General features: G+C 44.6%; 3 protein-coding genes across 3 annotated transcripts; 2 read left to right on the top strand and 1 right to left on the bottom strand.

Moving 5' to 3' along the window:
* Window positions 1-6,838: 6,838 nt before the first annotated feature.
* Window positions 6,839-7,948, bottom strand: LOC132777290 (G-protein coupled receptor 151 protein-like). Its single transcript, XM_060779643.2, has one exon. The coding sequence runs from the start codon at window positions 7,946-7,948 to the stop codon at window positions 6,839-6,841; it is 1,110 nt and encodes a 369-aa protein (XP_060635626.2).
* Window positions 7,949-78,199: 70,251 nt separating this feature from the next.
* LOC137097066 (CD209 antigen-like protein A) lies at window positions 78,200-101,434 on the top strand (the record flags this gene model as incomplete). The annotated part of the gene is made up of 6 exons (XM_067468372.1): window positions 78,200-78,320; window positions 85,583-85,681; window positions 90,395-90,481; window positions 93,908-94,059; window positions 97,794-97,903; window positions 101,134-101,434. Coding segments are annotated over 6 exons (747 nt in total), but the record flags the coding sequence as incomplete, so codon positions are not given.
* An 11,102-nt stretch (window positions 101,435-112,536) lies between these two features.
* LOC132775521 (oxidized low-density lipoprotein receptor 1-like) lies at window positions 112,537-140,638 on the top strand. Its single transcript, XM_067468349.1, has 9 exons — window positions 112,537-112,628; window positions 116,689-116,761; window positions 119,649-119,738; window positions 123,486-123,599; window positions 125,574-125,672; window positions 128,062-128,148; window positions 132,765-132,916; window positions 138,029-138,138; window positions 140,460-140,638. Exons 2-9 carry the CDS (start codon window positions 116,728-116,730, stop codon window positions 140,632-140,634), a joined length of 861 nt encoding a protein of 286 aa, XP_067324450.1. The 5' UTR covers window positions 112,537-112,628; window positions 116,689-116,727; the 3' UTR covers window positions 140,635-140,638.
* Window positions 140,639-141,470: the final 832 nt, after the last annotated feature.

The following is a 141,470-nucleotide window of genomic DNA, read 5'->3' as shown; positions in this document are numbered from 1 at the left end:
CCCTCTCACTCCCCTTGACTCGCACTGATGGCTCTGGCTTCTCAGGGATTCCACTCCCTTGGCCATGCCCACTCAATTGGCCACTAGGGTAGCTGTCGCTTTCATCATCCATCTGCAACACTGATGAATTACTTCCGCATTCTCTGCATGCTTTTGCTGGAGTGCTTTGCTGGAGTCTTTTTTATGGCCTCATAAATTAGTTAATTTAGCCTCCCCACAAAAGGTGGTACCTGATTTTCCTACTTGACTGATGCAACTGGTTGGAAGCCCACTCCAACCCGGGCTGGCTTCAGACTCATGACCTTTTGGTCAGAGTGATTAATGCAGGTGACACTCAGCCAGCTGTGCCACAATCCCTTCCTATAGTTGGAAGGGACCCCTGAAGGTCATCCAGTCCAACCCCATTGTGCCATTCAGGAAGACTCAACTAAAGCCCTCCCAACAGATAGCCATCCAGGCCCTGCTTAAAAACTTCAGTGAAGGAAACTCCACCAGACTCAAAATCCTATACTTCGAAGGTACCACTAAAGGTCATCCAGTCCACCCCCTGCCATACAGGAGGACATAATCTAAAACTTCCCAACAGATGGCCATCCAGCCTCTGCTTTAAAAACTCCAGCAAATGAGACTGCCCTGGATTCTGAATCCTATAGTGTTAGGGACCCCCAATTCAGGGTCCCTGAATTGGGTCCAGTCACAGGAGGCAGAAAGACAAACACCCAGTCTCAGGAGAAGTACAAAAGGAAGGTTTATTTCATCATAATCATGATGAGACGGCCAGCCATACCAAACACGCAGGTCTTGGTACTTTCAAGAGGCTGAATGTCTCTCAGACACACATTATATAGACAAGACTCTTTGGCACTGCAGCAAAAGTTATCCAATTACAAACTACCACCTAGGCTTAATTCCTTATTTAGCACATTGACTAACTAACTTTTCTAAACCCTCATTTGACACATTGTAAATCACGTGATTTCTTGACAATGGAAAATACAAGACCCAAATAGCTCTTTCCCCCATATATGGCAATAGACACTTTGTCAGTTTTTTAGCCTTCTGCCTGAATTGTCTTGTGAAAGTTGTTTTTTGCACATGTTTCTTAGGTGCTAACCACATATGTTCCAGACAAGACGGACCCTTAGTAGAAGCTCATTTCTAAATACAGAGGGGGGTACATTTTTAACTTTGAAAAAGTTAAAAAGATCTTGGAGTCCTCGTGGACAACAAGTTAAACATGAGCCAACAATGTGGTGTGGCGGCAAAAAAAAAACCTGTAATACTGGAAGGGTTAATGAGCATTGACCTTGAGTTTGGGAGTTGTAGTTCACCTACATCCAGAGAGCACTGTGGACTCAAACAATGATGGTTCTGGACCAAAGTTGGCACAGATACTCAATATGCCAAAATGTGAACACTGGTGGAGTTTGGAGAAAATAGAATCTTGACATTTGGGAGCTGGAGTTGCTGGGATTTATAGTTCACCTGCAATCACAGAGCATTCTGAACCCCACCAATGATGGAATTGAACCAAACTTGGCACAGAGTTTTCCCATAACCAACAGAAAATATTGGAATGGCCTGGTGGGCAGTGCCCTGTGGTTTTGGAGTTGTAGTTCACCTACATCCAGAGAGCACTGTGGACACAAACAATGATGGATCTGGACCAAACTCTACACGAATACTCAATATGCCCAAATGTGAACACTGGTGGAGTTTGGAGACAACAAGTTAAACATGAGCCAGCAATGCGATGTGGCGGCAAAAAAAACAAAACTGGAATACTGGAAGGGTTAATGAGCATTGACCTTGAGTTTGGGAGTTGTAGTTCACCTACATCCAGAGAGCACTGTGGACACAAACAATGATGGATCTGGACCAAACTCTACACGAATACTCAATATGCCCAAATGTGAACACTGGTGGAGTTTGGAGAAAATAGAATCTCGACATTTGGGAGCTGGAGTTGCTGGGATTTATAGTTCAACTGCAATCACAGAGCATTCTGAACTCCACCAACGATAGATTTGGACCAAACCTCCCACACAGAACCCCCATGTGTGCCACAGCAATGCGTAGCAGGGGATGGCTAATATATATATATATATATATATATATATATATATATATATGTCTGTGGAAAGTCCAGGGTGGACTTTAACATTTAACACAATTGCATTGAGTTAAATGCTTTGAAATACAAATATTTAAAGAAATATGAAGTCATCTCACCCCTCCAACTTAAGAAATGGGGCCACAAAGTGGAATCCTCGACATGCAAGTGCGGAGAAGAACAAACCACTGACCACCTGCTGCAATGCACCCTGAGTCCTGCCACATGCACAATGGAGGACTTCCTTGCGGCAACACCAGAGGCACTCCAAGGGGACAGATACTGGTCAAAGGACATTTAATCAACTACCAAACTTGCAAAATCTGTGGGTTTTTTCCCTTTTTCTTTTTAATCTGTGTGTTTGTTTTGCTCTGTTAGAATTGTAATACAATGGTTGCTGATGACACAATAAATAAATACCCCTCCAACAATTAGAATCATAGAATCATAGAATTAAAGAGTTGGAAGAGACCTCATGGGCCATCCAGTCCAACCCCCTGCCAAGAAGCAGGAATATTGCATTCAAATCACCCCTGACAAATGGCCATCCAGCCTCTGTTTAAAAGCTTCCAAAGAAGGAGCCTCCACCACACTCCGGGGCAGAGAGTTCCACTGCTGAACGGCTCTCACAGTCAGGAAGTTCTTCCTAATGTTCAGATGGAATCTCCTCTCTTGTAGTTTGAAGCCATTGTTCCGTGTCCTAGTCTCCAAGGAAGCAGAAAACAAGCTTGCTCCCTCCTCCCTGTGGCTTCCTCTCACATATTTATACATGGCTATCATATCTCCTCTCAGCCTTCTCTTCTTCAGGCTAAACATGCCCAGTTCCCTAAGCCGCTCCTCATAGGGCTTGTTCTCCAGACCCTTGATCATTTTAGTCGCCCTCCTCTGGACACATTCCAGCTTGTCAATATCTCTCTTGAATTGTGGTGCCCAGAATTGGACACAATATTCCAGGTGTGGTCTAACCAAAGCAGAATAGAGGGGTAGCAGGACTTCCTTAGATCTAGACACTATGCTCCTATTGATGCAGGCCAAAATCCCATTGGCTTTTTTTTATCCCATATGGCCTGGCAGTGCCTTTATCCCATATGGATAGACATAAGAGGTTTGTCTACATTGCAGACTTAATGCAGTTTAACGCCACTTTCAATGCTACAAAATGCTGGGAGTTGTAGTTTGATAGAACACCGACGCACTTTTGCATTAACTTTACAGTGTAGATCTGGCATGGGCAAACTTCGGCCGTCCAGATGTTTTGGATTTCAACTCCCACAATTTCTAACAGCCTGACAATTTCAATGCTATGGAATGCTGAGAATTGTGCTTGGATAAGACACTGAACTCTCCTTTGCAGAGAAGGCCCAAAACCTTGCAGAGCTATGAGTCCCACAATTCCATAGCATTGAGCCATGGCAGTCCAAATGGTGTCAAACTGCATTAACTTTACAGTGTAGATCTGGCATGGGCAAACTTCAGCCGTCCAGATGTTTTGGACTTCAACTCCCACAATTCCTAACAGCCTACCAGTTGTTAGGAATTGTAGGAGTTGAAGTCCAAAACATCTGGAGGGCTGAAGTTTGCCCATGTCGGGTAGATGAATCTCATCAGGATGTGCAAGAGTTGGGGCCTGTGTTCATTGCGGCTTTGTGTCATTGGTATGTAATGCATTCCCATGCGCTCAGCCATTCGTTCGTTCCTCTCTCCCTCCCTCCCTCACCCACCCACCCACCTGCTGGCTCCCTGTCCTCTCTTGCTGGCACTTTAATTGCTTTCAGGTCCTCTTTTCACAGGATGCCAAGGCTGATGGATTGCAGCTCTGAAGCTCAGTCAAGGATGGGGATCTTTCAATTCTCAGTTCGCAGATGGGGTCATCCCTCTTCACGCCTCCTCTTGCTCTATTTTCCCCTCTCTGTTTTCTCAGTGTGCCATGATTAGGAGTGAGAAACAAGCCCTGCTTTCACAGCGAAAAGACACCCAGCTTCTCCCTCCCCTTTTCTAACAGTGAGTGCGGATGAGGTGCCATTGTGGTAGGATGCAAAAAGAGATTCCACCTATACATTAGGAAGAACTTCCTGATGATTTTAAGCAGAGGCTGGATGGCCATCTGTCGGGAGGGCTTGGATTGTTTTCTTCCTGAATGGCACAATGCGTTTGACTGGATGACCTTTGGGGGTCCCTTCTGATAGGGCAATAATCTATGAAACTAGAGAATCATAGAATCATAGAATCAGAGTTGGAAGAGACCTCATGGGCTATCCAGTCCAACCCCATTCTGCCAAGAAGCAGGAATATTGCATTCAAATCACCCCTGACAGATGGCCATCCAGCCTCTGTTTAAAAGCTTCCAAAGAAGGAGCCTCCACTACACTCTGGGGCAGAGAGTTCCACTGCTGAACAGCTCTCACAGTCAGGAAGTTCTTCCTCATGTTCAGATGGAATCTCCTCTCTTGTAGTTTGAAGCCATTGTTCCGTGTCCTAGTCTCCAAGGAAGCAGAAAACAAGCTTGCTCCCTCCTCCCTGTGGCTTCCTCTCACATATTTATACATGGCTATCATATCTCCTCTCAGCCTTCTCTTCTTCAGGCTAAACATGCCCAGCTCCTTAAGCCGCTCCTCATAGGGCTTGTTCTCCAGACCCTTGATCATTTTAGTCGCCCTCCTCTGGACACTTTCCAGCTTGTCAATATCTCTCTTGAATTGTGGTGCCCAGAATTGGACACAATATTCCAGGTGTGGTCTAACCAAAGCATTACTTCCCTAGATCTAGACACTATGCTCCTATTGATGCAGGCCAAAATCCCATTGGCTTTTTTTTCTACTTCAGCTTCAATCAAAGAGCATTCTGAACCTCACCAACGATAGAAATGGGCCAAACTTCCCACACAGAACCCCCATGACCAACAGAAATTACTGTATTGTTTAAGGCTTTCATGGCCAGAATCACTGGGTTGTTGTAGGTTTTTTCGGGCTATATGGCCATGGTCTAGAGGCATTCTCTTCTGACGTTTCACCTGCATCTATGGCAAGCATCCTCAGAGGTAGTGAGGTCTGTTGGAACTAGGAAATAGGGTTTATATATCTGTGGAATGACCAGGATGGGACAAAGGACTCTTGTCTGCTGGAGCTAGGTGTGAATGTTTCAACTGACCATCTTGATTAGCATATAATGGCCTGACAGTGCCTAGAGCAAACTTTTGTTGAGAGGTGATTAGATGTCCTTGTCTGTTTCCTCTCTGTTGTTGTGCTGTTGTAATTTTAGAGTTTTCTTAATACTGGTATTAGACCATTATATGCTAATCAAGGTGGTCAGTTGAAACATTCACACCCAGCTCCTGCAGACAAGAGCTCTTTGCCCCACCCTGGTCATTCCACAGATATATAAACCCATTTTCCTAGTTCCAACAGACCTCACTACCTCTGAGGATGCTTGCCATGGATGCAGGCGAAATGTCAGGAGAGAATGCTAGAGGCACTGCCAGGCCATCAAATGCTAATCCAGGTGGTCAGTTGAGACATTCACATCTAGCTCCAGCAGACAAGAGTTCTTTGTCCCACCCTGGTCATTCCGCAGATATATAAACCCTTTTTCCTAGTTCCAACGGACCTCACTACCTTTGAGGATGCTTGCCATAGATGCAGGTGAAATGTCAGGAGAGAATGCCTCTAGACCATGGCCATATAGCCCGAAAAAACCTACAAAAACCCAGAAATTACTGTGTAATTTGATGATCTTTGGTGACCCCTCTGACACCCCCTTACAACCTCCCTGGGGGTCCCAACCCCCAGGTTGAGAAATGCTGCTCAAGGCCATTCAATCTAACTCCCTTGGGCCCGGCAGAAAAACACAATCCAAGCACCCCCGACAGAGGCCCATCCAGCTTCTGTTTGAAAACGTTTGGTGGTTTAAAGTCGCCATTACTTTTATTGTTTCTTAAAATTTGTGAAATGGAAATGACCATAGTCCAATCTACCTCTGAAATTTCTGGACAGCTTAAAGTTTAGGACAACAACAAAAAAAGCAATTTAATGATTGAAGAAACACACACAACACCGTAATATTTTTAAATGATCATTATTGAATATTTATTATTCGATCAGGAAATCCCTGCTTCCACTCTTGATTGGCACTTTTGGAAGTTGCCAAAACTTCATTTGACTGGTAGTAGAGATGACTGGACTAGAAGAACAACATCTTCTCTAAAGCAAGTCTGATCCAACCCAGCTCCTGCACTGAGACACTGGACTATAAGCCCCATCATCCCCCATCGCTAGCACCACCACCAAAGATGCAAGCCTGCCTCACCAAAGGCATTAGACTACAACATCCATCACAGAATCACGTTGCTGGCGGGAAACTCAAAGGCTATCTAGTCCAACCTCGATCCAATGCAAGGGTTGGAATAGATCCAAGGCTGCCCCACTGGTCATCTATTAAATACATTGAACTGCAATGCCTGACACAGAATCATATAGCGAGAAGGAGCCTAAAGGTCATCTAGTCCAACCCCTGACCAGTGCAGGAATCCTCAGAAATGGGTTATCCAACATTGGATGAAGGAAAGTTTGTCAGCAGGGTCAACACCATCTTCTTCTCTCTAAGGCACCCTGCCCACAACCGAGGCTACAAACTCCCACCAATGACCAATGGGAAGGTGGTGGCTAGCTGGGGATGATGGGAGCTGTACTCTGATGGGCAAGTTGTTGGAAACTATTCTGGAGCCCTCACTCAGGGGTCACTCAGGTGCTCCCAGGGGACTGGGTCACTCTCTTCTTTAGCCACAGTGCTCCTCCGCTCCTTCCAGAAATTCTCCACATCAGGGAGCCTTTTCATGGTTGCTGATTCCTCGTTGTTGTCGAAGTTTTCTAAAGAGGTTCCCTCAAGGTTGGTGGTCCCAGACCCCAGCTTGGCATCCTCTCTTTTGTCCTCAGCTTTGCTGCGTCTCCAAGAAGCACTCCTCAACCCGGGACGGAGCTCAGCCAAGAGGGCCAGCAAGAGAACCGGGCGCAGGGCACCATCGAGGAAAAGCAGGACTTCAGCAGCAGCTTCCAAAGCCCATGGAGGTTGGGTTCCCTTGGCCATGTCCCACAGCCAGGCTACCCATGTGGGTACCCAAATGGCATGGAAAAGGAAGGTGAGGCCCAACAGGGTCGCGGTCACTCTACGTCCTCTCGATAGTTCCCTGGACTTTGGCAAGCGGTCTCTCCAGTTGGATGCTGGTGGAGCATGGAGGGCACGCCAGTAGCCAACAAAGGCCAAGGCAGCAGGAGCCAAGCAGGCGGCCAGCGGGTAGACGACGGTGCTGAAGACCTCCACAAAGCTGGCATGAGGAGCTTGGAAGGTGCAAGTGGGCCAGGTAAAGTGGTCCTCCTTGTGATGATGAGTGAAGAGGAAGCGAGGGAAGGCCAGAACCAAGCTCACAGCCCAAGTGGACGCCATGAGTCCTGCCCAGCTCCGGACACTGTGCCCTTTGCCCAGCGTGGTGGACGTTGTGGTGGTGGTGGTCTTGGCCCCGCTCGCTCTTTCCAGCCCCACCGCCGTCCAGCTGAAGCTCTTGGTGGCCAGAGAGGCATGGAGGAGCCACTCGGAGGCCTTGCAAAGCCAGACCCCACGCTGTGGGAGGAGGCGGCACAGTCCTAGGGTCCAATCTGCCACGGCCAAGTTGAGGAGCCAAGGGTAGCCTGGTGCCAGCCATCCCTGAGCCAATTGCGGGGCCAAGGAGGCAGCCAAGAGGAGGTTGCCCACTCCACTGGCCAGACCCAGACCCACTAAGAGGGCCGGGAGGGCAGGAAGGGTCCCTGAAGGCACTCCTTCCCCTTGGCTCCTGGAGCTGTTCATGGTGCTGAAAGCGCTCTCTGCTCTTCACAGTGCTGAAAGCACAAAAGGCAGGCACTAGGAGAGAGGGATGGATTAAAGGGAGGGAGGGAGGGAGGGAGGGAGGGAGGAGAAGGGGAGGGCCAGGCAGTCCAAGCCCTGCAGCCCCTCCCTCTAGGAAGGGAGAGGACCTGGAGGAGATGGGCCTTCCCAAAAGACAGGCTGTAAAGTGTGGGGAGGGGGCTTTGGAGAGTTAAAAGGGGGACTTTGGAAAGAGGCAACAGGGGAAGGAAAGGGACTTTGGAAGGGAGTAAAGGGGGTTTTTGGAAGGAAGCAACAGAAGAAGGAAAGGGCCTTTGGAAGGATTAAAAGGGTTTGGTGTCTCCATCCTCACCTTCCCAAAAGTACAAGGAGGGGGGTTTTAGGAGGAGGAAAGGGGGGATTTGGAAAGAGGTGAGGGGCAACGAAAGGGACTTTGAAAGGAAGTAAAGGGGTATTTTGGAAGGAGGAAAAGGAAGGTTTGGAAGGAGGCAAGGAGGAAAGGAAAGGGACTTTGGAAGGGGCATTTTGGAAGGAGGAAAAGGAGGATGCGGAAGGAGGCAACGAGGAAAGGAAAGGGACTTTGGAAGGAAGTAAAGGGGTTTTTTGGAAGGAAGCAACAGAAGAAGGAAAGGGCCTTTGGAAGGATTCAAAGGGCTTGATGTCTCCATCCTCACCTTCCCAAAAGTGCAAGGAGGGGGTTTTAGAAGGAGGAAAGGGGGGGATTTGGAAAGAGGCAAAATGCAAGGAAAGGGACTTTGAAAGGAAGCAAAGGAGCAATTTGCAAGGAGGAAAAGGAGGATTCGGAAGGAGGCAACGAGGAAAGGAAAGGGATTTTGGAAGGAAGTAAAGGGGCAATTTGGAAGTAGGAAAAGGAGGATTCGGAAGGAGGCAACTAGAAAAGGAAAGGGACTTTGGAAGGGAGTAAAGAGGGGTTTTGGGAGGAAGCAACAGAAGAAGGAATGGGTCTTTGGAAGGATTAAAAGGGTTTGGTGTCTCCATCCTCACCTTCCCAAAAGGACAAGGAGGGAGGTTTTAGAAGAAGGAAAGGGGGGATTTGGAAAGAGATGAGGGGCAACAAAAGGGACTTTGGAAGGAAGTAAAGGGGCATTTGGGAAGGAGGAAAAGGAGGATTCAGAAGGAGGCAAGGAGGAAAGGAAAGGGACTTTGGAAGGAAGAAATAATAAAGGGGTTTTTGGTAGGAGGAAAAGGAGAATTGGAAGGAGGAAAGGAAAGGGACTTTGGAAGGAAGTAAAGGGGCAATTTGGAAGGAGGAAAAGGAGGATTTGGAAGGAGACAACGAGGAAAGGAAAGGGACTTTGGAAGGAAGAAATAAAGGGGGATTTTGGAAGGAGGAAAAGGAGGATTTGGAAGGAGGCAAAGGGGAAGGAAAGGGACTTTGGGAGGAAGCAAAGGGGGGTTGGAAGGAGGAAAGGGAGGATTTGGAAGGAGGCAACAGGAAAAGAAAAGTGTGTGTGGGGGGGGGGAGTTTGAAAAGGTGCCATCAAGGAGCAAATGAGGGACTTTCGAAGGAGGAAAGTGGGGAATAAAGGGGGGGTTTAGAAGGAAGCAACTGGGGAAGGGGACTTTGGAAAGAGAAAAGATGAAAAGGCAGGAAGGGAGGAAGAAAGGGGATTTAAAAGGAGGCAACTGGGGACAAATGGAGGGGAAACTTTTGTAAAGGGGGGGGGGGGCTTTGGAAGGAGGCAACCAGAGAGCAAAAAAGGGGCCTCCAAGATGAGAGGAAGGGGTGAGGATGCGGAGAGGACCTCAGACCACCAAGATGGTAATCCCAAGGGACAGAAAAAGCTACTCAAGTCAAATCCTGATGCTATCCAGCCCTGTATTAGAATAATAGAATCCTAGATTTGGAAGGGACCCCGAGGCTGTCTGGTCCAACCTCCTTCTGCCAGGCAGGGAGACCCAATCCAAGCCCTCCCGACAGATGGCCATCGAGTCCCTGCTGAAGAACCTCCAGAGAAGGAGACTCCAGGGGACTCCCAGGCAACAAATTCCACTTCAGGAAATTCTCTTTCACTTACATTTGAATCCATGGGTCCATTGTGTCTACTCTACAGCACCAGCAAACAAACTTTCCCCTTCCTTAATGTGGCATTCTTTCAAATATTTCAACACCCCCTTCTCTCAGCCTTCTCCTCTTCAAGCTGAACATCTCCAGCTCCTCAAGCTGCTCCTCATAGGACTTGGTGTCCAGATCTTTGGCATTTGGTTACCCACCCCCCTTCAACATGTCAATTTTCTGATCATTTACAATGTAATTTGTAGTGTTTTTATTCCAGAGGGTCACTGCCATTAAAATAGTGAAGTCTTGAATTATTTTAATGTAGGGAGGCTTTGATCTTTACTTCAGAAAACAGTCTAAGGTGGGCTTTGGTTTGTGGCACTGTCCAGAAAAGAAGTTGGAGTGGAAATCCATGAGGCATAAGCCAACATTGCGCAAAGCTTTGCAATCTTTTAAGCTCTTTCAATAATTTGTCCCGAGTCCCATGAAACCTAAAGAGAATACTTGCTGGCACAGTCCTTATGTTTTTAATGCTGTTAGAATCCCCAATAATACCAGGGAATTACCCCAAAGCTATTTATAGAGGAAAGTGATGTTAAGCACACAGCTGTGGTTGGGAAAGGGAAGACGATCGGTCCATATGGGAAAAGATGCAGGCAGTCCAAAAGTGGCAGGAATAGGTCTGTTGAATCAATGGGATGTAGCTACATGGGATGGGAAAGAGTTGTGTTGTGCCTTCAAGTCATTTCCAACTTTTAAGGCTTTTCTAGAATCCTAGAGTATTGTTCTCCAAAACTCTGTCAATCTGAATTCAGAAGTCCCAGAGTACTTTGATGTGTTCGTTTGGTGATTCACTTGTGATCCCAACAGTTTTTTGTCACAGGCAGGTGGCATTTTTGGCACAAGTTTATTTATTTGTTTATTTACAGCTTTTATATTCTGCCCTTCTTCTCACCCCGCAGGGGACTCAGGGCGGATTACAGTGTACACATATATGGCAAACATTCAATGCCAATTTTTGACATACAAACATACATAGACATACACAGAGGCTATTTTAACTTTTTCTGGCCACCAGGGGAGCTGTCGCTTTCATCGTCCATCTGCGACGGTGATGAAGCACTTCCGCATTCCCCGCATGCTTCCCCACTGGAATGCTTTTGCTGGAGTCTTCTTTATGACCTCATAAATCAGTTAATTTAGCCTCCCCACACTTTAAGGTAGTACCTAATTTTCCTACTTGACAGATGCAACTGTCTTTCGGGTTGCAAAGGTCAACAACAGGCTACACACAATTGGTTAGAAACCCACTCGAACCCGGGCTGGCTTCGAACTCATGACCTTTTTGGTCAGAGTGATCTTAATGCAGCTGACACTCAGCCAGCTGTGCCACAATCCCGGTGCTTTCAATGGATCATCTGAGCAATGGTGTTGTGTCACTGTTTGTAATCCGTCTTGTGCAATCTTCTTGAGGCAGCTGAGGATGTGATCCATCATTTTGCCTGCTTCCTTGCAGAGTCTGCATTTGGAATCTGTCATTGTCTTTTCAGTTCTGGCTTTGATGACTTTGGTTCAATAATAATAATAATAATAATAATAATAATAGCCACTATTTCTACCCTGTTCCTTCTCAACCTCCGAAGGGGGACTCAGGACAGCTTACATTTGGCAGCAATTTGATGCCACTACATATAACAGAGTAATATAATAACAATTAAAACAATAAATAAAATATTAATTAAAACAGTAAAAAACAGTATTAATAGCCGTATCACCATTCCAGTCAATTCCAATATATAATTATAATTGTTATTGTTTTGAGAACTATTATTATTATTATTATTATATTAACTTTATTTGTACCCCGCTAGCATGTCCCGTAGGACTCGATGCGGCTTACAAGGCCAAGGCCAAGGCCTCAATAAAACAACAATACAACAATATACATAAACCATAAAGCAAATCAAAACAATTAAAGCAATAACATTAAAAACAATACACCATAACACAATAAAACTAAGGCCAGGCCAAGTGTAAATGGGTACAGATTAAAAGTGCTGAGCGTGACAGTTGAAATATAAGGATTTTGGGTAAGTGCAACGTGCTGATAATCTTAGGTCTCTAGTAAAGTGCTTCTGGGACATGTTGCTGGAGTTTCCTATTCTGGAAAGGCACACCGGAATAGCCAAGTCTTCAAGTTCTTCCTAAAGACTGCGAACGTAGGAGCCTGTCTAATGTCCTTGGGGAGGGTGTTCCAGAGTCGGGGGGCCACCACAGAGAAAGCCCTGTCCCTCATCCCCATCAATCAGACCCACCCCCACCCCCCAGCCCCACCAGTATGCAGGTGGAATCGTGAGCAGGGCCTCTCTGGATGAATGAAGGGAGCGTGCGGGTTCATAAACAGAGATGCAATCACGCAGGTAGGCGGGTCCCAAACCGTTTAGGGCTTTGTAGGTGAGTACCTGCACCTTGAATTGGGACCGGAAAATGAACGGCAGCCAATGGAGCTCTTTAAACAGGAGAGTTGACCTCTCTCTGTAAGGAGCACCAGTTAACATCCTGGCTGCCGCCCGTTGAACTAACTGAAATTTCTTAGCTGTTTTCAAGGGCAGCCCCACATAGAGCGCATTGCAGTAGTCCAGTCTAGAGGTGACTATAGTTTTCCTGGGATTTAAAGCAAACTTAAAAAAAAGAACCAAGCAGCCATGTCCCTCGAGCATTTTAACCAGAGGTTAGCTGTTACCAACATTGGTGCTATGGATTTTGAAGAGGAACAAATGGAGGGCGAAAGGAAGAAACTTGTGGACAGGAAGAAAGCACCTCAAGCAAACCCTCGTCAGGACCACCTTCCATCTGGGAATCTATGTCCTCATTTTGAAAAAAAGACCATGCGGATCCAGAATAGGTTCCACAGTCTCTTGCAGACCCCCCACCAAGACTCTACCTCTGGAATACAATCAGACTCACGGGCCACAAGGGATTACTTATGATGAGTTTTCCTTCCAGTGTGGCCAAGGGTTGGACTAGATGGCCCTTGGAGGTCCCTTTCCCCTCGGTGACTCTCTGCTTCTTTCACCTGCAGGTTCGCTGCAGTTCCCAGCAAAGGCACAGCAAAGGCGAAGAGGCCATCGGCTCCACCATTTAATATTCCTGATGGGCTTCTTATCCCAGATAGAGAGCTGGTTAAGCTCCCGGCCTCTTTTGGAGACAGCTGTACATCATTCCGGGTTGTAATTACTTGATGGATGAGCTTAGGAACCCCGGAGAATTGAACGGTGCCAGCTGCTGAGTGGGAACCCTCCGTACTTGGCTGCACGCTGCCTGCCGGTTATTGTCGGGGTGCAAACAAACGGGAAGGAAGGATTTTCATGAAAAGGAGGAAACTCTCATGGGTGGGAGGGAAATGAGGGCATGAGGTGGGAACTGCAACAGCAGAAAAGAGCATTTCCTGTTTCCAACATTTCACACGTGCAGAGGCGGCCCTAGGTAATTTTCAATGGTAAGCAAACAGTATTTTGGCACCCCCCCCCCCCACACACACACACAACCAATAATTGATATGGAGCAGGAACGAGAAGGGCTAGGCGAGGCTCAAGGGCCCGGCTCCTTCAGGAAGAAGATCACCCGGCAGTGAGGCAAGGAAGCCGAGGCTCCCCCCGGACTGCTAGGGCTGTTGTGAGCCAAGGGGGTGCTCCTCAAGTGGCGGTCGAGGGGCATTTACAGAGGCGCCTCTGCACCCCTGGCAAATAAAAGTGTATTGCAACCGCTTACTTGGCGTAATGGACGAGCCACCCCTGCACATGTGAAAAGTAGAAGGATGGCCAATCAACATCAGAGGGTGGTCAAGTACACACCAGTTGGAAAGGATGCAGCGGTTTGCTATTGCCTAACCTTACTTACTTACTTAGGCGATCCTTCGTAGTCTGAGGATGATGGTTCTCCAAGTTCGGTGTCCTGGGGGTGGGTCCATAGGTGGCTGTGGAGCCCTATTCTTGACCTGCATCTTCTCCCGCAGTGAGGGCATTGGTTTCCAGGTGGGAGGCGGTCTCTGTCAAGGTTGGCTTGACACGCCTTCCTCTTGGCACGTTTCTCTCTTTCACCCTCCATGCGTGCCTCTTCAAATTCTGCAGCACTGCTGGTCACAGCTGACCTCCAGCTGGAGCGCTCAAGGGCCAGGGCTTCCCAGTTCTCAGTGTCTATGCCAGAGTTTTTAAGGTTGGCTTTGAGCCCATCTTTAAATCCCTTTTCCTGTCCACCAACATTCAATTTTCCATTCTTGAGTTTGGAGTAGAGCAACTGCTTTCGGAGACAGTGGTCAGGCATCCGGACAACGTGGCTGGTCCAGCGGAGTTGATGGCGGAGGACCATCGCTTCAATGCTGGTGGTCTTTGCTTCTTCCAGCATGCTGACGTTTGTCCGTCTGTCTTCCCAAGAGATTTGCAGGATTTTCTGGAGGCAGCGCTGATGGAATCGTTCCAGGAGTTGCATGTGATGTCTGTAGACAGTCCACATCTCGCAGGCATATAGCAGGGTTGGGAGGACAATGGCTTTATAAGCAAGCACCTTGGTATCCCTATGGATGTCCCGGTCCTCAAACACTCTCTGCTTCATTTGGAAAAATGCTGCACTCGCAGAGCTCAGGCGGTGTTGCATTTCGGTGTCGATGTTGACTGGTGGAGAGGTGGCTGCCAAGGTAGCAGAAATGATCAACATTTTCTAATGTTACACCATCAAGCTGTATCACTGGCATTGGAGAAGGGTTGGCTGGTGTCTGCTGGAACAGCATTTTGGTTTTCTCGATGTTCAATGACAGGCCAAGCTTCTCGTATGCTTCTGCGAAGGTGTTTAGAGTGGCTTGTAGATCTTCTTCTGAATGTGCACAGACGACGTTGTCATCAGCATACTGGAGTTCTATAACAGATGTTGTTGTAACCTTGGTAACCTTGATATTGCCTAACCATACTGAGTTGGACATGATTTTGCTTCTTTCTCCCTTTCCTGCTCCAGTACAAACTATTGTTTTAACTTTGAATCACCTTGCATCCAACGAAGTGAGCTAAGGATGAAAAGGGACAATGAGAGGGGATTCCATCTGAACATGAGGAAGAACTTCCTGACTGTGAGAGCCGTTCAGCAGTGGAACTCTTTGCCCCGGAATGTGGTGGAAGCTCCTTCTTTGGAAGCTTTTAAACAGAGGCTGGATGGCCATTGGTCAGGGGTGCTTTGAATACAATATTCCTGCTTCTTGGCAGAATGGGGTTGGACTGGATGGCCCAGGAGGTCTCTTCCAACTCTAGGATTCTATGAGAGGATGAAACTGGGATGTTTTAAAGCCGTTTAAAGGGTGGGATGATAACACTTTGGTTTCACTTTATTAGCCGTGGCAACATCCAATGGAACTGTAGGGTTTGCTACATAGGAAAGGGAATTTAGAATATTCAGCCAGAGAGTTCTAGTGCCATAGCAAAATACAAACACCAGAATTCCATAGGACTTAATCAGGACAGTTAGTTAAGGCGTTATCCTCTAAGTGTGTTATCATATCCTCTAAATCTCTCACCTGGAATTCTGTGTCTAGTTTGAACTATAACATGTTTAGCCTGCAAAAGAGAAGGCTGAGAAGAGACATGATGAGGACCATGTATAAATATATAAGGGGAAGTCATAGGGAGGAGGGAGCAAGCTTCCTTTCTGCTGCCCTGGAGACTAGGGTGCAATGGAACAATGCCTCCAAACTACAGGAAAGAAAGGAGATTCCACCTGAACATTAGGAAGGACTTCCTAACTGTGAGAGCTGTTCAGCAGTGGAACTCTCTTCCCCGGAGTGTGGTGGAGGCTCCTTTGGAGGCTTTGAAACAGAGGCTGGATGGCCATCTGTCGGGGGTGCTTTGAATGTGATTTTCCTGCTTATTGGCAGAATGGGGTTGGACTGGATAGCCCACGTGGTCTCTTCCAACGCTAGGATTCTATGATTTTATGATTTCCAAGTCCTCCAGTCAGCCTGTCTCCTGGCCAAGCTGGTTGGGAGATTCAAAGAACAGTAGTTTGAAAAAGGAGATTATTTTCTGAGACACAGCTCATTTGTATTTTTCTGTCTCACTGAAATGATTGCAAGAGCCTTTGTTCTGCAACACACTGGGCCTGTAAAGAATTTCCTTTAGAACAAGACTGCAGCCTTTGCCCAGCAGGAAGCCAGGGGGCCCAAGGAGAACTTCTCAGAGGTTTTCCACCACAAATGATCTTTAGATGGCTTGTGAAGTATAACAAAGTCTTTTATTAGTGAACAATCAAACAGAAACTTCTCTTGTCTTCAGAAAGTTAAACAAATGCTTCCCGGCTTTTATGCAACTGGTGGCTTCCTAATCTTGCCCAAGAAGGACAGGCAACTGTCTTCAATAACTTCTTCTTTACTTTAAAGGAAAATCCCCTTTTTAACTTCTCCCAGGCTGACTGTAATCTAACCCTTATTGTTGTGGGCTCCGCTACCAGGTCGAACTGCGTTTCGAAGCACCAAGTGAACCTACCAGTAAAGGCTTAGATGTTCTCCAGCTGGAGTTCTTTTGTCTTTCAAACTGTTCACCCTCCGAAATTCCTCAAAGCTTTAGGACTGCTTCCCTGGAAATCTTTGGGTGTTCTTAAGACTGTTCTCCCACGGAAGATCTTAAGGGTTGAAGCTTTTGTACAGGGGCAGCTTGCACACGTCCTGTACATTAGCTTTCCTTACTGAGACTAACTAAAAATGGCTCCCTTCCCTTCCCAATTGCCCTGAGCAAGGGGCGGGACCAAAACTTAACTATGATGGACAGGTGACTTGCCCTACGACTGCAACCAAAGGAAGCCACATATCTGCAGAGTCCCTGAAACCTAGGACTGCAAGCAAACATTTAATACAAAGCAAATAAAGTTGGAGCTCCTGGTACAGCCGTACCAGCACAGCCTTAGTTCATAATTAGAAGAGTCCTGAATCAATTACATATCTTATAATGAAAATGAGGTCCAGACTGCAATTATCCGAATCATCCATCCAATCATATGCTTGGAAATGGTGCCACCTCATGGTTTGTAGTGGAATGGGACAGAGGCCCTTTAAAAAAAGAAGAAGGACATTCATAGTTGATTTTAAATACTGTAATATTTTTATTACCTTCATTCAGTACTGCATTGAAAGAAGTGAGTTTATATCACTGGAAGATCGTACAAAAATAGATTTAAAGATACTGCCATTATTCTTTTTTCTTCCCTTTCCATCTACCAGTTATAGTGGTGTCAAACTGCAATAATTTTACACTGTAGATACATTTCCTGTTTCCATTTTTTCTGTAGGTCAGGTTGTTTATTTTGTTCCAGTCTTGGGAATTCATCTTTTGGCTGATGTTGATATGTAGGTGCGACAGTTCCTTGTCTGTGTTTGTGAGTTCTTTGCGGATGGTGTGAATTCTCTCTCATAAGAGATTGCATTCCAGGCAGTCATAGATACGGTGAGCCTAATTTGGTCTTCTGTCTCATTCAGTCTTCCAGGATGCTAGAATCACCAGGTCCTTGAACCCATGGTTCTTGAAGAAACTGAAAACACTTGACAACTGGAGGAAGTTGACCACAGAGCCAACACTGGGGGATCTAGAGCAGTGGTTCTCAACCTGGGGGTTGCGACCACTACAGGGGTCGATTGGCCATCTGAGAGGGGTTGCGCCATCACATCCTTCTGCCCCACCTCTTCAGCCTCCCTAGAATGGCAGCTGGACCCCCTCTGAAAGACGACAGCCACAAGGAGATGCTTGGAGGCAGATGTGTGTCCAGAGGAGGGCGACTAAAATGATCAAGGGTCTGGAGAACAAGCCCTATGAGGAGCGGCTTAGGGAACTGGGCATGTTTAGCCTGAAGAAGAGAAGGCTGAGAGGAGATATGATAGCCATGTATAAATATGTGAGAGGAAGCCACAGGGAGGAGGAGGGAGCAAGCTTGTTTTCTGCTTCCTTGGAGACTAGGACGCGGAACAATGGCTTCAAACTACAAGAGAGGAGATTCCATCTGAACATTAGGAAGAACTTCCTGACTGTGAGAGCCGTTCAGCAGTGGAACTCTCTGCCCCGGAGTGTGGTGGAGGCTCCTTCTTTGGAAGCTTTTAAGCAGAGGCTGGATGGCCATCTGTCAGGGGTGATTTAAATGCAATATTCCTGCTTCTTGGCAGAATGGGGTCGGACTGGATGGCCCATGAGGTCTCTTCCAACTCTTTGATTCTATGATTCTATGATTCTATGACATGCAGCAAGAAGAAGCACCCCCCCCCCTCTCATTTGTCTTGAGCCAGGGGGGAAGAGCAGGAGGAGGTCTCTCCACCTCAACAGCTGCTGTCGATGCCTGGCTGGCTGAGAGGGGCCAGGGTGAGGCCTGTGGGGAGCTTGGCCTCGGCCTCCTCCAGCTCCTGGCTACCCTCCTCCACCTCTGCAAGGGGCAGGTCTTGGTAGCCTACCTGCCTGAGGCCACCACCACCTTTTAGCCCTCAGAGACCTCTTCCATCCCACACAGCGCAAGGCCTTCTTTCCCTCCCTTTGTTGGGGTTCAGCCTGAGTTTGAACTTGAACCTGATTCTCTGTTTGTTCCTCCTGATGCTAATGAAAGTATATTTACTGATGCTAGTGGAAATGTACATTTTGATGCCAATGCTCCTGAAATTAGTGAGGAAGAATCTGCTGTAGGTTTGGAAAATGCCAATGTTCCTGAAATTAGTGAGGAAGAATCTGCTGTAGGTTTGGAAAATGCCAATGCTCCTGAAATTAGTGAGGAAGAATCTGCTGTAGGTTTGGAAAATGCCAATGTTCCTGAAATTAGTGAGGAAGAATCTGCTGTAGGTTTGGAAAATGCCAATGTTCCTGAAATTAGTGAGGAAGGAACTTCTGTAGATTTGGGAAATGAAAGTACCAGTGTTAATGAGAATGTTGCAGAGGGAGACCTTGAACTTTCCCTCCCTTCTGCACCTGTTAATTGTAATGACAACAGAAGGAGCCAAATCTGGGAAGACAGAAATAAAACACTCAGTTTGCGTCGATCCTCCCAAATTCAAGAATTAAAAACATTGGCCTCAAAACAGAAGGGCGGTTCACGGAACCGATTCTTGAGTTTTAATTGCAATACGCCAGGCTGATTGCCTCAGTTCAGGCATCGTTTCAGAATTGATGAAGACCTTGGCAGTTCTCCCGGTTCCCTGGCCATAGTATGGAAAGATTTCTAGGATATCAAGTACCGTTAGTGGATTGCTAACAGCTTCAAGTATTTCTCAGAGAGGCTTTTGGTTTTGCTTTGTCCATTCAAATTCATGTTTGCTGATTTTGCTGTGGATTTTTACTTGCATTTTTCCTTTATTTTGTAACCATTTTTCGTCAATAAAAAAGGATTGTTTTTCACAGCCAAGTGTGGTGGGTAGTTATCTTAGGCCTCGTTCTTTGCTCTGGATTGCAACACCCTTCTAGTTTCTTCTTCTCTCTGGTGGTGCAGGCCACATGCTGTGTGGGTGGTGAAGGGGTGTTGAAGTGTGGCATGGAGGTTGGCAGCAGCCTTGGACAAGTAGCCAAGCCAAGACACAGAATTCCAGGTGAGAGATTTAGAGGATATGATAACACACTTAGAGGATAACGCCTGAACTAACTGTCCTGATTAAGTTGTGGAAGAAGGCAACCCGGAGCTTGAGGAGGCCAAGGCGGAGCTCCTTACAAGTCTCACCCTGATCCGCTGTGACAGTGCTGGCACGAGTACGGGCAGTAGAGCAGAGGCAGAGAAGCCTCCTCCCTGGCTCAAGGCCTCCTCACAATGCTTGGCCAGGTCCAGGAGTTTCACCACATGTCTAATGAATCATCATGTAGTGGATGATAGGAGAGGTAATACCAAGAGCGATCCTTTGTGGAGGCAGAAAAGTACGGTTTTATTGTCAGCTGAGACCTTGGCATGGAATCTCCTCTAAAAGCAAACCAGAGTGAGGATAAAGGCACTGACGTTCCCTTTTATACATCTTCAAATGTAGGCAAACAAAGAAACATGCTTCTACATATGTTAGCATCATAACTACGTTACCTTAGCATCATAGAAATATCAAATTATATCTTTCTACATGCATGAGGCATGTCTCAGCATTCAGCTCACAGCAAGTTAGAGATACTAGGAGTCAGCTTTCACAGATCCATCAAGGGACCTATTTTGACTTGTCAGGAGGGAGGGAGGGAGAGAGATTCCTTACTTTTAGAAGTAAGAAGGTATGGCCTGTACCACGCTGTACCAGGTCTCTGGAATGTATAGATTACAGGCCTCCCTTCTCCTCCTCCTTTCAACACAGATCTCCTTCAGCCCCCTTTTGTCCTGTCAGCTTTCCAATACAGAGAGAATCTGATTTTTCTACATTTCAGTTCTTCTAATGTGCATACAAGCCTTCGACAATATATTTATAAATGACTTACTTGCTTACTTAGGTGATCCCTCGTTGTCTGAGTAGGATAGTCTTCCAATATCGGTGTACTGGTAGTGGGTCCGTAGGTGACTGTGGAGCCCTATTCTTGATCTGCATCTTCTCCCCCAGTGAGAGCATTGGTTTCCAGGTGGAAGGCGGTCCCGGTCGGGGTTGGCTTGACACGTCTTCCTCTTGGCACATTTCTCTCTTTCACCCTTCATTTGTGTCTCTTCAAATTCTGCGGCACTATTTCTAGGTGCAAAGATTACTGCAGATGCAGACTGTAGCCAGGAAATCAGAAGACGCTTACTTCTTGGGAGGAGAGCAATGTCCAGTCTCGACAAAATAGTAAAGAGTAGAGACATCAGACTGGCAACAAAGATCCGCCTAGTCAAAGCCATGGTCTTCCCTGTAGTAACCTACGGATGTGAGAGCTGGACCTTAGGGAAGGCTGAGCGAAGGAAGATCGATGCTTTTGAACTGTGGTGCTGGAGGAAAGTTCTGAGAGTGCCTTGGACTGCGAGAAGATCCAACCAGTCCATCCTCCAGGAAATAAAGCCCGACTGCTCACTGGAGGGAAGGATACTAGAGACAAAATTGAAATACTTTGGCCACATCATGAGGAGACAGGAAAGCCTAGAGAAGACAATTATGCTTGGGAAAGTGGAAGGCAAAAGGAAGAGGGGCCGACCAAGGGCAAGATGGATGGATGGCATCCTTGAAGTGACCGGACTGACCTTGAGGGAGCTGGGGGTGGTGACGGCCGACAGGGAGCTCTGGCGTGGGCTGGTCCATGAGGTCACGAAGAGTCGGAGACGACTGAACGAATGAACAACAACAACAACAAAGCTGGTCACAGCTGACCTCCAGCTGGAGCGCTCAAGGGCCAGGGCTTCCCAGTTTTCAGTGCCTATCCTAGAGTTTTAAGGTTGGCTTTGAGCCATCTTTAAATCTCTTTTTCTGCCCACCAACATTCCGTTTTCCATTCTTGAGTTCGGAGTAGAGCAACTGCTTTACTCCACGTCAATCATGGAAAGGGAAAATGTTGTGAAGAGCAGGTAAGCAAAACATTTTATAACATTATATTAGGTTACATCCAAGTTTTTAGTCTCTATTATCTTGACATCCTTTATATAAATACTAAAAATTTTGAAAAGTCAATGTTCTCAGTAAAGGAGGGATCTAAATTTGCTGTTCATATCTTCTTTTAATAAGTCTCTGTCCTTTCAGTTTTCTTCTCTTTCTTTCTTTCTTTCTTTCTTTCTCTTCTTAGATATTCTTTTTAGTTTTACTTGTTGGGTTACTTCTTTTTGTTACCCAACCAGTCTTAGGAAAATGTTGTCTGAATCTGTTAGTATGTTTGTGTTATAGATATATTTAATCAACCTTATTCTGATTGCCTTCCAATGTAATTTGGACCTTAGAAACAACTGGCAGCCAATCGTAGAGAAGCATCAGATGAATGAGGTGTTCTGGAATGCTCTACATCACAGGGAGAGGTGGCTGGAGCTGCTGGAGGAAGGAACAATTGCAAGGTAAGGAGAAGATAAAGCGACACGTGGGCAGTGAATGTTATCCACGTGAAGCTGCCTTGCGCCCATTCATCCCTGGCATTTAGACCCCACTTTCCTCCAAAAACTGGGACTTATTTAGAACAAGTACAATACTATGAAGACATGTAAAAGATCAAATTTAAGTGAAATTAGACCGTATATACTGAAAAGAATCAACGACATACAGTATCAAAAAGCGCGGGTTCTTCTCCCTTCAGCCTTGCCAGAGCCAATCAGAAAAAAAGAGTGGATCATGTATCTTTTTGCAAAGCAGGCACGTGAGAGGGAAAGGTGTGCTAGCTCCGTGGATCTCAGTGCCGCTGTTTTAGTGCTTAGGGAATGGAACACTTTTTGGGAATTCCCTTTTCTTCTGCATTAAACTTTCTTAGTTGAATATTAGGGGTGTGCAATTTTTTCATTAGTCATCATAAGTCATATCAAATTTGTTCTGTCGCGTGCTGGGCCTGTGAAGAATTTCCTTTAGAACAGGACGTGCAACCTTTGCCCAGCGGGAAGCCAGGGGGCCCAAGGAGAAGTTCTCAGAGGTTTTCCACCACAAATGATCTTCAGATGGCTTGTGAAGTATAACAAAGTCCTTTATTAATGAATATTCAAACAGAAACTTCTCTTGTCTTCAGTAAAGTGTGACTCTGTTGGTTCTCTTGGACATCTCAGCGGCTTTCGATACCATCGATCATGGTATCCTTCTGGGTCGACTCTCTGGGATGGGTCTCGGGGGCACGGTCTTGTCGTGGCTCCGGTCCTTCCTGGAGGGTCAAACCCAGATGGTGAAGCTGGGAGATGCCTGCTCGGATCCCTGGCCTTTGACCTGTGGGGTCCCGCAAGGCTCTATTCTATCTCCCATGCTTTTCAACATCTACATGAAACCGCTGGGAGAGGTCATCCGGAGTTTTGGAGTTGGGTGCCATCTCTATGCAGATGACACACAACTCTACTACTCTTTTCCACCCAATTCCAAGGAGGCCTCTCGGGTGCTGGACGAGTGCCTGGCCGCTGTGTCTATCTGGATGAGGACGAACAGGCTGAAGATCAATCCCGACAAGACAGAGGTCCTCCTGGTCGATAGTAAACCTGATTGGGGTATAGGGTGGCAACCTGTGTTGGACGGGGTTACACTCCCCCTGAAGCCACAGGTCCGCAGCTTGGGAGTTCTCCTGGACTCATCCCTCACGCTTGAGGCTCAGGCGTCGGCGGTGGCCGGGAGGGCTTTTGCACAACTGAGACTTGTGCGCCAGCTGCGACCGTACCTCGCTAAGGCTGATCTGGCCGGGGTGGTCCATGCCTTAGTCACCTCTAGACTGGATTACTGCAACGCGCTCTACGTGGAGCTGCCCTTAAAAACGGCTCGGAAACTCCAATTGGTCCAGCGGGCAGCAGCCAGAATGTTAACTGGGGCCCATTACAGAGAGAGGTCAACCCTCCTGTTTAAAGAGCTCCACTGGCTGCCGTTTATCTTCCAAGCCCAATTTAAGGTGCAGGTGCTTACCTACAAAGCCCTGAACGGTTTGGGACCACCCTACCTGCGTGACCGCATCGTTGTCTACGAACCCACACGCTCACTCCGGTCATCTGGAGAGGCCCTGCTCGTGATCCCGCCCACGTCACAAGCGCGTTTGGTGGGGACGCGGGACAGGGCCTTCTCCGTGGTGGCCCCCCGCCTCTGGAACGCCCTCCCGAAAGACCTCAGACAAGCCCCTACACTGGCAGTCTTCAGAAAGAATTTGAAAACCTGGCTGTTCAAATGTGCCTTCTCAGACTAGAAACCCCAGTTCCAAATCCCAGAAGCACTTTAGTCAGTTCCAAGACCACCGCACACTGCACACCGCACTTATACTATAATCCCATATCCCTCCGACACATCAGCAATTTAATCCTGTACCCCTACTCCGGCCGGCTCAGTTTTTAATAATGTCTTGTTGTATTGCTACTGTATTTGTTTTCTGCTTAACTGTTTTATTTGCTATGTATTGTATTGTTGTATTGTGTGGGCTTCGGCCTGTTGTAAGCCGCATTGAATCCTTCGGGAGATGCTAGCGGGGTACAAATAAAGTTATAATAATATAATAATAATAATAATAATAATAATAATAATAATAATAATAATAAAGTTAAACAAATGATTCCAGGCTTTTAGGCAACTGGTGGCTTCCTAATCTTGCCCACGAAGGACAGGCAACTGTCTTCAATAACTTCTTCTTTACTTTACAAGAACATCTTTGGCTGGATCGACACTGCCATATCACACAGTTTCAGAATGTAGATTAACTTCATTGAACTGGATTATATGGCAGTGTAGATTCACAGTGGAGACTCAATGCAGTTAATCTGCATTCTCAGTTTGACAAATAGGTTTGGGAATCTCTGTTCTAGAGCCCAAGGCATTTCGACATTGCAAAATTGGTAAAAAGGAAACATATAATAAACTAGCTGTCCCCTGCCACGCATTGCTGTGGCCCACTCTGGTGGTCATCGGGGTTCTGTGTGGGTGGTTTGGGCCAATTGTATCATTGGTGGGGTTCAGAATGCTCTGTGATTGTAGGTGAACTACAAATCCCAGCAACTACAACTTCCAAATGTCAAGACTTTATTTTCCCCAAACTCCACCAGTGTTGACATTTGGGCATATTGAATATTCGTGTAGAGTTTGGTCCAGATCCATCATTGTTTGAGCCCACAGTGCTCTCTGGATATAGGTGAACTACAACTCCAAAACTAAAGGACACTGCCCACCAAACCCTTCCAGTATTTTCTGTTGGTCATGGGAGAACTGTGCCAAGTTTCGCTCAATTTCATCGTTGGTGGGGTTCAGAATGCTCCTTGATTGTAGGTGAACTATAAATCCCAGCAACTACAACTCCCAAATGACAGAATCAATTTTTTGAGTGAAGGACATACATTGGGTTGTTAGGTGTCTTGTGTCCAAATTGGGTGTCAATTCGTCCAGTGGTTTTTGAGTTCTGTTAATCCCACAAACGTATTATATTCATCTTAAACAGGGATGGGAATCTTGCAGCCCTCCTAATGTTGCTGGGAATACAGCTTCCAGCCTTCTTCACTATTGACTATGATGAGCAAGGCTGAAGGGATATGCAGTCCAGCAAGGTTGGGAGTCCTGCGGGGTTATCAGCTATGACCTCAGGATAGTGTTTAATTGATGGGGAGATACTGGAAAAATAGATATTTATTTATGCATATATTGTATGTACTTTACAAGAACTGAAATGAATAGAAAAATCAGGTTCTCTCTGTGTAAGAAAGCTAGCAGGACAGAGAAGGAATGTTGAAAGGGGGAAGAGAAGGGGGACCCGTTATCTATACGTTCCACAGAGACTGTCCAGAGGAGGGCGACTAAAATGATCCAGGGTCTGGAGAACAAGCCCTATGAGGAGCGGCTTAAGGAGCTGGGCATGTTTAGCCTGAAGAAGAGAAGGATGAGAGGAGATATGATAGCCATGTATAAATATGTGAGAGGAAGCCACAGGGAGGAGGGAGCAAGCTGGTTTACTGCTTCCCTGGAGATTAGGACAAGGAACAATGGCTTCAAACTACAAGAAAGGAGATTCCATCTGAACATGAGGAAGAACTTCCTGACTGTTAGAGCCGTTCAGCAGTGGAACTCTCTGCCCCGGAGTGTGGTGGAGGCTTTTTCTTTGGAATCTTTTAAACAGAGGCTGGATGGCCATCTGTCAGGGGTGATTTAAATGCAATATTCCTGCTTCTTGGCAGGGAGTTGGACTGGATGGCCCATGAGGTCTCTTCCAACTCTTTGATTCTATGATTCTATGGTACAATATAGCCTCTAACTTCTAAGTAAGGAGCCTATCTCTCTCCGTGCTGACAGGTCAAAGTAGGCCCCTTGGTTGATGGATGTAAGCTGTAAGCTGCTCTTTAGAAAAAAATACAGAGACATGCCTTTCACATGTTGGAAGATAGAATTTGATATTTCTATGATGCTAAAGTGACACAGTGAATGATGTCAGTGTATGTAGAAGCATGTTTCTTTGTTTGCCTGCATTTGTAAGAGGTATAAAAGGCACAGTCAACGCCTTTATCGTTACTCTGGTTGCTTTAGGACACAGCTCCACTTCAGGGTCCCAGCTGGAAATAAAACTGTACTGGAAGTTGCTTTTATTGCCTTTGTAATGTCTTATACTTTTAATGTTTTTATCTATTATGTTTTATGTATACTGATTTGTTGGAAACTGCCTTGAGTTGCCAATTGGCTGAGAAAGGCGGTATACAAATACAGTAAATAAATAAATAAATAAATAAATAAATGCTTTTCTTTCTCTGAAAAGGATCTCTCTTGATATGATCTCTCCTATCTGCTGCAACATTAACAGTCTGTCCCATCACATTATCCCCCAAACAGAAAACAAAATGAGACAACACTGAAAGCAAGGAAAGGATGGCACCCAAAAAACCAGCACCCTCTCAAACAAAACCCCCCAAACCACCAGCCCCAAAATTGGAACCGAAGGCTAAGCGTAAGTTGATTCTATTTTTATTCCATCTTCACAAAATCCAGAAATATACTGGATCCTACCTCCACTCCCTTTATTCATAGGTTTCCCTTCTGTCCTAGGGACAGGATGTCATTACTGTAATCATTACCGTAATAATGCTTCTGGAACATGGCCATACAGCCCAAAAAACTTACAACAACCCAGTGATTCTGGCCACAAAAGCCTTTGACAATACATTTAACATCTCTATGGAGAGAAACTGTTCCAAGACACACAAAAATTGGAAAAACGAAGCACCAGGACATCTACTGTGCTCTCTGACTTTCCTTCTATGCTACAGATATACAGATACTAGGGCTGGGTAACCACGGAAAAAATTGTTTCTAAACTTGATTCGTTTTTAGGGGGTTTTTGCCTTTTGTTTTTTAAAAGAATTCCGAAATTTTTCTTTAAAAAAGTTCGAAATATACGAAATTTCGTAAAATTATGAAACAATTACGAAACAATTATGAAATAAATTGAAAAAATTCGTTTCGATTTTTAATTATTCCTGCATGGCTCAATATCGGATCGTAAGTTAATTTAAATACGAATTAATAACGAATTACGAAATTAACGAACGAAACTGCCCAACCCTAACAGATACTATCCTACAATTTTTTTGCAGCCAAAAGGACTTTCGAAACACCACAGGCTCACCATATCTAAGACCAGCTGGAACACAGAAATGCTGGACCACTCTAACAACTCCAGGCGTCTTGAAAAATAGCAAAGATGCTGAGGACTACTCATAGCCTGAATCCATGCAAAATTAAGCTCACGAGGTTGTGGAATTTTCTGTGCAGGAAACCTTTTTAGTACCTTCCTCCCCCGGCAAAACAAACAGATGAGATTTAATTTACAGGCAATACATTTCCATTACATGGAACTGATTTGATTTTCTATGATTTTCATAGATATTCATTTTAAACCGCTTTGAGTCGCCTAAGGGCTGAGAAAAGCGGTATAGAAATAAAGTAAATAAATAAAGTAAATAAATAAATAGTGGGAGGGCAGTATGTACAACAGGAGCTCTAGTTTGCAGACCAAGAAGACTATTTCTGGAAAGGAAGCTCTGGTTTGCAGATTGGGAAGCCTTTGCATGGTGCAGAATGTCTGGTGTGCAGACCAGGAAACTTTGCATGGAACAGGAGCCCTGGTTTACAGACCAAGAATGTCCAGTCCAGTCCAGTCCAGTCATTTAATAGGAACTTTGGTTTGCAGACTGAGAATCCTTTGCATGGAAAAGGGACTCTGGTATGTAGACCAGGAAACTTTGCATGGAACAGGGCCTCTGGTTTGCAGACTGGGAAGCCTTTTCATGGATAAGGCACTCTGGTATGCAGACCAGGAAACTTTGCATGGAACAGGACCTCTGGTTTGCAGACCAAGAATGTCCAGTCCAGTCCAGTCCAGTCCAGTCATTTAATAGGAACTTTGGTTTGCAGACTGAGAATCCTTTGCATGGAAAAGGGACTCTGGTATGTAGACCAGGAAACTTTGCATGGAACAGGGCCTCTGGTTTGCAGACCGGGAAGCCTTTGCATGTTAAAGGCACTCTGGTATGCAGACCAGGAAACTTTGCATGGAACAGGAGCTCTGGTTTGCAGACCAAGAATGTCCAGTCCAGTCCAGTCCAGTCATTTAATAGGAACTTTGGTTTGCAGACTGAGAATCCCTTGCATGGAAAAGGGACTCTGGTATGTAGACCAGGAAACTTTGCATGGAACAGGGCCTCTGGTTTGCAGACTGGGAAGCCTTTTCATGGATAAGGCACTCTGGTATGCAGACCAGGAAACTTTGCATGGAACAGGAGCTCTGGTTTGCAGACCAAGAATGTCCAGTCCAGTCCAGTCCAGTCATTTAATAGGAACTTTGGTTTGCAGACTGAGAATCCTTTGCATGGAAAAGGGACTCTGGTATGTAGACCAGGAAACTTTGCATGGAACAGGGCCTCTGGTTTGCAGACTGGGAAGCCTTTTCATGGATAAGGCACTCTGGTATGCAGACCAGGAAACTTTGCATGGAACAGGAGCTCTGGTTTGCAGACCAAGAATGTCCAGTCCAGTCCAGTCCAGTCATTTAATAGGAACTTTGGTTTGCAGACTGAGAATCCCTTGCATGGAAAAGGGACTCTGGTATGCAGACCAGGAAACTTTGCATGGAACAGGGCCTCTGGTTTGCAGACCGGGAAGCCTTTGCATGGAACAGGGCCTCTGGTTTGCAGACCAGGAAACTTTGCATGGAAAAGGCACTCTAGTATGCAGACCAGGAAACTGCATGGAACAGGGCCTCTGGTTTGCAGACCGGGAAGCCTTTGCATGGAAAAGGCACTCTGGTATGCAGACCAGGAAACTTGTCTTTGGTTTGCAGACCAGACAGGCTTTACATAGGACTGGAGCAATGTCATTTGTTCATGGTACCTACATGTCACTGTCTTCCAGAGCAAGGTGCTAAAGGAAAAGCAGCTGAAGAAAAAGCACCTAAAGAAAACGCAGCTAAAGAAAAAGCACCTAAAGAAAAAGCACCTAAAGAAAAAGCAGCTAAAGAAAAAGCAGCTAAAGGAAAAGCAGCTAAAGGAAAAGCAGCTAAAGGAAAAGCACCAGCTGAAGGAGAAGCAGCAGATAAAGCAGAAGCAGCAGATAAAGGAGCAGCAGCAGATAAAGGAGGAACAGATCAAAAAGCAGCAGATGAAAAAGCTACTGGAACGGCCAAGAAGAAGAGTAAGTAAGCTAAGACCAGCGGTTCTCAACCTAGGGGGGTCAAATGGGTCATTTGAGAGGGGTCGCGGTACCTCCTCCTTTAATGTTGATATTAAAAACCCCTGGGAGCACATGACTCCGACAGCTTTGCCCACAGGTTCACTGGAACACACAAGCTCCCTCACTGTTGGGACTCAGCCTGTGATTGAACCTGAGCCTGTGCTTGAACCTGTGAATATGTTTCAGTCTCCTGATGTTTCTGTGTCTGATGTGGGTAATGAGGAGGGAAATCAGTTTCCTGTTGCTTCTGATGTGGAGGATGCTGGGGCTGCCTCTGAAGTGCAAGATGGAGACACTTTGGTCAATGAGTTTCATGCAGACACTGACAGAGAGGCTTCGGTGCAAAGGGCAGATTCTCATGAGAATGTTTCTGTCAGGCCTTGGGAGAAAGGTTTACTCCCTCCGTCTGTGAGCCCTTCAGATTCTAGTTTGGAAAACAGTCTGACACCTGCTAAAGTTAATGAGGAGTCAGATAAGCAGAGCCGGTGGCTGGAGATTAGCCAGAATCAACAAGAGGCCCAATGTTAAGTAGATCCGAAAGAATTTGTCAGTTAAAGTCAAAGACAGGGGGGAAACAAAACCAGTTTTGGGGATTTAAGGTTTGCCTGTAGAAAATCTGGTTAGATCAGGCATCTTTTGGAAACCAAGATGGGTCTTGTGCCATGGAAGTTTTGTTCAAGGGATCTTGCTTCTGTGGAGTTTTTTTTAGCTTTTTGGATTGTCTTTGCATCCTACTTGATTCCTGTCTGGATTAATGCTGCTTTGGATTGCCTGTATTTCTTGTGTGGACTTTGCTTTGGGTTTCTACTGTTTATGGACTAATACTTTTTGGAACCTTCTGATTTTCTTACAAGCATTTATTTCTACTGGCTATTTACTAAGCTTTAATAAAAGAAGATTTGATTCTTCACTTTTCGTGTGGCGTGTTTCAAGTCAGAGGGCTTCTTCTGGACCTGGAGTGACAGTCCGTCACAGAGGTGGCATTTTATGCTGACCTGCCAAACACTACTTCCTGGGTCAGCTATGGGATTTCTATTACTGTTGGTTAAAGCAGAATTCTCTCCCTATTTTCCTTTTCAGAATTGCCAAGGAGAATCTGGAACGGCATCGTCGCTTTCTTCCGGTCCGCCTATGTCTTGCATGTTGCCGTCGTACTGTGCTTGCTTCTCTTTGCTGCCGCCATTTCTACCATTGCCCTTTGTAAGTCCAATACTTCCTGCAAAGGAAAGATCAAGATTTACTTGGGTTGACTTTTGTTCCTTGGGAAGAATGCTATTGAAAAGAGAAGGAATTATCCTGATGCCATTTAGTCCTCTTGGTTTGAGGAGCTATGGCTGTCATCCAGTCTCTCAATGAAGCATTGCACTGAAAGAAAGTTCTGCTCAGATACGAGGGGTCTTCAAAAAGTTTCTGAACTTCGATGTTTTTGTTTAAAAATGGTGAGGGTGGGAGGAGTAAATGGTCATGTCTGATAGTGTGCTGGCACAGCTGTGCCAGGGGTTTAAATCCCCTTTTTCTTTCTTTGCTTCTTTGCATGAATTTCTGTAGGTTATGCATTTTGCAATTTGGTAGCTTCCTACAGGGTGCAATCATAGGGCCAGCAACCTGTCAATCATCGTTGCAGCCTTTAGATCCGCCCCTTTCCCCAGGTTTTGGAAGTAAAAAGAAGACTTTAGGCAATTTACAGTTGGAAGCCTTTCAGAAAGGACGTGTGGGGTTTCTCTTTCCCACCTGGAAAAGGCTTTAGTTCTCACAGCAATCTTCGCTGGGGAAATATAGCTACAGCCAGCCTTCACTGGAAAAAGGGGAATACAGCCAGCTTTGGACTTCCTTCAACTTGGAAATCTACAGAGACTTTGCCTGGTAAGGTCTACTCGGGTCGTCCATTGCGCATTTTGGAACTGGGAGTAGGGGCCCACACCAGCAAAGAGATTGCCCAGGGAGGGGTCAAAGGATTTCCCTTAAAGAAGAAAGGAACCGTTTGTTAAGCAGTTGCCTGTCCCTTGTTGGCAGATTGAAGAAGTGGCCACTTTCCAAAGTTATAGAGTGTTTAATCCATGTTTGAAGATTTTATCCCTAATAAAACTTTGTTGGACTTATCAAAAGACTCATCAGAACTTTGTGTGGGGAAATCTGAACGGCCTCTCAGCCGTCACGCCTGGGGGCTATAACTCTTAGTGAAAGAGACATAGATGTAACATCTTTCCTCCAGGGGATTGCTTCTTGCCTTCCTTTAAAGAACTGGAACTCCCAAGGACCAAAACACTGTAGATAACTCAAAATAGGTTTTATTGTTCACAAGGAGTTATCCTTTTAAGGCAATAAGCTGGAAGTTTCAAAGGGGTAAAGGAAATATACATTACAATCTCTGGATGTCTTGGGTCCAAGGAGATGTCACAGCTGAGAAGTTTTTCCTGTTCCCTCTTTTCTCAATGGCTGTGAAGGTCGAAACAAACACAACCCCCAGTCCAATGGCCTATGTTGAAGGCACAGAGTCTTCCTTTTGATGCCAAAGGACCGATTTGAAGGCGCTTGGGTCTCCTCAACGTTGTCCAGGGCGATCTGGACATGAAGTATGAGTCCCAAGGGTAAAAACCTTAGAAATGGTGATGAGAGGTACTTAATTAAGGGCTTTAGAGCCAAGTCTCTTTCTCACGTCTATCTGATAGAAAGTTTGATGGTAGAATGGAAAAGGAAAAGCTCTGCCCTCCTCCAGGAAGAGGTGGAGTTAAGCAATTAGACTGAGGAAGCAATATAACTGGTGCAAACAACATTGATTGACAGCTATAAATAACCAATCAATCCAACTATACATTTACAAAGTAAGCAAGTATAGGCATGCTATACAGTTTAAACCTTTGCACTTCAAAGTTCTAAACACAGGTGGCGCCACTCGCGCTGCCACACTCCTCCCAGTAGGCTCAAATCAAGGAAAAGCTTTATGAGAACTACCACTCCTCTTGGCGTCCCCCCAGTAACAACAAGGGCATCCCTCTGGGCAGCTAGACCAGGAAACCCCAACTGGATGGCCTGCCACGAGAGAAGATCTTTCTCCAGGGGCAAACCAAGAATGGGCACCTTGGAAGTCCCTGCACAGACACAGAAGTGGAATGGGCAGATCAAAAGACAACCTGGCAAAACGGCACTACCTAAAAAAAAATCCCACACCTTGCACAACTGTGGAGCAGAACAGGCAACTGCATCTGTATGCTTGTCCACTATGCCCTGCCTCATGTACAGAGGAAGAATTGTTGGAGGCTACAGACAATGCCATTGCTGTTGCTTGTTTTTTGATCAAAAGATATTTAGCCACCTGCACTCCTTCTATTGTTATCAGCTTTATACTAATTTATGCAATGCTTTTGATACGAAATAAAATAAAGGGCTAATTCTGGGTCAAATTTGCATTGAAAACAGCAGAAAGGAAAACCAGAACATGCTGCTTATTGCCCATACAACACCAAAATGTTTTCCATATATAAGAGTACAGATGCATAATTAAAAATTCAGTGGGGTGTTGTAGGTTTTTTCAGACTATATGGCCATGTTCTAGAGGCATTCTCTCCTGACGTTTCACCTGCATCTATAGCAAGCATCCTCAGAGGTAGTGAGGTCTGTTGGAACTAGGAAAAGCGCGTCTGGTGGGGACGAGGGACAGGGCCTTCTCGGTGGTGGCCCCTCGACTCTGGAACTCTCTCCCACTGGAGATCAGAACCGCCCCTTCTATCCTGACATTTAGGAAACAGGTGAAGCCAACACCCTGAGATATGGATGGAGGATGAGGAGCAACGATTTTAGTGTGACGACTGACCATTATAGTTATTGATTGTAATTGCTGTTTTAATGTTTTACTGTAATATGTATTATGATGTTTTATTGATTGTATGTGATATTGTGGTTGGAAACCGGTCTGAGTCCCTCAAGAGGGGTGAGAAGGCCGGTATACAAAACTTTTAAATAAATAAATAAAAATAAATACATTTATATATCTGTGGAATGACCAGGGTGGGACAAAGGGCTCTTGTCTGCTGGAGCTAGGTGTGAATGTTTCAACTGACCACCTTGATTAGCATATAATGGCCTGGCAGTGCCTGGAGCAATCTTTTGTTGAGAGGTGATTAGATGTCCTTGTTTGTTTCCTCTCTGTTGTTGTGCTGTTGTAATTTTAGAGTTTTTTAATACTGGTAGCCAGACTCTAAAAAAAAAGACCTCACTACTTCTGAGGATGCTTGCCCTAGATGCAGGCGAAACATCAGGAGAGAATGCCTCTAGAACATGGCCATATAGCCCGAAAAAACCTACAACACCCCAGTGATTCCGGCCATGAATGCCTTCGAAACATTCAGTGTTTTTTGCCCAAGAAAGGGGCAGAAGCAGCTCAGCTCTCACGGGAAGGTAGGATTACATTGTTATGACATTTATAGGAATTACGATTTAGGAAGTAAATTTATTGAAATTGTTTCCATTCCTCTGCTAAGAATGACATCCCTTGCATGAGAAGAAAAGCCACAGTTTGATGATCATGGGGGAAAAAAGTGTTTATGTCTGCCTTTATCTCTTTGTCAGATGCAGTAGAACGTGGGAAAACATCCAACCTACGTGCCGGAGTCAGGAAAATTACAAAATCTATGCGATTTCATGAACCAAAACTCCGATCGATGTTGGGTAAGCAACGATTGATTCATCATGCTGTGGCTACTTTTTGCTATGCCTATTATTATTATTATTATTATTATTATTATTATTCTGACAAAAACCACAGTATGTCACAGCAAACAAGATCTAGATGTTGGATTTCGTCTCACAAAATCACAAGTCGAACACTTCCCAAGCGTCTAGGGCTGTGTGATGTATTTTCGAATGATGACCGCAGATCCAAGTCAGGTGGCCTTTTGCAGTTGACAGATCATGATTTTGTCAATGTTCTTTGTTTCCATTGTTTCCTTTTGGCACTGACCACTGGTGACCACTTGGACACCTGTACTGGTTGATGCCAGAGCCTTTGCAGTTCCATTTTGAGGTCTTGATAGCGGCTGAGTTTCTCCTGTTGTTTTTCCTCAATGCGACTGTCACCTGGAATGGCGACATCAATAATAATAATAAAAATATTTTCCACAATCGTCATGTCTGACGTATTGCACTCCAAAACTTTGTCATTCTGGATTCAAAAGTCCCATAGTATTTTTGCGTGTTCATTTTCCATGACCTTTGCAGGTTTATGATCCCACCAATTCTTTGCTGCTGGCAGGTGGTCCTTGTGACATAAGTTCCAGTGAATCATCTGGGTCACAGAGTTGTGCCTTTGTTTGTAGTCCGTCTGTGCGATTTTCTTGCAACAGCAGAGGAGATGATCCATGGTTTCATCAGCTTCCTTGCACAGTCTGCATTTTGGGTCATCCGCTGATTTTTCAATCCTGGCCTTAATTGCATTGGTTCTGATGGCTTGCTCCTGGGCTGCAAGAATAAGACCTTCTTCTGTCTCTTTCTTCAGGGTTCCATTCGTGAACCATCGCCAGGTCTTCTCCTTGTCAACTTTTCCTTCAGTTTTCTCAAGGAACTGCCCATGCAATGCTTTGTTGTGCCATCTGTCAGCTCTGGTTTGGAGTGCAGTTTTCTTGTACTGACTCTTTGTCTGCTGTGCTTTGAGAGGTTTCCGATTATTGACTTCAATTAAAGCATGTTCTTGGGCCACAGAGTTGTGCCTTTCTTATCCTCTATCTGCCTAAAAGATCTGGTGGCAGAGGACTGTTAGAAGTAATTGGAAACTTCTCAAAGCACAGCAGACAAAGAATCAGTACAAGAAAACTGCACTCCAAACCAGAGCTGACAGTTGGCCCAACAAAACATTGCATTGGCAGTTCCTTGACAAAATTGAAAGAAAAATTTACGAGGAGAAGACCTGGTGATGGCTCATGAATGGAACCATGAAGACGGAGGCAGAAGAAGGCCTGGTTCTTGCAGCCCAGGAGCAAGCCATCAGAACCAATGCTGTATTGGTACCTTGGGAAGTCTGACTTGGCCACGGTAGTCCACACGCTGGTTACATCCCGTATAGATTACTGCAACGCTCTCTACGTGGGGTTGCCTTTGAAGACAGCTCGGAAGCTACAAATGGTCCAACGATCGGCAGCCAGGTTGTTAACAGGAGCGGCACTCAGGGAGCACACCACTCCTCTGCTGCGCCAGCTCCACTGGCTGCCACTTTGCTACCGGGCACAATTCAAAGTGCTGGCTTTAGCCTTTAAAGCCCTAAACAGTTCTGGCCCGACCTACCTGTCCGAACGCATCACCCCCTATGAACCAGTTAGGACATTAAGATCGTCCGGGGGGGCCCTGCTCTCGATCCCGCCAGCCTCACAAGCACGGCTGGCGGGGACGAGAGACAGGGCCTTCTCCGTGGTGGCCCCTCGGCTGTGGAACGCCCTTCCCGCAGACGTTAGATCGGCTCCCTCCCTGCTGGTGTTCAGGAGAAGAGTGAAGACCTGGCTCTTTGAACAGGCGTTCAATTAAGCAGTGCAATCAATTGACTGAGTTTGGAACTGGAATAATGGATGAGGAGATCGGATTGTGATTATACTGATGAGACGTGACGGATTAGTTATTGGATGTATTGATGTTTGTTCATTTACTGATGTATTGTTGTATTGTTTTAACTGCTTTAGTGACTGTTTAGATGCTAATGCTATGCACTTTGTATATTGTCCTGTTGTAAACCGCACTGAGTCGCCTACGGGCTGAGATAGTGCGGTATACAAATAAAGTAAATAAATAAATAATAAATAAATAAATATTAAGGCCAGGATTGAAAAATCAGCAGATGACCCAAAATGCAGACTGTGCAAGGAAGCGAATGAAATTATTATTATTATTATTATTATTATTATTATTATTATTATTATTTGAAACACAACAAGATGAGTCCACAGCAGACAAGATCACTCTGCTGGCTGTTGTATTGGATCACACGTCGGATACTTCCCAAGTGTCTAGAACTGTGTGATGTATAGACAAATAATGTGTGCAGATCCCAGTAGGGTGGCCTTTTGCAGCTGGCAGATGGTAATCTTGTCAGTGCCGACTGTGTTTAAGTGCAGGCCAAGGTCTTGAGGCACTACACCCAGTGTGCCAATCACCACTGGGACCACCCTTACTGGCTTGTGCCAGAGTCTTCGCAGTCCGATCTTTAAATCCTCATATCGTGTCAGCTTTTCCAGTTGTTTCTCTTCAATCCTGCTGTCACCTGGGACTGCAACATCGATGATCCATGCTCTGTTTTTTAACACTATTGTGAGGTCAGGAGTCTTGTGCTGCAAAACTCTGTCTGTGTGCAGGTACAACTGTACCAGGAGCTCCAATTTTGTTTGCTTTGCATTGAATGTTTGTTGTAGTCCTAAGTTTCAGGGACTCTGCAGATAGGTGGCTCCTTTTGGCTGCAATCATAGGGCAAGCCACCTGTCAATTATAGTTAGGTTCCCTGGTCCCGCCCCCTTTTTGGGTTTTTGGAGGGAATAGGAGACTTTTTGAGTCAGTCCACACAGAGAAGCCTTTCATGCAGGACATAATACCAAGAGCTCCTGTAGAAAACTTCGTCTTCTACAGCTTGGCCGGGAGATATACAGCCTTACAGCTCCTTTGCTGAGGGAATCCGGTCCCACAGCACTTCAGCCAGCCATCTCTGAAACCTGAACTCCTTTTTCCTTGGAAGTCTACAAAGCTCTGCTTGGTAAGGGTCACTCGCTGAAGCCAGAAGCAGTTGGTACCGGGTGCAGGGGCTCCACGCCAACAGAGGCAAAGACAGACTGCCCAGATTAGAAGTTAAGGATTTTCCCATTAGCTAAAATACAGTTATGAAGATAGTGCCTGTTCCCTGTGGACAAGATTGAGAGAGAGCCAATAGACTGTTAAGAAAGCCTTAAAGTACCTGTTTGTTTTCATTAATAAAGAACATTGTTGAACCTTTAAGCAATCTAAAGACTCTGTTTTAAGGAAATCCAAGGTCTTTTAATATGAGGCAGCCCCGGCGTCCCGTTGGGCACACAGAATTTATGTCCTGTCTACAGTCTTATGCACAGGCCCAGCGTGCGACAGCACAGTCTGTCTGGATTTGGAAGTCCCAGAGTAGCTTGACGTGTTCATTTTCTGTAACTTCTTCTGACTTGTGATCCCAGCAGTTCTTTGTGGCACAAGTTCCAATGGATCATCTGAGCAACAGTGTTATGACTCTGCTTGTAGTCTGTCTGCGCAATCTTCTTGCAGCAGCTCAGGATGTGATCTATTGTTTCATCTGCTTCCTTTCAGAGTCTACACTTGGGATCCCTTGACTTTTCAATTCTGACTTTGATGGCATTGGTTCGAATGGCTTGTCCTTGGGCTGCCAGAATCAGGCCCTCCTTTGTCTCCTTTTTCAAAGTTTCATTTGTGAGTCACAGCCATGTTTTTTCTTTGTCAATTTGGCTCTCAATTTTTCCCCAGACAAAATTGAAGGAAAAGTTGACAGGGAGAAGACCTGGTTATGAAGAAGGAGACAGAAGCCCTGATTCTTGCAGCCCAGAAGCAAGCCATCAGAACAAATGCAATTACGACCAGGATAGAAAAATCAGCTGATGACGCAAAATGCAGACTACACAAGGAAGCGGATGAAATTATTATTATTATTATTATTATTATTATTATTATTATTATTATTTCTTCTCTGCCTCTACTCATGAATCAGAACAGGGAACAATCTATCTCTATCTCCATATTTCTATATCTCTATGTCTCTGTCTCTTCTCTATCACTATCATCCCTAACATCTCTATCTCTATAAACAAAGTGAATGTATGTTTGTTTGTATGTGGACAACGATGTTCGCATCAATTTCCTATTGGCTCACACTTCCAGAGACTGCACAGAACCCACAGGAACAGAAAATGCTGGAGGAGGTTTGGGGAAGGAGATTGTCCTTGATTTTGGGGAGTTGTAGTTCCTTACATTCTGAGAGCACTGTGAACACCAATGACGATGGAAGTTAATTTTGGGAGTTATAGTTCACTCCCATTCAGAGAATACTGTAAATCCAACTAACAATGAATCTGGAACAACATTGGCATGGACACCCAACACTGCCAACTTTGAATACTAGCAGGGTTTGGAGGCAGTTGACCATGGATGCTGGGTGTTATAGTTCACCTACAATATAGGATTGGACTGGATGGACCTTGGGATCTCTTCCAGCTTCTATGCATTCTATGCAGGGGCGGCTCATCCATTACGCAAAGTAAGCGGTCGCAGAACACTTTTTTTGCCAGGGGCGCAGAGACACCTCTGTAAATGCCCCTCGACCGCCACTTGAGGAGTGCCCACTCAGCTCACAACAGCCCTAGCAGTCCAGGGGAAGCCTCGGCATTCTTGCCTCGCTGCCGGGCGATCCTCTTCCCAAAGGGGCCGGGCCCTTGAGCCTCACCTAGCCCCTCTCATTCCTGCTCTATCTGGCCACCGGGTGCGCGAGCAGAGCCGGCGCTCAATTGTTCTCCGCGTTCGATCCCTTCCCCGTGGCCGGCTCCCTTTCCCGATCCCCCGGTGCTCCACCCGCCTCCTCTCCTCTCCCCAATCCGCAGGTCCGGAAGCGTGTCTGAAGACCCCAGCATGTGCACCAAAAGTCGCCTCTTCTCCTGACTTTCTCTTCAGCCATTGGGACCAAGAGAGAGAGAGAAAGAGAGCCCCTCTGGCTGGAGGTATCTCCCACCTCTGCTCCCTCCTTTGTTTTTGCGCCTACCTTCAGGAAAGGTGGGCATCTCCACCACTGTCTCTGTCTCTCTCTGTCTCTCTCTCTGTCTCTCTCTCTCTTGGTCCCAATGGCTGAGGAGAAACCAGGAGAAGAGGTGACTTTTGGTGCACACGCCGGGGTCTTCAGGCATGCCTCCGGACCCAAAGCGGGCCAGGCAAGGGAGCAAGCGCGGCAAGTGTAGTTACTGGGATGTATAGTTCGCCTACAATCAAAGAGCATTCTGAACTCCACCAATGATGGAATTGAACCAAATATGGCACACAGAACTCCCACGACAAACAGAAAATATATATCAGTGATTGGTTGTGGGGGGGGGGGGGGGCAAAATACTGTTTGCTTACTGTTGAAAATTACCTAGGGCTGCCTCTGATTCTATGACTCGAATTGTTCCATTGTTTCAGATATTGAAATACTCATGGAAGCCCAGAAGTATGCAGATATATTGGCATCCTGGACAACAAAGATTATTGAGCTGGATGAAGCTATCAGTAAGTAAGTTACTAAGATACTGTGAGGGTGAAATGTCTGCTTGTGGGAGAAACCTGGCTTGTGACCGATGCAACATATTGGCAAAGAGGTAAAGACCCACCTGGCTGTGTCCATTGGTTTGGGGTTTTCCAATCCTCTGCCTCATCTACACTACCATATGATACAGTTTCAGAAGTGCATTGAACTGGACTATATAGCACCAGTGTGGACCCTTTGATGGATTGTCACGTTGTCATGGTGAGGGGGCTTGCGTGTTCCAATGAACTTGTGGGCGTTTCTGTCATACACTCCCAGGAGGGGTCACAGGGGAGGGGTCATAGCAAGCCGGTTTATTTTATTTTATTTATCGTGTCAGTATCAACCAGACATTTGTATTCCATTTTTAACAATTTTTAACAAACAGACAAAATACAACATTTTCGAGCTTGGTAGTTGATTAAATGTCCTTTGACCAGTATCTGGCCACTTGGAGTGCCTCTGGTGTTGCCGCAAGGAGGTCCTCCCTTGTGCATGTGGCAGGGCTCAGGGTGCATCGCAGCAGGTGGTCAGTGGTTTGCTCTTCTCCACATTCACATGTCGTGGATTCCACTTTGTGGCCCATTTCTTGAGGTTGGCTCTGCATCTCGTGGTGCCAGAGCGCAGTCTGTTCAGTGCCTTCCAAGTCAGCCATTGATTGAGGTTCTGGGTTTGAGCCTGCCACTTTTGGACTCTTGCTTGCTGAGATGTTCTAGCGAGTGTCTCTGTAGATCTTAGAATACTATGTCTTGATTTAAGTTGTTGACGTGCTGGCTGATACCCAAACAAGGGATGCGCTGGAGATGTCTCTGCCTTGGTCCTTTCACTATTGGCTGCTACTTCCCGGCGTATGTCAGGTGGTGCAATATCGGCTAGAGAGTGTAATTTCTTCAGTGGTGTAGGGCGCAGACACCCGTAATAATGCAGCATGTCTCATTAATAGCGACCCCCACTGTTTTAGCGTGATGAGATGTGTTCCACACTGGGCATGCGTACTCAGCAGCAGAGTAGCATAGCACAAGGGCAGATGTCTTCACTGTGTCTGGTTGTGATCCCCAGGTTGTGCCAGTCAGCTTTCGTATGATATTGTTTCTAGCACCTACTTTTTGCTTGATGTTCAGGCAGTGCTTCTTGTAGGTCAGAGCACGGTCCAGGGTGACTCCCAGGTATTTGGGTGCGCTGCAATGCTCCAGTGGGATTCCTTCCCAGGTCATCCTCAGAGCTCGGGATGCTTGTCTGTTCTTGAGATGGAAAGCACATGTCTGTGTTTTAGATGGGTTGGGGATCAGCTGGTTTTCCCTGTAATAGGCAGTAAGAGCACCTAGAGCTTCAGAGAGCTTCTATTCTACCATCTCAAAGCTCCCTGCTTGAGCAGTAATGGCACGATCATCAGCATAGATGAAGCTCTCTGTCCCTTCTGGCCGTGGCTGGTCATTTGTGTAGATGTTGAACATGGATGGAGCAAGCACGCTCCCCTGAGGCAGGCCGTTCTTCTGTTTCCGCCATCTGCTTCTCTGGCCCTGGAACTCAACAAAGAAGCTCCTGTTTTGTAGCAGGTTTCCTATGAGGCAGGTGAGGTGGTCGTCCTTTGTGATATTATACATTTTTCTCAGGAGGAGGCAGCGGTGGTTCACAGTATCATAAGCCGCTGACCCCTTATAAGAGTTTCATACAATATGTATAGCATATGACACTGTAGAAATCAGATTTGGAAATTTCCCTTATTTATTTATTTATTTCACAGTTTTGTATACCGAGCCTCTCAACCTCGTCAAGGGACTCAGCCCGGTTTACAGCCATAAAAACATATACATTCATTAAAATATCATATATCACAAATTATAAAACAACTTTAAAAACACTAAATATAAAACTACAGTGGTCAGTTGTCCTAATAAGTCGTCCTTGTATATTACTTCCTGGTTGAAGAAGGTTGAACTGGATGTCCTCTGGAGGTCTCTTTGTCATGAATATATGAAATATGGTTTGAATGAAATTAAATTGAATTGTATGAAAGATGAATGGTTGGGGTCTATAAAGGCCAGAGAGGTCATCCTAAGATTGGGGCCTGGAAAACTACCGAACTGTTGAACTGTAATTAAAAGTTGCTGCTGTACTGCTGAAGTGTTAATGACCAGAGACAAATGAGTAGCTCTTGGTGGAAAACAACATGTTTACATTACTACAGACAATGTCTCCGAGTCGTCCCCCCCGGGGGGGGGGGGGTGTGTGGGAAGGGCGGGGTAAAAATGCTGTAAGTGCTGTAAGTAAATAAATAAGTTAAGGAAGTGTTTACAATGATTTCTTACTTAAGAAAGAAAACCAGTCTCAGTTAAGGAAGAGCTAACATCTGTCCAGGAACTGATGGAGTCAGGATGGAAAACAACTTGTCATTCATGTACAACTTTCTGAACAACATCAGCAGAAATATTGCTAAATAAGAGACACTATACTATTCCAAAATTGTGGCAAACTGGAGGAGTCTGGTCCACTCACCTCTTTCTCCAAGCGATGGAGGGAGATGGTGTATTCACAGATTTGCTGGGATCACAATCCTAATATTTATTTATTATTATTTATTTACAGGATTTATATTCCAACCTTCTCGCCCCACAGGGGACTCAGGGCAGATTACAATGCACATATACATGGCAAACATTCAATGCCATTAGACATACAACATATGTAGACAGACACAGAGGCAATTTAAGATTCCAGCTTTCTGGCTCCATGAGGGTATGCTTGATTCTGGCCACAGGAGGAGCTGCCACTTCACCATCTACTCTATGACACCGAGTCCTTGATGGAGTACTTCCTCATTCTTACACACACTGCTGGAAGGTTTTATGGGTGCAGGTTAGTGATGTTGGGCGAGTAGGCTTATTACGAGGGTTGAATGAAAAGTAATGCCTCCACCTTTGCAACTCCTCAACAGATGGCAGTACTGGTATGTGGCAAGTACTGGCTTGTTCAGTAGACTCTCCTCTACAGTTCCATTTGGGTAGGAAGCCTTAGCATCGAACGGTTGTGTTGTTAAAGTGCGAAGTATGGAACCCTGCACAGACGGTCAGGTCAATGCGACTTAAGCGACGTGCAGTCATTGAATTCTTGACAGCAGAAGGTGTCACCCCAAAGGAGATTCAATAGAGAATGTAAGCTGTTTATGGTGATTGTGTTGATGGGAGTACTGTGTGTTGTTGGACAAGTAAGTTTAAAGATGTTGAGGTGGGAACATCTGACTTGCGTGACAAACAAAGAATTGGACATCCTGTGACAGCAACCACCGAGTTTCACAAGCAAAAGGTTGACAGATTGATTCAGGATGATCATCATATCACTCAGAGAGAAATTTCAAGCATTTCACAAGAACGTATGGGTCACATTATTGCTTTGCTTGGCTATCGGAAGATCTGTGCACGATGGGTTACGGAAACAGAGTGTCGACTTCTTCTGTGACGGCTTCAGAAAACTTGTTCATCGTTGGCAGAAATGTATCCAATTGTCTGGTTTTTATTTGTCGTGTCAGAGCAAACAGTCCATTATATTGCATTTCTAACAGAACAAAGCAAGCAAACAAACAGACAAATACAAAACTTGTGAGTTTAGTAGTTGATTAAATGTCCTTTGACCAGGATCAGGCCACTTGGAGTGCTTCCGGTGTTGCTGCAAGAAGGTCCTCCATTGTGCATGTGGTGGGGCTCAGGGTGCATTGCAGCAGGTGGTCAGTGGTTTGCTCTTCTCCACACTCGCATGTCGATTCCACTTTGTGGCCCCATTTCTGAAGGTTGGCTCTGCATCTCGTGGTGCCAGAACGCAGTCTGTTCAGTGCCTTCCAAGTCGCCCAGTCCTCTGTGTGCCCAGGAGGGAGTCTCTCATTTGGTATCAGCCATTGGTTGAGGTTCTGGGTTTGAGCCTGCCACTTTTGGACTCTCACTTGCTGAGGTGTTCCAGCGAGTGTCTCTGTAGATCTTAGAAAACTATTTCTAGATTTAAGTCGTTGACGTGCTGGCTGATACCCAAGCAAGGGATGAGCTGGAGATGTCTCTGCCTTGTCCTTTCACTATTGGCTGCTACTTCCCGGCAGATGTCAGGTGGTGCAATACTGGCTAAGCAGGGTAATTTCTCCAGTGGTGTAGGGCGCAGACACCCCGTGATGATGCGGCATGTCTCATTCAGAGCCACATCCACTGTTTTAGTGTGGTGAGATGTGTTCCACACTGGGCATGCATACTCAGCAGCAGAGTAGCACAGCGCAAGGTCAGATGTCTTCACTGTATCTGGTTGTGATCCCCAGGTTGTGCCAGTCAGCTTTCGTATGATATTGTTTCTGATGATTATGTTGAAAAGTGAATAGTGGTAGGTAAAGAGCACATTCTAAGGATTATTTCTGCATTTTATTTATTAAAATATTCCCATCCAAACCCAAGTAACAAACGTGGAGGCATTACTTTTCATTCAACCCTCATAACAAAAGGCCCTCCCCATGAATGTATAGCAGAGTAACTTATTCGCAGCACCATGATCCAGCATTAGTAACCCAAAATGAAAAAAAAATTAACAAACACACAGACCAATGTTATCTCTTCCATAGGCGGCTTTTCTTTATAGCAAAATAACGTGGTTACACTATTTACAACAATTAGGTTTCTATAACACACATATCTTGTGCGTTATAGAAACCTTGAAGGACTGACCTTGAAGGAGCTGGGGGTGGTGACCGCTGACAGGGAGCTCTGGCGTGGGCTGGTCCATGAGGTCACGAAGAGTCGGAGACAACTGAACGAATGAACAACAACACTGCACATATAAAACCCCAAATACAAATAGAAGCTTTACACGCAGCAGCCTTCACACACTAGAACTTTAAACATGAGGCTTCTCTCACACAGAGGTTCACCTCACACTCCTCAAGACGACACTATCTTTGGCCCACTGTGTGCTGTCGCACGCTGGGCCTGTGCATCAGACTGTAGACAGGACATAAATTCTGTGTGCCCAACGGGATGCCGGGGCTGCCTCAGATCAAAGGCCCTTGGATTTCCTTAAAACAGAGTCTTTAGATTGCTTAAAGGTTCAACAAAGTTCTTTATTAATGAAAACAAACAGGTACTTTGAGGCTTTCTTAACAGTCTATTAGCTCTCTCTCAATCTTGTCCACAGGGAACAGGCACTATCTTCATAACTGTAACTAATGGGGAAAGCACTGGGATTGTGGTGCAGCTGGCTGAGCGTCAGCTGCATTAAGATCACTCTGACCAAAAGGTCAGCTCGGGTTGGAGTGGGTTTCCAACCAATTGTGTAGCCTGTTATCGACCTTTGCAACCCGAAAGACAGTTGCATCTGTCAAGTAGGAAAATTAGGTACCACCTTAAAGTGTGGGGAGGCTAAATTAACTAATTTATGAGGTCATAAAGAAGACTCCAGCAAAGCACTCCAGCAGGGAAGCATGCGGGGAATGCGGAAGTACTTCATCAGCATCGCAGATGGACGATGAAAGCGACAGCTCCCCTGGCGGCCAGAAAAAGTTAAATAGCCTCTGTGTATGTCTGTCTATGTTTGTATGTCAAAAATTGGCATTGAATGTTTGCCATATATGTGTACACTGTAATCCGCCCTGAGTCCCCTGCGGGGTGAGGAGAAGAGTGGAATATAAATGTTGTAAATAAAATAAATAAATAAATAAATAAATCCTTAACTTCTAATCTGGGCAGTCTGCCTTTGCCTCTGTTGGCGTGGAGCCCCTGCACCCGGTACCAACTGCTTCTGGCTTCCGCGAGTGACCCTTACCAAGCAGAGCTTTGTAGACTTCCAGGGGAAAAGGAGTTCAGGTTTCTGTGATGGCTGGCTGAAGTGCTGTGGGACCGGATTCCCTCAGCAAAGGAGCTGTAAGGCTGTTTATCTCGCGGCCAAGCCGTAGAAGACGAAGCTTTCTACAGGAGCTCTTGGTATTATGTCCTGCATGAAAGGCTTCTCTGTGAGGACTGGACCCAAAATGGCTCCTATTCCCTTCAAAACCTAAAAAGGGGGCAGGACCAGGGAATCTAACGATAATTGACAGGTGGCTTGCCCTATGATTGCAGCCAAAAGAAGCCACCCATCTGCAGAGTCCCTGAAACTTAGGACTACAACAAACATTCAATGCAAAGTAAACAAAAATTGGAGCTCCTGGTACAGCTGTACCTGCACACACTGACTCTAACAGGGTTTGGCCTTCTAACTCTTTCAGTGCTTGACTCACACTTTTGTAATCAAAAATACCCAGTTAATTTTAAATATTTCTGACAAGTGGAACTGTAGATATGGGTTCTGTGGTTGTGCGGGTCTGAGCGCATCACTATATCATGGTACTATACCATGAATTGTCAGTACTGTGCATAATGTCCTTAGTCTTTAAATATAAATATCAGCAGGGAATTGCCATGAATTAGCTTGTACTGAATCTTCTCTTCTGTATTCCCCTTCAATCTTGATTTGGATTGCAGCCGATGTTACCAGAAGGCTTGCCAAAGACTGGAAAGCGTATCGTGGCAGCCTCTTTCTGTTTCATGCGGATGCACAGAATTACATACGAGCAATACACACGTGTGCGGTAAATGATTCCCTCTTGGCTACCATTGACAATGCAGACGAAGAGGTGAGCAGAACACAAAAAGACCTCCTTACCTCCTTACTTACTTTCTTAGGCGATCCCTCGTTGGACAAATAGAATAGTCTTCCAGGGTCAGTATTCTTGTGGGTCTGTAGGTGGCTGTGGAGCGCTATTCTTGACCTGCATCTTCTCCCGCAGTGAGGGCATTGGTTTCCAGGTGGAAGGAGGTCTCGGTCGGGGTTGGCTTGACGCGCCTTCCTCTTGGCACGTTTCTCTCTTTCACACTCCATTCGTGCCTCTTCAAAATCTGCAGCACTGCTGGTCACAACTGACCTCCAGCTGGAACGCTCAAGGGCCAGGGCTTCCCAGTTCTCAGTGTCTATGCCAGAGATTTTAAGGTTGTCTTTGAGCCTATCTTTAAATCTCTCCATGGCACCTGTAACTGGGTGGCAGGTTCACCGTTGGGTCCATTGGGTATGCCTGTACATCACTTGAACTTGGGGCGCATCCAGACAAGCCCTTTATTGCGGTTATATGGACAGCAATATTGCGGTTATATGGACAGCAATATATACATTAGAACAGTGGTTCTCAACCTTCCTAATGCCGTGACCCCTTAATACAGTTTCTCATGTTGTGGTGACCCCCAACCATACAATTATTGATACTTCAGAACTGTAATGTTGCTACTTTTTGAATCGTAATGTAAATATCTGATATGCAGGATGTATTTTCATTCACTGGACCAAATTTGGCACAAACTCGCAATGTCCAAATTTGAATACTGGTGGAGTTGGAGGGGGTGGGGGTGGGGATTGATTTTGTCATTTGGGAGTTGTTTGTTGTTCATTCATTCAGTCGCTTCTGACACTTCGTGACCTCATTGACCAGCCCACGCCAAAGCTCCCTGTTGGCCGTCACCACCCTCAGTTCCTTGGGTGTTGTAGTTGCTAGGATTTATAGTTAACCTACAATCAAAGAATGCACTCCACCAACAATGGAATTGAGCCCAACTTGGCACACAGAATTCCCATGACCAACAGAAAATACTGGAAGGGTTTGATGGGCATTGACCTACATCCAGAGAGCACTATGGACTCAAACAATTATGGATCTGGGCCTAACTTGGCACAAATACATTTAGGAGTTGCAGTTGCTGGGATTTATAGTTCACCTACAATCAAATAGTATTCTGAACTCCACCAACGGAGGAATTGATCTGGACCAAACTTGGCACAAATACTCAATATGCCCCAATGTGAACACTGGTGGAGTTTGGGGGAAATAGAACTTGATATTTGGGAGTTGTAGTTGCTGGGATTTATAGCTTACCTACAATCAAAGAGCATTCTGAACCCCACTAACGATAGAATTGGGACAGACTTCCCACAAAGAAGCCCCATGACCAACAGAAAATACTGTGTTTTCTGATGGTCTTTGGTGACCCCTCTGACACTCCCTTGTGACCCCCTCAGGGGTCCCGACCCCCAGGTTGAGAAACGCTGCATTAGAAGCTACTTAACACTCAGCACATGGTAAACTTGCTTCTACACCGTCCGATCGTAACATTGCGAACACACAAACTGTTGTTATCAGCACTAGTCCACACCTCTTGCATTCCAGAGTGACGTATGACGTACGACACATGATGCAGCGTCCATTTGCTCTATACACTTGATTTATGACCTCTCTGCATTTTAAACATACATACATACTTCGAAATCTACATTATAAATTGCAAACATCTTCAACACTCTCTGGATGTAGGAAATTACAATTGGTCATGGGGGTTCTGTGTGCCAAGTTTGGTCCTGATCCATCATCGGTGGGGGCCACAGTGGTCTCTGGAAGTGGGAGTCATTATGCAATTAGCCGCAGACATCATCTCCCACACACACATATAGAGATACATACATGCTAGGCTTGGGTAACAACGGAAAAATTTGTTTCTAAAATCGATTCGTTTTTTGGGGTTTTTTGCGTTTCGATATTTAAAAGAATTCCGAAATTTTCCTTAAAAAAAGTTCGATATTTACGAAATTTCGTAAATGGTAAAAAAATTACAAAACAATAACGAAACAATAATGAATCGATTCGTTAATGGCGGCTGCGATCGCGCAATACGCTAAAAAAACTTCTGAAGCTTCCCTCTCCCTCTGTTGTTGACTGTTGGTGTGATATTATAATTTTTTTTCACTAATTAAACAAAAAACAACTATAAAACTTGCCCCAGACATGCGGAAATAATAACAAAATGACCTCAAACCAATAACGAAACGAATACATAACGAAATACGAAGCATTTACGAAACGTATTGAAAAATTCGTTTCGTTTTTAAGTTGCTCCAGAATGGTTCGTTATCGCTTCGTTAACAAAAAAATAACGAATTTTTAACGAATTACGAATTAACGAAATGAAACCGCCCAGCCCTAATACATGCATGCATTTATTATATAGAGATAGCAAAGAGACAGAGATATCTGTGTTGACCCTTGGATTGCCTCTGACTACCATGCTTGCAGAACCACTATAGAGCATGACAGACCTTTGCTAGGTTCCCCAATGTAATTGATAGGTCCTTCAAGGTGACCCTGTGGTAACTTTGGGAGAAACACACTATAGAATTACCTGGAGGGCTTAGCAAATTACTAAAGAGATCTTATTCACCGGGCATAAGTGAAAACGCAGGTATGGATTCCATGGTTATGGAGGTTTTACGTTCTTTTTTTTTTTTTTTTTTGAATCCTTTTTTATTAAAGTTTTCATTGTCAGTACATCGACTGGGTGTTAATCATCGATCCATTTCTTGAATCTTAATAATAAAAATAAAAATAAAAATAAGAAAAGGGCTAGGGGAAGGGAAGTGGGAAGGTGGGCTGGGGGTAGGGTTTGAGGGGGGCGGGTAAGGCACCTTTCTACAGAGTGGGGATGGTAAAAGGGGGGTTGGAGGGGGGATAGGGTGGTGGGTACCCTAATCTATCGGGAAAGGCGGCAGGGGAAGTTGGGGGAGGGTGTGCACGTGGTTGGGATGTGGGACGTGGAGTGTGTTAGTATTTTATATTCCCTTTTATTTACTCATTGCGTCCCCATATTTGGTTAGTACTTGTGTTGTCTTCTAAGTTGCTCTGCAGTCTTTTACTTATTTTCTTCCTGTTCTGTACATGTCTTTAATTATTCTCCAAATAGTTTCTGATGGGAGACCAGTCTGTTTTGTTTGTGCTTGCCGTTGATTTTGTTCTTAGGTGTTGTGTTAATACGTCCATGTTTCTTATTTCCATTAGTTTTAATCTCCAATCTTCTAATTTAGGGATTTCTTCGTTCTTCCATTTACTTGCTAGTACTAATCTTGCCGCTGTAGCCATGTGAAATAGGAGTTTATCAGTGTTCTTATCCATCTCGAAGTCCAAGATTCCTAATAGATAATATTCGGCCTTCTTTTCTATTTGTAGTTCCAATATGTTGGTTGTTGTTCGATGTACCTCCGCCCAAAACTTTTTAACCTTCTCACATGTCCACCAAAGGTGTAGGAAAGTGCCCCTCTTCTCCTTGCACTTCCAGCACCTTTCGTCTATTTTTTTATAATATTTGGCTAGTTTATTTGGGGTTAGATACCATTGGAACATCATCTTTATCCAATTCTCTTTGAGGCTATAAGAATTAATCCATCTTAGTTTTACCTTCCATATTTTTTCCCATTCCCTTTTGTCTATAGTATGTCCCAAGGTATCTGTCCATTTTGTGATGTAGCTGTTGATGTTGTTTTCATCTGATTTCCAACTCAATAGTATTTTATACAATTTCGTAATTCCTTTTCTCTTTGTGACCATTATTCTCTCCCATTGCTTTTCGTTGTCATCGAAGCCCTCCTTCTTGTCTTTGTTAAATGCTTCTATTAATTGTCTATGCTGAAACCATGTGATTTCACCGTATGTTGATTTTATCTCTTCTAGCGTCTTGAGTATGTGGCCTTCCCTATCTTTCTTTAATATGTCTTTATATCTGGGCCAATGTTCCCATCCTAGCTCCCTCCTTTGGGTTGCCTCTAGTGGAGAAATCCACATAGGGGTTCTTTGATGAAATTTGTTCTTATATTTTTCCCAGATTTTAATGAGTGATGACCTTACGAAGTGGTTGCCGAAATTTTTTTCGATTCTCCTCTTGTTGTACCATAGGTACGCGTGCCAACCACTACGTAGGTCATATCCTTCTAGCGTTAGGATTTTTTGATTGTTTATGTTGGCCCATTCCTTGACCCAGTCCAGTCCGCTAGCGTCATGGTATAATTGTAGGTCTGGTAGTCCCAGTCCGCCTTTTTCTTTATTTTCAGTTATGCTTGCAAATTTGATTCTTGGTTTTTTCCCACACCATATAAATTTTGATAATTCTTTGTTCCAATTCTTAATTGTTTTAGTGTTTCTGATTATTGGAATGGCCTGAAAGAGGAAGAGGAGTTTCGGTAGTATCATCATCTTAATCGCTGATATTCTACCCAGCATGGAGAGATTTTGATGTTTCCATTTTTCCATGTCTTTCTTTATATCTTTCCACTTTGTCTCATAATTGTTCTTAAGCAGGTTGGAATTCTTTGCTGTCATAGTTATACCGAGGTACTTGATTTTTTCTGCTACTTGGATCCCGCTCTTTTCTTCAAGTATTTTCTGTCTTTCTTTGGTGATATTTTTTGTTAACCATTTTGTTTTCTTCTTATTTATCTTTAATCCTGCCAACTTTCCGAATTCTTCAATTTTGTTAATCCATAATTCATGGTTTGCGATAGGGTCTTCGATAATACATATTAAATCGTCCGCAAATGCTCTAAGCTTATACGAGTGTTTCCTGATTCTTGTTCCTTTTAAACTGTTATCTTCTCTTATATTATTCAGTAGAACCTCTAAGGACATTATGAAGAGCAGCGGCGATAGAGGACACCCTTGTCGCGTTCCTTTTGAGATTTGAATGTTGTTTGTGGTATTCCCGTTTACGCTTATTTTTGCTTCTTGTGAGTTATAAATTGACTCAATTGAATTTATGAAATGGTACCCCATGTCTAATTCCTTTATGAGTTCTAAGAAGAAATCCCAGCTAATCCGATCAAAAGCCTTTTCGGCGTCCAATGCCAATAGTGCACATTCCTTGTCTATATTCTTGTCATAATATTCAATAATATTTACTACTGTTCTGATGTTGTCCTTTATTTGGCGGTGAGGCAGGAACCCTGCTTGTTCTTCTTGGATCCAGTCCACGAGGAAACCCTTTAGCCTTTCGGCGATTATACTCGCGTAAATTTTGTAGTCCACGTTGAGCAGAGATATTGGGCGGAAATTTTTAACATCTGTTTTTTCTGTTCCTTCTTTGTGAATCATGATGATTTTTGCTTGTCTCCATGTTTTTGGTATTTGTTTCGTTTCTAGTGCTTGGTTCATCAATCTTTTCATTTTGGGTACTAATTCTGTTTCAAACGTTTTGTAGTACAAGGCCGTAAAGCCATCTGGTCCCGGGGTTTTAGAGACGTCCATCTTCTTTATTGCATTTTGAATTTCTTGGTTTGTTATTTCTTTGTTAAGGTTTTCTCTATGTTTTTCCGATATTTTATGAAGCTTTTGTTTACTTAGATATTCCGTAATTTCATTCATCCGTGATTCTTCTCTTGAGTATAATTTGCTATAATATTCATTGAACTGATTTATTATGTCTTTATCTTTTGTATATTCCCTTTTCTCGTTGATGATCTTTGTGATGTATTGTTTTTGTTTCTTTTTCCCAATCTTCCTTGCCAGCCATGCTCCAATTTTGTTGGCATTATAGAAATGTGTTTGTTTCATGAATTTTAGTTTTTTCGCCATTGTTTCTGTTTCCAGTTCAATTCTCATTTTTTGGAGTTTCTCTAGTTCATACATCAGTTTTGTATTTTTTGGATTTTGTTTCAATTTACCTTCTGCTTCGTCCAATTGCGTTGAAATCTTCTGCATCCGTTCATTTCTTTTCTTATTTCTTATTGCCATCTGTTGTATACATATTCCTCTTATCACTGCCTTTCCCGCGTCCCATACTGTTTGCAATGCTACGTCTTCTGTTTCGTTGGTTTGGAAATAGTTAATTAGATGCTTCCTAATTATCTGTTGTGATTCTTGGTCTTTTAGTAATACATCGTTCAGACGCCAGGTGCCTTGTCTTCGTGTTTGGTTATAAATTATCTCAATTGGGCTGTGGTCTGAGTCTTTCCTGGTTAATATTTCTATTCGATCTATTTTTGATGTTAATGAATAAGAGCACCAAACCATGTCAATACGAGACCAACTTTTATGTCTTCCCGAGAAAAAAGTGAAGTCGTGCTCACCTGGGTGATGGAATCTCCACGCATCTGATAAGTTAAATTCTTCCAACAGTCTTTTCATATTTTGGGGTAGTAGATTTGTACTTGTAGTTTTCGATCTTTTATCCTCCGATTTCCTATCGTCTTTACCATTCATTATTCCATTGTAGTCGCCCATTATTATTAGGTGGTCAAATTCTTCTTCTTGGATTAGACTTTTAAGTTTTTTTGTGAATTTGGCTTTAGGCCCATTTGGCGCGTAGATATTGCACACTAAGGTTTTTTGGTTGTCCACCGATAATTTCACTCCTATTATCCTCCCTTCTTCATCTTTAAATGCTTGGTGTGGGTCTAAGTCCGGGTTGACATATAGCACCACCCCTCTTTTCTTCTCCTGGGCCAATGAGTAAAATTCTGTACCTAGTTTTTTATCAATTAAATGTGTGAAGTGCTTTTGTGTTATATGTATTTCTTGCAATGCAATTAGATCGTATCTCCCTTGTTTAATTCTGCTGAATACTCTTCTTCTCTTGTGTGGTGAGTTCAGCCCGTTAATGTTTTGGTTATAACACTTGATTGTTCTTTCCATCTTCCTCTGGTTTTTCTGGGATCTTTCCTAATGTTGGTGTTGATATCAGTATGGATGTGCTTGGGGTTTCCTCCGGCTTCTCTGGTGATTCTGTTCTACTTCTTTTTACTTGCATCTTTTGTCCCAGTACATAGTGATATTCTTGCTCTTCCTTGTTCTTTTTTAACGTTCTCAGGAAATCTGATGCTTTCTCCTCTGAGGTTATCCAGACCTTCTCGTTATTATATGTTAGGCCTTCACCTTTTTCCCACCTGAACCTGATGTGTTGTCTCTTAAGTTCATCCGCTAGATCTTTGTACTTTTTCCTCTTCTGTAGAGTTAGATGTGTATGTTCTTTTAGGATGATAATTTTTTTGTCTTTATAATATGGTGGGGATTTAGCACTCCTCTTAAGGATTTCGTCCCGAATGTGCTTTCTACTGAACTGCACTATTACGTCCCTTGCCACTTTGTGTTTCTTTGCATATCTTGTCGATATTCGGTAAGATCTGTCAATATTGGTCTCAGCGTCTTCTTCCGGCATTTCCAGTAGTTCTGCTGTGATTGCTACTATTATTTGCCTCAGGTTTTCTTGTGATTCTTCTTGGACATTACGAAATCTCAAGTAGTATTCCAGTTCCTTCTGCTCGGCTTGATCCTGTCTTGCTTCTAGCTTTTCTTCTCTTAATTCTATTTCTTCTAGTTTATCCTTTATTTGCTCTTGCTTTTTGTCGAGTTCGGCTACATCTAGCTGGTTTTTCCTCATTTCTTGCCTCATTGCGTCCATCTCCTTCTTCATTTCTCCCAATTCGGTGGTAATCTCCTTCCTCATCTTCGCCATCTCCTCCGTCAAATCTTTCTTCAGTCTCATTCTCTGGTCTTCGGCTACTTTCTGGTAAGCATCTTGTTTCTCTTGGTATGCCTCTTGCTGCTCTAATATTTTCTGGATTTCCTGTAATATTTGTTTTCCTGTGGGGTTACCGGACACTGAGCCCCTTCTTTGTTCTGTTTGTTCCACTTTTTCCACTTTTTCCTGTTTCTCAATTTTTTCTGTCTTAGTCTTGGGTGTGGTCATCTTTAGCCAATTCTTCAGTGTTCGGTTGATAATAGTTTTTGCTAACGTTTTGGAGTTTATTCTTCCTTCCGTTGTTCTTGTTTTGATTAGAATTGTTTAGCTTCTTTACCTTCTTTCTTGCCAGTATTGTTCTTTGTGTTGGGGTCCTTGGATTTTTTATTTTTTTTTTAGACTCCCTTTTATTTATTTATTTATTTATTTATTTATTTATTTATTTTATGTTATTTTTCTATGGTATTTTTATTTTGTTGTTGCTATTTATTTATTTGTTTGCTTCTGTGCTTGTTTCTTTATTTATTAGTATTTGTATATATATATATGTTGCTATGTGTGTATATTTAGTTGTCTTCACTTACCCTTGCAGCTTTTCCACTATCTTCTGCACGCTTCCTGCCTCTCTGGGTTTCTTCTGTATATGTTTCTATTTGTTCCTTACCCTCCTCCTTTCTCCTCGTCACTTCCGCCTTCTCCCCCTTCGATGTTCCACGTGGCTCTGACGTCCCTTTTGGGGGGGGGGGGAGCGCGCCTCACGTGTGTTCCGCTTCCGCCTTCTCCCCTTCAGAGCTCCACGTGTTTCTTGTTTGGTCTTTGAGCTTTAGGACCCAGGGGTTGAGGGAGTTTCGGGAGTGAGCGCGTCTTGCGGGTGTTCCGCTTCTGCCTTCTCCCTTCCCAGTATGCTTCGCCTGAGCTTGGCCCCTCCTTCCTTATTCTTTGTTTGCTATTTCCTGTGGGGGAGCGCGCCTCGTGACTTAACTCCTATGGGGGAGCGCACCTCGTGGCTCCACTTCTTTATCTTTAGTTCGTCAAGGTTAGAGGAGGGGGTTGGTAAGTTGCCAGGAGGAGAACACCAGGAGATGGATGCGGCGTTTTCAAGGTCGCTATGGTGGGTAAGATTTGCAAATGCTTATTTATTTGTTTATTTATTTTTATTATTATTAGCTGCTGGGCTGTTTTCTTTTAGATTTTCCCTTAATTTTCCCTTTAAATCTTAGGCTTGTTAAGCTTTTTGGCCTCACTTTGGGCTTTCTTTGAGTAAACCGGTTACTTCTGCACCTTTCAATGCTTCTTCCCCGGTTTATTCCCCGGTTTATTGTTCTCCAGTTCCCTTATTCCCTTTTTCGCTTTTCCTTTCTTTCCTTTCCTTGTTCTGTCTTTTGCTCTGGTAATAATAGTAGAACTTGTTTGTCCTGTTTAGTCTTATTTGGTCTTGTTTAGTCTCTTTTCGTGTAAGGTTATTGTTTTATATTCCGGCTATGCACAATTAATTTCTGATGCTATCCTTGCTCCCAAGTATCTAATTTGTATTCTCTTGCTTCTTCCTTTTCCGTTTCTCCTTACTTTCTCCAAGAAATCACCACTTATCCCGTCCCGTCCCCTTTTCCTTTCAATCGTGGGGGGGGGGGGAGAGGGGGGTTAGAGTAGCTCACCCTTTAGTTTGTTCTCCGACGTCCTTAAAAGAGAAGGTGGCGATCGGTCGGCTGTAGTTCCCAAAGTCCAAGTCTTGGTTGGGATACCCTGGTGCCAGTCGCAGCCCTCTCCCGTCCGGGTCTGCCGGCAGGTCTCCTTGAGGGAGATCTGCACTTGAGACCGTCGGATGGGGTAGTGGGGGCTTTTGCGTTGCTCCGACTCTCAATCCGGTCCGAGGTTAGAGGCTAATTCGCCTCCGCTGGCTAAAAAACGGGGTTGATCCAGAGGAGCTCCTCTTGGATCCTGCCAGCCGCCATGTCGCCAACCGAGGTTTTACGTTCTTAACTGAAGATAATAGGGCGAAGGAGCCTCCTGTGCACATGTGCAAAACACACCACATCTGTATACAAGAGGGAGAGCTTTGCAAAACCTCTATCAATGTATGTTTTGTCTTTTGGGGCATAAATTAGTTGTCCAGGAAGACTTGGAGAAAAAGACCAACTGATTTGTGCTATTTTTAGGAGTTTATAGAATTTCATGTCAAGACCAAATTTGAAGACTATTGGATTGGATTTCATAAGCGGCGAATGGACTGGATATGGCTCGAAGAAACTCCTGTGAGACAAACGTAAGTTTCTAAGCCAGTGTTTCTCAACCTGGGGGTCAGGACCCCTGGGGGGGGGGTCGCGAGGGGGTTGCAGAGGGGTTACCAAAGACTGTCAGAAAACTCAGTATTTTCTGTTGGTCATGGAGTACCATGTCCACAGTGCTCTCTGGATGTAGGTGAACTACAACTCCCAAACTCAAGGTCAATGTTCAGCAAACCCTTCCAGTATTTTCTGTTGGTCATGGGGGTTCTGTGTGCCAAGTTTGGTTTCACTGCATCATTGGTGGAGTTCAGAGTGCTCTTTGATTGGAAGTGAACTATAAATCCCAGCAACTCCCAAATGTCAAGATCTATTTTATCCAAACTCCACCAGTGTTCACATTTGGGCATATTGGGTATTCGTGCCAAGTTTGGGCCAGATCCATCATTGAGTCCACAGTGCTCTCTGGATGTAGGTGAACTACAACTCCAGAACTCAAGGTCAATGCTCAGCAAACCCTTCCAGTATTTTCTGTTGGTGATGGGAGTTCTGTGTGCCATTCCATCATTGGTGAAGTTCAGAAAGCTTTTTGATGGTAGGTGAACTATAAATCCCAGGAACTACCACTCCCAAGTGACAAAATCAATGCGCCTCTAACCCATCAGTATTTGAATTAGAGCTTATTAAGTATTTGGTCCAGTGAATGAAAATACATCCAGTGTATCAGATATTTAGATTACAGTTACGAAATAGTAACAAAAATAGAATCATAGAATCATAGAATCAAAGAGTTGGAAGAGACCTCATGGGCCATCCAGTCCAACCCCATTCTGCCAAGAAGCAGGAATATTGCATTCAAATCACCCCTGACAGATGGCCATCCAGCCTCTGCTTAAAAGCTTCCAAAGAAGGAGCCTCCACCACACTCCGGGGCAGAGAGTTCCACTGCTGAACGGCTCTCACAATCAGGAAGTTCTTCCTAATGTTCAGATGGAATCTCCTCTCTTGTAGTTTGAAGCCATTGTTCCATTGCGTCCTAGTCTCCAAGGAAGCAGAAAACAAGCTTGCTCCCTCCTCCCTGTGGCTTCCTCTCACATATTTATACATGGCTATCATATCTCCTCTCAGCCTTCTCTTCTTCAGGCTAAACATGCCCAGTTCCCTAAGCCGCTCCTCATAGGGCTTGTTCTCCAGACCCTTGATCATTTTAGTCGCCCTCCTCTGGACACATTCCAGCTTGTCAATATCTCTCTTGAATTGTGGTGCCCAGAATTGGACACAATATTCCAGATGTGGTCTAACCAAAGCAGAATAGAGCATGGGGAGCATGACTTCCCTGGATCTAGACACTAGGCTCCTATTGATGCAGGCCAAAATCCCATTGGCTTTTTTTGCCGCCACATCACATTGTTGGCTCATGTTTAACTTGTTGTCCACGAGGACTCCAAGATCTTTTTCACACGTACTGCTCTCGAGCCAGGCGTCACCCATTCTGTATCTTTGCATTTCATTTTTTCTGCCAAAGTGGAGTATCTTGCATTTGTCACTGTTGAACTCATCTCATCGGAATTCCCGCAAGAAGCCGAGCAGCTGCATTTTGTATCAACTTGAGCTTCTGGATCACCGACAGAGGAAGGCCAATGTAGAGGGTGTAACAGTAGTCCAGTCTTGAGATGACTGTGGCCTGGATCACCGTAGCGAGGTTGTCCCTGGACAGGGAGGGGGCCAGCCGTTTAGCCTGCCGCAGGTGAAAGAAGGCGGTTCTGCTCACGGCGGAGATCTGGGCCTCCATTGTTCTGCATCCTAATCTCCATGGAAGCAGTAAAGAAGCTTGTTCCCTCCTCCCTGTGACTTCCTCTCACATATTTATACATGGCTATCATGTCTCATGATGCAGACTGTGGCCAGGAAATCAGGAGACGCTTCCTTCTTGGGAGGAGAGCAATGTCCAGTCTCGATAAAATAGTCAAGAGTAGAGACATCAGACTGGCAACAAAGATCCATTGCCTAGTCCAAGCCATGGTCTTCCCTGTAGTCACCTACGGAGGTGAGAGCTGGACCATAGGGAAGGCTGAGCGAAGGAAGAGAGATGCTTTTGAGCTGTGGTGTTGGAGGAAAGTGCTGAGAGTGCCTTGGACTGCGAGAAAATCCAACCAGTCCATCCTCCAGGAAATAAAGCCCGGCTGCTCACTGGAAGGAAGGATACTAGAGACAAAGTGGAAGTACTTTGGCCACATCATGAGGAGACAGCAAAGCCTAGAGAAGACAATTATGCTGGGGAAAGTGGAAGGCAAAAGGAAGAGGGGCCGACCTAGGGCAAGATGGATGGATGGCATCCTTGAAGTGACTGGACTGACCTTGAAGGAGCTGGGGGTGGTGACGGCCGACAGGGAGCTCTGGCGTGGGCTGGTCCATGAGGTCATGAAGAGTCAGAGACGACTGAACGAATGAACAACAACATCATGTCTCCTCTCAGCCTTCTCTTCTTCATGCTAAACATGCCCAGCTCTTTAAGCCACTCCTCATAGGGCTTGTTCTTCAGACCCTTGATCATTTTAGTTGCCCTCCTCTATGTTTTTCCCAGCATCATACCAACTTTTTTATGCCATCAGCAAAAATGTTTTTAGTTTTGAGCACGTAACCACTGATGTACCACTGCTTTCACATCACCATCGCATGAAAATCTTCTTCCCCTTCAAGCTCCTCTCTGCCAGTTGCTTAGGCACCCAACTGGAACACACTTTACTGAACTTAAGGCTGTTGTGAATCAGTTCATAGGCAGATTCAACACTCACATTCAGCTTTCACTCAACCTCTTTGACGGTTATTCTTCTGTTTTCATGAATCAGTTCAAGGGTTCATTCTGGTGGACCTGGCTGTTTTTGCTTAGGCGATCCCTTGTTGGCCGAATAGGATAGTCTTCCAGGATCAGTGTTCTGGTGGGTCCGTAGGTGACTGTGAAGCCCTATTCTTGATCTGCATCTTCTCCCACATTGAGGGCATTGGTTTCCAGGTGGAAGGCGGTCTCTGTCGGGGTTGGCTTGACGCGCCTTCCTCTTGGCACGTTTCTCTTTTTTGCCCTCCATTCGTGCCTCTTCAAATTCTGCAGCACTGCTTGTCACAGCTGATCTCCAGCTGGAGCGCTCAAGGGCCAGGGCTTCCCAGTTCTGGACCTGGCTGTAGCAGGGTGTTCAGAGGACTCTGCATCTGTCACATTCATAGTATGGTCATTTTCAAGTATTTCAGTCCACTCATAGATGACTCTACAAGAGAAGACTTTATCCCCATACTGAGCGCACGTTATTTATTTATTTATTTATTTATCGTGTCATCCGCAACCAGAACGTTGTATTACATTTCTAACAGAACAAAACAAACAAACAGATAAAAAAACCCCACAAATTTTGCAAACTTGGTAGTTGATTAAATGTCCTTTGACCAGTCTCTGGCCACTTGGAGCGCCTCTGGTGTTGCCGCAAGAAGGTCCTCCATTGTGCATGTGGCAGGGCTCAGGTTGCATTGCAGCAGGTGGTCAGTGGTTTGCGCTTCTCCACACTCGCATGTCGAGGATTCAACTTTGTAGCCCCATTTCTTAAGATTGGCTCTGCATCTCGTGGTGCCAGAGCGCAGTCTGTTCAGTGCCTTCCAAGTCGCCCAGTCTTCTGTGTGCCCAGGTGGGAGTCTCTCATCTGGTATCACCCACAGATTGAGCTGCTGGGTTTGAGCCTGCCTCTTTTGGACTCTCACTTGCTGGGGTGTTCCAGCGAGTGTCTCTGTAGATCTAAGAAAACTATTTCTTGATTTAAGTCGTTGATGTGCTGGCTGATATCCAAACAAGGGATGAGCTGGAGATGTCTCTGCCTTGGTCCTTTCACTATTGGCTGCTACTTCCCGGCAGATGTCAGGTGGTGCAATACCGGCTAAGCAGTGTGATTTCTCCAGTCGTGTAGGGCGCAGACACCCCGTGATAATGCGGCATGTCTCATTAAGAGCCACATCCACTGTTTTAGTGTGGTGAGATGTGTTCCACACTGGGCATGCGTACTCAGCAGCAGAGTACCATAGAGCAAGGGCAGATGTCTTCACTGTATCTGGTTGTGATCCCCAGGTTGTGCCAGTCAGCTTTTGTATGATATTGTTTCTAGCACCCACTTTTTGTTTGATGTTCAGGCAGTGCTTCTTGTAGGTCAGAGAACGGTCCAGAGTGAATCCCAGGTATTTGGGTGCGCTGCAATGCTCCAGTGGGATTCCTTCCCAGGTAATAATCCTCAGAGCTCGGGATGCTTGTCTGTTCTTAAGGTGAAAGGCACATGTCTGTGTTTTAGATGGATTAGAGATCAGCTGGTTTTCCCTGTAATAGGCAGTAAGAGGACCTAGAGCTTCGGAGAGCTTCTATTCAACCATCTCAAAGCTCCCTGCTTGAGCGGTAATGGCACGATCATCAGCATAGATGAAACTCTCTGTCCCTTCTGGCAGTGGCTGGTCATTTGTGTAGATGTTGAACATGAATGGAGCAAGCACGCTCCCCTGAGGCACTGAGCACACATGCAGAGATGGATTTGTGCTCTTGGCTCCACTTCTGCCCAAAGAGAGCAAAGGACAGCAATTTTTTCCTCTGTGGTGCAATTTACACATTGTGCAGCCATCTTCATCACAGCATGATAACTCTAATACTAAATGGCAAGGTCAGCTGGCTTGCCAGACAGACAAGTCGCAGCACACTTTTAGACACAACCAATTACTACTATTCCCACCCTCACAATTTCCAATGAAAATATAAAACATGCTGAAACTTTTTGAAGACCCTTCAAATTTCCTGAGATGCATGCGTGGCATGTCCTTATGCTCACACTTGTTGCACTCCAGACCAGGAGAAGCCCTCTGACTTTAAACACCACACAGTTGAGTAGAAATGCAATCCGTTTATTGAAGATAATTAAAAAGCAGTAAAAGTAAAAAGCACTTTAAAGGAATAGGTAAATCCAATTAGGTAGGAAGATAAGCCGGAACAAAATAGACCAGGGAATTAGTCCATCAAAGTTCATGCAAAACAAAGGCAGAAACTTCTATAGTAAAATCTAAAAACTGGAAATATGAATACAAAGCACTTAAACACATAATCATAAAATCCAAGAATTAAAAACATGACTCAAAGGCACGTAAAACATGAATCGTTCCAAAGCAAGGCTTCCAAACAGGAGGGACGGGATCTTGGCTTGATTCCAAACGATGCTTCATCTGGCTACAGATCTTGTACTTGAGACTTTTATCTCTTCGTTAAGCTATGTCCTAAGCAGCCAGAAATTGGTTTCGCTTTAGCCTTGAATCCCTTATCTTTCGTTCTCTGAGCCTGGCAGAACGCCGGTGCCACTGATCTGCTTTTTTATTTTTACAAATAACATCTCGTCTATCTATTTGCTCATTAATTTCTGCAGCTGGGCCAGGTACCGAGCTGTTTTCAAGCTCCAAATCCTGGGAATTCTCAGGTAGCAATTCAGGGAGCACACCATCATCCCCGCACCCTTCAGGGACATTCTCATGAGAAAATACACTTTGAACAGGGATCTCCTGGTCATTCTCTGCATCAATATCATTGGAAACACCATTACCTTTGTGAAGGAGTTGTTAAACTGCTGCCACCAATTGTAACGATGACCGTTTTAATGCCACCGAATGTCACCAATTGTGAAGGTGCGCGTGGTAAAGCACCCACTGCCACCTAATCTATGAGGGAAGCCGGGCAACGATCAATATCAACCTAGGAGCTATTTTATAAAGGGACTGTTAATTACAGAAGGCTTTATTCACTTGATACCGTAGCGTTTACTTTCTTGGCTTGACTTTACTATTGCAGGCTGTTCAACTTAGGAGAAACTGTATCAGGCAAGGCTTGAGGAGAACAGTAACAAGTTTATTTTAACAGGAGCATTACAATGTATAACTGTTCTTCAAAAGAGGCACAAATCTTGATGGATACATTGGAAAGGTTTCATGAGTAACCTCAGGCAAACACTTCATAAGGTTTCACAGCTGGCACAACAGGCTTAAACTCAGCCAAACCTTGATTCTTAATTCAGAATCAACAACCCCCTGTGCTGGGTCCTTCTCTGCAACCACTTGGTCACCAGTTGATTCCCTGAACCTCCACCAAGAGATTCAGTCTTTCCCTATAGCACACTGGCTACAGACACATTCCCTGAATCTCCACCAAAAGATTCAGTCCACTCAGTAGCTCGCTGGCGTGCTGACTAATTCCCTGTTTCTCCTACCAGAGAAATCAGTCCCTTCCTGTAGCTCACCGGCTTACAACTGGCTTTTTAAAACAGCTGCCTCCTGAAGAGGCTGTTGGCTCCGCCCCTGTTGCTATGGCAACTCAGCCACCATCTCCCACAAAACATAATCTTCCATACTTACCATCCCTAAACCACTATCCAAACTACACATAACCAAAGAAATAAAACTTACACATCGTCACAACCTTCATGAACCTCCTTGTCCTCATTCCCCACATCCAAAGCACCCTGATCCTTAAACACAACCACAGGCTCAGCTCCAACAGCACTTTTCTCTATATGCTACAAGACCCCTTTGCATCCTAGTTTTCCAGACTAAGATTGTCGTGGATTGTAATTCTACCTTCATTGTTTGTTTCATTTAGCAGTTGCTCAGATGAGTGGTCTGAAATATAGAGAGTACTGTACAACTTTTAACTGCTTTTTAGCCTTTTGAAACATGGTTGTAATCACTTCTGAAAGGTTTTCTTCTTTTTTCCCCCCAGATTCTGGAGTCCTGGTGAACCAGTATATACGGGCTTAGCATCAGGAATGACTGAAGACTGTGCTTTTGTTGATAAAGCATGCACATGGAACAAGCAATGTTGGAAGGCGAGCGTATGCAGTTCCCAAAAGGGGACCATTTGTCGGATGAGACCCAACGAAAAGTGGTGGTACTGACCAGGGTCCCTGAAGGCAAACAGAAGCAGATGTTGGGATGCTTCCAAGGACACTGAGATTGACGGAAGCTGCAAGCAGGTTATGGGACTGAGATGAGGAATTGTTTACAGCTTCCTGGTGTTGGTTCAGAGAAAACCTGTCATCCACCCAGATGGAGAAAAAAAGCTTAGTTTGTAACCCCAAACATAAAATGCCTACAAATTAAAAAGTAGAAGAGGTTGCTGTGTGGCAATGTGTTGCTTTAATACCTCTCAGTGTATCATTTATTTATTTATTTACCTTAATTATATCCCGCCTTTCTCTATCCCGAGGGGGACTCAAGGCGGCTTACAATCGCACCTCCACGGTGCCTTAAAACGTTCAACATCAGTTAAAACACAGGTTAAAAATTAAAGCATAATAAGCATATGCTTTAATTTCAATGAATCATGTCATCCAGACTCATAGTCTAAAGGCCAATCCATAGTCAAATCGCATTTATTCCATACTTGTCATATGTTCTGCAGTTGATGGTGCTCGGTGTTGGAGGGTTAATGTAAGTATTAGTTCTAAAGGGCTGAGTAATCTGTAAGTAAGAGTTCATGGGTGAAAGCAATTAAGGGTGGAGGTATGCTCAACTCGAGGATGTCATCGGGATTCTTGGGGAGGGGAGGCCGACCACATGCATCCTAGACCCCTGCCCATCCTGGCTGGTCAAGGAAGCCAGAGGGGGCTTGGCAGAGCGGGTAAAGGTGGTGGTTAATGCCTCCCTTCGGGAAGGCAACATTTCAGCCAGCTTAAAACAAGCTGTTATAAAACCGCTGTTGAAAAAACCATCACTGGACCCCACTCAATTCGTCAACTTTCGGCCAGTTTCCAATCTCCCCTATTTGGGCAAAGTCCTGGAACGTGTGGTGGCCTCACAACTCCAGGAGTTCCTGGTAGACACGGATTATCTAGATCCGGCGCAGTCCGGCTTTAGGCTGGAGCATGGTACCGAGACAGCCTTGGTCGCCTTAGTGGATGATCTTCGCCGGGAACTGGGCAGGGGGAGTTGGTTCTGCTGGACCTCTCATCGGCCTTCAATACCATTGACCACGGTATTCTTCTGAGATGCCTTGCGGGAATGGGCCTCGGAGGTACTGCTTTGCAATGGCTTCAAACTAAAGAGAGGAGATTCTGTCTGAACATGAGGAAGAACTTCCTGACTGTGAGAGCTGTTCAGCAGTGGAACTCTCTGCCCCGGAGTGTGGTGGAGGCTCCTTCTTTGGAAGCTTTTAAACCGAGGCTGGATGGCCATCTGTCAGGGGTGATTTGAATGCAATATTCCTGCTTCTTGGCAGAATGGGGTTGGACTGGATGGCCCATGAGGTCTCTTCCAACTCTTTGATTCTATCATTCTATGAACACAATGGGCCGGGCCAAATGCTCAAGATAGAAGTGCTAAAGCCCTGGATGAATGTGGAAAAATGTATTTGTGAGGGAGGAGCTCATAAAGGAGGAACAATGGGGTGAGGCCTTCGTTAAGGATGGGGTGGGGGGAGTGCATTATGAGGACAACATAATAGATGGAACAGGAAGAAAAGGGATATATAGTCACTCTCCAAAGGCACATCGGAAAAGCCAAATTTTTAGATCTTTCTTAAAGGCTGCTAGGGTGGGGGCTTGACTAATCTCCCCAGGGAGAGAGTTCCAAAGCCGAGGGGCCACAGCGGAGAAGGCTCTCTCCCTCGTCCTCACAAGTCACACTTGTGATGGAGGAAGGGGCGAAAGGAGGGCCTCCCCAGAGGATCGATCGTGCAGGTTCATGGAAGGAGAATCAGTCACGAAGGTAGGCGGGTCCCAAACCATTCAGGGCTTTATATGTAATAACCTGCACCTTGGGACTGGGACTGGAAGATGAGTGGCAGCCAATGGAGCTCCTTAAACAGGTGTCATATCTTCTGCAGTTGATGGTGCTTTGTGATGGAAGGGTTAATGTAAGTATTAGTTCTAAAGGTTGAGTCATCTGTAAGTAAGAGTTCATGGGTGAAAGCAGTTAAGGGTGGAGGTATGCAAGAGATAGGTTGCAGCTGGGCGTTTCTGGATATAAGGAGCGAGCCTTGGAAGTGATCTTTGGGAGAAAAGTATTGTCATATTTTGGTGGTGGATGCTGCTGGTTTCCCCCCCAGGTCTGTTGGATTTTCGGTATCCTGACCTGTCTCCTCTGATCTTGGAACTCTGGAACCTTGAACCTTTGGTCTGCCTTTGACTACGGTATAGACTCTTGATCCCTGGACTTTGTTTATTGAACTCTCTGTGTTTGACCACTGGACTAGACTCTTTGGCTATGGTATAGCTTTTGCTATTAGTTTTTGTTTATTCTGTGGCTGAGTGCTATTTTTATGTTTTATGTTTTGGTCTATTAAAACAGCCAGCAAGTAAATGCTGTTTTAATTAAACTGTTTGATAAAACTGGGAGTTTGGTTCATCTCTACCAAGATAAGGCAGAGCTCTGGCAACGTGACAATACTAACATTCCTAAACTGGAATGTTAGTATTGTCCTAAATTCCTAAATTTTTCAAGCGCCTGCTCCCAGAGCCAGATTTTGACTCTCTTTCTAAACACTGGGGGGAGGGGAGGCTGCCCTGATATTACTAGGGAGGGAGTTCCACAACCGAGGGGCCACCACTGAGAAGGCCCTGTCTCTCGTCCCCACCAATCGCGTTTGCAAAAATGGTGGGACCGAGAGCAGACCTCCCCAGATGATCTTAATCTTTGAGATAGTTCATGGGGGAGATACGTTTGGACAGGTAGCTGAGACGGAACCATTTAGGGCTTTATAGGCTAAACCAGCACTTTGAATTGTGCTTGGTAACAGATTGGCAGCCAATGGAGCTGACGCAACAGGGGGGTGGTATGCTCCCTGTATGCTGCTCCGGTGAGTAGCCTGGCTGTTGCTTGTTGGACCAACTGTAGCTTCTGAGCAGTCTTCAAAGGCAACACCACATAGAGCACCTTGCAGTAATCTATATTGGATGTAACCAGAGCGTGGCCAAGTCAGACTTCTCAAGATACAGGTGCGGCTGGTGCACAAGTTTTAATTGTGCAAAAGCTTCTCTGGCCACCGCTGAGACCTGGGGTTCTGGGCTCAGGGAAGAGTCCAGGATCACTCCCAAACTGCCAAGTTTCCAAGCCATCTCCAAGGGAAGCCCCATGTAGAGTGCATTGCAATAGTCCAGTCTAGAGGTAACTAAGGCATGGACTTTAGCTATCATCCAATATAGGTGCTTCAGATCCTTATAGAACTGATCTACTTCTGCTTCTTTCTTCGGCGGCCATGGTTGGGGCATATATATGGAGTTGCATAAAACTTTTCTTTTTACCTGGCTGCTAGAGATGCGTCCTGATTGGCTGCCTGCCACAGCCAATCACAGAGGAGTATAAGGTGAATGGGAAGGGTTCTGGAATATCCTACCTCATAGAGAAAGGAGGTTGAAGCTTCTGGAGGAGGAAACATCAGGAGGAAGAAAGACTGCCGAGGAGAAGATAAGGTGACTTACTGTCTGTGGTTTCTTAATGAAATGCTGATTGGGGGAATGGCTCTTCTTCAGAGCCTTCTGAGCTAGCCTTCTGCATCCAAAGCACTGGTGCCCAACTGTTGGTCCTCCATCTGTTTGAGACTTCAACTCCCAGAAGCCCAAGCCAATTGGACCAAGAGTCAGGAATTCTGAGAGCTGAAGTCCAAGACACCTGGAGGACCAAACATTGGGAACTCCTGGGCTAAGTCAATGGTCAATAATAAAGCAGTGGTGCCCAACCATTGGTCCTCCATCGGTTTGAGACGTCAACTCCCAGAAGCCCAGGCCAATTGGACCAAGAGTCAGGATTTCTGGGAGCTGAAGTCCAAGACACCTGGAGGACCAAACATTGGGAACCCCTGGGCTAAGTCAATGATCAATGGTCAATGGTCAATGGTCAATGGTCAATGGTCAATAATAATAATAATAATAATAATAATAATAATAATAACTTTATTTTTGTACCCCACCTCCATCTCCCCGAAGGGACTCGGGGTGACTTACGTATGGCACAATACTTACTTTACTTACTTAGTCAATCTCTTGTTGTCTAAGTAGGATTGTCTTCCAAGTGTAGTATCCTGGCGGTGGGTCCGTAGGTGACTGTGGAACTCTATTCGTGATCTGCATCTTCTCCCCCAGTGAGGGCATTGGTTTCCAGGTGGAAGGCGGTCCCAGTTGGAGTTGGGATGATGCATCTTCCTCTTGGCACATTTCTCTCTTTTACCCTCCATTTGTGCCTTTTCAAATTCTACAGCACTGCTGGTCACAGCTGACCTCCAGCTGGAGCGCTCAAGGGCCAGGGCTTCCCAGTTCTCAGTGTCTATGCCAGAGTTTTGAAGGTTGGCTTTGAGCCCATCTTTCAATCTCTTTTCCTGCCCATCAACATTTCATTTTCCGTTCTCGAGTTCAGAGGAGAGCAACTGCTTTGGTGGTCGGGCATCCGGACAACATGGCGGGTCCAGCGGAGTTGATGGCGGAGGACCATCGCTTCAATGCTGGTGGTCTTTGTTTCTTCCAGGATGCTGACGTTTGTCTGCTTGTCTTCCCAAGAGATTTGCAGGATAAAATAAACACATAATACGATAGAAGATAAAACCAATAGCATATAAAACAAAGTTTGAGCTCAAAACATTGCCCAAAAACCTATGATGAGAACTGTTGTAAAACATAGCCAACTGGACCAAGAGTCAGGGAATAGGATAGCGCAAATTTTAGCTAATGAACTAGAATCATAGAATCAAAGAGTTGGAAGAGACCTCTTGGGCCATCCAGTCCAACCCCATTCTGCCAAGAAGCAGGAATATTGCATTCAAATCACCCCTGACAGATGGCCATCCAGCCTCTGTTTAAAAGCTTCCAAAGAAGGAGCCTCCACCACACTCCGGGGCAGAGAGTTCCACTGCTGAACGGCTCTCACAGTCAGGAAGTTCTTCCTCGTGTTCAGATGGAATCTCCTCTCTTATAGTTTGAAGCCATTGTTCCGCGTCCTAGTCTTCAGGGCAGCAGAAAACAAGCTTGCTCCCTCCTCCCTGTGGCTTCCTCTCACATATTTATACTAGTTATTTATTATTATTTTTATTTATTTAGAACTTTTATATCCCGATCTTCTCTGACCTCCATAGAGAGACTCAGACCGGCTCATATCAAGGATTCAATGCTAATAGTACAGTCTAAAAACATCATACAATAACAACAAGTTAAAATACAGATCGATTAAAATTACAAATAAGCAAAATCGCCAAGATAAAATCACATCCAACTCAGTCTGTATGTGTGGTCAATAACTTTGCTCTGTAGCCGGTCTCAACCATTACTCTGGGAAGGCTTCCTTCCATAGCCAGGATTTCACCAGCCTCCTGAAGGACAGGAGGGAGGGGGCAGATCTGATCTCAATCAGGAGAGAGTTCCATAGCTGAGGGGCCACCACAGAAAAGGCCCTGTTCACGCCAGACGCGATTGCAAAAGTGGTGGGACTGAAAGCAGGGACCCACCAGAAGATCTTAGCTCTCTTGATGGTTCATAGGGGAGAATACGTTCGGAAAAATAAACCAGGCTGGAACCGTATAGGGCAGCGTTTCTCAACCAGGGGGTCGGGAACCCTGGAGGGGTCGCAAGGGGGTGTCAGAGGGGTCACCAAAGACACAGTATTTTCTGTTAGTCAGGGGGGTTCTGTGTAGGACGTTTGGCCCAATTCTAATTTTGGTGGGGTTCAGAATGCTCTTTGATTGTAGGTGAACTATAAATCCCAGTAACTACAACTCCCAATGTCAAGGTCTATTTTCCCCAAACTCCAGCAGAGTTCACATTTGGTCATATTGATTGTCATGCCAAATTTGGTCCAGATCCATTATTGTTTGAGTCCACAGTGCTCTTGGGATGTAGGTGAACTACAACTCCCAAACTCAAGGTCAATGCCCACCAAACCCTTCCAGTATTTTCTACAGGTCATGGAGGGTTCAGTGTGCCAAGTTTGGTTCAGTTCCATCGAGTCCAATATTCCAGTATATTCTGTTGGTCATGGGAATTCTGTGTGCCAGAATTCCCATGACCAACTCCACCAATGATGGTTCAATTCCATCATTGGTGGAGTTCGGAATGCTCTTTGATTGTAGGTGAACTATAAAGCCCAGCAACTACAACTCCCAAATGACAAAATCAATCCCCCACCTAACGCCACCAGTATTCAGATTTGGGTGTGTTGGGTATTTTTGCCAATTTTGGTCCAGTGAATGAAAATACTTCCTGCATATCAGATATTTACATTATGCTTCGTAACAGTAGCAAAATTATAGTTGTGAAGTTGTCATGAAAATAATTTGCTGGTTGGGGTCACCACAACATGAGGAACTGTATTAAGGGGTCAACAGGCATTAGGAAGGTTGAGAACCACTGGTATAGGGTTTTGTAGGTTAAAACCAGCACTTTGAATTGTGCTCGGAAGCTAAATTGGCAGCCAGTGAAGTTGGCGCAACAAAGGAGTTGTGCCCTCCCTGTACCCCGCTCCCATTAGTAATCTGGCTGCCGAACGTTGGACTAATTGCAGCTTCCAGGCAGTCTTCAGAGGCAACCCCACGTAGAGAGTGTTGCACCAGTTGCGCCCGTACCTTGGGAAGTCTGATCTGGCCACGGTGGCCCACGCTCTTGTTACATCCCAAATAGACTACTGCAACGCTCTCTACGTGGGGTTGCCCTTGAAGACTGTTCGGAAACTTCAGCTAGTCCAGCGAGCGGCAGCCAGACTGCTCACCGGAGCGACATACAGGGAGCATACCAGCCCCCTGCTGTGCCAGCTCCACTGGCTGCCGATTCAGTTCCGAGCACAATTCAAGGTGCTGGTTTTGACCTACAAAACCCTGTACGGTTCCGGTCCAGTGTATCTGTCCGAACGTATCTCCCTCTACGTCCCACCACGGAATTTAAGATCATCTGGGGAGGCCCTGCTCTCGACCCCACCACTGTCTCAAGCGAGGCTGGTGGGGACGAGGAGCAGGGCTTTCTCAGTGGTGGCCCCTCACCTGTGGAACTCTCTCCCGGGGGAAATCAGGGCATCATCATCCCTCCTCGCCTTCAGGAGGAGGGTGAAGACGTGGTTATGGGACCAGGCCTTTAGACACGCTGGCAATTAAATCAGACAATCAGGCGAGTAAGATCAACAGGATTGATGAAGTGGAACATAAAACTGGATCTATCAGTTAGTGAACGCTGACCATGTAAGAGGAGAAATTGGGTTTGTATTGGTTTTATTGATTTTATGGTTATAATGCATGAATTGTTGTCAACTGTGAATTGATGTAATTTTGATGCAGGCATCAAATTGTGCCTTGCCTCTGTAAGCCGCCCTGAGTCCCCTTCGGGGTGAGAAGGGCGGGGTAAAAGTACCCCAAATAAATAAATAAATAAATAGTCAATACAGGATAAGCATAGGTAGGGCGTGGAATGAAAGTGGGACGAATAACATTTAACTGATGTTCTTTTCACCCGTAGAACAGAAATGGTGGCATGGAGTTCTCGTCCTCCAGGTATTTTGGACTTCAGCTTCCAGAAGTAGAGTGTTTTGCAAAGCCTTTGAACCCTAAATGATTATTTCTTGACCAATGAACGTATAGAGTCTCCTTATTTGCTACTAATCCCATATTCCATGGCTTACAATTTACAGAGTATCCATGGAAAACAGAACAAAACCACATTCGACACAGAACATACTTTAGTTCCATCTAAGCTGCCTTAGCCCAGTGGAACTACTGGCCTAAGGCAATGGTCAGTGGTCAAGAATAGCACTTAACTGATGCCATTTTCACCCACAGGACACACACTGTGATTTTTTAAAAAATTCCCTCTTAGGATCTGTCTGAAGAAAGCCGTTTGAGGATATTCTCTCGCCTTCACTTTGCAAACAGAACGCAGCATGAAACATTGCTAAAAGGGAGGAGGCAAAAATGGCACCCAAGGCACCTGCTAAACGTATGTGATCTCTTTGCACGAATTTTGTTTGTGTTGTTTATTCATTCATTCCCTTCCGACTGATTCGTGGTGACCTCCTAGACCAGCGTTTCTCAACCTGAGGGTCGGGACCCTTGGGGAGGTCGAGACGGGGTGTCAGAGGGGTCACCAAAGACCATCCGAAAACACCGTAATTTCTATTGGTTATGGGGCTTCTGTGTGGGAGATTTGACCCAATTCTATCGTTGGCAGGGTTCAGAATGCTCTTTGATTGTAGGCGAACTATATATCCCAGCAACTACAACCCCCAAATGTCAAGGTTTATTTCCCCCAAACTCCACCTGTATTCACATTTGGGCATATTGATTATTCGTGCCAAGTTTGGTCCAGATCCATCATTGTTTGAGTCCATAGTGCTCTGTGGTTGTAAGTGAACTACAACTCCCAAACTCAAGGTCAATGCCCACCAAACCCTTCCAGTATTTTCTGTTGGTCATGGGAGTTCTGTGTGCCAAGATCGGTCCAATTCCATTGTTGGTGGAGTTCAGAATGCTCTTTGATTGTAGGTGAACTATAAATCCCAGCAACTACAATCCCCAAATGTCAAAACACCACACACCCCCAACCCCACCAGGATTCAAATTTGAGCGTATCGAGTATTTGTGCCAAATTTGGTTCAGTGAAGGAAAATACATCCTGCATGTCGGATATTTACATGACCATTCAGAACAGGAGCAAAATTACAGTTCTGAAGAAGCAACGAAAATAATAATATGTATTGTCGAAGGCTTTCATGGCTGGAATCACTTGGTTCTTGTGGGTTTTTTCGGGCTATATGGCCATGGTCTAGAGGCATTCTATCCTGACGTTTCGCCTGCATCTATGACAAGCATCCTCAGAGGTAGTGAGGTCTGTTGGAAATAGGAAAATGGGTTTATATATCTGTGGAATGACCAGGGTGGGGCAAAGAGCTCTTCTCTGCTGGAGATAGATGTGAATGTTTCAACTGACCACCTTCATTAGCATTTGAAGGCCTGGCTGAGCCTGGGGGAATGTTTTGTTGAGAGGTGTTAAGATGTGCCTGGTTGTTTCCTCTCTGCTGTTTTGCTGTTGTAATTTTAGAGTTTTTTTAATACTGGTAGCCAGATTTTGTTCATTTTCATGGTCTCTTCCTTTCTGTTGAAATTGTCCACATGCTTGTGGATTTCAATGGCTTCTCTGTGTAGTCTGACATGGTGGTTGTTGGTGTGGTCCAGCATTTCTGTGTTCTCAAATAATATGCTGTGTCCAGGCTGGTTCATCAGGTGCTCTGCTATGGCTGACTTCTCTGGTTGAAGGAGTCTGCAGTGCCTTTCATGTTCCTTGTTGTTGCTACTTCGTAACTGCAACTTTGCTACTGTTATAATGTAAATATCTGATATGCAGGATGTATTTTCATTTGGTCATTCACTGGACCAAATTTGACAGAAATACTCAATACGCCCAAATCTGAATACTAATGGGGTTGGGGAGATTTATTTTGTCACTTGGGAGTTGTAGTTGCTGAGATTTATAGTTCACCTACAATCAAAGAGGATTCTGAGCTCCACCAATGATGGAATTGAACTAAACTTGGTTCACAGAACTCCCATGACCAACAGAAAATACTGGAACGGTTTGCGGGCATTGACCTTAAGTTTGGGAGTTGTAGTTCACCACATCCAGAGAGCACAGTGGACTCAAACAATGATGGATCTGGACCAAACCTGGCATGAATACTCAATATGCCCAAATGTGAACACAGATGAAGTTTGGGGAAAATCAACCTTGGCATTTGGAAATTGTAGTTGCTGAGACTTATAGTTTGCCAACAATAAAAGAGTATTCTGAACCCCACCAATGGTAGAATTGGGCCAAACTTCCCACACAGAACCCCCATGACCAACAGAAAATACTGTGTTTTCCGATGGTCTTTGGCGACCCCTCTGAAACCCCCTCGTGAGTCCCGACCCCCAGGTTGAGAAACACTGCTCTACCGTATATCCCTTTCCACTCCAGAATAGCTGAAATATAAGATGCCTCTTTTACGAGCAGTAAAGTAGTAAAGACTTAACTAGACACATGCTTTGCATATAAAGGCATTACATTTGTTTATCCTTGCTGTCTTACACCAATTGTAGTACTGATGGGATACATATTCTTCTTTTTTTAGCAGCCGCGGCAAAGCCGGCAAAGCCGGGTCCAGATAAGAAGGGCGACAAAGCAAAAGATGCAAAAGATGCAAAAGGTGCAAAAGATGCAAAAGATGCAAAAGACAAAGGAAAAGATGCAAAAGATGCAAAAGATGCAAAAGATGGAAAAGATGCAAAAGATGCAAAAGATGCAAAAGATGCAAAAGACAAAGGAAAAGATGCAAAAGATAAAGGAAAAGATGCAAAAGGCAAAGCCAAAGAGCCAAAAGAGAAAAAAGAAACAAAATGTACGGAGGTATTATAGACATTCAAGTCGCCCACTGAACTTCTTGGGATGTCCTGGAAAGGGAAATTGGCAAAGGGGCTGAAAACAGACATGGTTGGTGGGGAAGGCAGGAGGGAAGCGCTGCAAAAATAAAAGGAGTTTCAAGGTGCATCTGTACTGTATAATTAATGCAGTTTGATGCCACTTTGTGTGCCTTAGCTCCATGCTATGGAATCCTGGCCCAAAATCCCAAAGTAGCCTAAAAGTCACTAATGAATGTCTATATGACATTTGGGGTCTCTAATGGGGAGTAACGGCGCACCATGCAGTCATGCCGGCTACATGACCTTGGAGGTGTCTATGGACAACGCCGGTTCTTTGGCTTAGAAATGGAGATGAGCACCAGAGTCCCAGAGCCAGACACGACTGGACTTAATGTCAGGGGACAACCTTTACTTTTTTAAATGGGGGGTAAACCAGATTAAACCAGGTTAGTCCTATAGTAAAGAATATTGGGGAATGCTCCGTAATTTCAGCAAAGACATTTGTGTGCCCTCTATAGGTGACAGATAAATGTAGTTTCTGGTTGCTTGAGAATTACTATTTTAAAAAAAGCTTAACCAATATGTACTCTATTCCCTACACTCTGCATTGGTTAAATATACATATTGAAATGCAGTGTTTAAAAGCAAATTAAGAAACAAAACTGACAGTCAAATGAAAATAAGGGAATTATATTCGTCTGGTTTATTTCTTTTGGGAAAGTTTCCTCCTACTTTTTCTATTTGCCAAGTTTCTTAATTGCACAATAGGGTCCTTAGTAAATCTGGCAATAGGAAGTTTCTGTAGTGACCCTCTGTTCTGGCTCAATGCTATGCAATCCTGAGAGTTGTAGTTTGTGAAGTTCCAACTCCAAGGATTCAACAGCATGGAGACATGGCAATCCAAGCTGTGTCGAGCTGCATTAATTCAGTGCACTCTGAAAAAGACATTCGAATAATCCAGATGCTGGACTAGATTAGATGTCCTTGTTGGTTTCCTCTCTGTTGTTGTGCTGTTGTAATTTTAGAGTTTTTTAATACTGGTAGCCAGATTTTGTTCATTTTCATGGTTTCCTCCTTTCTGTTGAAACTGCTGGACCACTCTCACAACCACAATGGCTTGGCAGTGCCTAGAGCAAACTTTTGTTGAGAGGTGATTAGATGTCCTTGTTTGTTTCCTCTCTGTTGTTGTGCTGTTGTAATTTTAGAGTTTTTTAATACTGGTAGCCAGATTTTGTTCATTTTCATGGTTTCCTCCTTTCTGTTGAAACTGCTGGACCACTCTCACAACCACAATGGCTTGGCAGTGCCTAGAGCAAACTTTTGTTGAGAGGTGATTAGATGTCCTTGTTTGTTTCCTCTCTGTTGTTGTGCTGTTGTAATTTTAGAGTTTTTTAATACTGGTAGCCAGATTTTGTTCATTTTCATGGTTTCCTCCTTTCTGTTGAAACTGCTGGACCACTCTCACAACCACAATGGCTTGGCAGTGCCTAGAGCAAACTTTTGTTGAGAGGTGATTATCTGTCCCAGATTGTTTCCTCTCTGTTGTTGTGCTGTTGTAATTTTAGAGTTTTTTTAAATACTGGTAGCCAGATTTTGTTCATTTTCATGGTTTCCTCCTTCCTGTCGAAATTGTCCTTCTTGTGTATTTCAATGGCTTCTCTGTGTAGTCTGACATGGTGGTTGTTGGTGTGGTCCAGCATTTCTGTGTTGTCCAATAAATGCTGTGTCCAGGCTGGTTCATCAGGTGCCCTGCTATGGCTGATTTCTCTGGCTGAAGTAGTCTGCAGTGCCTTTCATGTTCCTTGATTCGTGTTTGGGAGCTGCAGACTACTTCAAACTATGAAAATGAACAAAATCTGACTACCAGTATTAAACTCTAAAATTACAACAGCACAACAACAGAGAGGAAACAAACAAGGACATCTAATCACTAGGCCTGGGTAACAACGGAAAAATTTGTTTCTAAAATCGATTCGTTTTTTGGGGGTTTTTGAGTTTCGTTATTTAAAATAATTACAAAATTTTCCTTTTAAAAAGTTCGATATTTACGAAATTTCGTAAATGTGAAAAAAATTACAAAACATTAACGAATCGATTTCCGAAACAATAACGAATCGATTCGTTAATGGCGGACGCGACCGCGAAATACGCTTAAAAAACCTCCAAAAACTTCTGAAGCTTCCCTCTCCCTCTGTTGTTGACTGTTGGTGTGATATTATAATTTTTTTTTCACTAATTAAACAAAAAACTTGCCCCAGACATGCGGAAATAATAACGAAACGACCTCAGAACAATAACGAAACGAATACAATAACGAAATACGAAGCATTTACAAAACGTGTTTAAAAATTCGTTTTTTAAAAAAATTGCTCCAGAATGGTTCGTTATCGTTTTGTAATTGAAAAAAATTAATGAATTATTAACGAATTATGAATTAACGAAACGAAACCGCCCAGCCCTACTAATCACCTCTCAACAAAAGTTTGCTCCAGGCACTGTCAGGCCATTATATGCTAATCAAGGTGGTCAGTTGAAACATTCACACCTAGCTCCAGCAGACAAGAGTCCTTTGTCCCACCCTGGTCATTCCACAGGTATATAAACCCTTTTTCCTAGTTCCAACAGACCTCACTACCTCCGAGGATGCTTGCCATAGATGCAGGCAAAACATCAGGAGAGAATGCCCCTAGACCATGGCCATATAGCCCGAAAAAACCTACAACAATCCATGATGTCAGTGCTAGATAATTAGCCTCCTCATTTATTCCCATCATCTATGAGAAGATTTATGACCTTGCTGTGCCAACCAGTTTTCCCTCCTTACTATTTCACCCTGTGCTTGAGCTTTGAAGTCTTAGGCCCTTTCCACACAGCTGAATAAGACGCCACATTATCTGCTTTGAACTGGAATATATGACAGTGTGGACTCAGATAAGAGTACATACAGAAAACAACATAAAGCAAACATACCAAGGGAAGGTGGTTAGTAGGGTTGGGTAACCACAGAAAAATTTGGTTCTAAACTCGTTTCGTTTTTAGGGGGCCCTTGCGTTTCGTTTTTTAAAAGAATTCTGAAATTTTACTTTAAAAAAATTCAAAATATACGAAATTTCGTAAAATTACGAATCGATTCGTTAATGGCGGACGCGATTGCGCAATATGCTAAAAAACCTATTATATTGTTGTATATTATATTATATTATATTATTATAATATTATTATTATATTATATTATTGTATATTATATTATATATATATATATTCTATTATATTATTATATATATAATATATATATAATATATTATATTATATTATAATATTATATTATATTATATTATATTATTATAATATTATTATATTATATTGTTGTATATTATATTATATTATTATTATAATATTATTATTATATTATATTACACTATATTATATTATATATATATATATTATAATATATTCTATTATATTATAATTGTATATTATATTATATTACATTATATTATATTATATATATTACATTATATTATAATATATTAGATATATTATATTATAATATACAATTATAATATAATAATATATAGTAATATAATATATAATATAATAATATAATATTCAATACTATAATATAATAGTATATAATATAATATATTATACAATTATAATATTATATATATATATATATATATATATATATAATATAATAGAATATATATTATATATATATTTACTATTCTTGTATACCGCTGTATCTCAAGCCCGAGGGCGACTCACAGCGGTTTCCAAACAGCAAAGACAATAAAAACAGCAATAATTAATATACAATGACAGTTAAATTACACATTCCATTAATAGCTAATAAGCAAACATCAATACACAGTTATCACAAATCCCATCCCTGATCACCTCATCATCCAAGCATGATCCAAATTCGTCGTCCATTGTTCCGTTCCTATGTTCCAAATTACCAAGTTGCACTGAATTACTCAAACGCCTGCACAAACATCCAGGTCTTCAACTTTCTACGGAATGTCATGAGAGATGGTGCCAGCCTAACGTCTACAGGAAGGGCGTTCCACAGCCGAGGAGCCACCACCGAGAAGGCCCTATCTCTCGTCCCCGCCAACTGTGCTTGAGAGGCTGGCGGGATCGAGAGCAGGGCCTCCCCGGAAGATCTCAAAGTCCGGGTGGGTTCATAGGCCGAGATGCGGCCAGATAGGTATCTATTTGGGATGTAACAAGAGCGTGGACCACCGTGGCCAGATCAGACTTCCCAAGGTACGGGCGCAACTGGTGCACAAGTTTTAATTCTGCAAAAGCTCTCCCGGCCACCGCCGAGACCAGGGGTTCCAGGCTCAGCAATGAGTCCAGGATCACTCCCAAGCTGCAAACTTGCGTCTTTAGGGGGAGTGGAACCCCATCAAACAACGTCTGTAACCCTATCCCCTGTTCGGCCTTGCGACTGACCAGTAGGACCTCTGTCTTGTCTGGATTTAATTTCAATTTGTTAGCATAAGACAAGAAGCCCTTTTAGTGATTGATACACGTGATGCAATTATTGTAAAGTACATTTGTTAAGCAGTTCTCGTTTGCAAATATCACAGAATGTAATTATGCCAGCCTCTGTCTCTTCAGTACTGTATGGACCCATTGTTCCATGTGAGAGTCATGAGATTCCCGCTCCTGATTGTTCTTTCTGTTTTATTCTTCTTGCCCTGAAGTGGACAAGAAAATCCAACAAATCAAAGAATTCCTTCACAGACCCGTGGCATTCTTGCTGGCTACCATACTGGTCATTATCACCTTTGTCATCGCAGCTCTATTTGTTCCTCTGGGTATGTTTATTGTTTTATTGATCTTTACATTTTATATACAGACTAGTTGTACATTGTATTGTTGAAGGCTTTCATGGCTGGAATCGCTAGGTTCTTGTAGGTGTTTTCGGGCTATAGGGCCATGTTCTAGAGGCATTTCTCCTGACGTTTCGCCTGCATCTGTGGCAAGCATCCTCAGAGGTAGTGAGGTCTGTTGGAAATAGGAAAATGGGTTTATATATCTGTGGAATGGCTGGGGTGGGGCAAAGAGCTCTTCTCTACTGGGGTAGGTGTGAATGTTTCAGCTGACCACCTTCATTAGCATTTGAAGGCCTGGCTGAGCCTGGGAAAATGTTCTGTTGAGAGGTGTTAAGACGTGCCTGGTTGTCCCTGGGAAGTCACAATCACAGACCCTGGGAAGTCACCATCACAGACGGAGCTGTTGGTGATGGTTTTCACTGGCCCCCCTTTCTCTTTCTCTCTCTCCCCCCCCCTCCTACCCCTCTTACCCCCCCCCCCCCTTCACCCCCACAACGGACCATTTCCGTCACCCCGTCCCTCCCTCTCTTTCATACCCCACCCTCTACAATGTTTTTAAAACTGGAAAACCAATAAAAATTATTTTTTAAAAAAAGACGTGCCTGGTTGTTTCCTCTCTGCTGTTTTGCTGCTGTAATTTTAGAGTTTTTTTTAATACTGGTAGCCAGATTTTGTTCATTTTCATGGTCTCCTCCTTTCTGTTGAAATTGTCCACATGCTTGTGTATTTCAATGGCTTCTCTGTGTAGTCTGACTTGGTGGTTGTGAGAGTGGTCCAGCATTTCTGTGTTCTCAAATAATATGCTGTGTCCAGGCTGGTTCATCAGGTGCTCTGCTATGGCTGACTTCTCTTGACAGATTAGAGAGATGGGCCAAAACTAACAAAATGAAGTTCAACAGTGACAAATGTAAGATACTCCACTTTGGAAGAAAAAACGAAATGCAAAGATACAGAATGGGTGACGCCTGGCTCGAGAGCAGTACGTGTGAAAAAGATCTTGGAGTCCTCGTGGACAACAAGTTAAACATGAGCCAACAATGTGATGTGGTGGCAAAAAAAGCCAATGGGATTTTGGCCTGCATCAAGAGGAGCATAGTGTCTAGATCTAAGGAAGTCATGCTCCCCATGCTCTATTCTGCTTTGGTTAGACCACACCTGGAATATTGTGTCCAATTCTGGGCGCCACAGTTCAAGAGAGATATTGACAAGGTGGAATGTGTCCAGAGAAGGGCGACTAAAATGATCAAGCGTCTGGAGAACAAGCCCTATGAGGAGCGGCTTAGGGAACTGGGCATGTTTAGCCTGAAGAAGAGAAGGCTGAGAGGAGATATGATAGCCACGTATAAATATGTGAGAGGAAGCCACAGGGAGGAGGAGGGAGCAAGCTTGTTTTCTGCTTCCCTGGAGACTAGGACGCAATGGAACAATGGCTTCAAACTACAAGAGAGGAGATTCCATCTGAACATTAGGAAGAACTTCCTGACTGTGAGAGCCGTTCAGCAGTGGAACTCTCTGCCCCGGAGTGTGGTGGAGGCTCCTTCTTTGGAAGCTTTTAAGCAGAGGCTGGATGGCCATTTGTCAGGGGTGATCTGAATGCAATATTCCTGCTTCTTGGCAGAATGGGGTTGGACTGGAAGGCCCATGAGTTCTCTTCCAACTCTTTGATTCTATGATTCTATGATTCTATGATTCTGGTTGAAGTAGTCTGCAGTGCCTTTCATGTTCCTTGATGCGTGTCTGGGCAATGCTGCGTTTGGTGGTCCCTATGTAGACTTGTCCACAGCTGCATGGTACACGGTAGACTCCTGCAGAGGTGAGAGGATCCCTCTTGGCCTTTGCTGAACGTAGCATTTGTTGGATTTTCTTGGTGGGTTTGTAGAACACAGAAAAGCTGGACCACTCCAACAACCACCATGTCAAACTACACAGAGAAACCATTGAAATCCACAAGCATGTGGACAATTTCAACAGAAAGGAGGAGACCATGAAGATTGTTGTGGCATCGAACAAAATCTGGCTACCAGTATTAAAAAACTCTAAAATTACTACAGCAAAACAGCAGAGAGGAAACAACCAGGCACATTTTAACACCTCTCAACAGACCATTTTCCCAGGCTCAGCCAAGCCTTCTAATGCTAATAAAGGTGGTCAGCTGAAACATTCACACCTAGCTTCAGCAGAGAGCTCGTTGCCCCACCCTGGCCATTCCACAGATATATAAACCCATTGTCCTATTTCCAACAGACCTCACAACTTCTGAGGATGCTTGCCATAGATGCAGGCGAAACGTCAGGAGAAATGCCTCTAGAACATGGCCCTATAGCCCGAAAAAACCTACAAGCACCTAGTTGTACATTTATATGCAGATTGAGCATCTCTAATTGGAAATGCTTGGGACTAGGAGCGTTTGGGAATTTGGGCTGCTTGGAATTTTGGTATATTTGTATTGGCATAGATGCACAGATAAAGATGTCTTGGAGCTGGAAGCCAACTCTAAACATATATGAAGTCATGGGATGCAATGGGTTAACCCTTTGTGCTGGTAGGACTGATGACCGACAGGTAAGCAGTTTGAATCTGGAGAGAGCGGGTTGAGCTCCCTCTGTCAACTCCAGCTCCCCATGTGGGGACATGAGGGATGCCCCCCACAAGGAGAGTAGGCAACATATATAGAAAGCCAGCTCCACTGGCTGCCGATCCAGTTTTGAGCACAATTCAAAGTGCTGGTTCTGACCTACAAAACCCTATATGGCTCTGGCCCAGCATACCTGTTCGAACGCATCTCCTTCTACGTCCCGCCTCGGAGTTTAAGATATTCTGGGGAGGAGCTGCTCTCGGCCCCACCTCTATCACAAGTGAGATGGTGGGGATGAGGAGCAGGGCCTTCTCGGTGGTGGCCCCTCACCTGTGGAATTCACTTCCCGGGGAAATCAGGTCATCGACATCCCTCCTCTCTTTCAGAAGGAAACTAAAAACATGGATCTGGGACCAGGCCTTTGGGTCATCTGGCAGATAGACAAAGGACAATGACGACTAGAATTGATAGGATTTGACAATGTGGAATGAACTTACGGATTCTGTGCTGGCGAACGTTGAACATTAGGCCCGTCGCAAACTAGGTTCCTGCTGGAGGAAACCTTGCTAGCAAGTCCCTGACGTCATGAGCCTGCGCCTCTCTCCCCGCCCCTTTCTCCGCCCCTTTCTCTTTGCGAGCGTGGTTTTTCCTTTGCTAGGGCAGCATTGCCCGCATTTTCTCTCAGTTGAATTCTGCCAACTGAGAGAAAATGCGGGCAATGCTGCCCTAGCACAGGAAAAACCACGCTCGCAAAGAGAAAGGGGCGGAGAAAGGGGCGGGGAGAGAGGCGGAGTCTCGTGACGTCAGGGACATGCTAGCAATTTTCCTCCCGCAGGAACCTAGTTTGCGACGGGCCTTAGACCCGTCGCAAACTCTGTTCCTGCGGGAGGAAAATTGCTAGCATGTCCCTGACGTCACGAGACTCCGCCTCTCGCCCCGCCCCTTTCTCCGCCCCTTTCTCTTTGCGAGCGTGGTTTTTCCTGTGCTAGGGCAGCATTGCCCGCATTTTCTCTCAGTTGGCAGAATTCAACTGAGAGAAAATGCGGGCAATGCTGCCCTAGCAAAGGAAAAACCACGCTCGCAAAGAGAAAGGGGCGGAGAAAGGGGCGGGGAGAGAGGCGCAGGCTCATGACGTCAGGGACTTGCTAGCAAGGTTTTCTCCAGCAGGAACAGAGTTTGCGATGGGCCTTTGATTGGTTTTTATTGATTGTGATATATATCTTGCTTGTTTTAATTGTTTGTAATTGCTATTGATACATGTTTTATCTTATTGTTTGTTGTGGCATCGAATTGTGCCTTTTGTAAGCCGCCCTGAGTCTCCCCCTCGGGGGTTGAGAAGGGCGGGGTAGAAATGCGCGAAATAAACAAACAAACAAACAAACAAACAAACAAACAAACAAACATCCTTGCAGACGTCCAATGGTCTTATACCAGTTTCTCAAGTCGCTCCTGACATGCAAAAAAGGGGACTTCGGTTTCCTAAATCCTTGCCTAGAAATTCTAGAAACTGAAGTCCAAAACACCTGGAAGACCAAAAGGTGGGAACCCATGCATTTGCTTCATCTATTTTCATAACAAAGCATACATGAGTACAGTGTTCCCTCACTTATCGCGGATGTTACGTTCCAGGACCACCTGCGAAAAGTGAAAATCCACGAAGTAGGGATGCTATATATGTATATCGTGTCCTGAGGGTTAGGCCGAAGTGAGAATGACGTCGAGCATGCCCCTCCCCCTAACAAGGGATGGTGACTTATAGTTCTGCAAAGGACAAAGGTACCAGACTGCACAATAGGGGTTAAGTCTTGGTCAATTTGCCAAGGCCTTAACAACAATGGGGATCCCATGAAACTTTGGGAATAGCTAGACCTTGGGGTCTCTGCCTCTCTCTCTCTCGAGAGAGAGAGCTGTAGTTTTCCAAGGACCATGGGACCGGCTTCCATCCCAGAGCTGTAGGGCTTTGTGTTTTGGCCCAGTGGAACTCCATAGACTCCCTTTGGTGGCTTTTTGAATTCTGCTACATTCCTGGACTTCACTCTCTTCAAGGACTCGCTCTCTACCCATGAACTTTCTACAAGACAACTTAGGAATTCATGCTGTGTTCTGATATCGTCTGCTTTTTATAATTGGTATTATTAATCTCTCTCTGGGGTCCTGGATGGGAAGATAGTTGCATATGATTTCCCTGTGTATAATTTCTATATGGTTTTTATGTTTCCTTGTATTCCTGACCCCTTGCCCCTTCTCCCTCCAAAGAAACATGTAAGGGAACCCCCTGGCCTTCAGAAACAAAAGCCATTAGTGATTACTGAAACCTCCCGGCAAAGACACACTTGCATGGATAAAAGAAGGAGATTCTTATCTCTAGCATTGGAAGATGGCCCACTAGAGTAAAGAATTGTTTGACAAAAGTTTCTGTAAGATAAGGGGAAATCTTCCCCTCTGCTTTGGTTTACTTAGCATTAACCTCAGGCTGCCATCACTGTTCTGTTCTCCTGCCTCACAGCCAGGAAGGATGAGGGAAATCAGGGGAAAATATGGGATGCTTCTCTGTCTCGCCAGGGAAAAAGAACTCTTTGATGAATCTAATTGGTCTCTGCCTTCTGGCAAAGACCCCTAAATTTTAGCTCTGCAACAAGGAGAGACCTAAAGGCACCTCACACCCTTCCCCCCCCCTAGTTATCTCTGCTTACATGTGCAGTCTCTCTTGATTGACTGCCTCTCTCCCGAGGGAGAGGATGAAACCCCCTTCAACACTCCATTGTTGCCAAGAGGCACACATTTTCTTTATTTATTTATCGTGTCAGGAGCAACCAGACATCTGTATTACATTTTTAACAAAACAAATAAACAGACAGACAAAACACAAAGTTTGCAAGCTTGGTAGTTGATTAAATGTCCTTTGACCAGTATCTGGCCCCTTGGAGTGCCTCTGGTGTTGCCGCAAGGAGGTCCTCCCTTGTGCATGTTGCAGGGCTCAGGTTGCATTGCAGCAGGTGGTCAGTAGTTGGCTCTTCTCCACACTCGCATGCCGAGGATTCCAATTTGTGGCCCCATTTCTTAAGATTGGCTCTGCATCTTGTGGTGCCCGAGCGCAGTCTGTTCAGCACCTTCCAAGTCGCCCAGTCTTCTGTGTGCCCAGGGGGAATCTCTCATTTGGTATCAGCCATGGATTGAGGTTCTGGGTTTGAGCCTGCCACTTTTGGACTCTCACTTGCTGAGGTGTTCCAGCGAGTGTCTCTGTAAATCTTAGAGAACTATTTCTTGATTTAAATCGTTGACGTGCTGGCTGATACCCAAACAAGGGATGAGCTGGAGATGTCTCTGCCTTGGTCCTTTCACTATTGGCTGCTATTGGTGGTGCAATACCGGCTAGACAGTGCAATTTCTCCAGTGGTGTAGGGCGCAGACACCCCTTAATAACGGTGTCATTGTTTTTACTGTTCTATTGTTATGCTTGATGTTTTATTATTTGCTTATGAGTTTTATTGTTGTACTTGTATGCTGTTGTTTGTTGTGGCCTCGGCCTTTGTAAGCTGCATTGAGTCCTTCGGGAGATTTTGCAGGGTATAAATAAAGTTAATAATAATAATAATAATAATAATAGATAATAGATAATGTGGCATGTCTCATTAAGAGCCACATCCAATGTTTTAGCGTGGTGAGATGTGTTCCACACTGGGCATGCGTACTCAGCAGCAGAGTAGCACAGCGCAAGGGCAGATGTCTTCATTGTGTCTGGTTGTGATCCCCAGGTTGTGCCAGTCAGCTTTCGTATGATATTGTTTCTGGCACCCACTTTTTGCTTGATGTTCAGGCAGTGCTTCTTGTAGGTCAGAGAACGGTCAGGAGTGACTCCCAGGTAATTTGGTTGTGCTGCAATGCTCCAGTGGGGTCCCTTCCCAGGTAATCCTCAGAGCTCGGGGTGCTTGTCTGTTCTTAAGGTGAAAAGCACATGTCTGTGTTTTAGGTGAATTAGGGATCAGCTGGTTTTCCCTGTAGTAGGTGGTAAGAGCACCTAGAGCTTCAGAGAGCTTCTGTTCAACCATCTCAAAGCTCCTTGCTTGAGCGGTGATGGCATGATCATCAGCATAGATGAAACTCTCTGTCCCTTCTGGCAGTGGCTGGTCATTTGTGTAGATGTTGAACATGGATGGAGCAAGCACACTCCCCTGAGGCAGGCTGTTCCTCTGTTTCCGCCATCTGCTTCTCTGGCCCTGAAACTCAACAAAAAAGCTCCTGTTTTGTAGCAGGTTTCCTATGAGGCGGGTGAGGTGGGGTTCCTTCCCAGGTGATCCTCAGAGCTCGGAGTGCTTGTTTGTTCTTAAGGTGAAAAGCACATGTCTGTGTTTTAGGTGGATTAGGGACCAGCTGGTTTTCCCTGTCATAGGCAGTAACGGCACCTAGACCTTTGGAGAGCTTCTGTTCTACCATCTTGAGCAGGGACATTAGAACACAAAAACCCGTGAAACAGCAAGTCCACGAAAAGCGAACCGCAAAGTAGTGAGGGAACACTGTACCCTGATTTCCCTTTTCTGCACATCTTTGTTTTTTCCTGAAATACAAAGTTTGGTGAAATGTCCTGATAGACATTCTTCGGGTACAGTGTATAGGAATACGCCAGCAGGGACCAAGAGCAGACAGTAACAGATTTCTCCCTTTCCTTTAGCCTATAGAGAATGGTACAGAACAGCCAACTTACGTCAGGCCACAGAGATGGTTAAAGAATTTATGATGGCAAGAAATGCATCCTTTCTTCCGCTGAGTGGTAAGGAAGGGATTCTAATCTTCTCCACCATCCTTCTATGTTCCTCCACCTGGGATTCTGCCAAGCAGAACTTATTTCCAGGCATTTCTTTCCAGCCTGTTGGGGGTACTTTGATTGTTCTCTTCCTGCTTGGCAGAAGAGGGTTGGACTAGATATCCCATGGGGTCTCCTCCAACTCTTCTAGGATTCTATGATTCGTAGCTCAACTTGGGCCGTGTCTACACCGACTACTCAATTTGGGTCAGTCTAAAGCATGGGAGGTCCTTGCTACCTCGGAGCTGCACCATTCATTGGAGACAATAAAGCAGTGGTTCTCCACCTTCCTAATGCCGTGACCCCTTAATACTGTTCCTTATGTTGTGGTGACCCCCAATCATTACTGTTCCTTAGTATTGTTCCTTACGTTGTGGTGACCCCCAACCATTTTCTTTGCTACTTCACAACTGTAGTTTTGCTGCTGTTATGAATCATCTTATAAATATCTGATATGCAGGATATATTTTCATTGTATTGTCGAAGGCTTTCATGGCTGGAATCAATAGGTTCTTGTAGGTTTTTTCGGGCTATAGGGCCATGTTCTAGAGGCATTCTCTCCTGATGTTTCGCCTGCATCTATGGCAAGCATCCTCAGAGGTAGTGAGGTCTGTTGGAAGTAGGAAAATGGGTTTATATATCTGTGGAATGACTGGGGTGGGGCAAAGAGCTCTCTGCTGAAGCTAGGTGTGAATGTTTCAGCTGACCACCTTCATTAGCATTTGAAGGCTTGGCTGAGCTTGGGAAAATCCCCTGTTGAGAGGTGTTAATCTGTGCCTGGTTGTTTCCTCTCTGCTGTTTTGCTGTTGTAATTTTAGAGTTTTTTAGCCAGATTTTGTTCATTTTCATGGTCTCCTCCTTTCTGTTGAAATTGTCCACATGCTTGTGGATTTCAATGGCTTCTCTATCAACAGAAAGGAGGAGACCATGAAAATGAACAAAATCTGGCTACCAGTATTAAAAAACTCTAAAATTACAACAGCAAAACAGCAGAGAGGAAACAACCAGGCACATCTTAACACCTCTCAACAGAACATTTTCCCAGGCTCAGCCAAGCCTTCAAATGCTAATGAAGGTGGTCAGCTGAAACATTCACACCTAGCTTCAGCAGAGAGCTCGTTGGCCCACCCCAGCCATTCCACAGATATATAAACCCATTTTCCTATTTCCAACAGACCTCACTACCTCTGAGGATGCTTGCCCTAGATGCAGGCGAAACGTCAGGAGAAATGCCTCTAGAACATGGCCCTATAGCCCGAAAAAACCTACAAGAACCTATATTTTCATTAATTGGACCAAGTTTGGCACAAATACCCGATACACCCAAATTTGAATACTGGTGGGGTTGAGGGGAGGAAGGATTTTGTCATTTGGGAGTTGTAGTTGCTGGGATTTATAGTTCACCTACAATATCAAAGGGCATTCTAAACTCCACCAGGAATGGAATTGAACCAAACTTGGGACACAGAGCTCCCATGACCAACAGAAAATACTAGAAGGGTTTGGTGGGCATTGACCTTGGGTTTTGGAGTTGTAGTTCATCTACATCCAGAGAGCACAGATGCATCTGGACCAAACCTGGCATGAATACTCAACATGCCCAAATGTGGACACTGGTGGGGTTTGGGGAAGATAGACCTTGACATTTGGGAGTTGTAGTTGCCAGGATTTATCGTTCACCTATAATCAAAGAGCATTCTGAACTCCCCCAATGACAGAATTGGGCCAAAATTCCCACACCAAACCCCCATGGCCATCAGAAAATACTGTTTTCTAATTGTCTTTAGCGACCCCTCTGACACCCCCTCGTGACCCCCCCCCAGGGGTCTCGACCCCCAGGTTGAGAAACACTGCAATAAAGGGACACCTTATGAATAAAGAATTAAGATTTTTTTTCAAGTTGGTCAAATCAGAAATCACAGGGTGCTAAGTGACTTACTTAGGCGATCCCTTTTAGTCCGAGGATGATGGTCCTCCAAGTGTAGTATCCTGGCGGTGGTCCGTAAGTGACTGTGGAGCCCTATTCTTGACCTGCATGTTCTCCCAAAGTGAGGGTATCGGTTTCCAGGTGGAAGGCGGTCCCGGTCGGGGTTGGCTTGATGCGCCTTCCTCTTGGCACGTTTCTCTCTTTCACCCTCCATTCGTGCCTCTTCAAATTCTACAGCACTGCTGGTCACAGCTGACCTCCAGCTGGAGCGCTCAAGGGCCAGGGCTTCCCAGTTCTCTGTGTCTATGCCAGAGTTTTTAAGGTTGGCTTTGAGCCCATCTTTCAATCTCTTTTCCTGTCCACCAACATTCTGTTTTCCGTTCTTGAATTCGGAATAGAGCAACTGCTTTGGCAAGTCCAACGGAATTGATGGCGGAGGACCATCGCTTCAGTGTTGGTGGTCTTTGCTCCTTCCAGCACACTGACATTTGTCCTCTTGTCTTCCCAAGAGATTTGCAGGATTTTCCAGAGGCAGTGCCTAATGGAATCGTTCCAGGAGTTGCATGTGACGTCTGTAGACTGTCCACATCTCGCAGGCGTATAGCAGGGTTGGGAGGACAATAGTTTTATAAACATCTTACCCTATACACCATCAAGGACTTTAAGATCTTCCGGAGAGGTCCTGCTCCCAGTCCCACCACCTTCGTAGTCACTCTTGGTGGGGACAGGAGACAGGGCCTTCTCTGTGGTGGCCTCCCACTATGGAACTATCTCCCCAACGAGATTAGGTCTACTCCCTCCCTCCTGTCCTTCAGGAAGCAGCTGAAATCCTGGCTTTGTTATCAGGCATTTACATGTCGATAGATTGATCTGGTAAAGACTCACTAAGTTATTGGACCACAACGTTTGGATTGAGTTGTATGATGTTTTTAACGTGACGAATTGTCTTTTATATGTACTTTAGAGTTTATATAATATGTATGTTGTTATGCATTGTGTAGCATTGAATTTTTGCTTTGGTTAGCCGTTCTGTGTCTCTCCATGGAGGTAGAGAAGAACGGGATATAAAAGTTCTAATAAATAATAATTAATAATAGCTGTCCAGGCTGACATGAAGCTCTGGAGTTTCTGGAAAACTTCTGAGTTGCTTCCTGGTTTTGCTCACTGTGGAGCAAAGTCAGGTTAAGGGTTGCAAACTCTGTATACTTACCGGAAGTCACCATGTATCATGAAATCTGAACATGCTGGATTTGAGGTGTGTACACTTGGAGTCAGGCCCATAGCGAGGGGGGGGTTAGGGGTTCAACCCCCCCCCCCGAAATGTTTCAGATTTTTAACTGGTGAACCCAATCCCCATGCTGCTAAGTCTATGAGATGCAAAAAATCAAAAGTCCCTCCAGAACTGCAAGCACTATCTCAAGCAAATATTAGCAATGTATTCACACTGTCATTACTTGCAGCAATATGAATAGCCGATGTAGTTGTTCTGGTACAGCTGTACCAGGAGCTCCAACTTTATTTGCTTTGTATTCAATGTTTGCTTGCAGTCCTAGGTTTCAGGGACTCTGCAGATAGGTGGCTTCTTTGGTTGCAGTCATAGGGCAAGTCATCTGTCCATCATTGTTAAGTTTTGGTCCCGCCCCTTGCTGAGGGCAATTGGGAAGGGAAGGGAGCCATTTTTAGTTAGTCTCAGCAAGGTAAGCTTATGTATAGGATGTGTGCAAGCTTCCCTTGTACCAAAGCTTCAACCCTTAAGACCTTCCGGGGGAGAAAGGTCTTAAGAGTCTCCAAAGAATTTCCAGGGAAACAGCCCTAAAGACCAAAGAACTCCAGCTGGAGAATATCTACTGCCTTGCTGGTAGGTCCACTCGGCGTTCGAGACGCAGTTCGACCCAGTAGCAGAGCCCACATCAGTAAGGGTTAGATTACAGTCAGCCTGGGAGACGGTAAAATGGGGATTTCCCTTTAAAGAAGAAGTTATTGAAGACAGTTGCCTGTCCTTCGTGGGCAAGATTAGGAATTCACCAGTTGCCCAAAAGCTTGGAATCATTTGCTTAACTTTACTGAAGAAAAGAGAAGTTTCTGTTTGATTGTTCATTAATAAAAGACTTTGTTGTACTTCTCAAGCCATCTAAAGACTGTTTGTGGTGGAAACCTCTGAGAACTTCTCTTTAGGCCCCCCGGCTTCCCGCTGGGCAAAGGTTGCACATCCTGTTCTAAAGACAATTATTTACAGGCCCAGCGCGCGACAGAACAGTAGTGAAGCAACCAAGTTGGGGGGGGGGGGATGTTGAATGCTCTCATCAAGGAGGCCAGACTTGGTGGACGTGGTTGACAAGGGTGGAGCTGCAGGCTATGGAAGGCTGCTCTGCCCCCTGCTGTGCTCTTTGCTTCAGCGTGAGCTAGGAGGCAGGTTTCAACCCCCCCCCACGTGAAATTTTCAACCCCCCCCCCAAAAAAATTTCAACCCCTCCCGAAATTTTTTTCTGGCTACGGCCCTGCTTGGAGTCTTCTTTGTGTCAACGTGGCCTTAGAGAAAAGCTCCAAAGTGGGTGAATTAAAGAGGAACAGAGGTAAGGGGAACTACTGAACTCCATTCGTTCCACAGAATTCAGTCGTGGCAGTTAAGGTATCCATTCTATATGATAGTTGCGCCCTGTATTTAGGACTAGAGTGGATGAGCTTGTTATTGTGTTTTAATGTGTTGAGCAGTCCAAGGTCCTTACCAACTTAAATTCTTACCAATTTTTCAGATGTTGAACTGGTTTTAGAGGCGGATAAGGTAGCAAAAGTTCTGGCTAATACGGCCAGGATGCTTGATGCAATCGACGTTGACATAGGTAAGCCGCCTTGAGTCCCTCTTGGGGTAGATAAGGTAAATAAATAAAGTAAATAAATAGTAGGTAAGTTACTGAAATTGGGATGCAAGAGAACCTAAACAGAGGGGGGTGGGGTCCTTGCTGTGAGACAATGCGTGTCGAAAGACCTCAGAGATTTTTCCCATTTTTTTTTTGCTATTATTTATCGTGTCATCAGCAACCAGACATTTGTATTACATTTTTAACAAAAACAAACAAACAAAACAGACAAAACACAGAATTCACAAGCTTGGTCGTTGATTAAATGTCCTTTGACCAGTATCTGGCCACTTGGAGTGCCTCTGGTGTTGCCGCAAGGAGGTCCTCCATTGTGCATGTGGCAGGGCTCAAGTTGCATTGCAGCAGGTGGTCAGTGGTTTGCTCTTCTCAACACTCGCATGTCAAGGATTCCACTTTGTGGCACCATTTCTTAAGATTGGCTCTGCATCTCATGGTGCCAGAGTGCAGCATTCCAAGTCACCCAGTCTTCTGTGTGTCCAGGGGGGAGTCTCTCATTTGGTACCAGCCATTGATTGAGGTGCTGGGTTTGAGCCTGCCACTTTTGGACTCTCGCTTGCTGAGGTGTTCCAGTGAGTGTCTCTGTAGATCTTAGAAAACTATTTCTTGATTTAAGTTGTTGATGTGCTGGCTGATACCCAAACAGGGGATGAGCTGGAGATGTCACTGCCTTTGTAGCTTGGTAGTTGATTAAATGTCCTTTGACCAGTATCTGGCCACTTGGAGTGCTTCTGGTGTTGCCGCAAGAAGGTCCTCCATTGTGTATGTGGCAGGGCTCAAGTTGCATTGCAGCAGGTGGTCAGTGGTTTGCTTTTCTCCGCACTCGCATGTCAAGGATTCCACTTTGTGGCCCCATTTCTTGAGATTGGCTCTGCATCTCATGGTGCCAGAGTGCAGCATTCCAAGTCACCCAGTCTTCTGTGTGTCCAGGGGGGAGTCTCTCATTTGGTACCAGCCATTGATTGAGGTTCTGGGTTTGAGCCTGCCACTTTTGGACTCTCGCTTGCTGTGGTGTTCCAGCGAGTGTCTCTGTAGATCTTAGAAAACTATTTCTTGATTTAAGTCGTTGACGTGCTGGCTGATACCCAAACAGGGGATGAGCTGGAGATGTCTCTGCCTTGGTCCTTTCACTATTGGCTGCTACTTCCAGGTGGTGCAATACTGGCTAAGCAGTGTAATTTCTCCAGTGGTGTAGGGCGCAGACACCCCGTGATAATGTGGCATGTCTCATTAAGAGGCACATCCACTGTTTTAGGATGGTGAGATGTGTTCCACACTGGGCATGCGTACTCAGCAGCAGAGTAGCACAGCGCAAGGGCAGATGTCTTCACTGTATCTGGTTGTGATCCCCAGGTTGTGCCAGTCAGCTTTCGTATGATATTGTTTCTAGCACCCACTCTTTGCTGATAGATCCAGAGTTCAGAGCTGTGAGCCTAGAGAAGTTTTCAAAGCACTTTTCAGCCATAGGTTTTTGTCCAAATGGCTCTGCAATCCTGGCTTTTTGATGGAATCCTGGGAGTTGTAGGGCCCATCCAGACAGTACTTTTATCGCAGGAGCTCCCGCAGCAATCAGGAGGGTGGCCAGACACTGTTCTATGTAAACCTGTAAGTAAATGCAACAAAAGGCAAAAAACATGAGATTTCCAAGTGTGGGAATATTGCAGATCTTAGCTGAATATCAGGATCTTCACATGCCTGTATGTCCCTGCAATTGGAAATCACAGAATTTTTTATCTGGGTTGGTTCCCAGGTTTTAGATGCTTGCTCCTGGTTGGTTGATCCCTAAAAAGAAGGTGACACTTGAGTAGAAGGGAAAAAACTTTTTTTGTGTGCCAGAAACTTCTAGAAACGTGTGGAGGGCACATTTTCTCTGGCCTGGACAAAGTTGTGGCCCCTTAATCAATGTTGTATGTGTACATCTTTTTACATGAAGAGTAATCAGGGACAGCCATGTATAAACTAGGAACAGCACCCTGTTGTTTATGCTACTAGTAAACTACTAAACCCATCTGGACAGATGGCCAGTTATCCTGTAAAAAGTGGTAATAATTACAAAGTTCTGTTCCTAGCTTGAAAGTGTGTGTTCCTGTTCCATTGTGTAGTGCTGACTTGGACAGAAGTAATCCTACTTTGAAAACTTTGTTTGTGTGGCAAATACTTTATGTATATGTACAGATATGCGGATATTCGCATATCTATGTATTGTCGAAGGCTTTCATGGCCGGAATCACTAGGTTCTTGTGGATTTTTTCGGGCTATATGGCCATGTTCAAGAGGCATTCCCTCCTGACGTTTCGCCTGCATCTATGGCAAGCATCCTCAGAGGGAGTGAGGTCTGTTGGAAGTAGGACAATGGGTTTATATATCTGTGGAATGGCTGGGGTGGGGCAAGGAGCTCTTCCTTGCTGGAGCTAGGTGTGAATGTTTCAACTGATCACCTTCATTACCATTTGAAGGCTTGGCTGAGCCTGGGAAAATACCCTGTTGAGAGGTGTTAAGATGTGCCTGGTTGTTTCCTCTCTGCTGTTTTGCTGTTATAATTTATATATAATTCGCATATCTGTACATCCGAACCTTCAGGGTTTTTGTACTACCTACTACAGACTGAAGGAGGGACATTTTAAACTCATGTCTTGTGCTTACTGTATTTTAACATTCATTAACATTCATTTTCATGGTCTCTTCCTTTCTGTTGAAATTGTCCACATGCTTGTGGATTTCAATGGCTTCTCTGTGTAGTCTGACATGGTGGTTGTTTCCCAGATTGTTTCCTCTCTGCGGTTTTGCTGTTGTAATTTTCCTCAAAGGTGGACCACTCCCACAACCACCATGTCAGACTACACAGAGAAGCCATTGAAATACACAAGAATGTGGACAATTTGAACAGAAAGGAGGAAACCATGAAAATAAACAAAATCTGGCTACCAGTAATAAAAAAAACTCTAAAATTCCAACAGCACAACAACAGAGAGGAAACAATCAGGGACATCTAATCACCTCTCAACAAAAGTTTGCTCCAGGCACTGTCAGGCCATTTTATGCTAATCAAGGTGTTCAGTTGAAACATTCACACCTAGCTCCAGCAGACAAGAGTCCTTTGTCTCACCCTGGTCATTCCACAGATATATAAACCCATTTTCCTAGTTCCAACAGACCTCACTACCTCTGAGGATGCTTGCCATAGATGCAGGCGAAACGTCAGGAGAGAATGCCTCTAGACCATGGCCATATAGCCCGAAAAAACCTATAACAACCCAGAAGTGATTTTGTTCCCAAAATATTTGTCAAGACTATTCCATTTGTAGTTCTTGTGATCGTGAAATCTGTACTGGCACAGTAGCAAACTTTGTTTCAACCTATCCCTCCCCCCAACCCTGTCTTTTGTCAAAGAGTATGTCCGTTACCAATTGAACCATGACTGGACAGCCTTCCAAGGTGCCATTTATTACTTCGAAATCGTGAGAATACCCTGGTACCAGGCAAAGAGGTTTTGTAAAAAGGCAAAAGCTAAAATGATAAAGATTGAGACTGACGCCGAAGAGGTAAGTAGAACAGGATGAGGTTCTTTCTGCTGTGCTGTCTATAATGAATACCCCGAGGATCAATCAATATCAGATCCCACTCCGCTGTACACCAATTATAAAGAACCGGGCACTAGCGTATTCGAGCATCCACACACGGCTTGGACAGGGTGGTCAAACTATCCCACCACTGTCTGGACAATTATAAAGATGGGGATTTACTATAATCAATCCCTCCTTTGTTGTGAAACCAAATATAATGTTTGAGGGGTATCTTTAAGTTTCTTCCGCTGTCACCAAAATGTAAAAGGAACTCCCTAGCTGACAAAACTAAAGATCTATTTGGGACCACCAGGCACTGTTGTCTTCTTTTTGTTCTTTTAAACCAGTAGAGATTGTTTAGGAAACTTCAGGCATAGAGGCACACTTGAGTCAGGCTTTTAAATTTAAATAATCAATGAAAGTTTATTGATTGAAAACAAGAAAGTAAGTGCAGTTCAATATCTTGGCTGTTACAGAGAATTTTTGGCTTTTGTCTTGAATGCGTAACGGTTACAATCATAGTTCTGTCTTTGTCACAATAAAAAGAGTTTCTTCTCTTCACCAACAAGAAAACTTAACAGGAACTAAATCTCTGTCAGGATTTCTTCTGTAGCTCAGATACACTAACCTAGTCCTATCTAGCTACCACCCAGCTATATCCCTAATAGCTGTCAGTTTGCTTCAGCTGACTTGCTGGCAAACCACTGGCCCTCTCTTTGCCCTCTCCTAACACTTAAACCACAATCTTCTAAAACATCCTTTCTCTTCGAACTCTAATCTTCATCTCTCCCTTTCTCTGACTTAAAAGGCTCTTTTTCCCTCCAAGCCTCTCTAAACCCCGCCCCCTTTTCTAAACCAATCCTGGTCGATCTCTGCTGACTCAGGCCTAAGACACGCCCCCTCTCTAAACTCTCTCTAAGATGGTGGCTTCCCTGCACTAAAATGGCTGCTGCAGCTTCGCCAGGCCCACCTAATCTGCAAACTAGCTGGCAGACTAACTCTAGGCCATGCAATCCTGGCTGCAAAAGGTAAGGGACCTTTACACTGTCCTTCTGGGAACTGCAAAAGTAGCCATCGTAAGGAGCCATGTCTCCTCTGGCTTCCTCTCCCTCTCCTTCCTGGACAGAAGCAAGGCCGAGAGGCAGCTTTGCAAGGATCCCCTTCCAATGTAGGGCTGCTTCAAGGCCAGTTGACATTTAAAGGAGGTGGCTGTTGGTTGCCCATGCCCTTGGCCATGTGGGGAGTGAAACTGAGCAAATTTCATGGGTTGTGGATAATGAGATCTGGGCTGCGGGCAGCAGAAACCCGAAGCGTATCAGAGTGAGACCCTGGGGTCTATGCACAGTGGAGATGAGGTTACTAGTTCACACAGACACGAAACAGGACACTGCAGTCTGCCAGTTTTAAAAATAACAAAGTTTACTTAGCACATCTTAATACACGTCTACTTCCAAGCGAGCTTAATCAGGAACTAACACAGGGACTACAAAGCACAACTATAGTACGGTTACAGAACATCTGCTTATCAGTTTCTCTTTGGCTGTAAGCCGGCTACTCCCTAATTCTTCCCAGACAGAGATAACTTATCTTATTTCTGCCAAGGTCTCTTCTCTCTGTACCTCTCTGTCTCTCACAACAACAATTCCAGCATACAATTGAACATAACGGAATCCATCTTGAATACATATGAACACCATTGTTAATCATATTAATCATAGAATCATAGAATCAAAGAGTTGGAAGAGACCTCATGGGCCATCCAGTCCAACCCCATTCTGCCAAGAAGCAGGAATATTGCATTCAAATCACCCCTGACAGATGGCCATCTAGCCTCTGTTTAAAAGCTTCCAAAGAAGGAGCCTCCACCACACTCCGGGGCAGAGAGTTCCACTGCTGAACGGCTCTCATAGTCAGGAAGTTCTTCCTCATGTTCACATGGAATCTCCTCTCTTGTAGTTTGAAGCCATTGTTCCCTTGCGTCCTAGTCTCCAGGGAAGCAGAAAACAAGCTTGCTCCCTCCTCCCTGTGGCTTCCTCTCACATATTTATACATGGCTATCATATCCCCTCTCAGCCTTCTCTTCTTCAGGCTAAACATGTCCAGCCCCTTAAGCCGCTCCTCATAGGGCTTGTTCTCCAGACCTTTTATCATTTTAGTCGCTCTCCTCTGGACACATTCCAGCTTGTCAATATCTCTCTTGAATTGTGGTGCCCAGAATTGGACACAATATTCCAGGTGTGGTCTAACCAAAACAGAATAGAGGGGTAGCATTACTTCCCTAGATCTAGACACTATGCTCCTCTTGATGCAGGCCAAAATCCCTTTGGCTTTTTTTGCTGCCACATCACATTGTTGGCTCATGTTTAACTTGTTGTCCACGAGGACTCCAAGGTCTTTTTCACACGTACTGCTCTCGAGCCAGGCATCCCCCATTCTGTATCTTTGCATTTCGTTTTTCCTGCCAAAGTGGAGTATCTTTCAATTAAACAAATTGAAAAAACATACATGTATACTTTCAATAATCCCGACAAAGCGCTGATGCTGAGGTCCGTTAAGCACATAGCCGGCACTGGCAGTGGATCACCTGTGGGCCAATGCCTGGCAAAACCAAGAAGCTATAATCCCAATGTATTGTCGAAGGCTTTCATGACTGGAATCACTAGGTTCTTGTGGGTTTTTTTGGGCTATAGGGCCATGTTCTAGAGGCATTTCTCCTGACGTTTCGCCTGCATCTATGGCAAGCATCCTCAGAGGTAGTGAGGTCTGTTGGAATTAGGACAATGGGTTTATATATCTGTGGAATGGCTGGGGTGGGGCAAAGAGCTGTTCCCTGCTGGAGCTAGGTGTGAATGTTTCAACTGACCACCTTCAGTTGAAAATGAACAAAATCTGGCTACCAGTATTAAAAAAACTCTAAAATTACAACAGCAAAACAGCAGAGAGGAAACAACCAGGCACATCTTAACACCTCTCAACAAAAGATTTTCCCAGGCTCAGCCAGGCCTTCAAATGCTAATGAAGGTGGTCAGTTGAAACATTCCCACCTAGCCCCAGCAGAGAAGAGCTCTTTGCCCCACCCCAGCCATTCCACAGATATATAAACCCATTGTCCTAATTCCAATAGACCTCTCTACTTCTGAGGATGCTTGCCATAGATGCAGGCGAAACGTCAGGAGAAACATTTATCTATTTATCTTGTATACCACTGAACATTTAATGCAGGTCAAAACTAGCTTCAAACTAAGGACTTCCAACTTCAAATTTCAAAGAAATCCATTAATGTCCAGGAGTGCTCTGTGGTTTATGTCATCACCGTTCAAGCTCGCCAGGCTTCCCTGGGTATCCTAGGTCCTTGGAAAGCCTTGAATTTCCGGCATCAATGTAGATTATCTGCTTTGATAATATGGATTATATGGCAATGTACAGCTTTCTACTTCAGATTAAGAAAACCCTTAATGCGCATGAGTGCTCTGGGGTTTGTGTCATCACACCCAGGCCTCAAACTGGTTCCAGGATTTCCTATGGAATCAGCTGCACTGCAAACCCATTTTCTTCCATACCGGTTTGAAACTGCACGCAATGGGGAGAGGTGGGTCCTCTTCCTCTTCCTCTTCTGCTTCCTCTTTCTCTTTGCTGGGGCCATTGTTGGTAAAGACTGTGAGATCACATAACATCTTCTTCACAATAAAGACTTCTCCTTGTCCTTTTTATAGGAATTTGTTGAAAATGAACTTAAGACAAGAGACGTACCTTACTGGCTTGGGATCCTGAAGACGGGCAAGAAGTTTGTGTGGGACATGGATCAGACTCCTGTGAACAAATTGTGAGTCCTTCATCATACATTCATGGCCTGTAGTGTAGAAGTGTTCTGAGATATTTTCATTGTGTTATTTCGTAGGGGCTTTCAAGATTCCAGTGCAAAATCTGACCTTTACATCTGAAACAAAAATTAAGGCACTGGAAAAGAGTAGTTATTAGGGTTGGTTGATCCAAGTCGTAAGTTTCTTACCTCGTAATGAAATCATAAATAAATTACCTTTTGAAGTGATATCGACGCGTTTTGGCAACCCGGAAGTGTTTTTGCCATATTGAAGCCGCGTCCGCCATCTTCCTTACGACTTCTGCCAGTAAATCATAAATGCTGGGGGCGTGGCCTTCAGGAACAACTGTTCTTATCCACTGTTGCATCCCAGATCAAGAAACGAGACCATAAGATTAAATCCACCACACTGGACTGTAGGAAAAGCAATCCTTATTTATTGATGAAAAATTGGTTACAAAAGAAAGGTAAATGCAAAGTCAAAAAGCCACAGAAAAACACACCAATCAGTAGAATCTCTGAACTTGAGCAAAATTTCAAAAGCCACAATACAAGAACCAGGAACCTGTTAGCCTTTCACTAACCATGAACTTGATAACTACAAGCCTCTGGGATTACCCGCCATGAAACACAGGAATTCTGCCAAGGCACAGCCACAGTCCCAAATGTTGCTTGATCTAAAGAGGAACCCGGCAGGAGGCCTCTTAAACCAAAGAAGATATTCTTTGAAACGCCCCTTGACTTTGAAGCCTGGGCCTGTCTCTCCTGTAAACAATGTGACCTTCGTAGAAACTGGGAAACATTTCTGTCTCTAACTATCTGTTCTCTTCGGTCCTCATTAAAAACCCCAGGTGGAGAGATATCACGGCTAGTGATATCACGGCTAGCTTCCAAAACATTTTCCTCCAGCTGTTGAGTTTCATTTTCATCGCCGCTGACCTCTGCATCAACAACAGATTCCACACTGTCAGGGTCAAGGAGAGCTTGCTCAGTTGGAAAAACTATCAGAGAATCCGGTTCACACAGATCAGGATCAGGCTGAACCCCAACATCCACGCCCACCTCCCTCTTTGCATTGGTGGCTTTGTGAGGTGGGCTTTGCAAGGTGGGCATGGCTACCTCCCTGGCGACAAGTGGCAATGTGGAAGAGCTGGGTGTAGCCACGCCCACCTCGCAAAGCCACTGATGCAAAGAGGAAGGAGGTGGAGGTGGGTAAGAACAACTGTTCCTGAAGGCCACGCCCACAACAACCTCCAAGGAGAGCTGTGCTTGACCACGTCCACCTCTCCCTTCTGCATGGAAGTTCACGGCAAGGGAAGGGAGGGAAACTGCGAGATTTTAATGGTTCTGGAGGGAGGGAGGGGCACCTTCCATTAACGAAACAAAGGAAGCGATTCGTATTTCCTGGTATTTCCGATTTTTCAAGAGAATTTCGGAAATAATTTCAAAATCGAACCGCCAGCGCCCCCTATATACAAAACGAGTTTAGAACCATTTTTTTCCTTGATCAACCAGGCCTAGTAGTAATATACCAGATAAAGTATGTGGGGTGACGGTTTGGACTGGATAGCCCTGTCATGAATGACTTTTCAATCACTTTAAAGCATAGGTTCTCTCTATTGCAATTTCCAGTGTGAGAGACTATCAGATTACAGAAAAACATTTAGACATACAGATTCAATAATAATAATAATAATAATAATAATAATAATAATAATAATAATCTTTATTTATACCTCGACACGATCTCCCCGATGGGGACTCGGGACGGCTTACCCTCAATGCAACTATTTGAATGTACAACAACTTGCAGTTACATTGGACTAATACACAGACAAAAGGGAATTACATTTTCACTCAACATTCACACGCATAGAATCATAGAATCATAGAATCAAAGAGTTGGAAGAGACCTCCTGGGCCATCCAGTCCAACCCCATTCTGCCAAGAAGCAGGAATATTGCATTCAAATCACCCCCGACAGATGGCCATCCAGCCTCTGTTTAAAAGCTTCCAAAGAAGGAGCCTCCACCACACTCCGGGGCAGAGAGTTCCACTGCTGAACGGCTCTCACAGTCAGGAAGTTCTTCCTCATGTTCAGATGGAATCTCCTCTCTTGTAGTTTGAAGCCATTGTTCCACGTCCAGAAAGGAGGAAACCATGAAAATGACCCAAATCTGGCTACCAGTACTAAAAAACTCTAAAATTAGAACAGCACAACAACAGAGAGGAAACAAACAAAGACATCTAATCACCTCCCAACAAAAGATTTCTCCAGGCACTGCCAGGCAATCAAATGCTAATCAAGGTGGTCAGTTGAAACATTCACACCTAGCTCCAGCAGAAAAGAGTCCTTTGTCCCACCCTGGTCATTCCACAGATATATAAACCCCTTTTTCCTAGTTCCAACAGACCTCACTACCTCTGAGGATGCTTGCCATAGATGCAGGCGAAACGTCAGGAGAGAATGCCTCTTGACCATGGCCATATAGCCCGAAAAAACCTACAACAACCCAGTGATTCCGGCCATGAAAGAATTCGACAATACAAGCGTTTGATGGGTGAACAACTCGGGGCTATGTCCGTCCTCGCTGCTTATTGTTATTTTAAAGTTAATTGTATTGTTTTAATCTGCTTCGAGCCAAATTGGGAGTAATGGTATACAAGATAAATAGATAAATAAAAATAAAACTATCAGGGTTACCTAGCACTGAGGCAGGGCAGTTCCAATGAGATCAAACTGCATTTATTATGCAGGGTAGAAACATCTGTAGAAGTAGCGAAGGATTTGGTTTGACTAAGTTCTTGTGGGATTTTTCGGGCTATATGGCCATATTCTAGAGGTATTTCTCCTGACGTTTCGCCTGCATCTATGGCAAGCATCCTCAGAGGTAGTGAGGTCTGTTAGAACTGGGAAAAAGGGGGTTTATATATCTGTGGAATGACCAGGGTGAGACAAAGGACTTTTGTCAGTTGGGCTAGGTGTGAATGTTTCAACTGACCACCTTGATTAGCATACAATGGGCTGACTGTGCCTGGAGCAAACTCTTCTTGAGAGGTAATTAGATGTCCCTGCCTGTTTCCTCTCTGCTGTTTTTGCTGTTGCAATTTTAGAATTTTTGAATACTGCTAGCCCGATCTTGTTCATTTTCATGGTTTCTTCCTTTCTCTTGAAATTGTCCACATGTTTGTGTATTTTTGGTTTGACATAATTGGTGGCATCTTCTTTTCAGCTATTGGGCACATGGCGAACCATCGAGGACTCGGGATGGCACACCAAGTTACCCATTATGTATTTCCGTGAAACACAAGTGCTTCGACCATTTAAGGTGTTGGCAGACTAATAATTGTGATGAGATAGTAAGACCATTGTGTGAGCAGAAGCCGAAGCAAAGGTGGTACAAAGATTAACTGTGCACCTTCAGACAAACGGCCCTGTACTCCATGATTGCTGTGAAAGAAACGAGGACACCACCTGATTGAATATAGAAGCAACAGCCAGTTTACTGGGATATTAAACACAAACATAAAAAGCATGACCTCTCTGACGTCATTATTCAAAGGCACCTTTGCAGTCCAACTTCCTTGAGTAGATGCACCTTTCGGAGGCTATAATACAAAGGTTTGGGAGAATTCAGTTGGCTGTAATTGCTTTGACTCCTCTTTCTATTCTAAGGAGGCTTCCATCAAGTAGGATATGATATCTTGAACTCCAGTCTTGGAATAATACTTCAAAGATAAGCTGGTCGGGTTGCAAATAACTGTTTCTATTGGAAAAACTTTGAATGGTGAACCCTGGGTTCTGCTTGATCTGAATATATTGATGCCAAGGGTGTTCTGATGGGGCCTGCTCAAGTCCTCATGGCCACCATGTCTGGCATCAGGTGGCCTCTATATAACATTGTCCCCAGACACATTGCAAGAATCATAGTGATGAGGAGATATTGGAAATATATACTTACTTTACTTACTTACTTAGGCGATCCCTCGTTGGACGAGTAAGATGGTCTTCCATCATGGGTTTCCTTGTGGGTCCGTATGTGGCTGTGGAGCCCTATTCTTGCTCTGCATCTTCTTCCGCAGTGAGGGCATTGGTTTCCAGGTGGAAGGCGGTCCCGGTCGGGGTTGGCTTGACGCGCCTTCCTCCTGGCACGTTTCTCTCTTTCACCCTCCACTCGTGCCTCCTCGAATTCTGCAGCACTGCTGGTCACAGCTGACCTCCAGCTGGAGCGCTCAAGGGCCAAGGCCTCCCAGTTCTCAGTGTCTATGCCAGAGTTTTTAAGGTTGGCTTTGAGCCCATCTTTAAATCTCTTTTCCTGTCCACCAACATTCCGTTTTCCGTTCTTGAGTTCGAAGTAGAGCAACTGCTTTGGGAGACGGTGGTCAGGCATCCGGACAACGTGGCCTGTCCAGCGGAGTTGATGTTGGAGGACCATCGCTTCAATGCTGGTGGTCTTTGCTTCCTCCAGCACGCTGACGTTTGTCCGCTTGTCTTCCCAGGAGATTTACAGGATTTTCCGGAGGCAGCGCTGATGGAATCGTTCCAGGAGCTGCATGTGACGTCTGTAGACAGTCCACGTCTCACAGGCATATAGCAGGGTTGGGAGGACAATAGCTTTATAGACAAGCACCTTAGTATCCCTACGGATGTCCCGGTCCTCAAACACTCTCTGCTTCATTCGGGAAAATGCTGCACTTGCAGAGCTCAGGCGGTGTTGTATTTCGGCGTCAATGTTGACTTTGGTGGAGAGGTGGCTGCCGAGGTAGCGGAAATGGTCGACATTTTCTAATGTTACACCATTAAGCTGTATCTCTGGCATTGGAGAGGGGGCGGCTGGTGACTGCTGGAACAGCACTTTGGTTTTCTCGATGTTCAGTGACAGGCCAAGCTTTGTGTATGCTTCTGCAAAGGTGTTGAGAGTGGCTTGTAGATCTATATATTGGAAATATATATTTATTGATTGATTTATGCATAAATCGTATGTATTTTAAAACCCTGAAATGCATAGGATTTTCAAGTTCTCTCTCTCTGTAAGAAACCCTAGCTGAAAAGCAAGCTGTGTCCAGGCACGGCAATGTTATCTATCTATTTATTTATTTATTTATTTACTATTCTTGTATACCGCTGTATCTCAAGCCCGAGGGCGACTCACAGCGGTTTCCAGAAAGCAAACAACACAGACAGTAAAAACAGCATTAATCAATATATCATAACAGTTAAACTACACAATTCTATTGCTAGCAATAAACAAACATTAATACACAGTTATCGCAAAAAAAACCCACCCCGGATCGCCTCATCATCCAAACATGATCCAAATTCGTCGTCCATTGTTCCGTTCCTATGTTCAAATTGCCAGAATTGCACTGAATTACTCAAACGCCTGCACAAACATCCAGGTCTTCAACTTTCTACGGAATGTCATGAGAGATGGTGCCAGCCTAACATCTACAGGAAGGGCGTTCCACAGCCGAGGAGCCACCACCGAGAAGGCCCTATCTCTCGTCCCCGCCAGCCGTGCTTGAGAGGCTGGCGGGATCGAGAGCAGGGCCTCCTCGGAAGATCTCAAAGTTCGGGTGGGTTCATAGGCCGAGATGCGGTCAGATAGGTATCTTGGGCCGGAACCGTTTAGGGCTTTATAGGCCAGTACCAACACCTTGAATTGGGCCCGGTAGCAAATCGGCAGCCAGTGGAGCTGGTGCAACAAGGGGGTTGTGTGCTCCCTGCGCTCCGCTCCTGTTAGAATCATGGCTGCCGCGCGTTGGACTAGTTGCAGCTTCCGGGCCGTCTTCAGGGGCAGCCCCACGTAGAGAGCATTGCAGTAGTCTAGGCAGGATGTGACAAGAGCGTGTACCACCGTGGCCAAGTCAGACTTCCCAAGATACGGGCGCAGCTGGCGCACGAGCCTGAGCTGTGCAAATGCTCCCCTGGTCACCGCCGAGACCTGGGACTCCAGGCTCAGTGACGAATCCAGGGTCACACCCAAGCTGCGAACCTGTGTCTTCAGAGGGAGTGCGACCCCATCCAACACAGGCTGTCTATACACAGGAATCTATACATTCCAAGAGATAAGCCCATCCTAGCTGGCACATCTAGGCTCTAAGTAAGAAGCCTCTTGACAAGTCAGAGGGCCCCTTTGATGGATGACTGTAAGCACAGCCAAGAAGGAGGGGGACATTCCATGCTTGCTCTCCAGCAAGACACAGACATGCTTGCTCTTCAGAAACACAGACATGCTTTGCATGTTGGAGGGGGAACCTGATATTCTTATGATGCTCAGATGACGTAGGAATGACGATATTGTATGAAACTGTATGAAGATGTATGTTTCTTTGTCTGCTTGAAACTGGAAAACTATAAAAGGCCAGTCCGCACCTTGATCGGACGCTCTGGTTTTGCCTTTTGGGACATGAGTCCACACCAGAGTCGCCAGCTGGAAATAAAGCCGTACCTTTTCTGATCTCCAGAAAGGATGTCTCTTGGTAATTATCTCTCCTTTCCTCAAAACCTATTTCCCTGCCACATCAATAGAATCATAGAATCAAAGAGTTGGAAGAGACCTCATGGGCCATCCAGTAGAAAGCTATAGACAAGCAAGAAAGTGTCCAGAGAAAGGAATACAGAATGTAAAGGGTCTGGAGGCTCTTGGAGAAGCATCTTAAGGATCTGGAGATGTTTAGTTTGGAGAAGAGAAGGTTAGTGGAGGGGGGTGTATGAGAACCCTTTAGGTATTTGGGAAGAGGTCCTATTGAAGACAGCCGGTCTGGTTTCGTTTCTTTTCTTTTCTTTTCTTTCTTTCTTTCTTTCTTTCTTTCTTTCTTTCTTTCATAGAATCATAGAATCAAAGAGTTGGAAGAGACCTCCTGGGCCATCCAGTCCAACCCCATTCTGCCAAGAAGCAGGAATATTGCATTCAAATCACCCCTGACAAATGGCCATCCAGACTCTGCTTAAAAGCTTCCAAAGAAGGAGCCTCCACCACACTCCGGGGCAGAGAGTTCCACTGCTGAACGGCTCTCACAGTCAGGAAGTTCTTCCTCATATTCAGATGGAATCTCCCCTCTTGTAGTTTGAAGCCATTGTTCCATTGCGTCCTAGTCTCCAGGGAAGCAGAAAACAAGCTTTCTCCCTCCTCCCTGTGCCTTCCTCTCACATATTTATACATTACTATCATATCTCCTCTCAGCCTTCTCTTCTTCAGGCTAAACATGCCCAGCTCCTTAAGCTGCTCCTCATAGGGCTTGTTCTCCAGACCCTTGATCATTTGAGTCGCCCTCCTCTGGACACATTCCAGCTTGTCAATATCTCTCTTCAATTTTTTTTTGCCCAGAATTGGACACAATATTCCAGGTGTGGTCTGACCAAAGTAGAATAGAGGGGTAGCATTACTTCCTTAGATCTAGACACTAGGCTCCTCTTGATGCAGGCCAAAATCCCATTGGCTTTTTTTGCCACCACATTACATTGTTGGCTCATGTTCAACTTGTTGTCCACAAGGACTTCAAGATCTTTTTCACACGTACTGCTCTCAAGCCAGGCATTGTCACTCATTTTGTCTCTTTGCATTTTGTTCTTCCTGCCAAAGTGGAGGTCCAAGACATACCTTGGACCTCACGTTTGCTATTGAGTAATAATAACAATAATAATAAGAAGAAGAAGAAGAATAAATTTATTTATTTATTTATTTATTTATTTATTTATTTATTTATTTGTCGTTTCAGGGCAACCAGTCAATTGTATTACATTTCTAACAGAACAAAACAAACAAACAGGCAAAATACAAAATTTGTGAGTTTGGTAGTTGATTAAATGTCCTTTGACTAGTATCTGGCCACTTGGAGTGCCTCTGGGGTTTCCGCAAGAAGGTCCTCCATGGTGCATGTGGCAGGGCTCAGGTTGCATTGCAGCAGGTGGTCAGTGGTTGGCTCTTCTCCACACTCGCATGTTGAGGATTCCACTTTGTGGCCCCATTTCTGAAGGTTGGCTCTGCATCTCGTGGTGCCAGAGCGCAGTCTGTTCAGTGCCTTCCAAGTCACCCAGTCCTCTGTGTGCCCAGGGGCGAGTCTCTTATTTAGTATCAGCCATTGGTTGAGGTTCTCGGTTTGAGCCTGCCACTTTTGGACTCTTGCTTGCTGAGGTGTTCCAGCGAGTGGCTCTGTAGATCTTAGAAAACTATTTCTAGATTTAAGTCGTTGACGTGCTGGCTGATACCCAAACAGGGAATGAGCTGGAGATGTCGCTGCCTTGGTCCTTTCACTATTGGCTGCTACTTCCCAGCGGATGTCAGGTGGTGCAATACCGGCTAAACAATTTCTCCAGTGGTGTAGGGTGCAGACACCCCATGATAATGCAGCATGTCTCATTAAGAGCCACATCCATCATTAAGAGCCACATCCACTGTCGCTTCTGGTTGCTTCTGGAGTGAGAAAATAACAGGCTGTGACAATGTGACCCTGAGTTTTTGCTGTGTGTAAGATTAGGGAGTGCCAGAGATAACCTCTCTTCCAGCTGCAGTTTGCTTTAGTGCCTATCTCTTTCGTTTTGTGTTCTTCACGTCTGTCGCTAATGGTGTATGTTTTATTTTATGAGCTGCTTATGTAAAGCTGAAACCTGCTTTTACCGGGAGACTCCAGAATCCATTATTCTGTGCTTCTGCGATACTCTGCTCCACGCTAACACGGTCAGCCTCACATCAATACCAGGCAAGATTCTCCAAAAGATTGTTAAGGAAGTGAACACGGCCGCAGACAAAACATGTCCCAGAGGGGTTTTTATATCTCCTTGTAAACATCTCAGGTCACAGTTCTAGCCTAGGTCAAGTTTCCCATATTTAGTCATATTATAAAATCTTCTACTTTCATTGGCTTAAGCTCACCTCTGCATTCTACCAAATTAGGCACTACGAAAGATAAATAGACACAATACGTGTTGCTCCTTCCCAAATGGGAGGGGGTATTCCTGCTTTTTCCAACTTTGGTTCCTTCAGTGGTCGTGTGATAAAGCAAGAGGGTTTTGGAAAGAAATCCACAAACTGTCAAAAAATTTTAAAAGAGAAATTGCTTTTGCGCCCTGAGTATTTTTTACTAGAGATGACAAACACAAAGTGGTCTACATCCACAACGATGGCAGCAAGGTTGGTCTATGCCCGAGCATGGAGACAAAAACATTTGCCATCACGAGACGATTGGATAGAGAAAATGGTAGATATTATTAGCATGGACAAATTAACACCATTAGTATCCAAGACGTATGGAAGACACAAAAACAACAGACTGGACTTCTTTTACAGATTGGTTGAAGGATAGGTTAATCTATTGATTTAAAAAGAAGAGAGTCGATAGAAGACGCCACTGCTGGGAACACAGCAAGCAGTAGTAAAAGGAGTATAATAAGTTTTGTAAACCAATATAGAGAAGAATAGAAGTTCAAATCCCCCCTCTCCCTTTTACGAGGGATGAATGAAAAGTAATGCCTCCACCTTCGTAACTTCTCAACAGATGGGAGTACTGGCATGCAGCAGGTACTGGCTTGTTCAGTAGACTCTCCTCTACAGTTCCATTTGGGCAGGAAGCCTTAGCATTGAACAGTTGTGTTGTTAAAGTGCAAAGTATGGAACCCTGCATAGATGGTCGGTCAATGCGACTTAAGCAACGTGCAGTCATTGAATTCTCGACAGCAGAAGGTGTCACCCCAAAGGGGATTCATCAGAGAATGCAAGCTGTTTATGGTAATTGTGTTGATGTGAGTATTGTGCGTCGTTGGGTGAGTAAGTTTAAAGATGTTGAGGCGACACCTGCTGCTGTCAAGAATTCAATGACTGCACGTTGCTTCAGTCCCATTGACCGACCGCCTGTGCAGGGTTCCATACTTCACACTTTAACAACACAATCGGGGCTCTCTTTGAGAGAACCGAGACACCCACAGAGGTGGGAGGTTGGCAAAGGGCTTCAGGTAGGTGAAAGGGTGGCTTGTTTGGGTGAAAATGAGAAAATGGGAAGTCGGACTAGCCACAGTGGTCCATGCTCTTGTTACATCCCGAATAGGTTACTACAATGTGTTCTACATGGGGTTGCCTTTGTAGACTGTTCAAAAGGTTCAAATGGTCCAACAGGCAACAGCCAGATTGCTCACTGGAGTGGGTTGCCAGTCTGCTACGGAGCACAATTCAAAGTGCTGGCTTTAACCTATAAAGCCCTAAACCAGTGGTTCTCAACCTGTGGGTCCCCAGATGTTTTGGCCTTCAACTGGCTGGGATTTTTGGGAGTTGTAGGCCAAAATACCTGGGGACCCACAGCTTGAGAACCACTGCCCTAAACGGTTCCGGCCCAGCTTACCTGTCCAAACATATCTCCCTCTACGATCGACCTTGGAGGTTAAGATCACTGGGGGAGGCATTGCTCTCTGTCCCACCACCCTTGCAAGCTTGACTGGTGGGGATGAGAGATAGGGCCTTCTCAATGGTGACCCCTTGTTCTGTCGCGCGCTGGGCCTGTAATAGCTGTACTTTTCTATAGGACGTATGCTTTAAGCCCAGCGGGAAGCCAGGGGGCCTCAAAGAGAGGTTCTCAGGGATTTTTCTAAAGTGATAGTCTTTAGAGTCTTTAATGATGAAATGAAGTCTTTATTATGGAACAAACAACAAATCTTCAATGGTTCAAACGACACTTCAAGGCTTTCTTAGTCTAGTCCTCAATGGGCTGGTACATGACTTTGATTAACTGTACTTTCTCTGTAAGAAAAAAAAAACCCTTTTTAACCTCTCCCAGGCTGTTTACTATTTATGCCTCATCGGTGTGGGACCTACTACCGATTCCAAATGCGTCTGGGTATCGAGTAGACCTACCAGCCGAGGCTTGAAGATATTTCAGCTGGAGTTTGGTGGATCTGTAATGCTGTTCTCCCTTTGAGAATTCTTAGAAACTTCAGGGCTGTTTTCCCTCTGTTGCTGTGAGGCTGAGAGGCTGTGAGCTCTCAGCCAGAGCTTTTGGGGCCTTTCTCCTGGAATTTCTGCTTCTGTATCCCCGGATGTTACTTTTTCCCTGGATGGTTAAATTCCCCTGGATGTTCCTTGAGAAAGGAAGCTTTTCTACAGGACGAGCTGGTCTACGTCCTATAGCTTAGCTACGTTGTGTGAGACTGCCCAAAAAATGGCTCCTTTCCCTCCCAGAGCCCAGAACAAGGGGCAGTACCAAAGCTTAATTATGATGGACAGGAGGTCTGCCCTATGACTGCAAACAGATAACAGAAAGAAAATAAAATTGGAGTTCCTGGTACAGCCGTACCAGCACACCCCTCCTCTGTGACACTCCCTCCCCATGAAATCAGGTCAGCCACCTCTGTGATCTTTACATTTGAAGCTGCAAGGCCACTCAATGCTAATCAAGGTGGCCAATTGGAGCATTCACACTTGCCTCCAACAGACAAGAGTTTTTCCCACCCTGGACATTACTCCACAGATATATAAACCCCACTTGCCTAGTTTCCAACAGACCTCACAACCTCTGAGGATGCCTGCCATAGATGTGGGTGAAATGTCAGAAGAGAATGCTTCTGGAACATGGCCATACAGCCCTGAAAACTCACAAAAACCCAGTGATTCCGGCCATGAAAGCCTTCGACAACATCAAATAAATCTAGTCTACAAAAACCATTATTTTTACAGCTATTTTTTTGCATGTAATTATGTAGTAAAATAGAGCAAAAGTGATTTTTACATTTGACCGTTTTTATATTTTTATGCCACTGTGCATTATAGGAAAGGAAGTAGAAGAATAGTTGTAAAATACACTACTACACAATAGTTATACACAAAAAGTGGTTAATTTAAATCAGTGGTTCCCCAACATTTTTTTGACCAGGGACCACTTGACCAGGAGCCACTTCGACCAGGGACCACTTTGACTAAGGACCATTTTGACCACGGACCACTTGACCAGGGGTCACTTGGACCAGAGGCCACTTGAACTAGGGGCCACTTTGATCAGAGACCACTTTGACCAGGGACCACTTTGACCAAGGACCACTTTGACCAGGGACCCCTTGACCAAAGAACATTTTGACCAGGGGCAACTTTGACTAAGGACCACTTGACCAGGGAACACTTGACCAGGAACCACTTTGACCAAGGACCCTTTGACCAGGGACCACTTTGACCAGGGACCACTTGACCAGGGACCACTTTGACCAGGGACCACTTTGACCAGGGACCATTTTGACCAGGGACCACTTTGACTAAGGACAACTTGACCAGGGACCACTTGGACCAGAGAACACTTTGACCAGAGACCACTTTGACCAGGTACCACTTGGACCAGGGGCCACTTTGACTAAGGACGACTTGACCAGGGACCACTTTGACCAGGGACCCCTTGACCAGAGACCACTTTGACCAGGGGCCACTTTGACTAAGGACAACTTGACCAGGGACCCCTTGACCAGAGAACATTTTGACCAGGGGCCACTTTGACTAAGGACCACTTGACCAGGGAACACTTGACCAGGGACCACTTTGACCAAGGACCACTTTGACCAGGGACCACTTGACCAGGGACCACTTTGACCAGGGACTACTTTGACCAGGGACCACTTTGACCAGGGACCACTTGACCAGGAACCACTTTGACCAGGAACCACTTTGACCAGGGACCACTTTGACTAGGTACCATTTGACCAGGGACCACTTTGACCAGGGACCACTTGACCAGGGACCACTTTGACAAGGGACCACTTTGACCAGGGACCCCTTGGCCAGTGACCACTTTGACCAGGGACCACTTTGACCAGGGACCACTTTAACTAAGGACAACTTGACCAGGGACCACTTTGACCAGGAACCACTTTGACCAGGGACCACTTTGACCAGGGACCACTTTGACTAAGGACAACTTGACCAGGGACCACTTTGACCAGGGACCCCTTGACCAGAGACCACTTTGACCAGGGACCACTTTGAACAGAGACCACTTTGACTAAGGACAACTTGACCAGGGACCCCTTGACCAGAGACCACTTTGACCAGGGACCACTTTGAACAGGGACCACTTTGACTAAGGACAACTTGACCAGGGACCACTTGGACCAGAGACCACTTGGACCAGGGACCACTTGGACCAGGGGCCACTTTGACTAAGGACAACTTGACCAGGGACCACTTGGACCAGAGACCACTTTGACCAGGGACCACTTGGACCAGGGGCCACTTTGACTAAGGACAACTTGACCAGGGACCACTTTGACCAGGGGCCACTTTGACTAAGGACAACTTGACCAGAGACCACTTTGACCAGGGATCACTTTGACCAGAGACCACTTTGACCAGGGACCACTTTGACCAGGGACCACTTTGACTAAGGACAACTTGACCAGAGACCACTTGGATCAGGAACCACTTTGACCAGGAACCCTTTGACCAGAGAACATTTTGACCAGGGACCACTTTGAACAGGGACCACTTTGACTAAGGACAACTTGACCAGGGACCACTTGGACCAGAGACCACTTGGACCAGGGACCACTTGGACCAGGGGCCACTTTGACTAAGGACAACTTGACCAGGGACCACTTGGACCAGAGACCACTTTGACCAGGGACCACTTGGACCAGGGGCCACTTTGACTAAGGACAACTTGACCAGGGACCACTTTGACCAGGGACCCCTTGACCAGAGACCACTTTGACCAGGGACCACTTTGAACAGGGGCCACTTTGACTAAGGACAACTTGACCAGAGACCACTTTGACCAGGGACCACTTTGACCAGAGACCACTTTGACCAGGGGCCACTTTGACCAGGGACCACTTTGACTAAGGACAACTTGACCAGGGACCACTTGGATCAGGAACCACTTTGACCAGGAACCCTTTGACCAGAGAACATTTTGACCAGGGACCACTTTGACTAAGGACGACTTGACCAGGACCCACTTGACCAGGGACCACTTTGACCAAGGACCACTTGGACCAAGGACCACTTGACCAGGAACCACTTGACCATGGACCACTCTCCAAAATTAGTACCAAAAGAGTCACGAATCAGGTTTTGGTCAACTTTAGATTCAGTTTGGGGTGCTGATTCAGAAAATTGCATTGGATAGACCACATCAGCTCTGGTTTCTGATATAGAACATATGCCATACTCAGTGACAAGGAAAGAGTGGCAGGTGGTGTGAAATAAAGCAGAAATAAAACAAAATAAAATAAAGAGGAAGGAGACTTGTGGACCAGATTTTCGTCTTTGCCGTCCACTGGTGGTCTGTGTCCCATAGGTTAAGAACAACAGATTTAAATAAGAAATACAAGTAAGAAAACGTGTAATTGATTTTGTAGATGAAGTCTATTAAAGAGCAGACTAAAACTTTATAAGAAACGGGGGCTGCTGTAGTTTATCCAATGTGGATTTTTGGGTGAGTGCCCCCAAATAACCCCAGGAACTGGCTTAAAGCCAAGACACAAGGAAAAAGACATTTTTGGCAGGCAGTGAAAGAATACCTGCCTCACCACTTGAAGTTCATGGTTCAAAGTTCAACCTTTGGAGTTGCACATAACTCTCCTTTTTAAATACCTGGCTGCAAGAGATGCATCCCGATTGGATCCAACAACATCCAATCACAGAGAAGCAGAAGGTGAATGAGAAGGGTTCTGGAATAGTCGACCTCACAAAGAAAGAATGTGGAAGCTCCAGAAGGAGGAAACACCAGGAGGAAGAAACACGGCCGAGGAGAAGATAAGGTGACCCACTGTCTGTGGTTTCCTAACGAAATGCAATGCTGATGGGGGGAATGGCTCCTCCTCTGCGCCTTCTGAGTTAGCCTTCTGCATCCAAAGCAGTGGTGCCCAACTGTTGGTCCTCCAGCTGTTTGAGACTTCAACTCCCAGAAGTCCAGTCCAACTGGATCAAGAGTCAGGAATTCTGGGAGCTGAAGTCTGTTGGAGCTTAGCCTGTGATTGTGTTTAAGGATCAGGGTACTTTGGATGTGGGGAGTGATAACAATGAGTTGTAGAAGGCTTTCATGGCCGGAAACACTGGGTTGTTGTGGTTTTTTTGGGCTATATGGCCATGTTCTAGAGGCATTCACTCCTGACATTTTGCCTGCATCTATGGCAAGCATCCTCAGAGGTAGTGAGGTCTGTTGGAACTAGGAAAAAGGGTTTATATATCTGTGGAAAGGCTGAGCGAAGGAAGAGAGATGCTTTTGAGCTGTGGTGTTAGAGGAAAGTTTTGAGAGTGCCTTGGACTGCGAGAAGATCCAACCAGTCCATCCTCCAAGAAATAAAGCCCGGCTGCTCACTGGAGGGAAGGAGACTAGAGACAAAGTTGAAGTCCTTTGGCCACATCATGAGGAGACAGCAAAGCCTAGAGAAGGGAATGATGCTGGGGAAAGTGGAAGGTAAAAGGAAGAGGGGCCGACCAAGGGCAAGATGGATGGATGGCATCCTTGAAGTGACTGGACTGACCTTGAAGGAGCTGGGGGTGGTGATGGCCGACAGGGAGCTCTGGCGTGGGCTGGTCCATGAGGTCACGAAGAGTCAGAGACGACGGAACGAATGAACAACAATATCTGTGGAATGACCAGGGTGGGACAAAGGACTCTTGTCTGCTGGATCTAGGTGTGAATGTTTCAACTGACCACCTTGATTAGCATATAATGGCTTGGCAGTGCCTAGAGCAAACCTTTGTTGAGAGGAGATTAGATGTCCTTGTTTGATCCTTCTCTGTTGTTGTGCTGTTGTAATTTTAGAGTTTTTTTTTAATACTGGTAGCCAGATTTTGTTCATTTTCATGGTTTTCTCCTTTCTGTTGAAATTGTCCACATGCTTGTGGATTTCAATGGCTTCTCTGTGTAGTCTGACATTGTGGTTGTGAGAGTGGTCCAGCAGTTTCAACAGAAAGGAGGAAACCATGACAATGAACAAAACCTGGCTACCAATATTTAAAAAAACTCTAAAATTAGAACAGCACAACAACAGAGAGGAAACAAACAAGGACATCTAATTACCTCTCAACAAAAGATTGCTCCATGCACTGCCAGGCCATCAAATGCTAGTCAAGGTAGTCAGTTGAAACATTCACACCTAGCTCCAACAGACAGGAGTCCTTTGTCCCACCCTGGTCATTCCACACACATATAAACCCTTTTTCCTAGTTCCAACAGACTTCACTACCTCTGAGGATGCCTGCCATAGATGCAGGTGAAACGCCAGGAGAAAATGCCTCTAGAACATGGCCATATAGCCCGAAAAAACCACAACAACCCAGATAACAATGAGGTTCATGAAGGTAATGGTGTTTCCAATGATATTGAGGCAGAGAATGACCAGGAGATCCCTGTTCAAAGTGTATTTTCTCATGAGAATATTCCTGAAGGGAGTGGGGATGATGGTGTGTTCCCTAAATTCCCATGATTTGGAGCCTGAGAACAGCTCGGCACCTGGCCCAGCTGCAGAAATTAATGAGCAAATAGATAGATAGTTAACAGCCAGAATAGAAAAGCTGATCAGTCTCTCAGGCGTTCTGCCAGGCTCAAAGAAAGAATGATAAGGGATTCAAGGCTAAAACAAAACCCATTTCTGGCCGCTTGGGATATAGCGTAATGAGGAGATAAAAATCCCAACTACAGAATCTGTAGTCAGATGAAGCATCATTTGGAATCAAGTCAAGACCTTGTTCCTGTTCCTTGGAAGCTTTGCTTTGGAAAGATTCATGTGTTAAGTGCCTTTGGATTCATGTTCCCAATTTTTGGATTTTACTATAGAAGTTTCTGCCTTTGTTTTTCATGAATTTTTTTTGGAATGCTTTTTATTATAATACTATAAAATTACATCGAAAGAGGGGGAATATTTAAAAGAAGATAGGAAAGTAGGAAATAAGGAAAGAGAAAAGATTACCACCTACACCCCGCCAAAAGTTCCCTCCCCCCCCAAAAAAAACCTTTGCATCTAAAAAAAAGATTGACTTCCATCTCAACTTCAAGTTTTAAGTCTCATTTGTTATCCAATTGTTCCACCCCCCCCCCCAAAAAAAAACCCATTTCCTCTTATTCTCTTCTTTTTTTCCTCGTACTCACAAAAGAGGGCCCAATCCGTCCTCTTTATCGGTTTCCCGGTATTTTTCTTCAAGAAAAAGTTAGTTCATCCATTTCTCTTATTTCTCTGATTTTTCCCAACCATTCTTCCATGGTGTTTTTCATGAACTTTGATGGACTAATTTCCTGGACTATTTGTTCTGGCTTATCTTCCTACTTAATTGGATTTACCTATTCCTTTACAGTGCTTTTTACTATTACTGCTTTTTAATTATCTTCAATAAACAGATTGCATTTCTACTAAATTCTGTGGTATTTAAAGTCAGAGGGCTTCTCCTGGTCTGGAGTACAACAAAGTCCAAGACACCCAGAGGACCAAACCCTCTTCACCTTCTCAGTTAGCCCTCTTCGTCCAAAGCAGTGGTGCCCAATTGTTGGTCCTCCAGCTGTTTGAGACTTCAACTCCCAGAAGTCCAAGCCGAATGGACCAAGAGTCAGGAATTCTGGGAGCTGAAGTACAAGACATCTGGAGGACCAAACATTGGGAACCTTTGGGCTATTTATTTATCGTGTCATCAGCAACCATTGTATTACAATTCTAACAGAGCAAAACAAACACAGAGATTAAAAAGAAAAAGGAACAGAAAACACACAGATTTTGCAAATTTGGTATTTGGTTAAATGTCCTTTGACCAGTATCTGGCCCCTTGGAGTGCCTCTAGTGTTGCCGCAAGAAGGTCCTCCATTGTGCATGTGGCAGGGCTCAGGGTGCATTGCAGCAGGTGGTCAGTAGTTTGCTCCTCTCCACACTCGCATGCCGAGGATTCCACCCTGTAGCCCCATTTCTTAAGATTGGCTCTGCATCTCGTGGTGCCAGAGCGCAGTCTGTTCAACGCCTTCCAAGTCGCCCAGTCTTCTGAGTGCCCAGGGGGGAGTCTCTCATCTGGTATCACCCATGAATTGAGGTGCTGGGTTTGGGCTTGCCACTTTTGGACTCTCGCTTGCTGGGGTGTTCCAGCGAGTGTCTCTGTAGATCTAATCTATGTCTTGATTTAAGTCGTTGACATGCTGGCTGATACCCAAACAGGGGACGAGCTGGAGATGTCTCTGCCTTGGTCCTTTCACTATTGGCTGCTACTTCCCGGTGGATGTCAGGTGGTGCAATACCGGCATAGGCAGTGTAATTTCTCCAGTGGTGTGGGGCGCAGACACCCTGTGATAATGCGGCATGTCTCATTAAGAGCCACATCCACTGTTTTAGTGTGGTGAGATGTGTTCCACACTGGGCATGCATACTCAGCAGCAGAGTAGCATAGCGCAAGGGCAGATGTCTTCACTGTGTCTGGTTGTGATCCCCAGGAAGCAACCAGAGACCTTTGGGCTAAGGCAATGGTCAATGGTCAAGAATAGCATTTAACCGGTGCCCTTTTCATCCATAGGACAGAAATGGTGGCATGGAGTTCTGGTCCTTCAGGTATTTTGGACTTCAACTTCCAGACGCTTCCAGAAGTAGAGTGTTTTATGAAGCCTTTGAACTCTAAATGATTATTTCTTGACCAACGAACATACAAAGTCTCCTTATTTGCGACTAATCCCATATTTCATGCTCAACGATTATCCATGGAAAAGAGCCCCCGCCCTGTAACACCACCACTGCTCTTACTCTTGGCTCAAACATTCAACACAGAACATGCTTTAGTTCCATGTTAGCCTCAATCTGGAGATAGCTCTCTGACAATATTCTCTTGCCTTCATTTTGCAAACAGATAACACCATGAAACATTACTAACAGCGAAGAAACAAAAATGGCACCCAAAAAAGCTCCAGCGGCCAAGGAAGGTTTGTTCCTTCTACCTATGTGTTATCTTTGCAGGATTATAGTTGTCTTTGCTCTTTGGAGTCCAAAACAGTATTTCTGGATATTCAAGTGAGGTTTTAATTCATTGCAATACCAGAAATTTGGGGATGGAAGAACCATTTCTTTGGAAGAAAGGTCAAAAATCATATTTGTTGGAATGCCCTCATTTTGTCACTCCCACCAAAGTTACATCCCTAGTAGCGACAATAGGACCTCCCGGTGGCGCAGTGGGTTAAATCCTTGTGTCGGCAGGACTGAAAACCAACAGATCGCAGGTTTGAATCCGGGGAGAGTGCGGATGAGCTCTCTCTGTCAGCTCCAGCTCCCCATGCGGGGACATAAGAGAACCCTCCCACAAGAATGATAAAACATCAAAACATCCAGGCAATGTCCCCTGGGCAACGTCCTTGCAGACGACCAATTCTCTCACGCCAGAAGCGACTTTCACTTTCTCAAGTCGCACCTGACATGAAAAAAAAGTAGCTCCAATGTTAACCTGAAATTAGGAGGGAAAGGCATAGGATTGGCCCCGAGAGTTAGGGTGGGATCTACAATAAGGGAATGGATTTTAAACTCAAGAGGAAGAAGGATGTGGATGTAGCAAATCTGGATTTCAGGAAGGCCTTGGGCAAAGTCTCTAGTAGCGACATTGTGGACTACAACACTTGGAGACTGGCTGCTTAAGTTCTGGTAATGGAGAGTCTACCTGTGCTGGTACAGCTGTACCAGGAGCTCCAACTGTTATCTGTTTTGCAATCATAGGGCAGGGCTCCTGTCCATCATCGTTAAGTTTTTGGTTCCGCCCCTTGCTCAGGGTAATTGGGAAGGGAGCCATTTTTAGTTAGTCTCAGCAAGGAAAGCTAATGTACAAGACATGTGCAAGCTTCCCCTGTACAAAAGCTTCAACCCTTAAGACTTTCCGGGGGAGAACAGTCTTAAGAGCCTCCAAAGATTCTATAGATTTCCAGGGAAACAGCCCTAAAGCTTTGAAGAATTTCAGAGGGTAACAGTTTGCAAGAACAAAGATCTCCAGATGGAGAACATCCAAGCCTTTACTGGTAGGTCCACTCGGTGCTCGAGAAGCAGTTTGACCCGGTAGCGGAGCCCACATCAGTAAGGATTACAGTCAGCCTGGGAGAAGTTAAAAAGGGGTTTTCCTTTAAAGTAAAGAATCAGTTGCCTGTCCTTCGTGAGCAAGATTAGGAAGCCACCAGTTGCATAAAAGCCTGGAACCATTTGTTTAACTTTACTGAAGACAAGAGAAGTTTCTGTTTGATTGTTCATTAATAAAGGACTTTGTTATACTTCACAAGCCATCTAAAGATCATTTGTGGTGGAAAACCTCTGAGAACTTCTCTTCGGGGGGGGCCTGGCTTCCCGCTGGGCTAAAGTCGCACGTCCTGCTTAAAGACAATTATTTGCAGGCCTAGCGCACCAGAATAGCTGAAATATAAGATGCCTTTTAAAGTAAAGACTTAAAGCAATTAGTAGGGCTGGGCGGTTTCGTTTCGTTAATTCGTAATTCGTTAATAATTCGTTAATTTTTTAAATTACAAAACGATAACGAACCATTCTGGAGCAATTTTTTTTAAAAATGAATTTTTAAATACGTTTTGTAAATGCTTCGTATTTCGTTATGTATTCGTTTCGTTATCGTTTTCAGGTTGTTTCGTTATTATTTCCGCATGTCTGGGGCAAGTTTTATAGTTGTTTTTTGTTTAATTAGTGAAAAAAAATTATAATATCACACCAACAGTCAACAACAGAGGGAGAGGGAAGCTTCAGAAGTTCCCCCTGTCCCATTTGGAGGTTTTTTAGCATATTGCGCGGTCGCGTCCGCCACTAACGAATCGATTCGTTATTGTTTCGGAAATCGATTCGTTATTGTTTTGTAATTTTTTTCACATTTACGAAATTTCGTAAATATAGAACTTTTTAAAAGGAAAATTTTGTAATTATTTTAAATAACGAAACGCAAAACCCCCCCAAAAAAATGAATCGATTTTAGAAACAAATTTTTCCGTTGTTACCCAGGCCTAGCAATTAGATCAGGGTTTCTCAACCTTCCTAATGCTGCGACCACTCAATACAGTTCCTCATGTTGTGGTGACCCCCAACCATAAAGTTATTTTTGTTGTTACTGTAATTGTGCTACTGTTATGAATCGTAATGTAAATATCTGATATGCAGGATTTATTTCCATTCACTGGCCCAAATTTGGCACAAATACCTGATACGCCCAAATCTGAATATTGGTGGGGTTGGGGGGGGGTTGATTTTTTCGTTTGGGAGATGCAGTTGTTGGGATTTATAGTTCACCTACAATCAAAGAACATTTGGAACCCCACTAATGATGGAATTGAATCAAACTTGGCACACAGAACTCCCAAGACCAACAGAAAATACTGCAAGGGTTTGGTGGGCATTTATCTTGAGTTTGGGAGTTGTAGTTCACCTACATCTAGAGAGCACTGTGGACTCAAACAATGATGGATCTGGACTAAACTTGGCACAAATACTCAAGATGTCCAAATGTGAACACTGGTTGTGTTTGGGGAAAATAAACCTTGACATTTGGGATTTATAGTTCACCTACAATCAAAGAGCATTCTGAAGCCCACCAATGATAGAATTGAGCCAAGCTTCCCACAGAGAACCCCCATGACCAACAGAAAATACTGTGTCTTCTGATGGTCTTTGGCGACCCCTCTGACACCCCCTCTCAACCCCCACAGGGGTCCCCACCCCCGGGTTGAGAAACACTGACTTAACTAGACACATGCATTGTATAGAGAGGCATTTCATTTGTTTATCTTTGCTGCCTTACATCTATTTTAGTACTGATGGGAAACCTATTCTGTTTTTTAGCAGCGAAGCCGGACAACGATGAAATAGACGCCAAAGGAAAAGATGCAAAAGATGCAACAGCCACACCAAAAGAGGCAAAGGAATCCGCATGTATGGACGTGTTATAGACATTCAAGTGGACCACTGAACTTCTTAGAACAGTGGTTCTCAACCTTTCTAAAGCCATGACCCCCAAATTCAGTTCCTCATGTTATGGTGACCCCCAACCATAAAATTATTTTCATTATTTTCATTGCTACTTTAGAACTATAATTTCACAACTGTTATGAATCATAACCTAAATATCTGATAAGCAGGATATATTTTAATTGTTACAAATTGAACCTAATTAAAACATAGTGATTAATCACAAGAACAATTTATTGGGGGGAGTATGGAGTATGGATGATGGGATTTGCAGTAGAATCATAGAATCCTAGAATCAAAGAGTTGAAGAGACCTCCTGGGCCATCCAGTCCAACCCCATTCTGCCAAGAAGCAGGAATATTGCATTCAAATCACCCCTGACAGATGGCCATCCCGCCTCTGTTTAAAAGCTTCCAAAGAAGGAGCCTCCACCACACTCCGGGGCAGGGAGTTCCACTGCTGAACGGCTCTCACAGTCAGGAAGTTCTTCCTCATGTTCAGATGGAATCTCCTCTCTTGTAGTTTGAAGTACCTTCAACCGATTCAACTCCGACTTCCACAGACCACTGAGACCCTCCAAAAATTACAGAACTGGACCAAACTTGGCACAGAGAACCCACATGACCAACAGAAAATACTGGAGGTCCCCAAACGAAGAGGAGGAGGAAGAGGAGCCCAGAGGAGAAGGGCGAGGGCAAGCCTCACTGCTCCTGCTGCCCCACGCTCCTCTCGCCCTTTTCGAGGCTTCCACCAGTGGCAGGGGCGAGAAGAGGGTGGCACAGGGCAGCAGGAGCAGCGAGGCTTGTCCTTCTCTTCCAGGGTCTTCCCCTCTTTCTCTCCATTTGGAGGTCTCCAAAGGGAGAAGAGGAAAAGGAAGAGGCCAGAGAAAGGTGAAGGCAATCCTCGCTGCTCCACGCTCCTCTTGCCGTTTTTTGAGGCTTCCACCAGTGGCGGAGGCCTTGAAGGAGACGAGAAGAGGGTGGTTTCAGGAGTTGGAGGGGACAGGGCCAAAGGAGGCAACCTCGCGACCCCCTGAAATGGCCAGGCGACCCCTCGGGGGGTTGCGACCCCCAGGTTGAGAACCACTATCTTAGAATGTACTGGAAAGAGAAATTGGTATTTATTTATTTATTTATTTATTTGTCGTGTCAGGACAACCAGTCAAATTATATTACATTTCTAACAGAACAAAGCAAACAAACAGACAGAATACAAAATTTGTGAGTTTGGTAGTTGGTTAAATGTCCTTTGACCAGTATCTGGCCACTTGGAGTTGCTGCAAGAAGGTCCTCCATTGTGCATAATGTGGCAGGGCTCAGGTTGCATTGCAGCAGGTGGTCAGTGGTTTGCTCTTCTCCACACTCGCATGTTGAGGATTCCACTTTGTAGCCCCATTTCTTGAGGTTGGCTCTGCATCTTGTGGTGCCAGAGAGCAGTCTGTTCAGCGCCTTCCAAGTCGCCCAGCCTTCTGTGTGCCCAGTGGGGAGTCTCTCATTTGGTATCAGCCATTGGTTGAGGTTCTGGGTTTGAGCCTGCCACTTTTGGACTCTCGCTTGCTGAGGTGTTCCAGCGAGTGTCTCTGTAGATCTTAAAAAACTATTTCTAGATTTAAGGGAAATTGGTAAAGAGGCCTAAAACAGACATGGTTGGTGGGGAAGACAGAAGTGAAGGAGAAGCGCTCCTTCTAAGACAGAAGTTATTGGGTTGTTGTAGGTTTTTTTGGGATATATGGCCATGGTCTAGAGGCATTCTCTCCTGACGTTTCGCCTGCATCTATGGCAAGCATCCTCAGAGGTAGTGAGGTGTTTTGGAACTAGGAAAAAGGGTTTATATATCTGTGGAATGACCAGGTTGAGACAAAGGACTCTTGCCTGCTGGAGCTAGGTGTGAATGTTTCAACTGACCACCTTGATTAGCATATAATGGCCTGACAGTGCCTAGAGCAAACTTTTGTTGAGAGGTGATTAGATGTCCTTGTTTCTTTCCTCTCTGTTGTTGTGCTGTTGTAATTTTAGAGTTTTTTTAATACTGGTAGCCAGATTGTGTTCATTTTCATGGTCTCTTCCTTTCTGTTGAAATTGTCCACATGCTTGTGGATTTCAATGGCTTCTCTGTGTAGTCTGACATGGTGGTTGTTGGTGTGGTCCAGCATTTCTGAGTTCTCTAATCATAGGCTGTGTCCAGGCTGGTTCATCAGGTGCTCTGCTATGGCTGACTTCTCTGGTTGAAGTAGTCTGCAGTGCCTTTCATGTTCCTTGATTCGTGTTTGGGCAATGCTGCGTTTGGTGGTCCCTATGTAGACTTGTCCACAGCTGCATGGTACACAATGGTAGACTCCTGCAGAGGTGTTTATTACGATGTTTGGCTTCTTGATGAATGCTTGAACAAGGTGAACTCTAGCTGAGGTCCAACCTCTCATTGTTCTGGTACGGCTGTACCAGGAGCTCCAGCTTCTTTTTCTTTCTTTAAGTGTTTGCATGTATGCCAAGGTTCCATGCATTTTGCAATAAGGTGGCTTCCCTTGGTTTGCAATTATAGGGCCAATGACCCATCAATCACCATTAGGTTCTTTAGTTCCACCCCCTTTTCTGGGTTTAGGATGAAAAAAGGGGACCTCTATTTCAGTTCACACAGAGAAGCCTGCATGGTATATGGTAGACTCCTGCAGAAGGATCCTTCTTGTCCTTTGCTGAACATAGCATTTGTTGGATGTTCTTGTATGTTGTGTTTCCTCATCAGCTTCACTATGCAGTCAGTGGTTCCCTTGATGTATGGCAGGAACACTTTCCCTCTGGGTGGATCTTCGTCTTTACTCTCGTGGCTTGTTCTTGGTCTTGCAGCTCTTCTGATGTCTGAGGTGGAGTCTCCATTGGCCTGGAGAGCCCAGTTGAGGTGGTTCAGTTCATCTTGGAGGAGGTGGGCTTCGCAGATTCTTTTTGCACGGTCTGCCAGCCATAGCAGAGCACCTGATGAACCAACCTGGACACAGCATTTTATTTGAGAACACAGAAATGCTGGACCACTCTCACAACCACCACGTCAGGCTACACAGAGAAGCCACTGAAATCCATAAGCATGTGGACAATTTCAACAGAAAGGAGGAAACCATGAAAATGAACAAAATCTGGCTACCAGTATTAAAAACTCAAAAATTAGAACAGCAAAACAACAGAGAGGAAACAAACAAGGACATCTAATTACCTCTCAACAAAAGATTCCCCCAGGAACTATCAAGCCACACCAAAAAACTGCCAGGCCATCAAATGCTAATCAAGGTGGCCAGTTGAAACATTCACTCCTAGCTCCAACAGACAAAAGTTCTTTGTCCCACAGATATATAAACCCAATTTTCCTAGTTCCAACACATCTCACAACCTTGCCATAGATGCGGGCGAAACGTCAGGAGAGAATGCTTCTAGAACATGGCCAATGTAGCCCGGAAAAACCTACAACAACCTTATGCCAATCTACATTAATATTAAGCTATTAGGCAATTATCAATGCATAGTGTTGTTTGTAAATCGAAGCAGGGATTGATACACATCATGCAATTATTGTAAAGTACACTTGTTATCATTAGCATATATCATAGAATTTAATTATTCCAACCAATGCCTCTTCAGTACTGAATGGGCACATGATTTAGTGTGAGAGTTGAGAGATTTCCAATCCTGATTATTCTTGCTTTTTTTCTTTCTTCTTTCTCTGCAGTTGATAAGCAAGTGAAACCATTCAAACGATTATTAAAAAAACAATGGGCGTACAAGCTGGCTGTCGCGTTGGTCCTTGGAATCTATGTCGCCGCAATTATATTTGTTATTATGCGTATGTTTATTATTTTATTGATTTTTTACATTGATATACAGATTGAGCATGTCTAATTGGAAATGCTTGGGACCAGGAGTATTTGGGATTTTGGACTGCTTGGAATTTTGTATATGCACAGATTTATTTATTTGTCGTGTCAGGGGCAATCAGTCGATTGTATTACATTTCTAACAGAACAAAACAAACAAACAAACAGGCAAAATACAAAATTTGTATAAGGGGGGGGGGTTCACCCTTAATAACATTTCTGGAAAACTGAGTTGTTCCCAGGTTTTGCTCAGTGTGCAGCAAAGTCAGGTTAAGGGTTATTTATTTATTTATTTATTTATTGTGTCAGGAGCAAACCAAACAGTTGTATTGCATTTTTAAACAAACAAACAAACAAAGCATAAAGTTTGCAAGCTTGGTAGTTGATTAAATGTTCTTTGACCAGTCTCTGGCCCCTTGGAGTTCTTCTGGTGTTGCCGCAAGAAGGTCCTCCATTGTGCATGTGGCAGGGCTCAGGGTGCATTGCAGCAGGTGGTCTGTGGTTTGCTCTTCTCCGCACTCGCATGTCGAGGATTCCACATTGTGGCCCCATTTCTGAAGGTTGGCTCTGCATCTCGTGGTGCCAGAGCGCAGTCTGTTCAGCACCTTCCAAGTCACCCAGTCTTCTGTGTGCCTAGGGGGGAGTCTCTCATTTGGTATCAGCCATTGGTTGAAGTTCTGGGTTTGAGCCTGCCACTTTTGGACTCTCGCTTGCTGAGGTGTTCCAGCGAGTGTCTCTATAGATCTTAGAAAGCTATTTCTAGATTTAAGTTGTTGACGTGCTGGCTGATACCCAAACAGGGGGTGAGCTGGAGATGTCTCTGCCTTGGTCCTTTCACTATTGGCGGCTACTTCCCGGTGGATGTCAGGTGGTGCAATACTAGCTAAACAGTGTAGTTTCTCCAGTGGTGTAGGGCGCAGACACCCCGTGATAATGCGGCATGTCTCATTAAGAGCCACATCTACTGTTTTAGCGTGGTGAGATGTGTTCCACACGGGGCATGCATACTCAGCAGCAGAGTAGCATAGCACAAGGGCAGATGTCTTCACTGTGTCTGGTTGTGATCCCCAGGTTGTGCCAGTCAGCTTTCGTATGATATTGTTTCTAGCACCCACTTTTTGCTTGATGTTCAGGCAGTGCTTCTTGTAGGTAAGAGCACTGTCCAGAGTGACTCCCAGGTATTTGGGTGTGCTGCAATGCTCCAGTGGGATTCCTTCCCAGGTCATCCTCAGAGCTCGGGATGCTTGTCTGTTCTTAAGGTGAAAAGCACATGTCTGTGTTTTAGATGGATTAGGGATCAGCTGGTTTTCCCTGTAATAGGCAGTAAGAGCACCTAGAGCTTCAGAGATCTTCTGTTCAACCATCTCAAAGCTTCCTGCTTGAGCAGTAATGGCATGATCATCAGCATAGATGAAACTCTCTGTCCCTTCTGGCAGTGGCTGGTCATTTGTGTAGATGTTGAACATGGATGGAGCAAGCACGCTTCCCTGAGGCAGGCCGTTCTTCTGTTTCCGCCATCTACTTCTCTGGCCCTGGAACTCAACAAAAAAGCTCCTGTTTTGTAGCAGGTTTCCTATGAGGCGGATGAGGTAGTAGTCCTTTGTGATATTATATACACAGATAAAACCAAGTCTAAACATATGTGAAGTCATGGGACTTCGGTTTCCTAAATCCTTACCAGCTTGTGTGATGGTCAGGAATTCTGGGCACTGAAGTCCAAAACACCTGGAAGACCAAAAGTTGGGAACCTATGTATTTGGTTCATCTATTTTCATAACCAACCATATATGATTACTCTGATTTCCCGTTTCTGCATGTTTTTGGTTTTCCTGTAATCCAAGGTTTGGTGAAAGATCCCAACAGACATTCTTTGGGTACTCTGTATAGGAATACGCAAGCAGAGACAAAGAGCAGAGAGTAACAAATTTCTCCCTTTCCATTAGTCTCTGTGGGGGAGGACAAATCAAGCAACTTGCATCGTGCAGTGGAGATTGTTAGAGAATTTATGATCAGAAGAAATGAATCCCTCCTTGAGTCGAATGGTAAGGAATGAATTCTGATCTTCTCCACCATCCCTATGTGTTCCTCTACCTGGGATTCTGCCAAGCAGAATTTACGAGGGGTATTTTTTAAGCAAGGTCCGTTTTGTTGTAGACACTAGTAGTTCGCGCGCATACCGCAACGAGGGCGTGCATTGTGTATCGGCATGCCTCACGAACAACTGTGTTCTGTAGCTCACCTGTACGGTTCTGTTTTGTGCTTTAAAAATGTTTAAGACTCTCAACTCACCCTCCGCATGTGAGGTTCGCTCAGTGATACGGTTTTTGTCAGCAAAGAACCTGCCTGCTGCGGAAATTCATCGACAGATTTGTGAAGTGTATGGTGATACTGTTATGAGTGAAAGCAAAGTGTGTAAGTGGGTACGACAATTCAAAGATGGCTGTGACAACATCCATGATGAGGACTGCTCCGGTCGCCCTTCTTTGATTACAGACGATTTGGTGGCTTCAGTTGAAGCGAGGATTCATGAGAACAGACGCTTCACAATAACAGGTCTCTCAAACGAATTTCCTGACGTGTCGAGATCAGTGCTTTACAACATTGTTTCTGAAGACCTAAAGTTTAGGAAACGGTGCTCCCGTTGGGTCCCGAAACTCCTAACAGAGGACCACAAAAACCAAAGATTTGAGTGTGCGATCAAATCAAATAGTCTGTAATCAAAGAAGGGCGACCGGAGCGATCCTCATCATGGACGTTGTCACGGCCATCTTTGAATTGTCATACCGACTTACGCACTTTGCTTTCACTCATAACAGTATCACCCTACACTTCACAAGTCTGTTGATGAATTTTTGTAGCAGGCAGGTTCCTTGCTGACAAAAACCATATCACTGAGCGAACCTCACATGCGGCGGGGGAGTTGAGAGTCTTAAACATTTTTAAAGCACAGAACAGAACCATACAGGTGAGCTACAGAGCACAGTTGTTCCTGAGGCATGCCGGTACACGACGCACGCGCTCGTTGCGGTATGCGCACGAACTACTAGTGTCTACAACAAAATGGACCTTACTTAAAAAATACCCCTCGTATTTCCAGGCATTTTATTTCCAACCTGTTGGGGGTACTGTGATTGTACTTTCCTTGCTTGGCAGAAGTTATTTATATATTAGTATACCGCTTTTCTCACCCCGAGAGGGACTCAGAAGAGGTTGGGACTGGATATCTCATGTAGTCACCTCCAACTCTTCTAAGATTCTGAAGTCGAACATGACCCCTCCCCCCCCCCCAAATTAGAGATAGTAACTTATAGTTTTGCTAAGGGCAAGGACACCAGACTGGATAATAAGGGTTAAGCCTTGGTTGCCATTGGGGTCTCTTGCTACCAAGTGGCATGAGTAAAGAACCACCCCGTTGCTCTCTTTACCTCCCTCCTCCTGGTTGCCGTTGGGATCTCTTGCTACCAAGTGGCAGCAAAAAGGACCGACGGCTACCATGAGGAGGAAGAGGAAGTAAAGAGGGCAAGGAGGGAGGAAGAACCACCCCGTTGCTCTCTTTACCTCCCTCCTCCTGGTTGCCGTTGGGGTCTCTTGCTACCAAGTGGCAGCAAAACGGACCGGCGGCTACCATGAGGAGGAAGAGGAAGGTAAAGAGGGTAAGGAGGGAGGAAGAACCACCCCGTTGCTCTCTTTACCTCCCTCCTCCTGGTTGCTGTTGGGGTCTCTTGCTACCAAGTGGCAGCAAAACGGACCGGCGGCTACCATGAGGAGGAAGAGGAAGGTAAAGAGGGTAAGGAGGGAGGAAGAACCACCCCGTTGCTCTCTTTACCTCCCTCCTCCTGGTTGCTGTTGGGGTCTCTTGCTACCAAGTGGCAGCAAAACGGACCGGCGGCTACCATGAGGAGGAAGAGGAAGGTAAAGAGGGCAAGGAGGGAGGAAGAGCCACCCCGTTGCTCTCTTTACCTCCCTCCTCCTGGTTGCCGTTGGGGTCTCTTGCTACCAAGTGGCAGCCAAAAGGACCGACGGCTACCATGAGGAGGAAGAGGAAGTAAAGAGGGCAAGGAGGGAGCGAATTCCACAGGCGGGGGGTCACTACCGAAAAGGCCCTGTCCCTCGTCCCCACCAGACGTGTTTGCAAAGCTGGTGGGACCGAAAGCAGGGCCTCCCCAGTTGGTCTTTAACTACAAGATGGAACGTAGAGGGAGATACCTTTGGACAAGTAAACTGCGCAGGAACCGTATAGGGTTTAATAGGCCAAGTCCAGCTCTTTGAATTGTGCTCGGAAAAGCTCCCAAAATGAGTGAATTAAAGTGGAACTCCCTTAGTTCTATAGAATTCAGTCTAGAGTGGTTGAGCTTGTTGAATTTTTTAAAACAACAAATGTGTTGAGCAGTCCAAGGTCCATACTAACTTAAATTATTGCCAACCTTTCAGATGCTGAAATACTTATAGAGGCGGAGAAGGCGGCACAAGTACTGGCTGAATCAGCAAAGAAGCTTCATGAAATCGAAATTGACATAGGTAAGTTACTGAGACTGGGATGCAGGAAAACCTACATAGAAGGGGAATCCTTTTTTGTGAAGCAATACATGTCGAAAGTCCACAGAGATGTTCCTCATTCTTTGATGAGAGACCAAGAGTTGAGAGCTATGAATCTAGAGAAGTTTTCAAAGCACTTTTCAGTAATAGTTGTTTGTCCAAATAGACCTGCAATCCTGGCTTTTTGATGGAATCCTGGGAGTTGTAGTCTTTAGCATTCTCCTATAACAGAGGTTCTCAACCTTTCTAATGCCGTGACATCTAGATAAAGTTCCCCAACCACATTTTCGTTGTTACTTCATAAGGGTAATTTTGCTACAAGGTCGGAAGGGCACAGGGGTGGGCAGAAAAGACTTCCCAAGCCGTAAGGCCGTGCGGGTTAAGCCCTCCGCCTGGCCCCCCGTGCCCTTCTGAGGTCGGAGGGGGGCGAGGGCCAGACGGCAATGGCCCTCTCTGCTGTTTTGCTGTTGTAATTATAGAGGTTTTTAATACTGGTAGCCAGATTTTGTTCATTTTCATGGTCTCTTCCTTTCTGTTGAAATTGTCTGTTGAAAACTCTAAAATTACAACAGCAAAACAGCAGAGAGGAAACAACCAGGCACAGCTTAACACCTCTCAACAGGGGATTTTCCCAAGCTCAGCCAGGCCTTCAAATGCTAATGAAGGTGGTCAGTTGAAACATTCACACCTAGTTCCAGCAGGGAAGAGCTCCTTGCCCCACCCCAGCCATTCCACAGATATATAAACCCATTGTCCTAATTCCAACAGACCTCACTACCTCTGAGGATGCTTGCCATAGATGCAGGCGAAACGTCAGGAGAAATGCCTCTAGAACATGGCCCTATTGCCCGACAAAACCCACAAGAACCTAATTTTCCCTTTCTTTAATGCCACTGTGGCACATTTGTCTAGGCCGAACTCCATACTGATGTCAGTGCTGAAGATTCTGACTGTGTTGGTCAGTGACTGGATTTCAGTTTCTGATTTTCCATATAGCTTTAGATCATCCATGTACAGCAAGTGGGAAATTTTTGGTGAATTTCTTGCTGTTTGGTAGCTCAGGTTTGTTTTCTGTAGAATTACTGACAGTTGGATTATTGCAGTGATGAACAACAGTGGTGACAGTGAGTCGCCCTGGAAATTTCCTCTCTTGATGTTAACAGTTCCATAGCTTTCGTTGCCACTGTTTCATTGCATTTTTGGTGAACTTTCTAACATTTTCACAAACCCCGATGACATCTAGACATTTGATAATCCAACAATGCTGCAGTGAGTCAAATGTTTTTTTGTAATCAACCCAAGTTGTATAGAGGTATGTTTTATGGCTTTTGCAATTCTCTGGTATCATTTTGTCAATTAGAAGCTGATCTTTTGTGCCCCTACTTCTCCTTTTATTACCTTTTTGTTCCACTGGCAAGATATTATTTTCCTCCAAGTAATCCTGGATTTGATCAGCTATTATGCCTGTGAGCAATTTGAACATTGTAGGCAGACATGTTATTGGCCTGTAGTTTCCTGGTATTATCCCTGTATCAAATATGTCTTCCCAGTTGTTATCCATTTGCTGATATTTCCAGTTTGCAACATCTCATTGAATTGTTCGGCCATTTTCGAGTGCAGGCTAATAAGATATTTAAGCCAAAATCCATGCAGTTGATCATTGCCAGGTGATGTCCAGTACTTTAATTTCTTCACTCTTTCAGTTATCATTTCTGTTGTTATTTCCAAGGTTCTCATTTTATTCTCTGAAAATATATTTTCAAAGTCTTTTATCTACTCAGCTTTTTTGTTGTAACCTTTTTCGTTTCCCCCAGATCTTTTCATTTGTAGCTGTTTTTTCTGGTTTCTCATTTTTCACAGTCACCTGCTGATTCAGACTCTGGTAGAACTGCCTCTGATCAGATTGGAAGAGTTGATTTTGTTTGTATTGGATGACTCTAGCTTCATATCGCCTTTCTTCCTGGCTGTTGCCGTGATTTTTTATTTCACAATTTCAAGAGTTTCATCAATTTTTTCTTGTGTCCTGCCAAGATTTTTTAATCAGATTATTCCTTATTTTGACATTCTTCCGTTTTTGCTTTTTCACGTTCTTTAGAATACTTGCATCTGATCGTAGGCTCTTGATTTTTAACTCCAACCTTATTTTCCATTTTGATTTTTCAATCATTTTTGTTGCGGGTTTCAGTTGTTGTATCCCCAGTTCTTGTGTTACAATCACTGCTGTACTGTATGCAAGCTGGTTGGTTTCTTCCATTGTTGCTATCTCAACAGTTGCAAGTGCAGCATTCATATCATTCATTAGAGGTGCCAGATGTTTTTGTGGCACTGTCTTCAATGGGTTGTTGTAGGTTTTTTCAGGCTATATGGCCATGGTCTAGAGGCATTCTCTCCTGACGTTTTGCCTGCATCTATGGTAAGCATCCTCAGAGGTGGTGAGGTCTGTTGGAACTAGGAAAATTGGTTTATATATCTGTGGAATGACCAGGGTGGGACAAAGGACTCTTGTCTGCTGGAGCTAGGTGTGAATGTTTCAACTGACCACCTTGATAAGCATATAATGGCCTGACATTGCCTAGAGCAAACATTTGTTGAGAGGTGATTAGATGTCCCTACCTGCTTCCTCTCTGTTGTTGTGCTGTTGTAATTTTCATTATTATTATTATTATTATTATTATTATTATTATTATTATTATTTCCCTTCTGAGGGGACGATTTCTGTCACTTCTTGTTGTGGCACCCCTGTTTGTAACTATGAGTCATCTGTAAGTCGGATGTCTGTAACTCGAAACCTGATTGTATATGAAATATGTACTATGAAATATTGATAAATGTTTGTTTGTCAGGTGAATTTTGTGGTGATTGTTGTTAGTTTGTCTTTTTTACTTTTTGTCTTCTTTTCTTTCTAATCTTTATACTTTCTTTCAATGATGTTCTCCTACTTTCGCTGTACTAAAAATCAATACCAAAGTATAGGTATTAGGCTTGGGTAACCACGGAAAAATTTGGTTCTAAACTCGTTTTGTTTTTAGGCGGCCCTTGCGTTTCATTTTTTTCAATAATTCCGAAATTTTCCTTTTAAAAATTTCAAAATATACGAAATTTCGTATAATTACGAATCGATTCTTTAATGGTGGACGCGATTGCGCAATATGCTAAAAAAACCTCCAAATGGGACAGGGGGAACTTCTGAAGCTTCCCTCTCCCTCTGTGGTTGACTGTTGGTGTGATAAAACAAACAACTATAAAACTTGCACCAGACATGCGGAAATAATTATGAAATAATTACGAAAAAATTACGAAATAAATTGAAAAAGTTGTTTTGAATCTAATTTACTCCTCACACTATTCCTGCATGGCTCAATATTGGATCGTAAGCTAATTTAAATATGATTTAATAACGAATTACTAGGCCTGGGTAACAACGGAAAAATTTGTTTCTAAAATCGATTCGTTTTTTGGGTTTTTTTGCGTTTCGTTATTTAAAATAATTACAAAATTTTCCTTTTAAAAAGTTCGATATTTACGAAATTTTGTAAATGTGAAAAAAAATTACAAAACATTAACGAATCGATTTCCGAAACAATAACGAATCGATTCGTTAATGGCGGACGCAACCGCGAAATACGCTAAAAAACCTCCAAAAACTTCTGAAGCTTCCCTCTCCCTCTGTTGTTGACTGTTGGTGTGATATTATAATTTTTTTTCACTAATTAAACAAAAAACTTGCCCCAAACATGCGGAAATAATAACGAAACGACCTCAAAACAATAACGAAACGAATACAATAACAAAATACGAAGCATTTACAAAATGTGTTTAAAAATTCGTTTTTTAAAAAAAATTGCTCCAGAATGGTTTGTTATCGTTTTGTAATTTAAAAAATTAACGAATTATTAACGAATTACGAATTAACGAAACGAAACCGCCCAGCCCTACGAATTACGAAATATGTATTATAGGTATGTATTAGGGCTGGGCGGTTTCGTTCGTTAATTTCGTAATTCGTTGTTAATTCGTATTTAAATTAGCTTACGATCCGATATTGAGCCATTTTGGAATAGTGTGAGGAGTTAAATAGATTCGAAACAATTTTTCAACTTATTTCGTAATTGTTTCAAAATTGTTTCGAAATTGTTTCGTAATTATTTTCGCATGTCTGGTGCAAGTTTTATAGTTGTTGTTTGTTTTATCACACCAACAGTCAACAACAGAGGAGGAGGGAAGCTTTAGAAGTCCCCTCTGTCCCATTTGGAGGTTTTTTCAGCATATTTTTAGCATATTTGGAGGCTTTTTTAGCATATTGCGCAATCGCGTCCGCCATTAACGAATCGATTTGAAATTTACGAAATTTCGTATATTTTGAAATTTTTAAAAGGAAAATTTCGGAATTCTTTAAAGAAACGAAACGTGATGGACCCCTTAAAAACGAATCGAGTTTAGAAACAATTTTTTCCGTGGTTACCCAGCCCTAGTATGTATAGGATATTTTAATAATTTGTGTGTACAAAATCTTTGCTTAATGTCTTTAATGTTATTCATTAATAACAAGCATTACGGGGAAAATAATGTACTGGCATCCATCCTATCTTTTGTCACAGAGGACGCCCGTAAACGATTGAAGAATGGCTGGATAGCCAATAAAGATGCCATGTATTTATATAATACAGCGAAACTCACGTGGAAGCAATCGAACGCGTCGTGTGCAGCTCAGGGGTCTTCACTGGTAAAGGTTGATAGTGAAGAGGAAGAGGTAAGTAGAGCAGAAAAAGTAGAACAGGGTGTCCTTTTGGGCTATTTAATAGGCTTGGGCGATCAAGAAAAAAATTGGTTCTAAACTCGTTTCGTTTCTAGGGTGCGCTAGCATTTCGAAATTCTGAGGACTTCCAAAATTTAAGATTTCAAAATTTCGAAATTTCCGAAATTTCGTAAATTACGAATCGATTCATTAATCATAGAATCATAGAATCATAGAATGAAAGAGTTGGAAGAGACCTCATGGGCCATCCAGTCCAACCCCATTCTGCCAAGAAGCAGGAATATTGCATTCAAATCACCCCTGACAGATGGCCATCCAGCCTATGCTTAAAAGCTTCCAAAGAAGGAGCCTCCACCACACTCCGGGGCAGAGAGTTCCACTGCTGAACGGCTCTCACAGTCAGGAAGTTCTTCCTAATGTTCAGATGGAATCTCCTCTCTTGTAGTTTGAAGCCATTGTTCCACGTCCTAGTCTCCAAGGAAGCAGAAAACAAGCTTGCTCCCTCCTTCCTGTGGCTTCCTCTCACATATTTATACATGGCTATCATATCTCCTCTCAGCCTTCTCTTCTTCAGGCTAAACATGCCCAGTTCCCTAAGCCGCTCCTCATAGGGCTTGTTCTCCAGACCCTTGATCATTTTAGTCGCCCTCCTCTGGACACATTCCGGCTTGTCAATATCTCTCTTGAATTGTGGTGCCCAGAATTGGTGGACGCAATTGCTCAATATGCTAAAAAACCTTCAAATGGGAGAGGGGGAACTTCTGAAGCTTCCCTCTCCCTCTGTTGTTGACTGTTAGTGTGATAAAACAAACAACTATATTATATTATATTATATTATATTATATTATATTATATTATATTATATTTTATATATTATATTATAATATATTATATATATTATATTATAATATACAATTATAATATAATAATAATATAGTAATATAATATATAATATAATAATATAATATACAATACAATGCACCAGACATATGAAAATAATTACGAAATAATTACAAAAATTGGAAAAAAAAATTGTTTCGATTCTTAATTACTCCTCACACTATTCCTGCATGGCTCGATATTGGATCGTAAGCCAATTTAAATATGAATCAATAATGAATAATGAAATTAACGAACTGGATCGCCCAAGTGAAAAAGATCTTGGAGTCCTCGTGGACAACAAGTTAAACATGAGGCAACAATGTGATGCGGAGGCAAAAAAAGCCAATGGGATTTTGGCCTGCATCAAGAGGAGCCTAGTGTCTAGATCTAGGGAAGTCACGCTACCCCTCTATTCTGTCTTGGTTAGACCACACCTGGAATACTGTGTCCAATTCTGGGCACCACAATTCAAGAGAGAGATTGACAAGCTGGAAAGTGTCCAGAGGAGGGCGACTAAAATGATCAAGGGTCTGGAGAACAAGCCCTATGAGGAGCGGCTTAGGGAACTGGGCATGTTTAGCCTGAAGAAGAGAAGGCTGAGAGGAGATATGATAGCCATGTATAAATATGTGAGAGGAAGCCACAGGGAGGAGGGAGCAAGCTTGTTTTCTGCTTCCCTGGAGACTAGGACATGAAACAATGGCTTCAAACTACAAGAGAGGAGATTCCATCTGAACATTAGGAAGAACTTCCTGACTGTGAGAGCCGTTCAGCAGTGGAACTCTCTGCCCCGGAGTGTGGTGGAGGCTCCTTCTTTGGAAGCTTTTAAGCAGAGGCTGGATGGCCATTTGTCTGGGTTGATTTGAATGCAATATTCCTGCTTCTTGGCAGAATGGGGTTGGACTGGATGGCCCATGAGGTCTCTTCCAACTCTTTGATTCTATGATTCTATGATTAAGCCTACTATTTAACTATTTCTCCTCTGGCTTCCTCTCCCTCTCCTTCCTGGACAGAAGCAAGGCTCAGGGGCAGCTTGGCAAGAGCTCCTTTGCAATGTAGGGCTGCTTCAAGGCCAGTTTACATTTAGCGGGAGTGACTGTCCATCCGTCCGTCCGTCCCCGTCCCCCCCCCCCCCAACTTTGACTATTTGCAGAGGAGCAGCCTAGAAGCAGGCAGAAGTAGTTGGGTGGGTTGGACACTTCTGGATGCTTACCAACCACCCAAGCTTGTCTTGCACAGAAGTGGCACGTAGAGGCTTCCCTTTTGGCTACCTGAGCAAAACCCATGTAGGAATGCAAAAGGAGCTTTTGCGTAGAGCACTGCTCTCGAGCCAGGCACCCCCCATTCTGTATCTTTGCATTTCGTTTTTTCTGCCAAAGTGGAGTATCTGGCATTTGTCACTGTTTAACAAAATGAAGTTCAACAGTGACAAATGCAAGATACTCCACTTTGGCAGGAAAAACAAAATGCAAAGAGACAGAATGGGACAATGCCTGGCTCGAGAGCAGTACGTGTGGAAAAGATCTTGGAGTCCTCATGGACATCAAGTTAAACATGAGCCAACAATGTGATGTGGAAGCCACAGATACTACACGTGATCTTAGCCAAAAGGCCGAGGAAGCCACAGGGAGGAGGGACCAAGCTTGTTTTCTGCTTCCCTGGAGACTAGGACGCAGAACAATGGCTTCAAACTACAAGAAAGCAGATTCCATCTGAACATGAGGAAGAATTTCTTGACTGTGAGAGCTGTTCAGCAGTGGAACTCTCTGTCCCGGAGTGTGAGCTAGAAGGCAAGATCATCAAGTTTGCAGACGACACCAAATTGGGAGGGAGAGCCAATACTCCAGGGGATAGGAGCAGGATTCAAAACGATCTTGACAGATTAGAGAGATGATTGGCCAAAACTAACAAAATGAAGTTCAGTGGGGATAAATGCAAGAGACTCCACTTAGGCAGAAAAAATGAAATGCAAAGATACAGAATGGGGGACAATGCCTGGCTCGAGAGCAAGACGTGTGAAAAAGATCTTGGAGTCCTCGTGGACAACAAGTTAAACATGAGCCAACAATGTGATGTGGCAGCAAAAGAAGCCAATGAGATTTTGGCCTGCATCAATAGGAGCATAGTGTCTAGATCTAGGGAAGTAATGCTACCCATGCTCTATTCTGCTTTGGTTAGACCACACCTGGAATATTGTGTCCAATTCTGGGCACCACAATTCAACAGAGATATTGACAAGCTGGAATGTGTCCAGAGGAGAGTGACTAAAATGATAAAAGGTCTGGAGAACAAGCCCTATGAGGAGCGGCTTAAGGAGCTGGGAGGCTGAGAGGAGATATGATAGCCATGTATAAATATGTGAGAGGAAGCCACAGGGAGGAGGAGGGAGCAAGCTTGTTTTCTGCTTCTTTGGAGACGAGGACGCGGAACAATGGCTTCAAACTACAAGAGAGGAGATTCCATCTGAACATGAGGAAGAACTTACTGACTGTGAGAGCCGTTCAGCAGTGGAACTCTCTGCCCCAGAGTGTGGTGGAGGCTCCTTCTTTGGAAGCTTTTAAGCAGAGGCTGGATGGCCATCTGTCAGGGGTGATTTGAATTCAATATTCCTGCTTCTTGGCAGAATGGGGTTGGACTGGATGGCCCAGGAGGTCTCTTCCAACTCTTGGATTCTATGATTCTATTATTCTCAACCTTCCTAATGCCGTGACCCCTTAATACGGTTCCTCATGTTGTGGTGACCCCCAACCATAGAATTATTTTTGTTGCTTCTTCAAAACCGTAATTTCGTTACTGTTATGAATCATAATGTAAACATCTAATATGCAGGATGTATTTTCATTCACTGGACCAAATTGGGCACAAATACTCAATACACCCACAATTTGAAATCTGGTGGGGCCGGGGGGAGGTTTGATTTTGTCATTTGGAAGTTGTAGTTACTGGGATTTATAGTTCTCCTACAATCAAAGAGCATTCTGAACTCCACCAATGATGGAATTGAACCAAACTTGCCACGCACAACTCCCATGACCAACAGAAAACACTGGAAGGGCTTGGTGGGCATTGACATGAGTTTTGGAGTTGTAGTTCACCTACATCCAGAGAGCACTGTGGATTCAAAGAAGGAGGGATCTGGACCAAACTTGGCACAAATACTCAATATGGCCAAATGTGAACACTGGTGGGGTTTGGGGAAAATAGACCTTGACATTTGGGAGTTGTAGTTGCTGGGATTTATAGTTCACCTACACTCAAAGAGCCCCTTGAACCCCACCAATGATAGAATTGCACCAAACTTCCCACACAGAACCCCCATGAACAACAGAAAATACTGTGTTTTCTGATGGTCTTTGGTGACCCCTCTCACACCCCCTCGTGACCCCCCTCCCAGGGGTCCCAACCCCCAGGTTGAGAAACACTGGTGTAGAGAATAAGCCCTACAGATAGAATCATAGAATCTAAGAGTTGGAAGAGACCTCATGGGCCATCCAGTCCAACCCCATTCTGCCAAGAAGCAGGAATATTGCATTCAAAGCACCCCTGAAAGATGGCCATCCAGCCTCTGTTTAAAAGCTTCCAAAGAAGGAGCCTCCACCACACTCCGGGGCAGAGAGTTCCACTGCTGAACGGCTCTCACTGTCAGGAAGTTCTTCCTCAAGTTCAGATGGAATCTCCTCTCTTGTAGTTTGAAGCCATTGTTCCGTGTCCTAGATACAAAGGTAGTATTACGCTTGGCTTTCGAGGAGGTGGAGTTAGCAAAATATCTACACAACATTTGCTTTGCCTGTAACACCCCTTGGGAACGGGGCACTGGCCTCATCAACATTTAATGGAGGTCAAAGGTAGCTTCAAACTAAGGCCCCTTCTACACTGACATATAAAATCCCAAATATAAGGCAGTGTAGACTCATATGATCCAGTTCAAACGATAATATGGGTTATATGGCAGTGTAGAAGGGACCTAAGAACTTCCAACTTCAGATCAAGAAATCCCTTCGTGCGGATGAGTCCTCTGGGGTTTGTGTCATCACCATCCAGGCCTCAAACTGGTTCCAGGATTTCCTATAGAATCAGCTGCACTGCAAATCCACTTTCTTCAATGCCAGTTGGAAATGGCATTTAGTGGTGAATGCGCATGGGGACACTATCTGGAAAGACTTTGAGATCAGATAACATCTCCTTCCCAGTAAAGAGTTTCTGTTTGTCCTTTTTTTTTTAAAGATTTTCCTTGAAAAAAAGAACGAGAAAAATGGCATAGCTTACTGGCTTTCCATCTGGAAGGATGGCTATGAGTATATCTGGGATGTGGATAAGACATTGATAAAAATAACGTGAGTCATTAAACATCGATTCATGACATGTAGTATATAAACTTTCTCAGAGATGTTCTTTTTGTTCTTCGGCTGGGGCTTTCTAGAACCCAAATCTGAAGCAAAAACTGAGGTTTTGGAAAGAGCAGTTACTGCATTACGAGAGAAAATGTGTGGTGTGATGGCCCTTACGGTCTCTTCCAGTTATATCATTCTATGAGTTGGAAGAGAACTCTGGGAGAGAGCAGGGGAGTGTCTCCTATAACGGATCCCTATATAATATATCACCAAATATCACGCCGCTGGACACCACTGTAAAGGAATATATGTGATATCACCCCACTGGACACCAGTATAAAAGAAAATATCACAACCAGTGACGCGAGGCTGGAGGCTTATTGATAATATGTCTGGGCAGGATGGTTCTTCCCCCAAAGAATCACTTTTCCCTCAAAAATCCTACCCCTGTGCCTCCAATTTGGTAGCGAGATGTAGATAGATATGTGTAATGGTAGAATGAACACTGCTTGTCTTTTAGTCTTCTTTTGGTTTAAAGCTGCCACCAACCCAAGCTGCCTTAGGATTTTTAAAATGAATTTCTGAGGTAAACTTTTCCCACTTTTACCAACACTGTTCTTCCCCTCCTGGCTCCCAGGACGACTATTAGGATGTCAAAGCTGCTGGAGCTATCACAAAGGATTACTGATAGATTGAGGAACAATAGAGACCTTTTTGAAAGTTAAATAGAAAAAGATGTATTTATAAAAACAGACAACTAACTACTTCTGAGAGGCACAAAATGCTTGACTTGTTACAAAAAGTTCCACAGCTTGATGGTTGCTAGAATAAGTTTCTTCACTTAGTTGCAGTCAGAGCTAATCAAACAGATCTAGCTGCTAGTAACAAAAATCCCTCACTCTACTTCAGAGAAACAGTAATGAGTTTCTGACTAACATATCCTAGGTAGTCCCCTGAGTTATCAGCTAACTCTTCCCAGAGTTCTTCCTGATATAATCTCTTGTGTTATATCTCCCACAAGAAATCAGGTTGCTGCCTGACCTTTCTCCTGCCAGCTGATCAGCCATGTCTTACAGACACTCTCTCTCTAAAAACCCAGTTTCAAAAACACGTCTTAACCCTCCAGCTCCCAGTTCTCAACTCACACAGAAGCTCAAATCATTTCCCTCCTAAGACTTAGCTCCTCCCATCTGCTCTAGCCAATCCCAGGAGACCTCAAACTCCTCCCATCTTCCAGCTATCCTCACTCAAGATGGCTGCTTCCCTGGTTTGCACTCTCAAAATGGAGGTTTGCCATACTGTTATCCAGGCTTCCTTTCCGGCCTACTAGGTAAGATTCACTACATTTCCACTGACCAAAAAGCAAAACATGGTCACTGCAGATGTGGCTTACTTCCAGAGCTTTTTGCCCTTAACTCATGTATAGGCTCTAGAAATTTTAGTTTAAAAATCAACCCTAAATACTTGGCCTGGCTGCAGATCGATGGCATGATTCCACCCGGAGGGATGAACCTGGAGGTGATTCTGGGGACACCAACTCACGCCTTAGCCATTGGTCGGCAGTGTCCCCCAAGCCTCGATTTTGTCCCCTGCACTATTTAATATATACACAAAGCCTAGTGCAAACTATTTCTCGAAATTATGAAGAGTGGTGAGTCTGGAGGTGTATTGAATGTTCCTTCAATCGAGGAAGACAAGGTGCCCCATAGCCAGGCCTGGTAGAATGAATGCAGTTTGGCACTGATTTAACTAACTGTAAGACTGTAGGTTGTATATAGCAGTATTAAATGATCACTCACAAGCTGGTTTTGCTTGGAAATGAATATATTGCTTGTATCTCTGCAGCAAAGAAAGACACTACTGACTTTTCCCACCATCACTTCCTTTTATACACTTTTCCTGCCCAAATCCCCCCTCTTCTCAGTTTCCTTATTAGAGCTTGTTGCTTCACAAGTTCCAATACAAGGTTTCCAGCGCTTTCTGCTGGCTTCAAAATGTCAAAGAGAGAGAAAACTGAGGCAGCCAGGATGCTTCAGCCAGGATGTCACGGAGGGAATTTGTGATGTCTTCATGCCATCAGAAATGGACTCCTGACACTAACCTTGTTTGATTAATTGTAATCCTGGGAATTGTAGTACGGTGGGGGACCAGCCCTCTTTGGCAGAGAAGACCAATGGCCTTACCCAATTACAACTATCAGGGTTATATAGCACTGAGGCACAGCAGTTAAAATGAGGTCAAATTGCATTTATTCATCAGGGTAGATGCAAATGTAGAAGTAGCTAAGGATTTGTTTTGACATATCGGTGGCATCTTCTTTTCAGCTACTGGGCAAAAAATGAACCATCGAAGGACTACTTTGCAACAGAACTAAGACCAGTTTGTGGTTTAATGAAACCATTATGTATAACACCCTTGCAATGTTGGCAGACTATTGATTGCAATGGCAGAGCAGGAACTCTTTGTGGTCTTAAGGCAAAACGAAAGTGGCTGACTTGACTGCGCACCTGGCCCTGTATTCCACGATTGTTGTGAAAGAAACGAGGACACCACTGTATTGAGACACAGAAGCCACAGCCAGTTCACCAGGATATTAAACACAAACATAAAAAGACTTCTCTGATGTCATTATTCAAAAAGGTTTTTGCAGTCCAGCTTCCTTGAGAATGGATTTTGCAAGCTTTCAAGCACATAAGAGAGCCAGTGGCATGTGTCCTGCTCTTAATCAAAAATGGGTCTTTTACATGTGGCAGGTTATCAGGAGATATCATGGAGGTGTGGGAGGACTCCCCGCAGCCAAGCAGACGATGCCTATGAACACCCTCCCATAATTCTTATGCTCAATACAAAGATTTCAATGACCTACAAACAAAGGGATTCCAAGGCCTTTCTGTCTAAGGCTAACAAAAGGGAATGCCAAGTAAATAATATTTTATAACCATGCCCTTTATTTCCCATCTTTCCTGCCCATTCTTGCTTTTTCTGTATAATCTTTGACTTACCTTTGCTGTTCTGGAACAGCTGTACCAGGAGCTCCAATTTTGTGTGCTTTGCATTGAATGTTTGTTTGTAGTCCTAAGTTTCAGGCACTCTGCAGATAGGTGGCTTCTTTTGGCTGCAGTCATAGGGCAGGCCACCTCTCCGTCATCGTTAAGTTTTGGTCCTGCCCCTTGCTCAGGGCAATTGGGAAGGGAAGTGGGCCATTTTGTTAGTTAGTCTCAGCCAGGTTAGCTTATGTACAGTAACTTCCCCTGTACAAAAGCTTCAACCTTTAAGAACTCCAGGGAAGCATTCCTACAAAAATTTCCAGGAAAAAAAAGCCTTAAAGACTAAAG

The sequence above is a fragment of the Anolis sagrei genome, chromosome 5, assembly GCF_037176765.1.
Source record: "Anolis sagrei isolate rAnoSag1 chromosome 5, rAnoSag1.mat, whole genome shotgun sequence".
NCBI lineage: Eukaryota > Metazoa > Chordata > Lepidosauria > Squamata > Dactyloidae > Anolis > Anolis sagrei.
This window is presented reverse-complemented; position numbering and strand designations above follow the sequence as displayed.

What these genes read in the sequence shown, in the direction of transcription:
- LOC132777290 (XM_060779643.2), bottom strand. Translation starts at nt 7,948, where the DNA reads ATGAACAGCTCCAGGAGCCAAGGGGAAGGAGTGCCTTCAGGGACCCTT.
- LOC132775521 (XM_067468349.1), top strand. Translation starts at nt 116,728, where the DNA reads ATGGCACCCAAAAAAGCTCCAGCGGCCAAGGAAG. An exon ending in AATTATATTTGTTATTATGC is followed by an intron (nt 123,600 to 125,573) that starts GTATGTTTATTA and finishes CCTTTCCATTAG; the next exon opens with TCTCTGTGGGGGAGGACAAA. An exon ending in ATCCCTCCTTGAGTCGAATG is followed by an intron (nt 125,673 to 128,061) that starts GTAAGGAATGAA and finishes CCAACCTTTCAG; the next exon opens with ATGCTGAAATACTTATAGAG.